This window comes from Engraulis encrasicolus, chromosome 15, assembly GCF_034702125.1.
Source record: "Engraulis encrasicolus isolate BLACKSEA-1 chromosome 15, IST_EnEncr_1.0, whole genome shotgun sequence".
Classification (NCBI taxonomy): Eukaryota; Metazoa; Chordata; class Actinopteri; order Clupeiformes; family Engraulidae; genus Engraulis; species Engraulis encrasicolus.
The window spans coordinates 36,540,923-36,685,101 of record NC_085871.1 but is presented as its reverse complement, the minus strand read 5'-3'; the positions used below and the strand labels follow the sequence as shown (position 1 = coordinate 36,685,101).

Here is a 144,179-nt window from a genome sequence, read left to right as displayed (position 1 = left end):
ATGTGGGCGCTCCCACAGGTGCAACCACGACACCACAGCGCGATATCAAAGGCACCACGCTGCCAGTCCCGCCATCACACCTGCGGAGCACCCCCACTCCCACCCCACACAACTCCCTACACAAGTCAAGTGCTAAGCGTCGAAACTCTTACAGAAAATGCCGGCATTACCTCTGGTTCTCTCGAAGCGGCATGCAAGCAGGCAACCACACAGGACACAAAGTGGAAGAACATCACCAGCGACACTGTGATAGAGTAACACTACATCAGTCACAACAGAGACTACGTTCGCACACACGAGAGAAGCGTACAGAACGCATCTTTTACCTTGAGTTTGCCCAGCTCAGCAAACCATCCCAGAACAGCAGCCGACCCCACGCCAGCCGCCGATGGACAGGGCTACAATTAAGTTAAATGGTGTCAGTAACCAACATCTAAGTACATTACAATGCACCAAAAAGAGCAATAAACCAACCGAGAAGGACGCCTACCTTTCCTGTACAATGGCTCAACCACAGAGAGAGAGCGGTGTACCCCACGCTACACACTGCAGCATCAGAAACATAGCCTCTTTGCTAGCTAGTTACCACCGGAATGATATACGCTACCCACCGGAAGGAAAAGGGGAGCGTCGTTACCCCGTCAGAATAAAAGTTCAGGATAACCACCGGTTACACATATGCACACTCAAGTACTATTCTTAAACCAGCAAGGAGCTGGAAGTGCATACAAGCAAATTGATCTCTAGAAAAAAGGTACATTTCACTTAAAGAAACAAAAATAACTGCTGTTTTTTAGTTGCTGAAAAAAAGAGTCCTTTCCGATTGGGTGTCACGTGTGTGACAGACATACACTAAAACTGACAATGTCCTAAGGGTGGGATGCCCAATCTTCTGTCAGAGCAGATTCCAATAGTGATGTCTTCAATTGCTTCGTCTGTGGCAACTTCATCCATGACCTATTCAACACAGACAAAAGTAAATAAACACAAATTAACCAAGCCATTTGAATGAACAAATAAATCAACATTAAGCTGGGCAGTAGGTTAGTGCAAAGTCCAAAGCATGTCCTCTGTTCCACTGTCAAGATTCTCAGTTGTAATTCTGATGTGGGACCTGGATGATGATTTAACGCTGGTGTGAATTGGCCTGAGGTTGTCAAATACCAGAGCCAAAGCTGTGTAGTTGCCTTCATTCTGCAGGGATGTCAAACTCAAACCCAGGGCCAATTGTGACCCATGAAGTAATTTTATATGGCCTGCAAGATCATTGCATAGCATGACAAGACTTTGACATGAAACTTGGTGTGTCACAGGAATACCAGTGGGCCCAGGCCAATGAAAAAGTTCACTCTCATATGGAACAACACCCCAGGTCTACTGTGTCCTTGGCTGGGACCTACAAGGGGCTTGTAGTAGACAACCAGTGATGCCAATCCTCTATTTAAGGTGTTTCAGAGCACAGAGATGTAAGGATCAGTTCGTCTCAATTAAGAGAACAAGTTTCATTATGCAAATACAGGTACGATATATACTGTTCCTTGCGAGGAGACTTTGAAGGAAAAGTCTACTGCATTTCTCTGCTCTCTGATATTCTCTGATCTGAGATGAATTGAGAACCTCTCTGGCGTTTGTGCATGCGTGCAGTAATATGGCATGCAGGGCTTATCTGTCAAGGGGCTGAAATAAGAAGTTATTACAGTTTTCCCCATCTCAATAAGTTTCCCTGATAACTTAAAGGGACACTGTGCAGGAAATGGTCAAAAAAGGTACTGCAACTATGCTGCTCATTGAAACTGGGCTGCCTATTGCCAAATTTGATCTTTACATGAAAGTTTACTGAGTAATAAACTAATATTTTCTAGTATGGTCCAAGTACAGTCATTTTTGCAGCTAAAAATGGCTATTTTTGGAAATTCAAAATGGCGGACCATGGAGAAGATCCCCCTTTTCATGTATGAAAAGTGCAATTTTTCCAGTCATAATGAATACTTAGAATTTGATGCTGGTTGTAAGTATTCATGAAAAAGGTAACATTAGTGAATGGGCAGCATGAATTCTGGAAATAAACAACTAAAAATCTCACACAGTGTCCCTTTAAGTGATTAAAAATAAAACATGCAATATTCTAGGCAGACATACAATGGGCAATATAATGAAAAGCGTAACACAGCTGGTGCACTCTGTCGACTCTGATTTCTCCCCCCCCCCACCATCAGAGAGAAAAACATGTGTCGACAAAGTGCTCTGAGATATTATACCCTTCATTGTAGTGCTCATTTTGTTTCTACATAGAAGATATTAATATTTCTTTTTGTTTAGCTGCACATGCATTGTGTAGTAAGTGTATTGGAATAAGGAAACCGTGGGATAGCTTGCTCACTTTCAACTGAAGCCTCTCAATGTCATGTTGAGCATAGCACAATGCATACAAACTAACTAGTGTCACACTCCACACTGAGCGTGGGAACACCAGGGAGGTAGTCATCAACACTTCTCAGATCAGATCATCTTGTCTCAGATAACTCCAATTCTAGTACTAAGCAATAATCTAATATTCACTGGTCAGAGTACGACAAAATTTAAATATAAAAATTCGAGAAGCAGCTCCTTATACCACTGGAATATTTAGTCACCCCCAACAGCTAATTTAAAGCAGGAGTCAAGTTGTTAAGGTGCACTGGGTAGGGTTGTGGCCAAAGTGAATGCTTTACCTTGTGGACTTGGAACAGTGCAGGGCATTGCAGTGGGACTGTGGTGATTCTTTTCAATTCAGCACTGATCTGAAAAGACATAAAGAGCCCAAAGGATTTAACAATCAAATCATTAACATTAGGAGAAAGCCACACACACATTCAAGAAAGGAGATAAAATGCTGTCATTCACAAATCAAAACATTTAAGACAATCCGAATTGAATGTCTTACCTTGCAAACTTTGAACAGTGCAGGCTACTGTGCCAGAAGTCCTCAGAAATGGTGCATCTTGTACAACTTAATGAAATGAAGAAAGAAAGAAAGAAAGAAAGAAAGAAAGAAAGAAAGAAAGAAAGAAAGAAAGAAAGAAAAGGAGAACATTTGTAACCTGTGCAGCATGAGTTCTGGAAATAAACTACTTAAAAAATCACTCTCTGCGCCTTTAAAATCACAGACTGTATCATGATCTGCTTCAATTGTCATGGTACATGTTGGTGAAATTCAGATTTCCAATATTGACGCCATGCATCCACCTAAAACCATGTCTGTCCCACTACCACTACTTGACCATGAGCATGGGACAGTTTACTTTGTACTACTCACTTGGTTAAGATCACACATGCTTGACACCATCCGAAAAAATGTGTTCATGTTGGTGTCATCAGACCACAGGACATGGTTCCAGCAATCCATATCTGAAGTCTGTTAGTCTCTGATGAAACCATGATGAACACATTTGCTTTATATTGTTTCAAGCATGTGTGATAGTAGCCAAGGGAGAAGTATAAAGAAAATAGTCCCATGTTTACGGTCAAAAATGGTGGTGGGACTGATTTGTTTTGGGATTCTATGAATGGCATCAACATTGGGAAGCTGACTGCCACCAAAAGAAACATGCATATGAATGTACTGGTACCATGACTACTAAGGCAGATCATGATCCTCTCTATGGGGTTTTAACATGCATGGGTGTAACTCAATAGTAAAAAAGGCTTTTTGCTCAGGAACCATCAAGTAGACAGGCAAAAAATACAGAAACTTACATCAGCCAATTCAGCAACAGTTGCTTGGATTGCAGGGGAACTGTGGTTATTCTTTTGAATTCAGCACTGATCTGAAAAGGCATAAAGAGCCCAAAGGATTGACAAATCATAAACATTAGGGAAAAGCCCCACACACACACACACACACACACACACACACACACACACACACACACACACACACACACACACACACACACACAAATTCACACAACATAAAAGCAATATAAAAACCTTAAAGACAATCAGCATTGAATGTCTTACCTTACAGACTTCGAACAGTGCAGCAGAAGTCCTTAAAGAAAGAAAGAAAGAAAGAAAGAAAGAAAGAAAGAAAGAAAGGAGGAATTGGTGAGGTTAAGCATTTAATAAACAGCACAGGATTCGTGAATGAGGAGCATGCATTCTGTAAACTAGGCTACTTGTAAACAATGCTCCACTTAAAAGAGGAAGATATAGGCTAAGTAAAACGAGATAAGGCAGTGCATGCTTTGCATTGCACCATAAGTGCAAGTAAAAAAAAAAGTGATATGCACTTCAAGAAATAGGATACTATTCCCACATGTTTCATCCAATTCCCTGTGCAAAGTTTAAATTCAGGTTATATGCACTCTATCTAGGTCGGTTGTTCTTTGACTTCGTGTGCAGGAAAGCTTACATTTGATTAATCTTTGGTTAAGACCACAAGTGCATGTGTGCATTAAACACCTGGGTTGGATAAGAAAAGAAAACTTTAAAAATAGAATACTTGGCTTAAAATGAACACACCGAAACGACGCCAGCCCTCTGTTCTCGTGAGCATGCAACGTGTTCGATCAAGTTCTACTTCTGTGCATACCCCTCACCACCCCTCCCCCATTAACGGATCAGACCCTCCCGCGCAAATATAGCTATTAACTGAAGATAACCAGCTAGATTGTTGTACAGTAGCAGTTTTTACTACATCCTTTGAATATCCTAAATGTACATATTTTCCATTCTTTTCTAAAATGACATGGGGCATAGCCAACTGCATGTGTTTGCAGTGCACCTGTTACTAAGCAAAGAGCACTGCGTGGGTAAATGTAGTAGAGTCTAAGCTCAGCTTCCACACACAAAAGACACAAGAGCAGTAGTACATCGCCCACCATAAATGAAAGTACTTCAGTTACTTACTCAATTTCGTGTATATCTTCACACATGACAACACTATTCCAGCGAGATGAGACTGAAGAGTAGGACCGGGCTGACTGAGTCGAACGGCTCTCTGGCTTGAAACTTTCCGGCTTCTTCTTGTCTTAGAAAGTGGTGCACTAGCGCCACCTCAGGACTGGAGGCCACCCCAGACACAACTTAATCATGTTCATTCAAAGCATTAGAAACATGCCAATTCAGCAGTCTCCAAGAACACATTATCCTTATTTGATGAAATCATGTTTACTCAAGGAATGTTAATGAATTGTTTTGCATCTATTTACTTTATATAGGTTAATTCAAAGACCCGCTATTCCCTCTTTTTTCAGTGCACCTGTGCCCACCTGTGCCCCGCCTGGTCATTAAGGCAGTCTGACTGCAGCTGAGAAAGAGTCCCTGAAATGAAATGGGATGGTTGTGGACTTCTCATTTGCCTTTTGTACTCATGCACACACACTAGCACACAACCCATATTTGAAAGTGTGCTGTGCCCATTTGCTGTTTTCTTTGAAGGTCAGAAGATTCCATGCAACACATGCACTTACAACCTTTACATCTCTGCCTGGCAACAGTCACTCTCGCCCCTGTCATTATTGTGTGACATAACTGTTCTTGATATACTGTATGACATTGACTAAAAACGGGGGAAATGTGTGTGGGACCGCTGAATCCTATTACCCATGTAGAAGAGAGAGTTATCTTTGAAATATCATCAGGTCAAGTGTCCAACAGGAGAGTATTTTGTCATTTGTCATTTCAGCACTTGGAAGACAACTTTGGAAACTGTGCACAAACAGAAAAGGGAACATGCTATAGAATTCAATAACAGATGTTACCAGCTAGTGCTTATGCAGGCAAATGGATTTTGGTGTTTCACACAAGTGAGATGATATAAGGTTATTATGTAATTATGGAAACACACACACACACACACACACACACACACACACACACACACACACACACACACACACACACACACACACACACACACACACACACACACACACACACAGGCACGCACACACGCACACACGCACGCACGCACGCACACACACACGCACGCACACAGTTCTACAATAACCAGTATTATATGGGCCCTTGCCCATTAAAGTGTCAGACATGTCTTCCAAAATTACCTCACAAAGCAGAAAGGGATTCTCAGAAAGGGATTGTACCTATGGGGAGCATATTAATTGCGCTGAACAAACCAAACAATGTATGCCCTAAAAACGTATGAAAATAATGTTTCCTTTTGTTCTCATGACAACGTATTCAACTTCATACAGGGGCAGACAATGACTGTGCAAATTATGTATATTATGTGTTACGTGTCTCCAGCTTAATGAAGGATAATAGTTCTTTTTCAAATCAGCCCAATTTTTTGCCTGCCCAGCTTCAAAAAGGCTGCTTTGTGTTTGAAAGTAATAAATGAGGTAGGCTACATTTTAGCCCTATGTAAAAGTGGGGTGGCGACCCGAAACGTTTGTCCCCGTCTGTCGGTTTTATTTACTTTTTTCGGCTTTGTTTTTGATTCTGCATTCAGCTCTAGTGTGCGACTCCTTTCTTCCTTTTCATTATTCAGCCCTATGTAAAATAAAGGGTTTTAAGAACTCCAACTACCTTCAAAGGAGAGTGCTTTGGATAGAGTTCCGAAGTCTATAAGCCGTAGAGGAATAACCAGATGCACCCAGTGGCGGAACAATTGCACACAGGGCCCCAGGGCAAAACACTGATAGGGCCCCTCAGACAACTTGCCATGGTGACAATAGGGCCCCCACCAACAATACAGGAGGGCCCTGGCCTCAGGGGCAAATGCCCTGCTTGCCCCCCCATAGCTCCGCTCCTGGATGCACCCTTTAAACCTGCAGAGAAGACTCTCGCTTGTTATTCTTTCCTCTTTCCAATAAATCAGGTCTTTTGATGTAAAGCCAAAACCCTTTTATTTTTCTAAACGCTGATTGTTGACAAACAGAAATGATTAGCTGCCTCCATAATATTCAACATTATTATATGGTTGTGACGTCATCTGTCGAATGCTCCATTCATTTCAACGGGGCTCCCCAACGTTCGGACGTCTGTTATTTTTCGATAACGGAAGGGTTGGTCTATAACAGACCGCTGTCAATGACAACAAGACTTTTCACTGCTAAAGCGACTTTTCAACAAGACTCTAATCAGCTGCTGTGATAGACAGCACCCGTTGTCCTGGCTACCGCTGTCAATGGCAACAAGACGTTCACTGCTAAAGCCACTGGCTTGCATACAAGTCAGTGGCTAAAGCGAATGTTTCATATCACTCCGCAGGGGGTCCGGTCTTTTGTCACTCTAATCAGCTGCTGTGATAGACAACACCTGTTGTCCTGGCTAGCCTACCTAGCTGTTGCCTAGCGGTGTTCCACAACGGCACTGTTTTGTTTTGCGCAGCAACAATCTTAACATTAAATAGGTCTAAAGAAATGTCCCGCATGTGTGAATCATTTAAGTATATCCATATAATAAGCGGGTTAACTTTCGGCGAGTCGGTCGCTTTGTGGAATAGCAGCACTTCAGAGAGAACAAGACCCCTCCGCTCCGCGTCGGGGTCTAAAGATTCTCTCTGTCGTGCTGCTATTCCACGGTAGCGACCTTCTCGCCGAACGTTAACCCTTACGTAAAGCACAAGTGTTACAACAGTTAACACAGTGTTATATCAGTTATGCAACTGCATTATGCACACCTGGCACCCCAAAAGTCCACATTTTAAAATCAGTGTGCACTCCAATATTAACAAGTTTTTACACCTAAGATTAGGCCATGCAATATATCACATCGTCTTGCAATCACTACAGACGTGTTATTCCTCATAGTATTCAATTTAGATTTTAATGTGCCGTTAAATGAAGTAGGCTTTATCAGCTCTGTTTGTGCTGATAGAATACGTTTTTGAGAAGCTAAATTTGGCACGTTTTCCCTGAAAACAGACAAACTTGGGGATGAGCATTTGTCTTGAAGACCAATAGGGGGTCACTGGTCAGACTGTTCGGTCTCTCTCTCTCTCTCTCTCTCTCTCTCTCTCTCTCTCTCTCTCTCTCTCTCTCTCTCTCTCTCTCTCTCTCTCTCTCTCTCTCTCTCTCTCTCTCTCTCTCTCTCTCACACACACACACACACACACACACACACACACACACACACACACACACACACACACACACACACACACACACACACACACACACACACAGACACACACACACACACACACCACACACAACCCTAAATCAGAGAGTCTGGGAAGTTGAGGGAGGGAGGGATGAAACGCCACACAAGGACGGCTTTGAAGTAGCTCTGTGCGGCTGGAGGGGAGACTGATAAGAAGCCACAGTGACCTTTGGAGAGGAAGGAGTGCAGCAGGCGCCCACTGTCCACTAGGCAAAGTCATAATGTGTGTGTGTGTGTGTGTGTGTGTGTGTGTGTGTGTGTGTGTGTGTGTGTGTGTGTGTGTGTGTGTGTGTGTGTGTGTGTGCGTGCGTGCGTGCGTGGGCGGGTGGGCGCATGTGTGTGTATGTGTATGTGAGTGTGTATGTGTATGTGAGTGTGTGTGTGTGTGTGTGTGTGTGTGTGTGTGTGTGTGTGTGTGTGTGTGTGTGCGTGCGTGCGTGCGTGGGCGGGCGCATGTGTGTGTATGTGTATGTGAGTGTGTGTGCGTGCGTGCGTGTGTGATAGAGAGAGAGATAGAGATACAGCAGACAGAGAGAGAGAGACGTCCTTGTATGGCGTTTCATCCCTCCTTCAACTTCCCAGACTCACTGTTTTAGGTGTGTGTGTGTGTGTGTGTGTGTGTGTGTGTGTGTGTGTGTGTGTGTGTGTGTGTGTGTGTGTGTGTGTGTGTGTGTGTGTGTGTGTGTGTGTGTGTGTGTGTGTGTGCGCGTGCGTGCGTGCGTGCGTGTGTGTGTGTGTGTGTGCGTGTGTGGAGAGAGAGAAAATGTATGACTGGGGATAGCTGAAGACTTAGTGAACTAAATGAACCCTTAAGAGTGCAGAGCACAGTGGAGATAGTGGCTGCCAGACTTGGCTGGAACTTTCAGACATTGCAAATAAAGATTATTACACTAGGAGAAGAATCACCAACACTAGACTGCAATAACAGGTCTATGAGGAAATACAGAAAAATAAACATGGCATGACTATTTCTCCCCCCCCCCCCCTAACTTAAACGCTCTCTTTCTGTGTGGTGGCAGAAGTAAAGCCCAACTGGGAAACTCCAACTCCCATTGCCATTGTGACACAGCACTCCACAGCACACAAGTGTTCAGGGCACAAAACGAAATTGCATTTATGCTTCACCTGAGCAAGGGAGCAGCCCCAATGCCGCCCCAAGGGAGCAGTGCGGCGGGACGGTACCATGCTCAGGGTATGTCATAAGGGAGGATGGGGGAGAGCACTGATTTATTTACCTGATTCTTACCATCTGATATGGAACGCCCCCGCGTGACGTAGCCGAACGCAGCCAGATGATGTAAATCAGGTTACTGATTTATTACTCCCCCCACCAACCTGGCGGATCGGGAGTCGATTCAGCAAAACCTTTGGGCTACAAGTCTGACGCCCTAACCGCTTACCCATGACTGCTTACAGTATATAACCTGCTACTGCACGTATAACCTGTTACTGTGTTGATTTAGTGCACACACTTTAAAAAGTAGGATTAACTAGGAGTTTGCTTTTTACTTGTGTCCACCGTGTGTAAGTACTCTAGGTCAGGCTTTCCCAAACTCTACCATGACATGGCCCCCCATATACCGGTAGATTCCTGCCAATGGGTGCCAGACTAATTTTTTTCCTGTGCACCCTTGTCACTAGCCTGGTCCTGACCATCCCATAATACTACCATTTCATTTCGTATTCATGGTCTGGAGGTTGTTTGATCTGACACGATTGCAGGAAGCGGGAAGTTTGCACTCAGTTACGGTTTGAAATGATTGGACAGCTCTCACCCAATTGCCGACAGTTACTCAACAACAACATAGCGCAGACCAGAGCCATTAGCACAGACTTTTACGTCGTCACAAGCGTCCTCCCCCATTTTCCCCCACGTGTGGCGCCTATTCGCTTATTGGCTGTTTTCTGGGGAGGGTTGGCCGGTCAGATCCATACCGCTCACATCGTGCCACAGAAAACAGGGGCCTAGTAGTGGAGTCAATCCTTTGGCGGAAGCACGTGGGATGGCGCGCGAGGCTACCGTTTCACAACCATAGTCTAGTTCTGTGAGTCAGTGCTCCACAGGGATATATAAAACAATACTGTTCAGAGATGGTGTACATTAGCTATTCAGTTTATTCAATTATTAGTTATTTTGTTTTAGGCCCACTGTACTTTTTCTTCCAACTTGCTGCAGTCTCCCTAGCACCCCCTCACGCAGCAACCCCCCACCCCCCTCCCAGGGGTCCCCGGCCCCCACATTGAAAACCACTGCTCTAGATGTGAAGAGTTCAGATGCAAAAACCCCTAAGTGCCTTTTAAGAAAATAATCTTATTTCATATTTATTTAATACAAAGCTATCAAAATATCATATTTGTTCATTTTATTTATGTAATATAACTATTAATATGTATTATCATCAAGTCCATGAATGTAAATCAAGCCAACAACAGGGTTCTCTAAAAATATAGAAGTGCAGGTCTTCAGAAATGGAGTTAGGGGGTTTTGCATCTGAACTCTTCATGTGTAGAGCCATTTGAACCCTTGAACATTTCCTTCAGGATTAAGTTACTCTGCTCTATATGCACAACATACTGTAGGTCCACATTAGCAGGATTTGCTACTGGTAGGTGTTACATTTTACTTGTGTCCGGAGATGAACGGACAAAAGCACCCCTCAGAGTATTTGGGTTTCAGAGATTTTACAACCATTCATATAGTGCAAGATTCAGAGTCAAGATTCAAGAATTCTATTTGTCACGTCTTCTGGCACAATTTTTTGCAGTGAAATGAATGTCGAGACTGCTTTCTTCTGCGTAATAATAGTACAAAACACAGTAAATAATAGTAACAGTTCGCAACAATGTCAAACAATATTGAAGTTTGGCTTTAGAACGTGAATTTAAAAAGCGGAAAGCCTGAGGGGAGCTTTCTGTTCTACACTGAAGTGAGCGTAGTTTTCCAGAAGGCAGATTTTGGAAACAATTATGACTGGGATGGTGTATGTCTTTCATTATTGTTTCATTATTCATTATCCCGAATCCTAGCTCTTCTTGAGTACATTCTGTGTGTTCCATGGGCACTGCATTACTTTTGTGGTAACACTTTATTTTAGGGATACATCTATTAGCACTAATACATATAATGTTAATGCCTGCATTAGTACTTTGTAAGGCATGTACTAACCAAATGCTAAGGCCTTCTAGGTCCTTACTAAGGTTAAATTGGTAATAAATCCCTTATTGTGCATGAACAAGATATTTGCGAATACATGCCTAACAAATATTTGATTTTGCTTTGTACATGCCTTACAAGCTACTTATACAGGTACATTGTATGTATTAGTGCTAATAGATGTATCCCTAAAATAAAGTGTTACCATTTTTGTTTGTCCTGTTGTCCTTGCTCTTGTTTATTTATAGCCTGTCAAGTTGACGTTTTGCTATTTTCTACAAATGGCATGTCCTTCAACCGCTTCCGTCTGGAGGGGGTTGTCTTTTTGCTTGGAGGACTCCGTCTGGAGGGGGTTGTCTTTTTCCTTGGAGGACTCCGACTTCCTGCAGGTCAACGAGGCACAATGATGACAGGAAGTGGACAGTTCACAGCTCCTCTGCATGACTGTGTCGACTCGACCGCCACTCACTGCTTAATCTTTTTGTTTTTTACAGCACTGTAGGAATAATCAGGGCTGAGGAATCAACACTGTAGACGCCAACATGTTCAATGAACCCCAAAGATTCAACACTTGAGATTTTCTTTTACTTAAGACATGTACTTTACTTAAGACCGTCGAAACATGTCAGGTGAAAGATCAAACTTTTACATGTCTGAAGTAAAAGAAAATCTCAAGTGTTGATTTAAACAGTTAGACATAATGAACGTTATGCATATATAATATATTAAACCCCAAAGATTAGTGGAAGCGGATTGCCAGGGAAGTTTGAGTTCTACATAACATCACCCATAGGAAGATCAGCATCACAACTGTTTATTTCATGAGTGATAACTTAAGACATTCATCATATCAATGATTTTCGTTATGCATTGCCTGTAGAGGCAAACATGTTTTTCGTGGGTTGATGTGATGTGTGTACAAAAGTGTACCCAGTTCCCCTTAGTATAATCCAATAAAAAAACCTTCTCTCTGCTGGATCCAGTACAAAAAAATGTGGTATCGTGTTCACTTACATACCACCCTTGAGGGCGATTTTCAAAATAACATGTGGCAGAACAAGGAGGAGACTACTACTGTATTACGATATATATATATTTTTTGTGAAAAAATGGGATTACCCACTGCGTGTATTTTCTGCCTGTCCTTTGCCCACACACTTCATCACCCTAGTGCCTGAAGCTGTATAACGCAGTATGCGCATGAGATTTTTTTTTAATTAGACGTGTTGGTATGATAGAGTTCTAATGCGAGGTGAGGGTCCTACCTTTTCGATGCAATTTCATGTTTTTTACAGTATGTGCTTAAGAGGCTGAGATATTTTGTTTTTTATAGACTGACACCTTTCCCAAGAAATGGCTTGCAGGCATTTAGCAGGCGTTTTTTTGTGTGCAGATATTTCAGGCATCAATGCATTCCTGACAATTGCAAGGGTAGCTTGAGCAATACAGCTGTATGTTAAAATTGGCAGAATTCTCCTTTACAAATGTTTCTACTCCATTGCCTCCTCGGCAGTGCTTCATTAAACCTCGTGTCTGTCCTCTGCCATGTTCCAGGCACGCTGATGTGTTCATGTAAATCAAGATTGCCGTAATGGGATTTCCTGACGGGAACTCATGTGGGCCCGATTGTGCGATTAACCTTTGACCCCAATCAAAATGGAATTCTCTCATGGACCTGTGCACAAGACAGTGTAAGTCATGCCGTGTCTAAGTCAACAATTAAGAGATTACTGTATACACGCTGGGTAGAGAAACAAGCAAACAACAACAACAACAATAAAAACAATTAGAGATAAACAAGAGAGCAGATAACTAACTTGGAGAAAATGTCCATTATAATAGGCTTTCGATATTGAGTTGCATCATTTGGTGGAAAGAATTGATTTCTGGATTTGCTCTAACAAAATAGGAAGAGTTATTTAGAATGGGAATATAGACTACATAATTGCCGATTTGTGTGATCAAAAATAGTGGCAAATTCGCTCATATCAGAAAGAGGAAGTTGATGAGCACTTTTCAACCAAAAATAATCTCCACCATGTATTAGGTCAAAGTGTTGTGTTGATAAACTGGCAGCAGTAATAGTGTACCATCAGTTTCCTTCTTTCTCTCATAATTTCTTTTGATTCACCTAGACGTGCATGTACTTTTGACATCCACTCTAAAGCTGAAATTGAGAGCAAAGTGAGCAAAGTCGCCATCTGCGAGACACACACACACACACACACACACACACACACACACACACACACACACACACACACACACACACACACACACACACACACACACACACACACACACACACACACACACACACACACACACACACAAACATGCCTGGAGCACATTACGAGATGTTTTCCATCATTGCCCATCATAGTCACCCCTGCGTATAAGCCTGACATTTGGAGAGGTGTCTGTCACTCGTGCGCACATCACAGCACAGTGCAGCAAACACACAGGCTAGTCACAATCAGGCAAGCCAACTAGGCAATTGCCTAGGACCTCCAGCTGAAAGGGGGCCCTTGGTAATAAGTACTGTAGTTAAGTAAAAGGAAGGATGTCTTGCATTTCAGCCTGTGGTGCTCACAGTCCAGACTGTAGAATGAAGAAAGACTGGGCTACTTCTCAGTGACTAGACCCAGGGATGACCGGAGCACACAACATACTATTCAAGGGTTTTTTTTTTATTTTTTTGGTGCACAAAGTGACTGACGTTTCGACGCTGAAGACGCTGGGACTCTGAAGAAGACGCAGGTGTGTCAAAACGTCAGTCACTTTGTGCACCAAACAAAATAAAAAACCTCTTATAGTATGTTGTGTGCTCCGGTCATCCCTGGGTCTAGTCACTGAGAAGTAGCCCAGTCTTTCTTCACGTACTTGTAGTCAAATGACCGCAATGACCGTTGCGGAAGTGTGGCAGCCACCTCCCTAAATTCAATGACTGAGAAGTGAAATGATGCTATCAAAATCTATCTTGAGGGGGGCCCTCCCCAATAGCTTGAAGAAGAAAAAGGGGGTTCCAAGGCTCTCTTTGCCTAGGGCTCCCAAATACATTGAAATGGCCCTGCAGACACAACACAGACAGCCAATCACAGACGGGACTGCTGGGGAAATGTCAGTTGCTGTCTTTTACAGTGGTCTGTATACGCGGGCATGTCGGAGGGGTCCTGGGGTGAACAAAAGGTTAATTAAAAAGTAAGCGAAGGGTGTTAGTATGCAGGCTGATGTCTGTGTCTGTGTAATTACGTGGACATGTCCATACCTAGGATACAGGAATATGCTTACACTTGCCAGTGGATTGGGGGTGAACACACAGGCTGAGTGCAGGGGGGGTGATGCAACACTTCTTTAGACCCATTACCAAGGCAGTCGATGAAGGATAAAAATGGCAGCTCAGACAAATTAGACCTAGAATAATTTTAGTCAAACAATGATTTGTTTTAGATATGATCAATTACTTACTGCAGGAGCAATCCACCTCATTTCGAGAAATTGTTCATATGTAGTTAAGTCCAAGTGAAACTTGAGAATACATGGGATTTTTCGTGTATGTGTTTGCATTGCCTAGTTTAACAGTATAGCCAAATTAAGCATAGCAATGCAAGTCTATGGGAGCAAATGAAACATCATCAAAATGTAATGTGGGTCTACTTATAATCTAATTTAAAATCAATGTAAAAATCACAAGAGTGCAAAACAGCTTGATCCTGTCCTGTGATTACTTGTGGCTTGACGCTAATGCTCCCATTTACTCCCAGTGATTATGCTAAGCTATGCTAATAATTCTGATTCCAATAAGTACTGAAAATACTGAGAAGAAAATTGTATGCACATTCATGAATAATGCTTGGGAATACTGCAAATATGTGAAAATCAAAAAAGGATGGACTGTTCCTTTAATAATACTGTTAGGCCTTATATTATTCTTTTCTGATCCTTCTGCAGCTTTTTTGCTCATCGACTGTTGATAGGCTATTAGGATTGCTTTCGTACGGCAATTCTTTGTAATGAGTAGATGCACTTATGAGGGGAAAGCCTTTTAAAAAAAATCACAGAAGCTACATAAGTCCAGTCACATAACTGGTAGACTGACACTGTAATGTTTAATGCTCCACTTTAGTGGTTGTTTACGTGACCGATTGGAAAGAGAATTGCTTCTCGTCCGTTGTAAACTGCAGACACAGGGCCGTTTTCTTCTCCTTAGTGTTTGATAATGGAGGGCGAGTCTGGAAAATCTTAAGTGCTTCTCACCCTCTCACCACATGGAGAATCGCTGAAAGAAATGTGGAAACATCTTTGTAAGGATGAAAAAACAATCAAGGTGTTTCTTTCATGCTGTATATGTCCAGCTGAGGGTTTTGCTCTTTAGCAGCGATTTGAACACTTTGCCGCTGACCACTTTCGATCTAAACATACAGTTATTGTTTTCATCGCATTGCATCATGTCACTTTGACCTTCAAATGAAAGCAGATTAAGTACTACATGTAAAGCTTCACCTCAAGTGTCTGCTCTCCTACAAGCAAGGACTTCGGAAGGGTTCGCTGACAGTAGGGGGTTAAGTTGCCCGTCAGTCTGAATGACAGCATCTAAATAGGCCTCTCCGGTGAACACACTGGCATCGGGAGCACCCAGAGGCTTCCAAAATAACCAGCTGCACCTTGGGTAATTATTAGCTGCCAATGGCCTGGAGAGGAGAGGCCCACTCTACTCGGTTGGATCAAGCAGTCAGATGCACTGGAGCGCATTCTGACACTCTAATTCCTCCTCTCCTTTTGTTTGAGATGTTTTCTTTTGTTTCTGAGAGACAGGGGAGGATCGGGAAATGACCTATGGCCAGAATCGAACCAGGGTCCCTGGTGAAACACTACGGTACCATAGTCATGGACAAGGCCACGTGCAACATTTTCTATCAAATTATTTATCCTTAATTAATTAAACTTCTTTTAGACTCCACACTAGCTACAGTATATGCCTACATATTGCATCTGCTTACACGTGATGTAGAACACAACAGCTGTTCATCAATTGAACTGACTTCAGACTATTGACACTGAAGACATTTGTAGATATCTTGGGGAAAACATAGACACTGACATAAGCTAAAGCCGGGCTTACACTGTGCGACTTATTGACGCGATTTCTCACTCGCACGACTGTAGGCCTACATGAGGTAACGATAAGCGATTTCACCTCACGATCACGCAATCGTAGGGTCGTAGAAATCCTGGTAGTTCCTTGTGAGTAAATTGTACAGTTAAAGCACTGCTACGACCAGATTTGACTACACATGCACAAATTGATAGGGTGTCCTTGATCGCGTCCTCAGGTGCGCAAGTTCCCTCCTCTGCAGACCCCAGTTGTGTCGCATAGTGGGACCATTCTGCTCGCATCCGACTATGGGTTTGTAGGCTATAGTGTGAGGACGCAAGTCGTGAGATGTGAACTTTTAAATCGTTAAATTCCAGTGTGAGAAGGAGCTTTATACCTGCGACCGAAAATATCGCACAGTGTATGCCTGCCTTAAGAAAGGTCTTTTTTATGGTTACACTGGAGTGAACAGAACCTTTACAAAATAGTCCATCATAGCCAGACTGGCTATGCTTTTTTGTTTGCCTATACTTGAACTGAGTTCCTAACCTTCAAGCTCTTAAAAACCCTAACAAAATGATTGTAGTAGCTGTGGCATGTGATGTCAGCCATGAATGCTTTTGGGAGACTTAAAAAAAACACAGCTCAGAGTTACAAGACTTGGAAAGCACTACACTCGAGGAGTGCTTAGAGGGAGCCACATTCTCACACACTACAACTGAAGTCAGACAAAATTTAATCATCTCCAAAATCTTAATGGAATGTGGCACAGACTTTTAGCTATTAATGCATTTGATCATTAAATGAAATGCTTCATCGTACATCCTTTCATTCTGCACTTTTAAAAATGATCAAAGACAAAAAAACGATCTTAGACAATTCCCATCCAAACCCTGGACTATTTCAGAACACAGAACAGTCTGGAACGAGACTAGCTGCTGTCATTTGAATTCTTAATACTTGAATACTTAAGACTAAACACACACACACACACACGCACACACACACACACACACACACAGACACACACACACACACACACACACACACACACACACACACACACGCACACACACACACACACACACACACACACACACACACACACGCATACACACACACACACACACACACACGACACGCGACATATGGTATCTGAATATTTGAATGTGATGCTTACTCTCTAACGTGAAGTGCTTTGATGTCCATGTTTACAGTACAATCACGTAGCCTCTTACTGCAGATGGGGTCGCCGGCGGGCCTATTCACTATTTGCTGAAAATATACTCAATTAACATCATAACAACATTGCTATGACAGTGCCGAGAGCCTTAAGTAACAGATTAAGACATAGACATTAACATTTTGGTGACAGTAAGGTTATAACATAGGTGCTGCGCTAAGGGGTTAAAAATAAATCCACTCCATTTACTGTGTAGCTTTATACAGCCTCCTGGGAAGACACATAGGAACTCCAAACCATGAGGCTTGACAGGAAAACAGTTAAAATGCAGTGTCAATTCAACACTTATGCCGCGGTCACACCGGCGGCGTTGAAAGAGCCACAACGCTGCTGACTCCTGCCTGGAAAGCACTGGTCAGGGGCGTTGAACGCGGCGAACGATTCAACCTGAAGCGTTCGGCCAGACATCTCGACCAACCGACACTCGTGTTTAGAAAAATGTGAACATTCCATTGGTTGACGCCTGCAGCATATTTTAAGATGAAGTTCAACTTTTGACGCCCTCGGCTTTTGACGCCCTCGCCTCTAGAAACGCTTTGCTGCTTTTCACGCATCTGCCGCCTCCTCTCCCATACAAAGTTACTTCCGCATCTTTCCACGCGTTCAACGCCCGTGGTGTGACCGCACGGTTAGGCCTACAGGTAGAGAGTACTCTGAGGTGACTCTAGAATTACTTAATTAAAGGATAACTTCTGCCAATTCCAATATGCTGTTGTATTGGTCACGCTATATGCTTGACTTGTCAGTACTCGACTCAGCCCTTTCCACAATCTGAGCTATTCTAATGGGGACAGACGTTTGTTTACATTAAAAATGTTCTTAATATAGGCCTACTCCAAATATTGTCCCAAAAGGTATTTTCTAGCTGTATGCTGATGTTGCATAACCTTTTGGATGTTATTGGGAATAAATAAAAATGTTCTTTTTTTTTTTTTTTTAAATATAAACAAACGGCTGCCCCATTACATTGACCAGGATCGCGGAAAAGGCTGAAGAAGAAAAAAAAAACCTCAAGCACTGACAAGTCCAGGGTAGTGTGAGCATTACAACTGCATGTTGAAATTGACTGAAGTTATCCTCTAAATCCACTCTCTGTGCTGAATTCACTGTAACTTGTACTGGGCACCTCCCTCCCTCCCTCGCTTTATCCCCAGCCTGTGGTCATTTAAACCGACAGCAGGTGGGGGCTTCGAGGACCATGCCATGCAGGAGGTTTTTGGCTGTGACATTTTGTCTGTGCCTCCACCGCCACCTCACAACATGACCCCCTGCCACTGTCAATATCAGTGTCAGCGTCGCCGTGGCATGTTTATTTCCACTGCGAGCGTTAGGATACCAGTGCTGGCCTGGGACAAAAGAATGGCCTGGGCATTTTTTGCCATAGACCAACCCCCTCCTCTCATAGTTGTGATGGGCTCACTCCACATATATTAAGGATACACAAATGGTCATCCCTTCCAAATTGTGTGCCGGTCTCGTAGGGAAAAAGCTAAAAACAAAAGCGTTGATCCCTGAGGACTACCGTGAAAATACCATGTATGCCAGCCAGATTACCAGTCCTACCTGCCTCGGTTACATAAATCGCCATGATACACAATCCCATCGCCATTGCTCTCGACCGAGAAATCAATTTGTCCTGTCTGTCTGTTGGCCTGTGTACACCTCTGTCATCCACTCTTATTTTCTGTTTTTGTTCTCCTCCTACCTCTTTGCTATCGCATGTCTCTCTTTGGCTAACCAGTGATTCTCAAACTGTGGGCCTTGAAATCATATTTTAAAAAACAAAATTATATTTTGTGTGTGTGTGTTGCTGTTGATTTATTTGTTGATTTATTTGTTTGTTGTATTTTCTATTGGGTTCTATTGGGCCCCGAACAGTTGTTCAAATTGCAGGTAGACCCCAAGTTGCAATAGGTTGGGCTGGTCCACGTCTATTTACTTTTCCCCCATCAGGACAGAACTGCATGCAGCCATGGGCTGTCGTGGGAAGCAGATGGGCATTAGATCAGTGGGGAGCAGGTTCAAATCCCACACTTCCACTAGCTCCACGGCTGAAGTGCCCTTGAGAAAGGCACCTAACCCCACAGTGCTCCAGGGACTGTAACCAATACCCTGAACTTAAAACAACTGTAAGTCGCTTTGGATAAAAGCATCAGCTTGGTGTAATGTAATCAATGTGGTGTAATGTAATGTAACGGCATTCGACTGAACTGTGGAACCACAGATCTGGGACATGTGGAACCGCCAATCTGCTGCAAATGTCTACACTTCACCATTAAGAAGAGTCTCCATGTGCTGATTTTAGACTGAGCCACTGACCTTTGTCTGCCTGGATGACTAGATCTTCAAACTTTTTACTGCAGGCATGAGAAGCTGTGGATTGATTTCAAAACCAACCCCCCAAGTAAATCCAGACCGAACCACAGTCTCACCACCTGCTTTTTCCCCCTTCTATTTTTCTTAATTTTTTTTCGTAACCAAGTGCATTTCTCAGTGGGGAAGCAAGCAGAAAAGAGTGAGAAGAAAAATTGAACTGGAACACAGTGCTTGACTCGGTCTTGCGCCACAGGTGTCCAGACCTTGTTCAATCAATACTATATGAGCTTGCTGGGTGGTTAAGTACGCCTCTCCTTGTCTGTCTGTGCACTTTACTTTGTAGGTCAGAGTCTGAGAAGGATCCTGTGGAGTCTGTGAAGTGTTCTTTATGAAACCTACAGTAGGCTACAGGGTTGAAGATCATGACACTGTTACATACAGCACATGGCATGCACACGAAAATAAAGCTTCAGTCTCACCATGCTGTATTTTGAGTAGAAGAAGATGTGAGTGCACAGGTGCCGGAAAGGGGGATGCAGTGGTGCATTTGCATTCACACCAATGGGCTCCCTGAATGAGGCTTTCTCAATTTTTACTGCAGACAAATGAGTGGAGTGCAGCTGCAGCAACATTGTTAAGAAATAAAGAATGAGGAAAAAAATACGCCACCACTGTAAAACTCGTTCCGGCGCCCTTGTCCCTCCAACTCCAACTCCCATTGTCATTGTGACACAGCACTCCACAGCACACAAGTGAACACTGCACGCTGCACACAACGAAATTGCACGAAAGGCACCGTGCTCATGGTACCTCAGTCATGGAGGAGGGTGGGGGAGATCACTGTGATTACTCCCCCCACCAACCTGGCGGGTCGGGAGTCAAACCGGCAACCTTTGGGCTACAAGTCTGACGCCCTAACCGCTTACCCATGACTGCCCTATGTGCCCTGTGTGCGTGTATGTAATTTTGCATTTACCAACAATATCTTTTACAGTACTTAGGGTAAAAGTTTAAACTATCTTACCTAGTTTTACTGATCTTGTTTGCAGGAGACGGCATGCTCTGTTTAAATTTAAGATTAATATTTCAGTCAGTTTTATGTGGCTATTATTATGAGAACAGAGTCTGCAGAGTTGTTTTCTTGGATACTTGTGTATAGAGCTCTGAAGGTGCAGTACTATTATTCACACGTAGCTATGAAAGTTCATTTCCTCCCGTCCAGAGAAGATACTGTAGGTATGAGAGTCAAAGATGTATGTTTACACACTGCTATACACATATTGCATAATTCAATTCCCCCTGCTCCTCTTCACACCATGGCCTATCAGAAGTGTGTGTGTGTGTGTGTGTGTGTGTGTGTGTGTGTGTGTGTGTGTGTGTGTGTGTGTGTGTGTGTGTGTGTGTGTGTGTGCGTGCATGCATGCGGTGGGGGGTGTTAGGTATTAATTAACCTGAATTAACTTAAGTGGAGTGCAGGCATCAAGTGTGAGAGATGAGAGATGTGTCTGTGAGTCTGTATCTGACAAAGCGCTGCATTACATTACATTACATTACGCTTAGCTTTTTATCCAAAGGGACTTACAGCTATTAAGTACAGGGCATTAGCTACAGTCCTTGGAGCCGTGTGGGGTTAGGTGCCTTGCTCACGGGCATCTCAGCCATAGAGTGAGATAGAGCTCGAAAGTCCCGCCCCTTAGTTCCGCGTTTCACGGGACCTAAGCTGACCATCTAACAACATGGTAGAGAGTAAATATCTTCTGATCTCAGTCATGATATGCGCTGGGCTACAAATATGCTGTTTAAGAGGCTAGATAAAGATTATTCATGCAGAAGTATCAATGTTTTGTTCCGAGGCCGTCGGCATGAAAAATGTTAAGAAACACAGCTTTCTAAAAAGTTTGGGGGTTCGTACGAAAAATTAAGCAAAAATATCAGAAACAATATATATGGAGCTCCTGGCACAACTCGAAGGGGATCGAAATATCATTTTAATACCGCCATTGGATTACATGCTACGATTTTCGGCTAAAAACGCCGTTGAGGTCCCATGAAATCGGGGGAAGTGACGTCACTTTCGAGCTCTATAAGGAGTGTAAGGGTGGTATTAGAATCTGCAACCTGCTGATAAAGTCCATCTCCTTAACCACAAGGCCACGGCTGCCCATGTTTTCGTTCTTGTTAGGTGCATGACAAGGAGATGTTAATGTTTAATTACTTAGTTGAATGTATTTTCGTTTGAATGTGAAAGACTGCATAAAATTGCAGTGCTGTGTGTGTGTGTGTGTGTGTGTGTGTGTGTGTGTGTGTGTGTGTGAGAGAGAGAGAGAGAGAGAGAGTGATCATCATGAAAGCCCTTTCACTTATTTCACTAATGCACTCCCACTTAGTAAGGCAGCTATCATAAAAGGCCGACCCAGTCTATAGCCTTGAGAATGCAGTGAACGATTTTTTGGTGAAAAAAATATTGAAGTACAATTTTGATTACGTTTAATTAGCCGAAAACCTTTTTATTTTATCAAAATGATCTACTTTGCCATCATGCTGCAACTGTTCTGCCCGTTATAATTCTTCCAACAGAGTTCTCTATATTTTGGTTCAAACTCAACTTGTTCAGCATACGGTACAGTACAGTAGGACACTTAGTTTTGCACCTTAATCTGAACAGGTGTGTTGGATGTACTGTATGCATGCATGCTTATTGCTCACAGGAACGACTGAAATGTTGTGAGCAAGAAAATTGCAGATGTAATGCCTGCCGTGGAATTCTTCCTTATACTACAAACTCAGTTTATGAAAATGCATCTTTCGGCCCTCCTATATCACTCTGCTGACATCGACAAAGTACAACATTTGTATGTAGGCATATGGGCGTGTTGTCTTGTGATGTTCGTGCACGAATCGATTCTTTTGAATGGCTCCTAGAAGTGAACAATGGGAACAAAATCACAGCTGGGGGAGTCACTCTACCATTTTTAAAAGAATAATTTTTAATTTGTTTTAAACATGTGACCTTCACACAAGAGTCTGCCTCAGAGAGTGGCAGAAACGGTCTTTAGTAAGAGGACAATCAGTTGTTGTTTGGACCAAAATGACCTAGAGGTCGAGTCAAAAAATGCTATGAATAAATCATTAAAAACTGTTCAAAAGAGAGAGTCTTTTGAATGGCCAATGCGCCACTGTGATCCGGACCCCGCCAAAGAGCCAGAAATCCCATCTCTAGCCTATGATGGTGGTGGGACCCATGACAACCTGCAGGACTACAGTACTTTAAGCTAATGGAGGTCACCAAATAACATGCTGAATAGTCATACAAGGTCTTGTACTGTGTAGCTCACTGTGAGCTCTGACTCTACCTTCCTGTTCGGCAGACATCTGGTCAGCAAGGTCAAAGCAGTGAGATAGAGAAGAGCCAAGTACCACTAGGGTGCCGTCGGAAAACATGGCCTTTGCAGAGCTGTGTGGATCACTCACACACAAAAAAACCGTCAGGGCATTTTTGCCATAGGCCAGCCCCTCACACAGCCTCCTATATCTCTATAGATAGTATTATGATTAGCTCAGTCCACTGCCTCCTTCTTATCTCTATAGTATTATGGGTAACACTTTATTTTAGGAATACATCTATAAGCACTAATACATACTAATTAATGCCTGCATAAGTAACTTGTAAGGCATGTACGTCACACTGGAAAAATGGCGTTTCTGTTGTATACTAGTAGTAGAAATGTAAATAATACACGGAGGATAAATGTACGTGAACTTCACTTTACTTCATTCATTCTCATTCTCGCGTACGCATGTAATTGTACATCTCATTACCATATGCAGCGCCCCTGGAGGCTAGGTAGATACACCACATATTCCCCTTTTCTTAAGAAGAATGCATTTCACTGAGAATTTAAACTGGGAAAACTCATGGCATAACAGTAGTGCCACATTAAAATGTTAAGGAGACATGACAGTAATACGATCAGTACATTAAAGTATACTGCACATAATACTGTACCTGACAAAGAACTGATCTGTAGATAAACAGTGTAACTACCTGTAACGCTGAAGAATAACGCTGCACTTAATTTCTCTCTGAGCATAACAATGCAGAATTTGTAACAACTTAACATTAACACATTAGTATTATTGTAGCAAGACAATGTACAGTTAAACACATTGAATTTCTCTCTTTTTTTTGTACAGTGCACTTAACTCTTTTTAAAAAACACAACAATGCACTGTAAAGCATCACATTTCCTCTCTCTCTCTTTTTTTATGTGACATAATCCTTATGCCACTCCGGAGGACGGACATGTCTCCGAAAAGGCACAGCAGCAGGAGGTGCCTCGTCAGGCTGCTGTGGAGTCAAAGTCACAGGCACAGTGTCTGGAGGAGCAAAGGCAAGGTGGCTGGCATTCCACACTTTGCCATCCGAGAGGAGAAAGGTTGCAGGACCTTTCTGAGCAGTGATCTGAATGGGTGCTGTGAACTTGCGAGCACCTTTTCTGACCAGCACAGGCTTTTTGATGCGCACAAAGTCACCAACCTTGAAGGTTGAAGCCTGTGCACTGCGGCGTCGATCTGTGTATTCCTTCGCTTTGACCTGTTTTGCATGAACAGTGTCTCTGAGTGCGGCATGGTCGTGTGTTTTGGGAGTTGTAGGCAGGCCTCTGATGTTCAGCTTTGTGTTCAGAGGGCGGCCATGCAGGAGTTCAGCAGGTGACACTTGTGTGAGTGAGTGTGGTGTAGCACGGTAGGAGAAAAGAAAGTCAGTGACAAACTGCTTCCATGGTCTGCCTTCAATGTCTGCAGTTTGAAGACAGTCTTTGAGTACTCTGTTCCATCTCTCAACTTCTCCGTTGCATTGTGGGTAGTAGACTGAACTGCGGAGGTGTTTGATGTCTCGGCTGGCGAGGAAGGATTCGAATTCAGCAGAGACAAACACTGAACCGTTGTCGGTCACCAGCTCCAGCGGGTTACCCTCACGGCTGAAGACGATGGACAGGAATTTGATGATGGAGGCGGAGGTCACTTCAGAGGCGAACGCAACCTCTGGCCATTTGCTGTAGTAATCTACCATGGTTATGGCGTAGCGGCAGTCAGGTGGTGCATTGAGGTAAGGACCAACGATGTCGATGGCGAGCTTCTCCCAAGCGCCATCGGGTAGGCTCACAGGAGTCAGAGGAGCAGCTTTGACAACAGCTGTCTTGTCATGCTGTGCGCACGTGACACATGACTTGATGGCAGCCTGAACACTAGCGTCCATTCCAGGCCACCAGTACAGTGCTCTGAGTCTCTGTTTTGTACGCACGATTCCTTGGTGAGTGTCGTGTGCGATCTGTATGAGTTTAGGCTGGAGCTCTGATGGGACCACCACACGATGGCTACCACGGATGATGCAGTCACCATGTGCAGAGAGCTCAGTCTGTAATTTGAAGTATGGTTGGATGGCTGGATCAAGGCCTTTGTGTGTACGTGGCCAACCATGTTGCATGTAGTGTCTCACCTGTTGCAGTACTGGACAGTCTTTGCAGGCAGCAGTCAGTTCAGCAGCAGTAATGGCAGCAAAGTCGTCAGACACCAGGTAGATACACCACAGTTGCCCACTTGGGTTTATGTCGGCCCATTTTTGTAAAAACATGTGAGTAATTTTTTTTCCACTAAAACAAGCGACGGCTGGTGCCACGAAACCTAGCTTAGCCCAGCTATCAGCTGGTTGCTACTCTGAGATACACACAGAGCAGGAGTGGGGAGCCAATCAGAGACGCTTCATTTTTGCATCATGGATATCCATGAGAAAGACCGGAAAACCCTTTTGTTTGTCCACAAGCCACTTAACTAGCCTACAAGACGGCTTGAAAAAAGTAACCAGAACGTCTTTTTGAAACTAAACCGACTCGTAACGCATTCAATAACACTTGTGGACACAGAAGTATTAATGAATTGAATGAACAGTGGGAGTTGATCTTTAAAGACCAAGACCAGTGGGGTGAACTAAGTAAAACAAACAAACAACAAACACACAAACAAACAAACAAATAAGCAAATAAATAACTGCATCGGCCCCTGAGGACTGTGAGCCCATCGGGAAAAAGCTCTGTATGGCCAGATGGCCAGTCCAGCCCTGTCTTGACACGGTGGTCAGATCAAGCTGTGTGCCCTTGCTCATTTACAGGGGGCATTGCATCGGCATGGCAACCGTCTCATTACGCTCTCCATGTGATCCACACTTCATACCTTCAGAAATAGAGCTTAAAAACGTGTGTATCCAGGTTCAACACTCTTAAAAAAGATTGAGCAAGAGAGATTTTTTTTAAAGCTTCACAACAATTTAATACCATTTGTGTTCAGTGCATGGTAAATAATCCCACAAATGGTGTTTTAAGAATTCGTTAAGCTTTTTTTTTTTCTTGCTGTTAATATATGAAACATGCTTGTGAATGGCTTTGACAGTTGTAGGTACCCCTACGAAAATCGACCATGGTAAACCATGATGTCATGGTTTTTTGAGCATGGTTTGGTACGTTTTTTTTTGGTTTGACTACGGTTTAACTACACTCACCGGCCACTTCATTAGGAACATCTGTTACAACTGTTCATTGAGGCAAATTTCTGATCAGCCAATCACATGGTGGCAACTCTAGGCCTATGCATTTGTGCATGTAGACATGGTCGAGATGATCTTATGCAGTTCAAACCGGGCATCATAATGGGGAAGAAAGGCTATTTAAATTACTACTTGTTGGTGCCAAAAAGCTTGATTTTAATATATTCACACATAACCATTTCTAGGGTTTACAAAGAATGGTGCAAAAAAGAAAAAAAAATACAGTGAGCAGCGATTCTGTGGGCAAAAATGCTTTGTTGATGGCAGAGGTCTGAGGATAATGGCCAGACTGGTTGGAGCTGATACAAAGGTTACATTAAGTCAGTTAACCACTCATTACAACCGAGGTATGCATAAGAAAATCCCCGATTACACAGAACATCAAATCTTGAGGCAAAGGGGCTACAGCAGCAGAAAACATTTTTTTTTACCACTCCTGTCAGCTAAGACCAGGAAAGTGAGGCAACAATTTGGCCAGGCTCACCATAAACAACGCTAGAAGATCGGAAAAATGTTGCCTGGTCTGATGAATCTCGATATCTACTGCAACACTCAGGTGGAATGGTCCGAATTTGGTGTCAACAACATGAAAACATGGGTCAACCCTGCCTTACATCAACCTTTAAGGCTGGAAATATAATTGCATAAGGATATTTTCTTAGCACAATTTGGGCCTATTACTATTAGTACCAATTTATCTTTGCTGGAATGCCACAGCCTACCTGAATATTGTTGCAGACAGTTAAGGCAGTTCTGAAGGTAAAAGGGGGTCCAACCCAGCAGTAGAGAGGTGTTCCTAATGAAGTGGCCGGTGAGTGTATAAATTAATCATGGTTTTACCCTGACAACTAGTCATGGTTTTACTACACTTTATTAATTAAATTACACTCAGCTGCCACTTTTTTACCCTTCGCACATATTGGTGACAGTTTTTGGAGCAATGTGGGGTAAGGCTATGCTCAAGGGCACCTCAGTCATGGATGGAGGAGTAGGAAGAGGTAAGGTCTTCAATCCAACTCTCTAACCACTGCACCATGGCTGTGAACAAGTTTTTCACGTATTTTTGGGTGAGGATGAAACCCACAATTAACCAAGATTTTTTTGAGCATGGTTTGTGATATGGTTAAACCATAGACACAAACCATGCTGAAAAAAATAAAAATAAAACCATGAATAACCATGATCCATGGTTAGTCAGGAACCACGGTTTTCATGGTTACCCAAAAACAACATGGATAAGCCATGGTAATACTATGGTTGGTTCAGAGTAGGCTACTTGAGAAACCATGGTTACTATAGTAAAACCATGGTCACAGTAAAACCATGGTCGATTTTCGTAAGGGTATGTACAAGATCTATTTTCAGCTTTTCAACGTGCAATTGCTTATTACGACTGAAAGCCTCTTTTTGCTTTAGCCTAATCTCTATCAGATGAAAATCTAATGTCTCATATTTAATGTATCTCTGTCTCTGTCTCTGTCTCTGTCTCTGTCTCTCTCTCTCTATCTATCTCTCTCTTTCTCTCTCTCTCTGTTTCTATAAATACTCGTTCATTTTTAGTACATTTTAAAGTGTCTGTATTTTATGGAGGTAGCATTTCATTTGTACTGCCTTACTAAAACAGCCTGCAGCTCTGTGATATTTCAAGTTCTTCAAGAATGTCCTGTGTACACAACAGTAGGAGAGCAGGGAGATGCTGAGGTGCTGTTTCCACGTAGCAGGATATTTTTTTAGCAGGGTATTTTTTTCTCCTGGTTAGGTGTAAACGCAACATGTGGATAAAAATAAATCCTCCATTGTAACAAATGCGTTTCAGCCCCCTTAACAGGATATTTTTTTCTCCTGCTTTTTATACCTGGATTTTAAATATCTGCTACGTGGAAACGGAAGGCCAAAACCAATGCAAAACCAATGCCACCGGGAGAAAAAAATATCCACATATAAAAATATCCAGCTACGTGGAAACAGCACCTGAGACTGGGCACTGACATTTGTGAGACTGCAGGCTGCAGGCATTAAACATCTGGAAATAGGCCTACAACAGTACAGGTTAAGTGTGTTATCAAAGCCAAAGTCAAAGTCAAAATACATACAGTTATACATTCAGATTGGATCAAAATGTACCTTTTGGAGATTGAAATTCAAACATAGTGTCTGGGCACTGACCAATGTGGCTGCAGAAGAGGGCACAGCACTGGGCATTGACGAAAGGAGGTGATGGGGCAGAGCTTCTGAGATTGGGCGCTGACCGATAGGCCTACAGACTACACGGCTACAGACATGGACACAGCACTGGGAATGGCATCAATAGTCTGGAAATACAACAGAAGTTTAGGTTAGGTAATGTACATTCAAATTGGATTTAATTTACCACAGATTTAGATTCAAACAAGGTTTGAGAACCTAGTTGAACTACAGAAGATGGCACAACACTTTTTTCGATTTCGACCACTCATTTCATCTTATTTTCTTTTTTTAAACGAAAAGCAGTGGTTGCCAACAGTGGACTTGTCAATTTTCCATCTTCTCGCTGCTCCGCCATAGGGTTTTCAAGCCTACCAGAACGGAGCTGGTGCCGGTGCCCACACGAGTTAAGTCCTCACTAAAGTGCTTATCTGCGAACCGCCCATGTTCATACCAGGCTCTGAACTTTTTCTGCACGTGACTCAGATGGACCTGCTGACCAAAGAGGCTTGAGACAAGAGGGCTTACTCACGTCATAACAGCGTAGTACGAAATGATGGCGAGGGGAGTACGGAAATGTTATTCTTCTTCTATGGTCAGTATTGGAAGCATCAGGGAAGCATGCAATGACACTTCCGCGAGGGTCGGAGTGTGGAACAGGTCATAGGACAGCGTGAATGTTTGTCAGCTGTCCTTAATTACCCCCAGCAATTACTGCTGACCAACAGCTGCCGTTAATTTGGCCACAAATTATCCATCATGGTGTCGCCCCCACTGACCATCCGCAAGGGAGTACGGAAATTGTATCCATCGCACCCACTGACCAATGACCATGCGCAAGGGAGTTAATTTTCCATCCACCCGTGTCCTCAGGCAACGCCCCCGTACTACACCGTGGCCAATGCATTTCCCCCGGAGAGATTGTCCTTCTGTTGAGTTTCTTTGCTGCTGACGGCCACGTTGTCGTCATGGTGCGCGGAGAAAAAACAAGTATTTTACCTTTTGCATTACGAACCAACTTTCCGGTTCGTGAACGCTAATATCTGTGCCATGAACTTGACAGCCAGTTCTCGATTAGGTGCGGGAACGGGCACCGGCTCGGTTTTCAGTCGGCCTGAATGTGCCCTTCGAGAACAAGCTGCTCTTGACTGTGGTGGTGCCAGTGAGCCTGGGGTGGCATTCTCGAAAATGTCTTTGCTAATGATGGTGGCAACGTCCTTCGTAAGAGCGACTCAACTCTCTCGAGACAGCGACGCTCACCACTAAATCCAAGGGAATGGTGTTATGTCTTAACATGGTCTTAAGACGGTTAGCAACAACAAGAATCGAGAAACGGACCCCTGCATGGGGATGAGCCTAGTTTAGCACACATAAGCACAATCTGTGAATGACAGACAGCTACCAACACCCCATAACCTGGGGTTACCATGGGTTAACCTACCCAGGACAGTACGGCAATTTTGTGAAGGCAAGGCAAGGCAAGTTTATTTATATAGCGCATTTCATACACAGGTGCAACTCAATGTGCTTCACAAAGTTAACAAATGTAAATGAAAGGAAAACAGGGAAATGAATTAGAGTAAAAAAACAACATTTAAAACATAAAAACATAAAAATAATAATAAAATAAAACATAAAGAAACATAAAACCTTGAAAAACATACGCAGTCTTCAGATTTTAACTGTTCGACGACAGAGGAGTCTGGCCTCCTTTTTTCCGTTTACCTGATAGAGTCTAGAATTGTCAGGGTTTTGTCTTCTCTTATTTTACCGTCTTTTCATTCAATCCTCAGAATTTAACTGTTCGACGACAGAGGAGTCTGGCCTCCTTTTTTTCCGTTTACCTGATAGGGTCTAGAATTGTCAGGGTTTTGTCTTCTCTTATTTTACCGTCTTTTCATTCAATAATTTAAGAAAGCATCTGAGAACAGCTTTGTCTTGAGTCTAGATTTAAAGCTATCAATAGTGGGTGCATTTTTTTACGTCATCTGGAAGCTGGTTCCAAAGCTTTGAAGAAGCTAAAGGCTGCCTCTCCACACTTTGTTTTGACTTTTGGAATCACCAGCAAATTCTTCTCCGTTGACCTTAGTGACCTGGTCGGTGCATACAGCTGAAACATATCCAGTAGATATGTGGGTCCCATTCCATTTAATGATTTAAACACAAGTAGCATTGCCTTAAAATAAATTCTGTAGCTTACTGGGAGCCAATGCAGCGATCTTAAAATTGGAGTAATGTGGTCAAACTTCCTTGTCTTTGTAAGAACCCTTGCAGCTGCATTTTGTACCAGTTGAAGCTGTTTAATGGTCTTATTTGGGAGGCCAGTAAACAGACTGTTACAGTAATCAACTTTACTAGAAATGAAGGCATGTATTAGCTTCTCCAGATCATGTTTAGACATCAGCCCCCTAAATTTAGAGACGTTTTTTATGTGATAAAATGCAGACTTAGTAATAGCTTTCATGTGACTGTTGAAATTTAGGTCACTGTCAATGAGGACCCCAAGATTTTTAACTGTTTCCCTTGGTTTCAGTCCCTTCGTTTCAAGGATAGTAGCAATCTTTTGTCTCTCCTCTCTTTTCCCAAATATAATTACTTCAGTTTTTTTCTGTGTTCAGCTGGAGGAAATTGTGAGACATCCATTTGTTAATTTGGTCCATGCAATGATAGAGTGATTCAAGGGGGGTGTAGTCATTGGGGGACATAGATAAGTAGAGCTGGGTATCATCCGCATAGCGATGGTAATTTATGGAGTTATTCTCGATAATGTGTCCCAGTGGCAACATATACAGATTGAACAGTAGTGGTCCCAGAATGGAGCCCTGGGGGACCCCACAATCCAGAGACATTGGTGATGAAGTATGTCTTCCAATGGCGACAAAAAAACTTCTTTGTTGTAAGTACGATTTTAACCAGTCGATCACTATGCCCGTAAAGCCAACCCAGTGTTCCAGTCTATGTAGTAGTATAGAATTATTAACTGTGTCGAAAGCAGCACTTAAATCAAGAACTCATTTTGTCCATAACAGGTTATTATGTAGCCTACTTTCAGAATCCCATGACAACTCCAGGTAATATGCTTGCAAAAGTTGCAGACTTCCAGTTCCACTTCATGTTTGAAGAGCATAATGGCAAAAGAGGACTACACAATACATACTGTAGGCTATGACATGGAGAGAGAGCGAGAGTAAACTGTTGGCGCAGAGCTGAGCTGAGCTATTTCATGTGGCCCGCAGAGCCTTTTACTACAATGAACTTTTAAATCCAAACTCATGCAGTCACTCATCATTCTTAGAATGGCTACCTAAAACAGGGGTCTTTAAGATGAACTAAGTAGGGCCTACACAGGCTACATCTATTGTACATCTCATTATGGCAAAGTTGACAAGTTACGTCTGCATACACTGTTTCTTATTATTAACACGGACAAGTTACCTGCGACACATGGCCCAATATTCTAAATCCAATGTGGCCTTTGGGCCAAAATAATTGCCCACGCCTGACCAAGAGATTTAATTTCCTTTCTAAGATTCTATGCCACGAAGGCTTTCTTTTCTACTGATTTATCATATTTTCAAAGCATTGTCATCCGAAAACACATAATACTGAGTGCTTGAGCAAATCCGATCTATTCCGTAATATCTGAACACAAATCATTCAATAGCATTTAATCTCACTCAAGGAGCTGTTTTTTTCTGGGCATAAAGCAAGCATTTGAAAAATCACCAATTATGTAAATTATACTGATATAGCAACAGTTTTCTACCGGCACCAGATGTTGCCAGGACTGTCCATTCAGGCAGGCAATCTAGGCAATTGCCAATGCCCACCAGTTGAAAGGGGGAGCCCTGGTAATGACTGACTATGTACGATAACAATGAGAACTTGTGTGAACTTCCCTATAAAGTCCCTCTTTGCAAAGGGCCCCCAGATACCTTGAAGCGACCCTGGATGTGAAATAACACTAATGGTAACAGATCAAAACATATTATCTGCATTGTCAGAAAAGTATGGCCATTTGTTTAGAAAACGTGATATTGCTTATTGATGTGTTGCTCATTAAATCTGCATTGTCTCGACAGATATCTGACTAATTCCTCCATAATTTGCTGACATCAAGGCACTGGTGTATGCAATTGTGGTGTGTGTGTGCGCGCGCGTGTGTGTGTGTGTGTGCGTGTGTGTGCGCGCGCGTGTGTGTGTGTGTGTGCGTGTGTGTGCGTGCGTGAATGAAATCACACCTCCACATATCGCTGACGTTAAGGCTCAGGTGTAAATGATTAAACTTTGGTTTATTCTCTAACGTCACATATGGGCTTTTCTCTTTTACGTCACATAGGGAGGACGATGGGAGGTTCACTTCTTACAGGGAGAGACAGAGACAGAGACAGAGCTGAGTCATCCACCTCATTTTCAAAGCCATGATCCAAAATGAAAAAAAAACTGAAGTAAAACAAGCTGTGTGCGTGTTTCCTCTTACGCTTGTTCCACAAACTCATTCATGAAAATGCAACAGTAACCAGGTCACACAACAATAGTTTGCCATCTACATTTTGTGCCATTCTTCTCTAAATAACAGCGTTTGTTGTACTATGCGGATAACGTTTTAAGTATAATACATTCAGGACTGTTAAATTGGCTACATCTGGTAATGAAAAAGTGAAAGTGAAAGTGAAAGCCCATTGGGAAACTCCAACTCCCATTGTCATTGTGACACAGCACTCCACAGCACACAAGTGAACACTGCACACTGCACACAACGAAATTGCATTTATGCCTCACCCGTGCAAGGGGGCAGCCCTCAGTGGCGCCCCATGGGGAGCAGTGCGGTGGGACGGTACCATGCTCAGGGTACCTCAGTCATGGAGGAGGATGGGGGAGAGCACTGGTTGATTACTCCCCCCACCAACCTGGCGGGTCGGGAGTCGAACCGGCAACCTCTGGGATGCAAGTCTAATGCCCTAACCGCTCACCCATGACTGCCCAAATGCTGTGAGAGCGGTGATAAGCTACCTTACTCTAGTGCAGTGTTTCCCAACCAGGGGTACGTGTACCACTAGGGGTACGCGAGCACACTGCAGGGGGTTCTTGGAAAAATGCTTTTATTATAACAAATGTATGGAGCAGTCACATCAGGACAGAGAAAGCAATATAGAACATGAATTAGGGGGTACTCGTGGCACAACTAAGAGGCTTAGGGGGTACGCGAGACAAAAAAGGTTGGGAAACACTGCTCTAGTGTATCACACACGGGAAACATAAAAGCAAAATCTGTATTGAACAATTAGCTCCATACAGTATGTTCATAACATATTCTGCTTTATACATTTGTGGTAGATGTAGGTAGGCCTACAGGTTCCAGAATAAGGGCAACATTTTGGGGAGGGGGGGGGGGGGGGGGGGTGTACACATACTCAAAAAAGGCAAAAGACAATGATCAGCATTTTTATTAATGAACGTTATTCTTCATTTCAGTATTACTTTTTTGGGGAGCAAAATGGTCTGTGTTGAGTGTTTTTGTACTTGGTGGGTATTACATTCCTCTACACCGCATTCCACATTATTACGCAAATTACATTTTTCGCTGATTTCCCCAAATATTCAATATAAATGACAGTCATCATAATTTTCAAGTCATCAGCCATTAGAGTAGGCCTACAATTAAAAAGTTTTTGAATGAACCTTCCAGTGATAATGGTATTTTTTTAGATAATAAAAAACTTTAAATGCTCTGTTCGAAATAATTACGCAAAACAGTTTTGTAGTGTTGTAAATGGGAAAAAAAGAAAGAAATTTGGATTACATCAAAACCGTTGGAATTTGGTATCTTCTAAATTACATTTCAATGTTCCATACTCACCAGACATAACATCCCATTCATTTTCATTGGGGTTTTATGTCTGGTGAGTTAGAATGTCGATACCACCAAAGCACCTAAACATGGCATGGAAATCTACGAGTAGACTATATTGAAGAGTGAAGTGTGGGTCACCGGATCAAAAACAACCGAAAACAGCAGACAGCAAAGCATGAAGGATATCTGGGCTTCCATAACTCTATGCAATTGCATTAATGCCACTGCCATTGACTTCTAAATGCAGCATTCCAGTGACTAAGGCAAAGAGCTTATAACCAAGTATTGAACATTGAAATGTAATTTAAATGTAATTTTATCATTGGAAGGTTCATTCAAAAACTTTTAAATTGTACTCTAATGGCTGATGATTTGAAAATTATGATGACTGTCATTTACATAGATTTTTTGGGGAAATCAGCAAAATAATGTGGAATGCGGTGTATGGCAGGTGCCGACACATACAGAGGGATATTGAAGGCGAAAATATTTCTTTAGAGAGATACCACCTACCCGATTCTGTTATAGGCCTATATAACAGAATTGGGTGGGTGTGGTATCTCATATCAACTTATATTGAAGATACAGAAAAATCCATACTGTATATAGGGCCTACAGTATTTCTAATCAGGGCTGCTGATAGCTTCTGATAAGTCATCTGAATGGGGCCCCCACTCAACACAATATAATGAGAACCCAATTATGGGCCCCCTCTCTCCCTGGGCCCGGGACAACTGGCCCCTTTGTGTCTTCCCCCGGCTTCTAATACACCTGCCGGACTGTCTAACAACTGAAGATGATGATGCTTGAACACTACTGAATGCTATTGTATGTCAAGTGTCCAATTACAGTTGAATGAAAAATATGATCTGTTTTGACCTAGTTGGCTTCTTAATGGATGACAATTACTGGCAAGTGGGTATTTTCTCTATTATTCAGATCTATTAGCATTGTGATCCGCAGAAATGAAATCAATGTCTGAAGGCACTCTGGAGGCACTCTGTCCGCTTAAGTTCAGGCATTAGCATTCTCTCTGTCAGACACAAAAGACAACCATGTGCGGGTTCTAAATCAGCTGATTAGGATTACGCACTTCCTGTATTGACTCAGACTTGGACTGTGTCTCAAATCACGTACTTGTGCACTTCGGGCACTGTTTTTCAGTGCTTAGGGTGCTCACGCTGAAAATTTCAGTTGAGCCAGTGCACTGAAAGTGCCAGGATGATCCCCTAACAATGTCGGAAAAATGCATTGCTTGACTGATGGACACTGCACGCACTAAACGGTGGCCATGTTGACAATGACACAGAGGAAATGTGGCATTCAGTTCAGTAGAAGAGTTTGGTCAACAGTCTCCTAATTCTGTAAGTAATGTTGATGGGACACCAACCTTTTCATGCCAACCAAAGTATTGTATGTGTGATTGCTGTCCTTTGGTGTGAAGGAAATGGAAATACAAGCACCAGATGCTGTGCATTGTAAACAGTAGCCAATAGCGCTGATTAAAACCCGGATGATCCGTTTGGACAACCGGATAAAGACCTCCTCCGGACAGACCGGATGGCTGTCATGCATTGATCCGCCAAAGGCGGGTCAGACGGCATTTCATTAATATGTCAACAAAATGGCAGTTACAGCGCGAGAAATTGTGAAACCGGAATATATCCTCTTTAGTTGACTACAACAGCCATTCTCTAATATCTCAGTTTGCTGTTCAGTCACGAACACTCACTGAGTAAAACGGAACCAACTCCCGCCTCGTCATTCATCGAGCCTGTTTGATCCGTCCTGCCTGTTGTGGCCAATTGAGTCGCAGATCCCCACTCCCTATGTGTGTGATTCTGACTCTGTTGAGGTCTAGCCTACATTTCTAAACGTTAACAGTGCTCTGCCAACGCTTTTACATCTCAGTCTGTAGGCTAGTGACTCTACTATCACCCACTGCGTTACAGCATACAGACTTTAAAGCCACTGCTGTCACTCCCCTCGTCCGAGTCAGCAGCGGCGCCCTCGGCGACTCGGTGAGACGAATCCTGACTGAGTTGTTGGTAGCAGCGAATCCCCTACGGATCGGATCAATCGCTTAAGTTTCGTTTTTGCCACGAGTGTGCGAGTCGCAAGGCAACTCGGCAGCGGAAGCGAGTGGTCATCTGCTGCTCGCCTCCTGTCTATCCTCCCTGCTCAACTAGACTTCTGCACCCAAATATTTGACTTTTAGTCTTCTTAAATACAAACACACACATTATTTATTGCAAAATCAGGAACATGCCGTTTCACTGCTGCCAAAGGCTCTTCGAGTCGTGGTCGCATGTTTAGTGAGGAGACCCAGGGTCGGGTCGCAGCATGAGTTTAGGAACTGTGACGATTCATAAAGTGAGTTTTGTTGATCAAACTGTCTTACTCTTTGATTTATCGATGTGAATTGATAAATGGGGCAACAAAGGCGAGGCGCATAGCCACTTAACGGCAGAAACGTTTTAAAAAATACATTATTATTATTATTTATTTTTATTTATTTTAAATAAGTGATCCGAGTGATCCGTCTAATCCGGATACCCTCCTTGGAATGATCCAATCCATCCGGACGCCTCAAAGATTCGAGTTAAGCACCTCTAGTAGCCAACTCATATTTTGGCGAGCTAATGCCATGCTCAGCCATCACTTCCAGCGAGGACACAGTGCATAGTGCTCAAATTTTTCCACGACACTATGCACTAAAGACCTCAGTGCACTGTGTGCACTGTGCACTGGCTGTCAGTGCACTGACATAAGTGCGTGATTTGAGACATAGCCTTGGACTCGGCTACACTTTCTAATCAACCAGTGATGTGATGTGACTGCTTTTCAATACCCAGAGGCATGCGGTAGCATGCTGTATTGGTGGGGAGTATTGTGATTTGTGGAAGCTGATGTTTGACTTCTCCTGTCTTTGTCATGTGCCAATTGCAGCAAGCAGATCCTCTCCTGGACCTCAATTTTCTTGAAATAAAACCCTTTATTTCTTGAAATAAAACCCTTCAGAAATAATGTTTCTCTTAGCAATACGGAGAAATACTCAGAAATGCTGTTTTCCAATCAAGTAATTGCAGTTGAGGAGCAGCATGTCCTCCTTAAGAATAATATATTAAATTAATAATCCGCAGGAAAGGAGATTATGGCTGAAAATAAGTTGGAAATATACATTATTTCCGCACGTAGGGCCAGATCTTTTAAATATATAAATGTATATTATTTATAGGAATACGTGATCTTTATGAATTTAGTCCTACAATTTATCAACTGTCACCAGCGCTGAGAATCTTCAGAAGATCTCCACCTACGATCAAACCCTCGCATAAGCATCTGAATTTAATTGTTTCAGCCAATTGCTACTAAAAGCACTTACGGTATAGTCGTTCTGAGATAGTTTGGTATAGTTTCATTCCCATAACCTAGGTTGAAGATAGGCCTGTATAGGTGAGCACTTCGGTAGTACTCCTACTAGGCCAGTGAGGCCACGAGCAATATACATAGGCTATCGTTTTCGAGGTCTGGAGAAATTGGGAACTCCACCCACTTTGTAGGGAACCAATCAACTTTGAGCAGCTCCAACGGCCCTGGGTGGAGGCGTGTTCAGGGCAGTGACTTGCTTTATGCAGAGACATTTAATTGGGACTAAGACATTTTTGGCTTAACCCTATCCAGACTGGGGGGGGGGGGGGGGGCTAAAAGTGCCCGCACCAACTTTGATGTCGTATAATTCCCAAACTACTTACGCTATGACTACGAAACTTTGTGACTTTCCCTAAAATTTAGTTGGCTACAATTAAATATTAGGTTAATCATTTTTGCCGTTGCCATGGCAATGGTTTTGTGACAGGTATGTCCGACCAAAAATCACTTTACCATATCTATGACGCCATATTTTTTCATATTTTTAATTTCCATTAGCATCAGACAACTTTGTGAGCATTTAAGTGGTTCGAAGCATAGCATCATTCAAATTTAGGTGTATTACCTAAATTTGTTGGAAAATCCATTATGACGATATTTTGGGCATAATAAGATAATGATGTCATAATGACGTCATAATACCAGATAATTAAAAATGATGTCATTTATAGATGTCCATATGTAGATCATCTCCCCCAAGTTTCGTAGTGATACTGTATTCCGTTCATGAGTTATGAGGGGGGGGTCAAAAGAGCCCCCCCCCCAGGCCCAGGAATGCCAAAAAAGCCCAGTCTGAATAGGGTTAAACTTAGGCACAGCCTTTTCTGGCCTTGACCAGTAGCAAACCGAGGGAGGAGGGTCAAGCATGCCATTTGGGAAACGTTAATCGTTATGCACGGGACGGGGTCAGACTAAGTCTCGAACAGAGATTTGAAAGTCGACGATAATCGGGCTAAGACTATAAAAGCGCCCTAGCTTTCACTGGTTCTGTGTACAGTTTTGTGGTAGACCTTGACTTCTGTGGTAGACCTTGAAACTCCACTCGAAAACGGGGAGTCATCTAATTTAGCCAAACTTGTGACTGGGGTCCGTGTATCATCCGATCATTCAACTATTCCATTCAATCTGGCAAACGGAAAACGAAATAATGACTTCACACTAGGCATGTTGAGACACTCGGTTTTTCTATGAAAAAATAGCTGAAAATTGATGGGCCATCTTATTCTATATCCTGTGACACCACACTGTTCAATGGTAAACTGTATCCCTTCTAACCAAGGAAAACAATACACCATCTTAAGGTGTTGGATGAGATAGCAGTGACACCATTTCAGGCCTATTTTTTCCCCGCTGGATGGGATAGCAGTGGGTGACAAGCCATGACATTACACTGGCATGAATACTACTGCTCCCCTTTTGTGTGCTTGAACGAATTCGTGACAGCTGATAGCATCTGGTAGGGTAGTCTAGCAGGACAGATCTGGCACACACACACACATGCGCGCATGCACACACACACACACACGCGCGCGCACACACACACACACACACACACACACACACACACACACACACACACACACACACACACACACACACACACACACACACACACACACACACAGGTTTTGTACAGTGGCAATGGACATCTTGTCCAAAGAACCGAGAGACACTGAGTCTAATGGAGGTGCATGTCACAACAGCACAACAGCAGTCTTAGCAAGTCGACAATCTGTCCTCAAAAGAGACAGGAACAAAATTGCATCGGATGAGCGTGAAGGAAGGTGCGCTAACAGCAGACAGACAGACATAGCCTGGCTTGATGAGTGTCTGCTTTGTTCTCACCATCTTGTTATCCGGCCATTGTATCGTGATGAATGGTAGGTGTTCTGCTGAGGTGGGCTGCTTTGATGAGATGAGCTACCATAGAGTGTTACATAAACCCAAACCTTCACCATAACCCCTATAAGTAGGTGTACTAAGTACTGACCTACACTGGAAACAGGGGCGCTGCTAAAAATGTTGGGCCCCATGAAAGATTCAAATTTTGGGCCCCCAAAATGACAAATTATGTTATCAGCATCCTTCCAGGGGCCCTGTCAATGCTGTTGGGCCCTTAGAATCTGTACCACCTTTCCCCCCCTCGCGGCACCCATGACTGGAAATAGTATGTGTGTAAGTTAGGGGTGCAAATCGCAGGCTCCACTATAGGCTACTTACTAATTGATATAAATTTCTTCAGGCAGTGATTCAATTCTTTTCAATACTTAAAGGGACACTGTGTGAGATTTTTAGTTGTTTATTTTTAGAATTCATGCTGCTCATTCACTAATGTTACATTTTTCATGAATACTTACCACCACCATCAAATTCTAAGGATTCATTATGACTGGAAAAATTGCACTTTTCATACATGAAAAGGGGGATCTTCTCCATGGTCCGCCATTTTGAATTTCCAAAAATAGCCATTTTTAGCTGCAAAAACGACTGTACTTGGACCATACTAGAAAATATTTGTTTATTACTTAGTAAACTTTCATGTAAAGATCAAATTTGGCTATAGGCAGCCCAGTTTCAATGAGCAGCATAGTTGCAGTACCTTTTTTGACCATTTCCTGCACAGTGTCCCTTTAAGACTGCCCCACGATACGATACGATACTATACAATTCGATTAGATTTTTTCCAATTACCTACTTTTCCACTTCTACTATGTTATGGAGCCAGGGGATTGGGCAGGGGCCAGCGATTCGATTATTTTTGATACCCCATGATATATGAGTCGATTCAATCGTCGGCTACAGGTAGGATCGATACATCGATATCAATTATTATGTATATCCCTACTAGTGCTTGAGCAACACTGATTGCTATGTCAAGTGTCAAATTATATTCAATTGAAAAATATGAACTGCTTTGATAACTGTTTTAATGGATGACAATAACTTGCAAGAGGTTATATTTACACTTTATTTTATTGGTTCACTATTACAGTGGATCTACCACATTAGGTACAATGCAATAACCAGTGTTTAATTACATTTTACATATATTTCTGACATTTAAAAAATTGCACTAATTTATTGTCAAATATTGGGTAACCACATGAAAGTTGTCTCTTGTATAACATATTGTGGAGTTCAAAAACTAAACAAATGTATTTTCTCACTACATTCACTCATGCTTTCATCAATATCACATGCAATGTGTGTCCTTATGGGGTGATGATTTCAGATTGTAAACCGGTATGAAGAGAGTTTGCCCATGTGATGAGGAAGTGAATATAGTAGGGTAGTTGATTTTAGTATTTTGAATGGCAGTGTGTTCAATGCGACAACCAGGGTTTTTCTTCATGAAAATTGTGTGTAATTCAGAGAATTGTGTGTAGTGGTCTGAAAAGAGTATGTTTTAAAACTGAAATGTGAGTGTAAAGAAGAATTGTGCTTAGTGTTCAGTGACATTGGTTAGGGGAGTTGGGAAATGGGTGAGATGTTCCGAGAATTGTGTGTGAAGTATCAGAAATTGTGTGTAAGCAATCGAGAAAAAATGTAAATGACTTCTTGTGTGTGTCATTTGAGAACAAAATTGCATTTTTAGAAGAGTGCACAATGTTTGAGACAAGACGTGCATTTTTCAGAGGTAGTGAGGAGTTTTGCCCGTTTTGTGTGAGTTTTGGGGATTTGTGTGTAGAGTTTTGAGAATTCGAGACCTGATTCTGAAAATTGTGTGTAAGCAATCGAGAAAAACTGCAATCGACATACAACCATACCTGTCAACCATCCCATTTTTACTGTTTATTGGGGCGCTTCTGTAGCATGCTGTATGGGTATAGCTTTAACGGGTATAGCTCATATCGACACAACACTGGCCATTACATCGCAATGCTTGCCAGATTGAAGTGTAAGTGGATATAATGGTTTTTTTTCCGGCCCAACTGTTTGGCTCATGTCATGTGCCATTTTAGAACAAATGAGAGGCTCCTCCGAAGTACAAAAAAAGAAGAAAAAAAGAAAAAATATTCTCGTGTGTTCTTAACTCTTGTGTCTGACTTGTCTTGTCTTACGTAACTGCGTCTTCATTACATAACTCGGTGTTCCACCTGATTACATAAGCAGCAGGGAGCGAGGTGTTGGGGTGTTGGGGGGTACTACTTGTTGAACACAAACACACACACACACACACACACACACACACACACACACACACACACACACACACACACACACACACACACACACACACACACACACACACACACACACGCACGCACGCACCACAGGTAGGGAGTTTGGGGTAGTATACCTCTTGAACAGTTCTACCCAGTTCCTCCATAAATAACCCCTCACAGCTGGTTACTTTGTGCCCCTGATGCACACACACGCACACGCACACACACACACACACTCACTAATACACATAGACAGATATATACACATCCACACACCCACACACACAGACGTATACACACACGCATGCACAGACACGTGCACAGACACACACACACACACACACACACACACACACACACACACACACACACACACACACACACACACACACACACACACACACACACACACACACACACACACACACACACACACACACACACAGAGGAACAGAGCCAAAGACTGAGGAAGACATACAGAGATTAAAGGGAGAGAGAGAGAGAGAGAGAGAGAGAGAGAGAGAGAGAGAGAGAGAGAGAGAGAGACTGATGCTTTGTTTTCAGGTGGCAGAGCAAGACAAATAGATCTTGTACATCCAGGATGCGTTGGCGGGCTTGCCTGAGTGAGTGGGTGGCCATCCATTACTGCTGGAACAGGGGGAGGGGGAGCGGAATAAAAATACATCCATATATTCCCTTCTTTTTTCCCTCGTGAAGATAGAGAGAGTGTAAACATCCAGCACCACCTTGCGTACCGCCATCCCCACCATCACCACAGGGGCCTCTGATCTGACAGCTTTGCCTGGGCCCAGGACAAAGTCATCTGAGAGGGCCCCCCACTCACCCAATACATGCAATGTCATGGGGACCCAGTTCTGCCCCCCGACCTCTCCCTGGGTCCAGGACAACTGACCCCTTTGTCGACCCCTGCTGTCGGCTTCCCTGATCACAGCCAGCCTCCTTTTCTCCTTTCCCTTTTCATTATAAGGGGAAGTCTCTGTGGAATGGTGAGATTATCTTTGCAGGGTTCCGCAAACATGCGCCTATCCATCCTGTGCAGAGCGCTGGGACCTGTTTGTCTGCACCGGGGGTCGTGAAGCCTTCTCCCTGTTTTATGAAAACGTATAAATGCATCAGGTCTCATAAACACAAACTGTACACGGGGGCCACTTGACTATTTTTAAGCGGAAGGCTTATAAGAGAATCATTTATGCACACAGGCACGCACACACACACACATATGCACACACAGACACACACACACACACACACACACACACACACACACACACACACACACACACACACACACACACACACACACACACACACACACACACACACACACACACACACACACACACTACAGCACACACACAGGTCTATCCATTCATAAAATGCCAGCTTGTATGTTACAGAGGAACATGTCAGATAGGGGCTGTTGTGTAATTCATAAATCTTTTTAATGGCGTTTTAGGGGAGCTACTTGCTCTTGCTGCTTCCCGGCACAGTGGGTGTCTGCTGCTGGCTGCTAGTGAATTGTGTAATCCTGAATGGATGGCTTGTGGAGGTGTTTGAATCAGGACCGCTGACAGCTTTGGCACAAACTAAGTCATCTGAAAAGCCCCCCCAATAATACATACAGTATAATGAAGACCCAATTCTAGGCCCCCTCTCTTCCTGGGCCTGGGACAACTGACCTCTTTATCACTCTTGGCTGGTCCCTGCTACTCTTGAGTGTTAAAATAACACTGTGTTACTGGAAGCCATTATAACCAGCCTGGCATGTCCAATGGTGGGAAGTAGGAGGCACCGATGAGTGCTGGAACACAATAATGATTCTCTATTCCCGTGCCTTACCTTGTCCCCAGCAAATTGTTATGTAACTGAAAGTTTTGGCTACCCAATCAATAAGCCGTTTATTTACTGGGGGTTTATTAATAAATATTCATGCTATTGTTCCTATGTTTATTATTCAAATATTATTTCGCCATTCATCTCACATTGACGTAGCATTTGCTCAGTAGCTGCATTTCTGATCGCATTACATTTTATCCGCATGCCTGATCTGAATAAACACTGTTTACATGACAAATCCAAAAATTCTACTTGAATGGCGTGCAGATAGCAGACTAAAGATGGATGTCACATGCTAGTCAGAGCTGAAGACATCAGGAAGCAGTAATTGTGTGTGTGAACATGGTGGCCATAACAGACTATGGCACCCCTTCCAATCCAATTCCATTTTAAATTATTTAATCAGATCTGATCAAATGGTTAATTTCTATTCGGCATACAGTAAGGTTTGTCATTTGTAATTATTCCATAGATGAGTGTTATTGTATGGTTCATGCATGTTAATGGGACTGTAGGAGAAGAGTGTCGGTAGTCATTGTTATTATTCATGTATCTATAGGCCTTGGTTACATTTAAATGCTAGTCAGAGTTGAATACATCAGGAAGCAGAAATTGTGCACATGGTGGCCATGACAGACTATGCCACCCCCTTCCACTTCCAATTTTAATTATTTTATCAGATGTGATCAAATGGTTAATTTGTATATTTCTATCTTGCATCCAGTAAGATGCAGTGCAGTGGTGACAGCTTAATGTTTCTACTTAAACGTGAGGACAACAAATAATCTACAGTATGTACCGATATGCCACCAGTCTGTCATATACTGCACACGTGTGCTACTGAGGATGGTACATCTGGATGGGAAGAGGAGTGTCGCCCTGCCTGCGCTGGCATGTAGCCTATAGTTGCCCACTCAAAGCCATTGTCAGGATTAACAGTCCATAGTGGCTCTAATTTGAGTTTAATTATAGCTCTGTGTGCCGGCAGGCGCGGTGAGGCAAGTCTTCTCTCTGCCGGTCCCTCCCCATATTGACCAGCAGTGGCGGCGTTGCCATGCCAACTCCTCAATCAAAGGCCGGCTTCTGATGAATTGTGAGTGTCTGGCCCCTAAGTCAAGCTGTGGCGGAGTCTGCATTGTCACACACACACACAGGCAGGCACACACGGGCACAGAGGCATGTGCAGACTCTCTCTCTCTCTCTCTCTCTCGTTCTTCTTTTCTCTCTCTCTCTCTTTCTGTCTGTCTGTCTGTCTGTCTGTCTGTCTGTCTGTCCCTCTCTCTCTCTCTCTCTCTCTCTCTCACACACACACACACACACACACTCACACACACACACACACACACACACACACACACACACACACACACACACACACACACACACACACACAGATATACAACTACATGCACACACACACACACACACACACACACACACACAGATTGGTTACATAATGTGTAAGCTTGCGATACCCATACTGAATATCTATTGTATCCTATGCATATTATCATGGCCCTTGAGTCAAACTATGGTTGAGGTGCTGTCACATGCACACATGCAGGCGCGCGCGCACACACACACACACACACACACACACACACACACACACACACACACACACACACACACACACACACACACACACACACACACACACACATACACACATGTACATTGTACACACATGAAGAACTACAAACATTTTCTAACTTAATATGCTACCATGCTGAATATAATCTTTTACCTTGGCATAGTGGGACCCACAGTACAATGACCAAAATATATAATACTGAAATGAAGATTCAACCAGGGGCATAGCAGCAAACTTGGGCCATATGTACAATCAGCTCCAATGGACCCCCAGGCATACAGGCCTATCTTCATAAATCGGACAGTGTGTGAGCCCCCTAAATACACTGGGCCCTGGTGACACTTTACAGCCCTGAACAACCCTCCTGGATTCAACTGCAAGTAAATTGAAATTACACTTATCATTTTAAAAAGTATTACAATTCCATTGTCTTTTGAAAAGTGTTATTTTTTTTATTATTTCATTTATCGTCAGAGAATGCAAAACTTCAATAGTTTATCTTTTTTCAAAAGTAATTTCCAGCATGTACTGACCTTAAAGTAAACAGTTATTGATTGGGGCTATCTTCAAACAGAATGTGTTACTAATAACAAACCAAACGGACAGTTGGAGAGAGTTGGATGGAGCTGTAGTGACCTCATTATGGCACCAGGCTGTGGTGTGGTGGCACTGACTCAAGTTCTCCTTGACCTCTTTCCAAGCAACATACCATCATGCCAGAGTGTTCGGATGGCACGCCAACTTGGACCTTCTATCACGTTTTGTGCATCACGCCTTTGCATGTTAACTTGTGTTGTGCAACAACGCCTGTGACAGGTTAAGTTAAAGGGACACTGTGCAGGAAATGGTCGAAAAAGGTACTGCAACTATGCTGCTCATTGAAACTGGGCTGCCTATTGCCAAATTTGATCTTTACATGAACGTTTACTAAGTAATAAACAAATATTTTCTAGTATGGTCCAAGTACAGACATTTTTGCAGCTAAAAATGGCTACTTTTGGAAATTCAAAATGGTGGACTATGGAGAAGATCCCCCTTTTCATGTATGAAAAGTGCAATTTTTCCAGTCATAATGAATACTTCGAATTTGATGCTGGTGGTAAGTATTCATGAAAAAGGTAACATTAGTGAATGGGCAGCATGAATTCTGGAAATAAACATCTAAAAATCTCACACAGTGTCCCTTTAAGGCATGGTTTTGGTCAGGACAATTTCGCCACAATTTCACCATTTCCAATGCCTGTGACAGGTCAAGTTTAGGCATGGTTTTGGTCAGGAGAATTTCGCCACAATTTCACCATTTCCCTTGCTTGTTTCGCTGTTCTTGGCAAAAGTAAAGCGGCAGAAACGCCGGCCTTGGGTCCAACTCTGAAGCTCTGTCTGTGTCTCTCAGTTTATGTTGCTCTCCACTAGAGCATATAGGAAATGACTAACACAGGTACAGTAGGAAAATTACATATGGCTGGGCATTGTGTGTCAGGTGTATTGGTGTTGGACAGCCTGATGGCCTAAGGCCGAATCCACACCAAGGCGTCGCGGAACGGAAGCGGGACGAATGACTCAGGTCTTTCTGGTTAGTTTCGGCAGGTGTGTTCTACTCTGCTTTTCACACCGACAGCGTCAGCGTGCACGGCCAGTCCTGTTCAAAATCCCCACAGCCAAAGCTAGCACGCTACTTTGCCATTCATTTGAATGGGACACCGCCAGCCACTGCCGCCCAAAATACGCTCGAGTTCTATTTTCCCGCGCCGCTGACGCCTGACTACCGCCTGTTGGTGTGGAAAGACAGATATGTGTCCATGTATTTTCACCAGCACCGTTAAAAATCGCTTCCGTCCCACGACGCTTCACCGCATTGGTGGGAAAGCGACCAAATGGTTATAAAGTCATTGTTGGAATAGGAAGGTTTCAGGTTCAAATCTCGTACCATGGAGGTGCCCTAATCAGTAGGACTGCACACAGTAAAATAATGCAGCGTTAATTCAACACAGGTGTACTGTGTAATATTTTTAGTAATTTATATCCAGAATTCATGCTACCCATTCACTAATGTTCATGAATACTTACCACCACCATCAAATCCTAAGTATGACTGGGAAAATTGCACTCTTCATATATGAAAAGGGGGATCTTCTACATGGTCCGCCATTTTGAATTTCCAGAAATAGACATTTTTAGCTGAAATACTTACTGTTCTTTGGTCATACTAGTAAATATTAGTTAGTTCATTAATAAATGTTAATGAAAAGATTAAATTTGGCAGTAGACAGCACAGTGTCACTAACCGGCATAGTTCCAACACTGGCCTTTAATATCTTGTAGATTGTATTTGATTCCAGTCTCTAGAGTTCTCTAAATATAACCCTGCATTTTTTTCACTGTGTAAGCAATACCCTGTACCTGAATAACTGCAAGCCACTTTGGATTAAAATGTCACCTAAGTAGAAAGTACTATAATGTAATATTGCTGTTACATGACTGAGGTACCCTGAGCATGGTACCGTCCCACCGCACTGCTCCCCATGGGGCGCCACTGAGGGCTGCCCCCTTGCACGGGTGAGGCATAAATGCAATTTCGTTGTGTGCAGTGTGCTGTGGAGTGCTGTGTCACAATGACAATGGGAGTTGGAGTTTCCCAATGGGCTTTCACTTTCACTTTACAGTGGAGCAGCACCATGGGCAATAAGAAAGTTGCTAACATAGGACAATAGGGCAGTACAGAATAAATTTGTTGCATTAATGTATCACTTGGAGTGTTTCACCAACACTATAAGTGTTGAAATATGCTCTCTACATGTTGGATTAAAGTGAAAGTCGACCTGGGAAACTTCCATTGTCATTATGACAGCACTCAGTGCTTACTCTTCACTATGAAATTTAATTTATGCCTCACCCATTCGGGGGCAGCCCAAATGGCACCTCAAGCAGTGCCATGGAGGTAACTCAGTCATGGAGGGGGATGGGGTAGAGCACAGGTTATTTACAACCCCCACCAACCTGGCAGGTCAGCAGTCGAATCAGCAGCCTTTGGGCTATAAGTCTGATGCCCTAACCGTGCTTACCCATGACTTCCCTGAATTAACACTGCTGCCGTAGGTTTTCAAACTGGGGGAGAGATTGACCCAAGGGCCACTTGGATCCATTGAAAAGAGGACTGTGAAATTAAAATCTATGAATGGCTTCAGCACAGCACCGATAAAGACCATGTGTAGAGATGGCCGTAGCCAGGAGTTTGAAACAAGGGAGGTCCATAATTTTTTTAAAGGTGCACTGTGTAGGATCCCCTTTTCCCGTAAGAAAAGTGCATTTTTCCCAGTCATAATAAATACTTAAAATTTGATGGTGGTGCAAAGTATTGTGAATTGGTAACATCAATTCTGGAAATAAACCTTTAAAGGAATCTGCCATTTTTGTAATTTATTTTGAAAATGCATGCCCATTCACGACTTTGATATTTCAATGAATAATTAGAGTAAACTAACATCTACTGATCTGACAAAATAGAGAAAAGTATGGAAGTATGGAAAGTAAGTAGGCCTATGTCATACACATACTGTTGGAAAGGGCGGAAAGAGACCTTTCCAATGGTACCACACACTCACCCATACACAAAAGCTATGTAAATGAAAACGGCAATTGAAACGTGTATGCAAAAATTGAGAATAAAAAAATAGATTATTTTGTCTAAAAATGAGGGAGGTCCGGACCTCCCTGACCTCATATGTGGCTACGGCCATGTGTGTAGATATGGAAAAAGATTTCACATTCAAACCATCATGATGTTATCTCTCCATCATTATCCTATATATTATACTGTAAGCTATGGCTCCACATTTTCATAATTATGTGAAAATAATCAGTCAGCTGTCCCTAGAAGCTATGTGATAGTAGGTCCTAAAGAGTCTCGGGGGCGCACGTGACCATTATGTCACAGTTGGTCACACAATGTCAGTCATTCACATTTCCAAAGGCCACCAGGACACCAAGACAGCCTGAGGTGTATAGTTGGTGAAATGGCAGTACGCAGTAAACAAATGCAGTATTACTGTGATGCAACACTTGGAGATTCGTTTTAACATCTTCTGGAGCAGGGGTGTCAAACTTATTAAAGTTCAGGAACCACATACTAACTGTTCGACGACCTCAAATGGGCTGGAACAGTAATGCAATTACAAAATATTGCACATTTCTGCTTCATATTACAATTGCATTGCTGGTCAGTCATCTCGAGGTGGATGACAATGGGTATATAAGGAGAATTGACTATACATGGGAACCAAAACAGTCATTTGTTCTCAAGTATTAAAAACCTGAGGTCTCAGCCAAGTGCACCAAATTTTGTAATGGGCTCGAGATTTACCTCTTATTTTTACATTCTTTGTTTTTATTCCCCTTTACAAGTCTAGGGCCGAACTGAACCATCTGGCAGGCCGAACTCGGCCCCCGGACTTTATGGTTAACACCCATGTACTATGTATTTGATCCCAGTGTACACTCAAAGTGTTGAATACACACTGCATCGTGTAGGCCCTTAATGCACGCCGTACCTACAGTGGCACGCTGTAATAGCCATTGAAAGTTAACTACCATAGTACTACACCACTACGACATAACACAGGGCCTTTACTAATGTACTACGACTTGGTCATTGCCATTCAGGTAACAGCAAGTATATAAAGGCGTGTCTTAAGGGGCTAATGTGTCCAAGCACATTTTTGCAACTGGGAGCAGGTAGGATTCCCTCTTGTTCAATAAATTGTGAGGGTGGGTACTGGCCCAAATGGTAGTCGTTTTTTTTATTATTGCACAAACGCGTTTCGGAAGGCAAAAGCACAAGCAGATTACAGGACCCTTGAGTGCTGTTGAGACAAAGCAGGCTTCATTGAAAGTTGTGGATGTTTGCCTGGGGCCAAGGGCCCAGACTGACTTAAGCATCCCTTTTGGTGGCAGAGGAAAGTGGAAGTGGATTGGCAGACAAAATGATGGCAAAAACATGAAAAGAGTGCCATGTGCATCAACCATCACATACTGTAATTTCAAGCAGGCATTGTGCGGGGCAACAGGTTTTCTTAGTGCATGTTTTTTTTGGTCCCCAAAAAGCTCTCACGTCTCATCTTTGGTGACAGTGGGAAGTAGAGGTGTACTGACATAGGCAGACAAAGATGTGAACAGACTGACAAATGCATTACAGCAGTGGTTCCCAAACAGGAGGTCAGGACCCCCCCGTGAGAGAGAGAGGGATAGAGAGTGGTGGTGGTGTTGCAGCAGGGGGGTCGTGGACAGATCGGACAGAATATGGTTTGAAACACTGTAATACTACTGTATATCCATTCCAACTAGTGAATTGTTAGTTGCAGTATTCACTAGTATGGTTAAGAAACATGCGACTGGATTTCAACCCCAAAGTCACACCATTTAAGAGAAAATCACAATGTAAGAATTTCAGAAACCAATATAGGTTTATCTAAAAGCATACATTTTGCCTTTACATTATAAAGGCTAACTTCATGTCTTTTCTGTGGGCGAGAGAAACATTCAAAGCTGAACTCTCTGTTTTCTAATGTAAGAACAGAGAACACATTCAAGAGACCTCCATTTTGTCAGATATTACCAGATTGACATGTTTAAAGTATCAAAAAGCTGTAAATATCCGAATCTGTGATTAACTCAATATGCCCCGGGCTACTTGTGGCCTGTTTTCTTGAGACTAGTCACATATAGTGGTGTCAATAATAATTGATTTGGCAATGCATTGCAATGTGGGGCAGGACAATTCAATAATCAATTCGGCAAATGCCATAATCGAAGCGCCATATTTTTTCAAGTTTCAATTACTTCTCTGGCCATTGATGGGACAAATGAACTTTAAATTAAAGATGGCCTCTCAACGTCATTTGATTAATATTGCTGTGTTCCCCATTGGTATTGAATGTGTTACGCGTTGGTCCTGTTTTAAAAAACGTTCTGGTTGCTTTGTTTCAAGCCGTTTTTGCAAGCCAGCAAGGTGGCTTGTGGAGAAACGAGAGGGTGTTCCGTGTTTCTCGTGGATATGCGTCTCTGATTGGCTCACTCTTCCTGCTCTCGTGGAAATGCGTCTCTGATTGGCTCAGTCCTCCTGTTCTTGGAGAGAATGTAATGGGAAACAGAGTCACCACTTCCCCGGGTGGTACTGCACTATAGGGGCGCCAACGGAGGCGTGCATGCTCCATTCAGGGCTGTGCTCTTTCGACAGCGACCCCTAGGCGAGCTGCAGGCACGGAGCAACCAGAGTGGGCTTGCTGTATGGATGAGGCTTTGTGCTGTGTGTGTACCTGAGAGTAGCAACCAGCTGATAGCTAAGCTAAGCTAGATTTCGGGCCACCAGACGTTGCTTGTATTGAAAACAAGCAGAAAAAAATTACTCGACATGTTTTTAGAAAAATGGGTCGACATAAACCTTTGTGGGCAACGCCTTTTTTCGACGTGACGAAACACAGAAAGGCTTTCGTGATTCGCTCGTTTCTCTGCATTATTTATGTCAATTGGGAAACACCGGGAAACACAGCCAGGCGAGGTGACGCACCGCTATGAGAGCCTTGCAAGTGAGTTTAACTTGGGGTGACCGTCCGATCTTCAAAAGGAGTGAGTAAAACTGTGTTTTATCGGAAGTTGGCCTTTAAGATAAAGCACTTCAAAGCATTGCAAACTGTAGGATTGATTGACACTGACTGCTTGTATTGTTTCATGATTGATGAAAATTTTCCCTTGCTTTCTGTAGAAATGTAATGCATTGCAATGCATCGTATAATTGGATTGAATCAATTTGAATCGAACCGTTACCTTAGTTACGAATCGTAATCGAATCAAATCGCAAGGGCAGAGTCAATGCACACCACTAGCCACATATATTTACTACTCTTGTGATTTTCACATTATTAGGTCCAAGAGGGGGTCTCAGCAGAATTTGTTTGGTATCCACTACAGTACTATATAAACCACCATATCATTTCAGTCTGGCGTTTTGTGTGAGAACACTGCATGCTTTATTCCACATGCTGTATAACGATTTCGAAATGGCGTATCACAAAAGAATTCTGTGCACCACCATGATCAAGAGGGATAGTGTACTGATTGTAGTAGCTTTAAAAAGCTTTAATGCTAGGAGGGAGTGGAATTAAGGGGCCTAAAATAAAAAATAAAGAAAGCTCCTTTGTTGGTTCTGAAAGCCTCTTTCCTGCATCCACTCATTTTGAGGCAACCACACACAACAAGACCCTTCAGCAAGACTTCACATCCAATATAATTTGCCATAATCTACAAGAAATAAGTGGTCTAGACTCTGAACCGAGAACATTTTAAACATCTCACTCATCAGAAAAGATTACAATACGCCATAAGAGGAAATTAAGTGTAGCTTTGCCAGGTCCATTAACGTCAAGCAACCCATAACATAAAATACGGAATGCAGTTTCTTTACTGACTGAGTTATAATTCAAATTTGAAAGCATGGCTTTGTTCAGAGAACTCCCCTGAATTTCATGAGCAAGATGGAAAAGCAGAGTGTCAAGGGACAGCAGCAGCATTTCCTTCTTCAGAACAACAGTATAGTGGCATTGTCTATTAGTAATATTACATACAACACAGTTTTAGCAGCATTTCCACCGTACAAGTATGTACGTGTATGTACATGTATTGACGTTGCCAAAAGATATATTAAATTCTGAAGTTTTTTTGGTTTTGGTTAGGGGTGTAAATAATATTGAAATGTATCATTATGTCTCGATATATTCTGATGATTGAATCGAATTGCATCTTATCGTGGGGCAAGTATTGAAAATAATTGAATCGCTGGCCCCTACCCAATAACTTAATAGAAGCGGAAAAATGATTGAGGAAAAAATCGAATCGAATCGAATTGTATCGTATCGTGGGGCATTCTTAAGTATCGAAAATAATCGAATCGTATCACATCGAATAATAAGATATCGATATTGAATCGTATCGTCATAGAGGCTGTGATTTACACCCCTAGTTTTGGTGTTATATAAGACCAGGTATTAGAGAAGGCTATTTATAGACCCACATAATCATTCGTGAAGGCTTGCAATAAGGATCTTAATAGCGACAGCAGCTGTATCAAGATACAGTACCCGATATTGGTTGTAGCACTCAGCCATCTGTTACACAGCACAATTTGCAGTGTTAAATTAACACTTACAGAGTGGGGCCAATCACTGTGAGTGTTAAATTAGACTCTCTGGATGTTGTTTTAACACCGTAATGTGTACTATGTACGTGCCATCCTGATGCGTATCCCAATGTGACATAGGGCTTTTCATTGGTGGTGGCTGTGAGATTTGATTTTTCTGAGTGCCTCCGAGATCAGTATCTGAGAGTCATTTTGTATTTTGTTATTTGGTACAATTACTGTAAGTCCACAGACCACAGCACATACACTAGCACTCAGATCCAGTATTTCTTATTTATCCCTGTTACACAGTAAAAAATGCAGTGTTAATTCAACACTTAGAGAGTGCTTTGGGACCAAATACACTCCATAGAAGGTGTTAAATCGACTCTGTTAGTGTTGCATTAACACTGCAGTTTTTACTATGTACTATCAGGGAAAAGGACGAAATCAATCAACTGGTGCCATAATAACCTTTGTCCTGTACTCAGTAATTACACATTGACGTGTGTGGTGTGTATCTTATTTCAGATGTCATGGCGGTTCAAATATATCATTTGAGCTATTTCCTTTTCAATAATTGCATGTAAAACTAAGAGCAGAAGTGAAAGGTTCTTTGATCTGTTGATGAACTTAATCATAATACATAATTCAAGCTGTGGGTTCCTACTATTTTTTAAAAAAAAACAATACATGTATTGTGAGTTAAAAACATTGATATCCTTCTTTATCAAATATAATGGTCAGAAACAATCATACTGTATTCTTTCTGAGCTGCAAGACCCTTTGGTCTGAATAATGACTTCATCCACATAACCTCAAGAGGTAGTCAAGCAGAGTTAATTGTTTAGAACATCCCAGTGTGTGGCTTTCAGCACAGTGGGAACCATGAGACCATGTGTAATGTGTGTGTGTGTGTGTGTGTGTGTGTGTGTGTGTGTGTGTGTGTGTGTGTGTGTGTGTGTGTGTGTGTGTGTGTGTGTGTGTGTGTGTGTGTGTGTGTGTGTGCGTGTGTGTGAGCGTGCGTGTGTGTGTGTGCGTGTGCGTGTGCATGTGTGTGCGTGTGCATGTGTGTATGTTTGTGTGCGTGCGTGCATATACTTGTATCTGCATGTGTGTGAGGGCACTTGTGTGTGCATGTCCATGCCTGTTCAGGCCTATGTTGGCATGTATGCCAGAAAATGATTGCTCTCTAAATTACACGATTAGACATGAGCATTTCAATAAGAGATTAGCCAAGTGCTCTATCACAGTGGTTCCTAACCTTTTTCTTCAGGGACCCATGTTTTTACTATTGTAAGCTTTGGTGACCCAACCGTGCGAGCGCCCACACGAGAGGGAGTCACAAGATGCCCTCTGTTTCCTGCAAGAACTCATTTTAGTTATTTTATTCCTCAATTTGTCTTTGGTCAAATATAGAATAAATGTTTAATGTAGCACTTAAATTTAGTTACATTAGTTAAATGCTTTGTCATTTATTCAACAAGGGCTTTTTAAAATGAAACCCCTTAAAATCAAGAGGGCTCCGCGACCCTCTGTGGATCTCTGGCGACCCATAAGTTGGGTCCCGACCCATAGGTTGGGAACCACTGCTCTATCAGGCCTCCAAACTAAAGTGGCCAAGCTGACATATACCCTCTAAATACCTGCAATTGAAGAGTTCAGATGCAAAACCCCCTAAGTGCCTTTTCAGAAAATAATCTTAATTCATTTTTATTTAATACAAAGCTATCAAAATTGCAAACATTTTTTATTTATTTATGTAATATAACTATTTATATGTATTATCAAGTACATGAATGTAAACCAAACCAACAACTGGGTTCTCTAAAAATATAGAAGTGCAGGTCTTCAGAAATGGAGTTAGGGGTTTTTGCATCTGAACCCTTCAATTCTTATCTAATACCTCCATTATAAAACATGTGTGTTTTTTCAGTGTCCGCATTAACTCTCTGTGCACATAAAACATGTTCTCTCACTTACCATAATAGCACATATTTTAAATCACTGTCTGCACAAACAAGTCTTGGTCATTCAAGGAGATTTTGTGGCACTTTGTACCAAATTATTGAAAAAGAACCCTTGTCTCTAAGGAATTGAAGATCAATGTTTGTCTGTCTTTTTTGGTTGCACAGTTTTGTTTTGAAGGCTTAGAAGAGTATGTATGTTAAACTCTTCGCATAATTTTTAAATAGGCTACTGTACAGGGATTCTATATGCTACTAACTGTGTGTTGTAAATGAAGAGAAATTGATAACAGTTTGTTAAGTGTTTGTCAGGTGGTAAGTTTATATGTTACATGGAATGGAACTAAACTGAGAAGCATTCGTGATCCCTTAAATATAATGTGAAGTGAATTCATATTGATTGAATGTAAATGGAAGATGACTTTTTTTTCACCGACGATGAGTTCAGCAAACCTTGTGTTATAAAGCCAGTGGCTCTTCTCTCACAAGCTAGCTGGTTTATACCATATGATTCAGATAACCAAATCTCAAATCTCACACACACAGACACACACACACACACACACACACACACACACACACACACACACACACACACACACACACACACACACACACACACACACACACACACACACACACACACAAACACACACACACGCAGAGAGAGAGATGGTGGATATTCAGGTGACCACTCCGCTGATCAATGTTTGTGAGTCAAAGCAAATGGAAAACTGTTTTGCCATCGTCTTGCATCTCTGGGGGGATGGAAAAGCCACCAAATCCAAGACATGTGGTAAGTTTGAATGAACTGGATGAATAATGACTCATTTCACAAACCAAATGAAAACATAATAAATGTGTTCTAAATGTGTTACTCATCTCACAGTTCATTTCACAGCTTCAAATTAATTTCACAGTTCCACAAAAGAACCTTCCGTTTCACCATGGGAGGAACTAAAAGTTCTCTTGGGAATCCTAAAATCTAACACATTAGACTCCCTGCCAGTTTTTGGGTGAAGACACCTAAAAGTTCTTTGAGGAACCCTAACCATTCTCTGAAGAGCAATTTAAGTTCTGCGAAGAGCCCCAAGGTTCCTCCAGGAAGAACATTCAAGAAAACCTTTGAAGAACAAATGTGTCCCTTTCAGGCCCTCAAAGTGGCACACTGAAGGCTGCTCTATAACATTTAATGCAGGTTTTGTTAAAAACGAAAGTTTGGGAGAAGTGTAATGAAATTTGGCGCGCCTAATTTACCACCCACATTCTATTCTCTGCTCAACTGTCATTCCTCTGATTTCAGTGGGAAAAGATAGGCACGCCTATTTAACCAACTGAAAACTCATTCTCCGCTCTGCCGTCATTCGGTGGAATTTCAGCGCATTGAAATTTGGAACGCCCCTTAATTAAGTAGCATTTATTCTCTGCTCACCTGTCTCCAGTCAGAAATGTTCTTTCTCGCTCACACCCACCCCCTCCCCATTTGCCTCCCTTTCGCCGCTGTTCAATCGATTCGTCAGGCGTCTTGCCTTATCCTCTCCAGTTCACCTTGCTCCATTGTTCTTCGACCATCACCGGCCAGGGGGTGTTCACTCAGACCTCGTTCATAACTGTGGGCACAGATACTGCCCGAGCTCTCAGTGGCACCCCGCCATCACGAGCTTGAGAATGTTTATTGCATAGACCAGGGCTATTCAAATGGTGGCCCTGGGGCCAGATGAGGCCCTTGGGCGGCAAGGTTCTGGCCCCCCATGAGGTCAGAACAAAATGAAAACAAATATGTGTGCTATCAGTGTCCGTGCACAATTTGCGAACACTAACACTTCGGGTTAGGGATATTTTTCCTATGCACATGAGAGTGATATCTGAAATAGTCTCATAATAGACCATCAAGGCTAGAAAAGTGAATATCTCTTCTGTCTGGAAAGTTATCCGCTTGTTTCGCACCCTCACTTTCGACATTGCATGTGGTTACATACATGAGTATACCATGTTCGGCCCCTTTACTGGGAGGAATCCGAAAAACTGTCCCTCAGTGAAATTTAATTGAATACCCCTGGCATAGACCTTTCTCGGCCGTGGCAGCATTTCAGCACCACGGCCAGCAATCTTGCCCCATAATCTATCTCAGCTTCTTGAGTGCAGTGGTCCGCATGGGGCCCTTGGAGCACTTTGATAATCTCTCCTGTGAGAGCCAGATGATTACGAGAGGTCCGTTCTCCCGCGAGAATGAAGATGTACGCACACATGCTTCATCCAAATTTCAGAAAGTGAAGTAAAGAAATGTTTATAGTGTGTCTTAGGGCATTTTCACACCTAGACCTCTTAAAGTGAACAGAACTCAGTCCTCTTTAAGTGGACCAAAAAGTGAACCAACAGCAAAAGGACTCAGGTCTTTGTTCATATTGTGAGTGTATTACAAAAAGAACCGCTTTCTGGTCATGATAGGCTTCTATGGTGTGCGAGTCATCCTTTTGATCACACCCTGTCCTCTAGAGCCCTCCTTAAGTGATTACACCTAGGCACAAGTGTAACTTGTTAGAACTCAAAAGTGAACCATACTGAGACCACGTCAGTAAAAGTCTCAGTATGGTTCACTTCCAAGGGGTCTGGGTACACTTTGGAGCGTTCACATGTGCACAGAAAAGGCTGAGTCACAGGTCTGAGTTTACTTAAATGGCTGAAAGGGACCAGGTGTGAAAATCCTATTAATCTGTGCTCACTTGTGTGTATATATGGGGGGCATTTAAAAGCCACCATCAGATAAATCAGGAAGTCTTACTGATAATGGTGCCTTCCAACCCTCCTTCCAGGATCAGGATTATTTAGGACAATAACTGTTTGGGCTTCTCTGCAATGTGAGAGTCACAACTCTACACTTGGCTGTGCAGCGCTAATGGATATTTTTTTCAGCACGGAAGGTTTAGAGCCTTGGTGAGCTGAAGAGTAATTATACTGTTTGGCACACAAATTGGTGTGGCGTGCTGCTGCAGTAACAGGTTGATTTGTCACCAGTTTTTTGCCCAGTGTGCGCAGCAATTTAAGAATATACCTTCAATGAAAAGCCTACTGTGGCTAAACAAGCGACCAAGACCGAGTTGAAAGGTCAGACTCTATCCAGACCAAAGGAACCCAAACCTGGTGCGGATCTTTTGGAGGTGTGAAAGCCGACCGTTACCGTACCTGTACTTTCAGTTGTGTCAGAGGTTTACCAACCAAAGAGGATGGTGTGCCAACTCTTTCTTAGCTGTGTTAGTAGATAAGTTAACCACGGTGTGTCCTGAAGTGAAGACTTCTGTATTAAAATTGGCTGTCAACTTGTACCCTGACATGTCTGCAAAAGCACTTTTCAGAATTGGCCCTCTGAATATTGACATGATATACTGTATGTTGAGGCATTTCAAACAATATGTAAACTATGTAATGTAACCCCACCAATGGCCACTAGTGGGTGCTCAACAGGTCAAGGGTATTCACTGAGATTAATTAATAAAGGGAGGAGGCTGATGTGCAAAAATAATATCACTTTTATTAACAAACAAGATAAAGAAATATGAATAAACAGAAAACTAAACAGAAAATAACTAGGTCAGCTGTGGCAAATCACCCGGGCAAGGAGGCTCTACTGTGCTCACCCCACTGAATAATAATACACCCACCCGTTACCTACACGGCAAGCTGGGCCAACTCTGGGCCGTACACTACACACTACAAGGGTTAACCTCTTTACACAGCGCGGCAAGCTGGGCCAACTCAGGGCTGTACACTACACACAGGGGCGGAGCTGGGGGGGGGCACCGGCGCCAAAAAAACCCCGGCCCCGGGCCCGAGGGGGCCCCCGAAATACTTCTAGCGCCCCATGAAGATGAGGCCCCGACATGACGCGATGCGATGATACGCGCATTAGCGAAAGTCAGTGTAGCACTCTTATCCGGCAATAATGTGGTTGAGGGGAGACTCATAGCTTATTACGAGGACAGACTCCAGCACGACGGTGGGGCTTTTAAACACTATTACCAATGGCACAGTAGTGGTACTTTTTGTTAATATATAGCCAACAGGTCATTACATGGGCGGAAGAATATGCACAAAAATGTTTCAAATGACATTAAGGATCTTTTAAGAACGACGTACAGGGTTTTTTTTATTTTTACATTGCGGTCTGGAATTGTGGGAGATAACACATGATTGGCTGAGTTTAGAACCCTGCTCTGGCTGTATGTAAACAGAGCGTGATAGTGTGGTATGAGATGTCATTCCGTAGGATTTTGATGCTAAAATTGATTTTATTGCTTCATTTGCTTCATTTGGGGTCCTACTATTGAAAAATGATGGGTTTCGAATTTTCTGACCCCGTTATACCCCTCCTCTAGGGGGCGCTTTCTGGCCCTAGCCAGTATAGCTACCGAACCCATATATCTACTAATAATTATCACATTTTCACAATCTTGGTGTCAATTACAGGGTTATTGATGATGCTGAGTCCATTTATGACAGTTTCATTATGGTCAGAAGTTGCTATTACACATATTTTGGAGATTTAAAGGCTATTTTGTCCACATACAAGCCTCGTGTGGGGGATATAACTACTATGGCATCAGTCACATTGGATCTGTGCACATAATATAACTAATAAAGATTTCAATTCTATTAGGATCAGTACTGTGAGAAAATGATAGGTTTCAAGTTTTATGACCCCTTTATGCCCCCCCTCTAGGGGGCGCTTTGTCACCTCGGCCAAGATACATAGTGCAACCATAAATGCAGCAATAAAGATCCTATTTTCACAATAATGGTATCAAATTAGGGGTTATGGAGGATCCTGAATCCATTTATGACAGTTCTACTGTGATCAGAAGTTGTTATGACTCATTTTCAGGTTGAGGCCACCTGTTAAACAAAACCGTTTAACAGAAGATAATAACTGTCTAAATGTGCGTGTACACCAAAGGTGACCAATGCTACCAGAGCAACTGAAGTCATTATTTCTCTATGGATGTTTATATTGGCATTGACTATCAAAGAATAATTGGACTCGAAAAAACTATTAGAACAAGGTGTTCTGCAAAACATGAACGAGGCTGGCGAGTTTTGTTCACCTGATTTTTTTTTTTTAAACAATTACAACTGTAATTTACAAACTTAAACTTCTAGAAAAACCCCACTGGACAGAACACATTCCATGGCACAGTGGTTGTAATGCAAATCAAAGAGATAAATATTTACACTAGATGCTGTCAACCAACTCCTTGTCATCCCTGAGGAGCTCCTGTCCCCATATCTCAGGTTTGATGTAAAACACTTGCAGCAACCAATCATCAGGACCAGGCCAGTTCGATTTACAACTTTCAAACAGAGACATGTGGACTACACTATCCAAAGCCTTCACTCATACATGGACACTTGCCAATTAGTTAGCAACAGATCCAACCAACACCACAGAAAGTGAGAAAGGCACACAAATAAGAATGAGCAGCAGCAGCTAGGCACATAAGAGGAAACTGACCATGATGCTCTCATTCTGTCCATAAATGAACAAACTACCAAAAATCCCAAGAAATTGGTTGTATGAAGTCATCCATACTTGCTCCACCAAATCTCCACTGATATCCCAGCCATTTGAGACTCATAGAGGAGAACTCTTTAGGAGTCACCTTTGCTCTTGCATGCTCTTGAGATTCAGCGGTCACTGGGCAATGGTGACTGGATTCTGAGACCAGGTGTTTTGCACATAGGTATGCAGTGTTTGCTGCACTGTTTGCTCTTGGGGGAAAACAATTCATGGAAGAGGCATTGTATTCTCCATTGAAAGTGGTTCATGCTCTTCAGCAGCTCTCCGTGGAATCTTTGGTGGGAAAGCACACATCTGGGCCCTTGCATATCACATCCCAACTAGCCTGGCTATTATTGTGATGAGATTTGATGCCATTTCCTTTGATGCAATGTCCTGCTCAGTCCAGTTGCATTGCAATTGCAGAGTAACATCTAGGCCTTTTATTTGGAAAATACCCAACCTCTTCAATCAGGAGAAGACACTAGAGTTTGCTCAGTTTCTTGTACAACACCTATAAGAGCAAGTGGAGAGTCTTCAACATATCATTAGTGCTTGTTGTCCAGTGGACTGGGAAGGTTATCTGGCTGTCATGAGGAACCTTATCAAGTACTTCTTTGCATATGATCTCCTGAATTATGCTCGCCTCATGGCAGTCCATCTTGCTCAGATTAATGCTCTGAAACAAGATGATCCTATGTTCTACAGTAAGGTGATTTTGTTGCGGCCAAATCAGAGGTTCCCTTCAGTCATTCGTTCACAGATCAAAACCTAGAGTAGGAAGCTCAAGTGTCATGGTGGGAAAGAAGGACTGAGTGAAGATGCCACTGCCTTTGTCTTGTCACCACAACACCACATCTTGCTCATATTGTGATGCAGTAATTGTACCGCTCCCCTCAATCCAGCAAGTCTGTGCATTCTGAACACTCCCAGCTTAGGTGACATGTTGCCATCAGATCAAGGGCAAAAGCTGTGAAGATGAATAATTCAATTAAGCTCTACTGCACTGGCAATTCATTTGCACTTCAGTCTCCTCTTCAGAGAAAGGTCCGAAATAGTTTGAACATTTCATTCAGGAGAGACTCCAGAGATACTTTACTTCCTTATTACACATGGAAGCAGGCTTCAGTGAGCTTGTGCCTAAACTAGAGGAGACAATTGAAAATTACAGCATAACATGTTATTTGTACCATGCTCCATGTGCACTATAGATGTACCTCTCTATATACCAACTGCTGAGCCTCATGCATGCTGTTGAAAGAGCTACAGGTGAAATGCTGGTGTCCCTTCAAATGACTGACAGTACACAAGCTGAACCAGAGTTCTAATTGTTGATGCTATGGTTGCAACTGGAGTTTAGTTTGATCATATCTTGAAGTGACTTATTTCCTTGTGCCAACATGCACCTGCTTAACAAGTGAAGCAGCACTCCTTAATGACCAGCACTCCTCAGTGATCAGTTGTTTTTTTAGTGTCTGCCCAATTCTTCCTTAGATAGAAAGAAGTGGTGTGGTTTTCAAGGAAGGGATTTATGTTCAAGCAGGCTGGTTACTATTCATGTTCATGCATTTTTTTATGAATTAGTTGATATTACCATTACAGCACATTATCTTTTTCACTTCGAAACTGTTACTTCAAAAATGGGGCCTTTAACTCCAACCAAAAAGGCACTATATTAAACACAGCTACTGTTGTTGTTCACATACAAATTACACAGTTGGTCAGCATCAACTTCCTGAAAGCGCACAACCCCCTCTGGTTAGTTGATATTTAGTCTTTATTTCAAGGGGATCCTGGTATATTCATTTTTAATCGTGTTATTGACCAATCTCATCAATTAAAGAATGACAATTCTTGACCTCAACCTAAAAATGAGTCATAACAACTTCTGATCACAGTAGAACTGCTATGAATGGGTTCAGGATCCTCCACAACCCCTAATTTGATACCATTATTGTGAAAATCTGATCTTTATTGCTGCATTTATGGTTGCACTAAGTATCTTGGCCGAGGTGACAAAGCGCCCCCTAGAGGAGGGCCATAAAGGGTCATAAAATTTGCAACCCCTCATTTTCTTACAGTACTGACACTAATAGAATTGAAATCTTTATTATTTAAATTATGTGCACAGATCCAATGAGACGGATGCCATAGTAGTCATATCCCCCACAGGAGGCTTGTAGGTGGACAAAATAGCCTTTAAATCTCCGAAATATGTGTAATAGCAACTTCTGGCCATAATGAAACTGTCATAAATGGACTCAGCATCATCAATAACCCTGTAATTGACACCAAGATTGTGAAAATGTGATAATTATTAGTAGATATATGGGTTCGGTAGCTATACTGGCCAGGGCCAAAAAGCGCCCCCTAGAGGAGGGGTATAACGGGGTCAGAAAATTCGAAACCCATAATTTTTCAATAGTAGGACCCCAAATGAAGCAAATGAAACAATAAAATCAATTTTAGCATCAAAATCCTACGGGAGCTGTTTTTCAGACAATTCATACCACACTATGAGCTGCCATAGTCACCCAAAGCGGATTCTGCCCAGATGCATGGGATAGTTGCCTTCTTTTTTAATAGTGGTTTCTAGCCAAATTAAATTCATCATGGTTGTCAGTGAAACGCGGGCTTTTGTTTTAATCTCCGTTGTATGCCTTCTGCCTTCTGGCCTGATTGAAGGCAGAATATAGCCTAAAATGTTCAATTCAAAGGCATACGTTAACAGTGTGGACTCGCGAGAAAATATGGATAGCCTACTAAAAAGATTCTACGAAGAAGACAAGGTAGGGACAGAAGGGTTTTATTATCATGTCCGCCGCGGCATGTCATCTCCACCGCACCACGTCTAAATTGTTGTCACTTTTGTTTTGTACTGCACAGTCATAAAGTAGTCTTCAGCTAGCTTGGCTAACCGGAGACAAGGTGTAGCCTACTTTACCCAGTATGTGTAGGTTACACAATCCATGGCAGGGCTCGGGCTGTTTATGGAACTATACCTTTATAATTTAGTAGCCTAACCTAATCAGTTCCCGAATTGCGAATAGACTGCTGCTGTGCTGACTTTTGAACACCACAGTAGGCAATACCCACTGAGGTTGGTTGCCTTTAGCTCTGGTTAGCATGATGTAGGCAGGCAACCGTGGTGAAGGACTGTTAGACTACTGTATGCATACGAAGTGAAGAACATATGGGCTAATGTTGTGTTAAGCTAGATAGAACTACTGTAATCGGATATTAACCTCTTAAGCTTCGGGGCTATTTTTGAGGTTTTTTGAGGTTTTGCACAACGCCTACTTAAATGGCTCTTGTGTCTGCATACTTTGACCTATCAAGAAGTGGCTGGTACCATTGAAAAGTAGAGACTCTGTAGAATCCATATGAAGAGTCAGGAAGATTTTGTGATGCACTGCCAAGGACTTACAGGGGTTGGAACATCTTCTTTTCTGAAATCCGGTTTTGAAAATCCCAGGATAGTACCACATTTCATCAGTTTAGCTGATACATTTGACCTTAGAAACACATTTGAGACATACTCCCAAGTCCACTGAAGCTGTGTGTCAAAGGGGATCTTGTTACAGCTATGTATGACCTTTCCCAAGACAATTATGTGTGGATATGCACATGCGTTTTTCCCAAGTCTCCAAAAAGTACCATTTGGAGACTCCAAAGGTGCCTTTTGGATAGCCAAAACGCACCCTCCAAATAGTAAGGAAAGGGGCCTCTGAAACATCTCTCGCCCCCCCTGCCACAATACCAGTGCTCCGCCACTGCACAACACACTACAAGGGTTAACACAAGAGTTAACTTGTTTAGCCTACACCGCACACAGGGAAGGAATCCCAGCCACTACACTCGTGAGGGGTGTACTACTAAGCCCCTTTTACCAGCGACCCAGCCACAGCCTGACCAAAATAAATGATTATAACAAAACATAAAGAAAAGACAGACATAAACACAAAGACTGGAGGTGGTTGAGGCGGTACTGAAATCAAGCGAGCCTGATATTCACGTTACGATTATTGAGCTTCTTACGAATTAAACCTCACAATAAATATCTAAAAAAAAACAGTGGTTGCATTAACGTCTGTAAAACAACACATAAGATACACAATCATTAACCTCACATCTTCATAGTCATTTAAAATGAGTTAAACCACAATGTGTAGGTACAACTTAAAATACCTTGTTACTTTATGGTTTGCACTCTCGCTTTCTGTCCAGGCCAGCACCAGGAAATGGTAGGGATCTTCTGTAGCAGCAATAAAAATAACATGACCATTTCAGTAAAATGCACACAAAATGGCACCAAGGCCACACAAACACATACACTTCACGTAGGTTAGCTTCACAGTAATAATCAGCAGGTGTTGAACAGGCTCTTGCAAAAGGTAGCATGTCACACAAATTACCTCTTTAAAGTCCAGTCCACAGAATGGAAGCTCTAAAGTGCCGAGCCTTGATTAAAAGTTGGTTAAAACCTGCTGGGGTAAACGTTCAGATGGAGAAGATTTTCACCGCCGGCAGCTAAAGTGTAACGAGTGCTTCTCTCCTCGCGTTTGCTGTGTGAGTGTGGTTTAAGAACAAAGGGAAAATTGGAGCTACCAGGTCATGTGACACGTGCAGGGCTGCCAACCAATCGGGACCTAACTAAGATTTAAAGAGCCAGGGCAAGTGCCTGTCACATATTCCCCCACTTTTTAAGGGCACCGTCCCGGTGACCACTAGTGCCATGGCCGGGAAGAGTTCTTGGTAACAGCTGTGGATGGCGTTCCTCTTGGACAGACTTCTGCAGCTTGGTAATAGGGTCGAGGGAGTCTTTCACTACGAGTACTTCAGTCGTCGATAGCACTCTACCCTCTTTTTTTCTGAGGCATAGGGGCTGCACTGCGTAGAGTTGCACCCTTGTCCCCCGACTCTTGAACGTGCACCTTCACAACAGCCAACTGTCCTCCTGAGCAGACCTGAGACAGGGACAGACTTCTTCTGCTTCTTGGTAATAGGGTCGAGGGAGTCTTTCACTGCGAGTACTCCAGTCTTCGGTAGCACTCTACCCAGGACCTCCAAGCCCAGCTCCAGGTAGCCCAGGTACAGACTGGCCAGTCCATTATCCACCTTTCTCCGAAGCCAATCACATGGCTGCATAACTTCTCCAATCTATGGCTGTACACACAAATTGAAGGAGTTCTCTGTTGTTGCAGTCGCTATCGAGCCTGTCTTTAACAGGCAGCGTGTGGTCTTTCCGCAAAACGAACGTCGATGATGGGGCAGTTTCCACTACGCTGTGAACTCGATGAGGCTGACTGTTTCTCTGAGCACAACCAAGCCCCTCCCAGTGCCTGACTCTCAACACTGGAGGGCGCTAGTTTTCCTGTGGCCTTCGCATGACTTCTCCCCTTCGTGGCTGTAGACACGGATTGAAGGAATCTTCTGTTACTACAGTCGCCATCGATCCATTATGTAAATGGCAGCGTGTCGTCACCTCCCCCAAAACGAACGTCGATGATGGGGTGGTTCCCACTACGCTGTGAAGATGATGGAGCTGACTGTTCCACTGAGCCCAGCAAGTCCCCTCCCGATGCCTGGCTCTCGGCACCAGAGGGCGCTAGTTTTCCTGTGGCCCGACACTACAGTAGGCTTCATCCTCAGCGGGCCCCCCACTGTGAGGCACTGGCCCTGGCTCTGGCTCTGGTGGAAGGGTGGCCTGACATACACTGACTTTGTGTCCTTCGTAATTAAGACGCAGGTAAGACTTACATGGATAAGCACTAACTTCCTGCTGCCGGCGGTGATAAAACTGGCGGTTAAGCGTATTAAGAGACTTAAAACAGTGTAAATTCTCCTTTAAAATACCTGGTGGACTGAACTTTACTACCCTACCAGCTTCCCCACCCAACACATCACACACAAGCAAAGTCTTTTCGGTAGAGGACTGGAGTGAAGAAGCACACCGGTCTCTCTCGGCCTGTCCCGGTCCTCCATTGGAAATGTTCTCAACTGGCCTCTTTTCTGCAGCAGTCAGACCTGATACTGTGACAGCAGTCTGGAAAAACGGCCGCTGTGATGCCACCCCTCCGTCCAGAGAGGGTTGGCTACCTCGAAGCTGCTCGTTGACAGCCTGCAGCTGTTTCGTCAAGTCTGTGAAGGCCCTCACCAGAGCCTCCAAGCTCTCAGGGTCCGACATGCTGGAGAGAGACCTGGGGTGCTTGAGCTCGATGGGTGACTTGCTTCAGTACGAGAGGTGGGGTGCTTGAGAGCGATGAGTAGTTCGTGCTCCTAAATGCAACCACTGTTCTTTTTGTGTGTTTTTTTGTCTTACTCTGCTATGGCTCACTTCTAACCACCTCCAGAAAAGTAAACGAAATACAACAAAACAAAAATAAAGCACACAGCCTCCAACCCTGCTCGCAGCGCCAAATGTAACCCCACCAATGGCCACTAGGGGGTACTCTACAGGTCACGGTATTCACTGAGATTAATTAATAAAAGGAGGAGGCTGATGTGCAAAAAATAATATCAATTTTATTAACAAACAAGATAAAGAAAAATGAATAAACAGAAAATAACTAGGTCAGCTGTGGCAAATCACCCGGGCAAGTAGGCTCTACTGTGCTCACCCCACTGAATAATACACCCACCCGTTACCTACACGGCAAGCTGGGCCAACTCTGGGCCGTACACTACACACTACAAGGGTTAACCTCTTTACACAGCACGGCAAGCTGGGCCAACTCAGGGCTGTACACTACACACTACAAGGGTTAACACAAGAGTTAACTTGTTTAGCCTACACCGCAGACAGGGAAGGAATCCCATACACTACACTCGTGAGGGGTGTACTACTAAGCCCCTTTTACCAGCGACCCAGCCACAGCCTGACCAAAATAAATGATTATAACAAAACATAAAGAAAAGACAGACATAAACACAAAGACTGGAGGTGGTTGAGGCGGTACTGAAATCAAGCGAGCCTGATATTCACGTTACGATTATTGAGCTTCTTACGAATTAAACCTCACAATAAATATCTAAAAAAAAACAGTGGTTGCATTAACGTCTGTAAAACAACACATAAGATACACAATCATTAACCTCACATCTTCATAGTCATTTAAAATGAGTTAAACCACAATGTGTAGGTACAACTTAAAATACCTTGTTACTTTATGGTTTGCACTCTCGCTTTCTGTCCAGGCCAGCACCAGGAAATGGTAGGGATCTTCTGTAGCAGCAATAAAAATAACATGACCATTTCAGTAAAATGCACACAAAATGGCACCAAGGCCACACAAACACATACACTTCACGTAGGTTAGCTTCACAGTAATAATCAGCAGGTGTTGAACAGGCTCTTGCAAAAGGTAGCATGTCACACAAATTACCTCTTTAAAGTCCAGTCCACAGAATGGAAGCTCTAAAGTGCCGAACCTTGATTAAAAGTTGGTTAAAACCTGCTGGGGTAAACGTTCAGATGGAGAAGATTTTCACCGCCGGCAGCTAAAGTGTAACGAGTGCTTCTCTCCTCGCGTTTGCTGTGTGAGTGTGGTTTAAAAGGATCCCCGGCTATGAAGAATATGGGCTGATAGACCACACTTATTATTTTTGACGAAAATATTTTGTTTAAAAAAAATCATAAAATACTGCCATGCCCTTAAAAACTACATTTTTCGGTGACCAACGGATGTTTTCGCCGCGCAGTGCATTCTGGGGGCGATGACGTAGGGAAGTTGCAGGAGTCTGAAAATTTCGATAGCACACTGCTCTCTTGATTAGCAACTGACGCCGGTTTGGTAGTAAAATGCCACATTGTGCTACTTTCGGATGTAATTTCCAATCGAAAGGCAATAAGGGGAGTGGTGTCACTATATTTATATTTCCAAAGGACAAGAAGGGGAGAAAAGGTGGGAGGATGCCATGGACGGAGTACAGCTAGCTAGCTATATAGCTTCCTAAAAGTGGCGCTGAGCCCAGCATTTTCTCCTCAATGGATTTAGTCGACTTCCACTGATGGAAGACCTCACCGGGAGCGATTGGCTATAAGCCTAAGCTAAAACCAGAGGCTTGCCCGACGATCACCCCCCATACGGAGTCTAAAAAGTCCAGGGAAGCGAGTGAAATGTGCGTTAAAAACGTGACAGATAAGATGCTGTGTGCTCTCCTGAGAAGACAACTATGCTACGGTAACATCAGGCAAATCAGACTCGTCGCCACTCATCACAGAGGAAGACCACCTTACTCCACACCACAGTAAGTGTTGTTAACACTACTTCTATGTGTTGTCAATCCAAAAAATGTATTTGCGGCTACTTGGACGGTTTTACTTAGTTCAAATGCCGCGGTGCAGTGACCAGCTGATGTGAGAAAAAATGTAACCTATCTCGAATAGAGATGATAAAAAACCCGGAGGATCCGGTTGGAGAGCCGGGTAAAGACCTCATCCGAACAGACCGGATGGCTGTCGTGCATTGAGCCGCCAAAGGCGGGTCAGACGGCATTTCATTAATATGTCAACAAAATGGCAGTTACAGCGCGAGAAATTGTGAAACCGGAATATAGGCTATCCTCTTTAGTTGACTACAACAGCCATTCTCTAATCTCCCTAGTATGCTGTTCAGTCACGAACACTCACTGAGTAAAACTGAACCAACTCCCGCCTCGTCATTCATCGAGCCTGTTTGACCCGTCCAGCCTATGTTGTGGCCAATTGAGTGTTTGAGTCGCGGATCCCCGCTCCCTATGCGTGTGCTTCTGACTCTGTTGAGGTCTACATTTTAATGTTAATAGTGCTCTGCCAACGCTTTAACATCTCAGTCTGTAGGCTACTCTTAGGGAAATTATAGTCTACAGACGTGACTCGATCACTCACTGCGTTACAGCGTAGGCTACAGTCTTTAAAGCCACTGCTGCCGTCACTCCCCTCACTCAGCAGCGGCGCCCTCGGCGACTCGGTGAGACGAATCCTGACTGAGTTGTTGGTAGCAGCGAATCCCCTACGGATCGGATCAATCGCTTAAGTTTCGTTTTTGCCACGAGTGTGTGAGTCGCAAGGCAACTCGGCAGCGGAAGCGAGTGGTCATCTGCTGCTCGCCTCCTGACTGTCCCTGCTCAACTAGACTTCTGCTCCCAAATGTTTGACTTTTAGTCTTAAATGGGCTACAAACACACACATTATTTATTGCGAAATCAGGAACATGCCGTTTCACTGCTGCCAAAGGCTGTTCGAGTTGTGGTTGCATGTTTAGTGAGGAGACCCAGGTGGGTCGGATCGCAGCATGAGTTTAGGAACTGTTACATTCATAAAGTGAGTTTTGTTGATCAAACTGTCTTACTCTTTGATTTATCAACGTGAATTGATAAATGGAACAACAAAGGCGAGGCGCATAGCTACTTAACGGCAGAAACGTTTTAAAAAATACATTATTTTTTATTTATTTTTAATTATTTTAAATAAGTGATCCGTGTGATCCGATTGATCCGTCTAATCCGGGTACCCTCCTTGGAATGATCCAATCAATCCGGACGCCTCAAAGATTCGAGTTAAGCACCTCTAATCTCGAAATATCACTAGCATATGTGGCAACGTGCACCGAGTTGGCTACTGAGACTAATGTAGTGGTACGACATGGTTTGAGTCTGAGATCTGTTGTCTATTCACAGTCAGTGTCTACTTTTGGTATTGACTAGTGATTAAAAAAAATTGTTTTAGAGATGTATTTAGTAGCCTACCTTCTGGGTAGGCTACTGTAAATCTTGGTTTTATATCTGAATCTAACACAGTACATATTTGTGCAGGTATGAAGGAGGGCTTGCACCAACTTCAAAAAACCCAAATTGATGCCTGTCCCGTTATTGTCGGCCATTTCAGGTGAAACATAACCTACAGTCTTTATTTTAAAACCGTTTACCTGGCACCGATGGTGTGTGCGTTTGTGTGTGTCTTTCTCACTCCCTCCTCCATCTTTCTGTCGTATGTTTCTTTTCAGTGATGATGAATCTGAACGTCAGTCTTGAACAGAAACTAGAGCTCTGATGGTGAGTATCAGTTCTCATGCGCTATTGTGCGACCACAATGTGTGTTATTTACTATATTTATGGAAGACAAGTATTGCCAATTTCAATATGCAGTTTTTCTCATGCTACCCTTAACAACATGTAGGCCTACTTTTGTGTGGCCCTTTCTGAAATGATATTCTATTGGGCTTTTTCAAATATCTAAACCAACACAAAATGCCATGTCCTTATTAGAATGCCCAGGATCTTAGAAAAAGGCTGAATGAACACATACTGCATCATTAGGTACTGACAAGTGCAGGGTATCATGATCAGTACAGTTGCATGTTGAAATTGTGCCTTGATTTCATACTTTTGCCATCTTTGAATTCAGTAAGTGCACTGAGTAAAGAGACAAAGGTCAGTAGGTTCCTAGTTTAAGGGTACGTTGGTTGTGTATGTTGACTCAAAGCCTTCTTTAGCTGATTTGTTAGATCTTACTTGACTTACATACCGGTATGTCTTTTTGTTGACTGGAAGTTGATTACATCAATTAGAACCAAAATGAAGAATATTTGGACAGCTGTGTGTCTACCAAAGTACCTCAAACCTAAATCGTGTCCAATCTATACTGTGATGCACAATATTTTTCAACCGGTTCCATTTTTCTCAATTAAGATTTCATGTTATGTGAGACAGTTGCTTATATTTCACATGTGCAACTTTGCGCGCCATCATCTACAATAACACTTATTGTTGACCATATAATGTAATAGCACTATGTGCATACATCTGGAAATGTGCTCTCGTTCTACAGGATCGGGGTTCCAAGCAGCTGCTGATAGACCATGATGGCTGCACCTCATGACCACCTACATCCTGAAGACAATAAATATGCTTATTGGGCTGTAGTGACAAACATGTACATTTCTTTAGAGGGACACTGTGTGAGATTTTTAGTTGTTTATTTCCAGAATTCATGCTGCCCATTCACTAATGTTACCTTTTTCATGAATACTTACCACCAGCATCAAATTAAGTATTCATTATGACTGGAAAAATTGCACTTTTCAAACATGAAAAGGGGGATCTTCTCCATTGTCCGCCATTTTGAATTTCCAAAAATGACTGTACTTGGACCATACTCGAAAATATTTGTTAAATACTTAAATATTCATGTTAAAATCAAATTTGGCAATAGGCAGCCCAATTTCAGGAAGCAGCATAGTTGCAGTACCTTTTTTTGACCATTTCCTGCACAGTGTCCCTTTAATGTTACTTTTAACTTTGTTGTTGTGAGAATCTTTCTATTCTTGATATAAAAATACAGTGCTGACTCTGTTTTCAGTTTTTTTTATTTGTATTACTAAACAAAGTAAGAATTTGCACTTGACATACTGAAACATGTAAAAAAAATTAAAAAACCCCGTAAACCAATGTGCCTAAACCAATTGAATGTGCAAGCTTTACATCTATTTACAAGTAATGACTTTGTTTAAAAAAGTGAGCTGGTGGGTCCGGACCGCAGCACTTCCTCTCCTGGTCGGCATGTCTGAGCAGTTCCCACAGGTACCCCAGGTGTTCCTGCTGGAGATGGGACACCATGCCTGTTCCGCTACTCTAGCAGGCCATCAAATACCAGACCTGGTCCTCCAGTGTCATCTCCTGCAGAGAGTTACAGGAAATTTAGGTTGATACATACTGCCTAGGCCAGGGGTGGGGAACCTTTTTCTTTCGAAGGGTCCGACCCATGAATTTAGCTTAATTGTATTTCAAATGTATTTTCTAAGATTCCATTACAAAATATGTCATTTCATATCAAGCTGCACAACATTAAAATTACATCGGGGGCCCGATAAAACAACCTGAAGTGCAAACGGCCTTTAAGACATGGGTTGCGTTCCAATATGTGACCTTGTGTCCTCCACTTGTGCTTGTGGCCTCGTACCAGGAAGTGATACGTCATGATGACATCACTGACAACAGCATTATATTTCAATATCTTTCAAAATCACATTTCAAATGTCATTTTATCATTTGCAATTGGGATGGTGAATGAAAAACAGTGCCCCAAAAATTGTTTTGGCAAGGCTGACGGCTGGAAAGTTTGTTTTCTCCACTGAGGAGGGGCCAGGAGGCGAAGCGAGGTCACAAGCACAAGTGGAGGACGCAAGGTCGCATATTGGAAAGCACTCATAGGTTCCCCATCTAAGCTAGGCCATTGATATTGGGAAAAGAAAATGTGAAGGAAAACACATTGCATCAGTTGATAAATGAAGGTAATTTGAAGTACTGTAGCACAGGCACTTAATGATACAGAAACTACAGGTAGGCTGATATAAAGTAGCATAGATGCTTGTGATCTTGCTTAGTTATGCTATGTTTATCCGTCTCACTCTGAAAAATGTGTCACTAGCCAAACAAGGGAACATTTTCATACATCTTCCCCTTCATCAAAACTGGGAGAGCAGGGGGGAGAAAGGTCTTTTTCAGAATTATTTTAGTGCAACGTCACAAGTGTATCGGAGTTCCATGGATGTGACATTTTTGTAAAGTGAACTGCAGTGTAGGCTTAACTGTATGCTAGTTGGAGTGAGGGGAATGTACCTTTGTTTTGGGTCTGGGTGCTGCTGCTCCATAATCTACTCCAGGATATGGGCCCAGTTTGTCTGCTACTTTCTTGACAGATGTCACTGGACCAAGGCGCTGTGAGCAAGGTCAGGGTATTTTCTGGTCACCTGCATAATAAACAGTGTTGGGCAGTTAATGCATTACTGATTGCATGTTGCTGTCTTTTCAAAAGAATCACTTACACTACAACAATACTATATTTAAAATGCAAGGCATTACTTTTGCATTACTTAAGTTACTTTCGCAAAAATAGGCTAACTGTAGGCCTAAATATGGATCTGGCGATTTATTATGGTGTAAATGAATTTCATGAGTCATGACTTTTTCAAATCTCATCCAGGAGGTGTTTTTGGCAGCATGCAGACTAAGAACTACCAGGTTCAGGGATAGATCTCTTTCTGACCCACCACACTGAATACCACTATATCCAGGTCATTGTAATGCATTGTAAGTTATTTAGCATTGTAAATAAGTAAATGTTACAGATTTTTGCCCTGTAATGCCTTACATTAACATACTGCAAAATAGTAATGCACTACAGTAGGCTAATTAATTACTTTTGTAATGCGTAGCAACTGATAACTGAACACTGATAACAAACATTAACAATTCATACTCAGTGCAAGCTTGCCATCTCGGTAAAATTGCTAACTCTTGGTTAGCCAAGAAAGACTTGATTCTGTCACATAAGGAAAGATGGCAAGCTTACAGTAATTACACCTGTTCCCATTTAATTAGATCATATGATTGTTTACTGTAGCTTCGTACCCATACAATAACAAGACTATTCATATAGTCTGACGTTAGCAAGCAGGCTAGCTCATACGTTTTGTAAAGTTAAAGGCATTGGCAACCCTCCAAACATTTCCTACATACCTGAGTAAGTGTCTCCAACAAATAATGGTGGAGATTTGGTTCACAGTCGTCTGCCTTATTAGATAGCCACCACAGGTTTATCTTCGTTGTAATGCTAGCTAGAAGATGGCATCCTCCACTCGTGTTTGGCTTTCGGATACCTGATGAATGTGACATGGACGTCGACTCGCTGAAGCAAAGAAACCGTCTCTGGCTGAAGGGTGATGATGTTGGCTGCTGACAGTGCACCAACCCACCAATAGATGGCAGTATATCCCCATTTCATATTTTACACACAAAAGCTGTAATGTTTCTCTCAAATTAAAACGGCTGAGCAGATGCCATGCAGCAAGCAAGTGCATGTCGCTGAGCCGTTACCAGAACAAAGGTTCGAAGCCGGCTGGTACAACTTCACGACGTCACTGTCCAGCATCGCGAAAAATGGCGACCTGCGTGTTTAATTATTTTTTAATAATTTTAGAAAACGAAGACATCAACCAGGTTTTCAATAGAATTTTATTATAACTGACACTAATATGTATCTTTTAAGAAATGAAAGTCTAAATAGCCGGGGATCCTTTTAAGAACAAAGGGAAAATTGGAGCTACCAGGTCATGTGACACGTGCAGGGCTGCCAACCAATCAGGACCTAACTAAGATTTAAAGAGCCAGGGCAAGTGCCCGTCACACTTGCAAAAAATATGTAAATATGTAAAAAAAAATATGTAAAAAAAATACATGGCTCGATTTCCTGTCCAGGACCTGGATTGAACAAAAAAGAAGAGACTTGTCTTGGGGTACTGATGAGTCAAGTGGCATGACGCGTGAGTAATACAACTGCATGTAGACATTGGCTGGAATTGAACGTATCCTGGTTTATTTGAATCTGGGTAGCGTGAGCAGTACAACTGCATGCAGAAACTGTGCATAGTTCTCCTTTAACATCTCCTGTTTATTTGAGATTGTCAAGTGGGATGACTGTAAGGCAGGGTTTTCATTGTAATTGCAAAGAGAATGCATTTGGGTCTACTTAGTATTCATGGGTGCATGGTGTTCCCACAGGCTATCTCTCCCTACTGCTAAACACAGCCCTGGGGAGCTCTAGTGCTCTGATTGTACTATTAACAACAGGAAATCTCTGTGTGGTTCTGCCATAATCATTTTCGCTACCACTTGGCCACCAGCAAGGCAGAGGGCTGTTGTACTTGTCCATGATTGGAAAATGAATTAGCTCCATTCTGGCCACATTGCGTGCTATGGAAGGCTATCCAGCGTGGCGGCTAAACAGGCGGCCTGGATTGGAAAGACTGATGTTTTTAATGCGGTAGGATGAGAGATATCACATGCTATTGCAAATTCAATCCCATACAAAATTCACATTCATCATAATGAGAGGAAATTAGGACCTTTGGATGTAACATTGATTATGTGCTTTGTATGTCATTATGTTATATCACAACTAGAAATGCACTTGAGTGCAAAACACTTGACTATGTTACACTCTATTTTTTAAAGTCCTTCTGTCTTGTTTTTGTGTAGTTAGAAACTGGAATGTCAAAATTCGCCCTGTCCTGCAATGGTGAAGAATATAGATATAAATTCCTGCATTCGTATCGTGATCCGGATCACCACCAAAATTGAATGACTTGTTCCTTTTATCATTTCCAACAACTCCACAAAATTTCATCAAAATCTGTTCATAACTTTTTGAGTTATCCTGCTGACAGACAGACAGACAGACAAAAACTCAGACAGACAGACAAACCAACACGACCGAAAACATAACCTCCTTGGAGGTAATCACCTGACTTGATTTCTCTTTATTCTTATGTACACTGCATGTGGAGTGCACCCATCCCCACTCAGGCCTCAGCTGATTGAGAAAGATTTTTGCTCTATACTCATGAACGGCGTGACGTTTTCCATGTGCGTTACGCCCATTTGTGGGGGAAAACAACACATGCAAGTCAATTGGTGATGTTGGGGATTAATAAACGAAAGATACGGACCTGTAGACTAGCGTTGTTCACGCGCAACATGCCGAAAACGTGCTCCGTTGCCGGTTGTTCAAATAATATAGCCAAACAGCCGTGGCTGAAGCATGGAATGTATTCATTTAGGCTAGCCAATGTAGCATGTAAGTCAATGAGACATTCGGTTTGTTTTCACCCATAAAGGGGCGTAACGCAAATTTAAGAGCAAAGTACCCGGATGATCGTTCATGAGTATATACATGGGTTCTCATTTTTTGTTTTCCCCTGGCTGCGCAACCCTCGCTGCGCACAACTCAACCTCTGATTGTTGGAAACCGCTGTCGGTCAAAATATTAGCTCACGTGGTTGGCTGCCAGTGTCTTGCCTCTCCTCACAACACCGTGTTTATAAACAAACAAAAAAAACGTATACCGCAGATGAATGTTGACACAACTGAATTAAAATTCCAAATAAAGGTATTTTTTTGTTTTGAAAGGCAAAATCATGCATTGCCCTCACAGTGTACACACTAACCACACTCTAACCAGCTGTTGAGCATGAGAGAGGCTGTCCTGGCAACCTTCACAACCAACATAGCAGCACAACAACGCTGTCCAAAACCTTGAATTACAGTACCAATTAGTAAATGCCAACAGATGGCATTGTTAATTACAACGGCTGTGTCATGTGCATCCATCATCTGAACATGGGCTGTGATCTCTCTCTCTCTCTCTCTCTCTCTCTCTCTCTCTCTCTCTCTCTCTCTCTCTCTCTCTCTCTCTCTCTCTCGTCCTGTAACATGTATGGGTCAAACATTAAAACGGTAAAGAAATGGAATCTGTGTCTATTGAACACACCCACTGCAACATAAAAAGGAAACAGGGAGGCAGTCCCTATCCATTATAGATGACCTCACCTTTAACACGGCCATGTGACAGTAACAGCTGCAGTATAAAATTCTCTACCTATAATGCCAACAGTCTACAACCAGAATAATCATTTTTTAAAAATAAAACCATTCACTGAAATTCATTTTGCATCCCTGAGGTAGACTCATTTAAGACAGGACATACACATAACATCACAAGACTATTGCACATGTGCCATGCATGTGGAGCATAAAGCGCCATCAGAAAAAAACATAGACTGGAGCCTGGGGCTGGCCCACAGTCAAAGATAAAGAATGGCAAAGGACACAGGCCTATGTACAAACATACAGACATACATACAAACCTACATACTTCCATATACAACCCACGTAATTTGAAGATATTACCATCATGGAGTAAAAAAGCTCAGTAGATAACTGAAGTGACTAACCAAATGATTATTCAGAGATGGAAAATGCAGAGGACGCCGATAGTAGACCTAGCTATGAGTGTTTGTGCTCCACTAACTGTGTCTTGGACAGTCTTGGTTGTCTTTTTTCATGCAATGGAATAATGAAATAATTGTATAAATGAAAGCATTGGCCCTGACAATGTTTACTTTTCCTATCTTTATTTAAACTGTTGATGGATGCATTTTTAGCTGCATTTCACAATGCGTTTGTCGACTCGATATACTCCCTGTATTATCCTCACAGTGGACACTAGTGCTGTGTTATAACACTGACAATTTATACATCTGTTGGGTGTTTTTCTGTCCTCATCTAGCATAAAATAAAGCTGTAAACACTGACATGACATCTGCGGAAGCTTTTGAACGTCTGGTTGTCAAGGAGATGGTTTCTCTCTAGGAGCAGTTGTCACAGTTTCTGAAGCACATCATGGATTTACAGACAGTGGAGAGAGGTGGTATACCTGCCACAGACACCTTCATGGGAGAAGAAAAAGGAAATGAGTGTTATGTAAAAGCATAAACTAGCTGTAGGACAAAAAAACTGGTCTTTTACTGTACGGTAACTAGATACTGCAGCAGGGAAGGGATTTCCTTTGCATCCGTGCCACTTGTTCCACTGGTAGGCCTGTCACCATAGAACACACTTCCACAAACAGCAAAATGTTGTCTACATGACACAATAAAAAAACGGCATGGAAAATGTCACACTTGTATTTCTGGAAAATAACATGGAAAATGTCACACTTGTATTTACTGTGTAAAATTCATTTGTCAGGTGATGTGGGTGTGGCTCTCAGTTTGGAGGTTGGCCCCTGCTGCAGCCTCCCAACTCAACCTGAAATGCCACAGACATTTTGTTAGCATGTTGTTGACATGGGACATTCAAAAACCTCAGGCCTTTGCCGGTGTGGCAGCTTTTGTGATACGCACAGGAATTCTCATGCACATGTACATCTGCTTGTACGAGGCTACGGCAAGCGATGTGGGACAAAGATATGGCAGGAACCGAATGTCAACATAAACAGAGATTACACAATCTTCGATATGGTCACCAAATGTTTTGGGACTGTCATTTATGTTATGCCTACACTTTGGAATTAGATCAGAGTCTTGTTACACAGGTATATTTGATTTACCTCAACTGTACCCTGTACTTAACTTTATTCGGTCTACCCTACAAGCAGATACAGGGGGCATGAGAATCCGGTGCATATCACAAAAGCTACCACACCGGCCGTGCATGTCGACGCTGTCTGTGTGAAAGGCCGAGTAGAATACAAGGTCCGAAACTAAGCAGAAGACCTCAGTCGTCTTGCTGCTGATCCGCCACACTATAGTCCATGCCCATGGTTTTACTAATCTGAAATTGCAACCCTGAGGCATAACCAAGATGGCCACAGAGTGAAATGACTTATGGGAAGGGACTTTGATGGGGGTCCTATTGCTGTTTTGCCCTCGGGCCCTGTGCTATATAAAAGCTATAGGCCCTAGGATAAACAAACAATGCAGTCTGGACACTGTCCATACCGTATACTTAGACATACAGTATGTTTGCTTTGCAGTGACAACTGGGAACACTGATGATGGGCTAGACCCGAAATGTTTGTCCCTTGTCTGTCGGTTTTATTTACTTTTTTCGGCTTTGTTTAATACAGTTTTTGATTTTGCATTCAGCTCCAGTGTGCGACTCCTTTCTTCCTTTTTCATTGCTTTGCAGTGACAGCACTGTTTCATTTTTTATCTACACATACTTTAACCATCGGTTCAGAGCCAGAGGTCCCTCGGGAGTTTCAGTGACATATCACTGAAGTGAAATATATGGACATAGTAAAGACACTACAATGGCATGGCACTAGCCTGACTGGCCATCCTGGCACTGCTAACCCCTTCAGCATGTCCCCCATTTCCCCTCTGGTGGCATGCAGCTTTGGCCGGGTCCAGGACAAAGTTGTCTGAAAGGCCCAAACCCTCTCAACACATACAATTTAATGAGGACCCAATTCTGGGCCCCTCTCTCCCACCAGGCCCCTGAACAACTGACTTCTGTGCCCCTCTTTGTTGGCTATACCCTGCAGGCACCCATAGTGGAGGGCATAATCAGATAGCCACCAAAGCCTTCAGGAAGGGCCCTTGAAATCATGGCCGTAACTACCATTGAGGACACAGAGGTCATGTCCTCGATATATTTTTTTTCAATAATGTAAAATGATGAAAATGAATATATGACCAACAATTATAAATTCAGTCTATATACGCCACCCCCATTCATCCTCAAGGCAGTGATTAATGAAAACAAACTTAAGAGTTAGACTTAAGTTTTGAAGCATTATAAATGCATAATATGCAGTGCAGCACACAGTATTTGACCTCAGTATTTGAACATGTCTGGTCACGGCCCTGCTTGAAATGAAGCCCACTGGCTGAGCAATCAAGTCCAAAAGTGCCCCCTTGGAATGGAGGTCATTCATGAATTCCTTCCCTCCCTACATCCCAGGACTGGACTGGTCATCTGGCATATGGGGCATTTTCCCAGTGGGCTGACAGCGCCCAACCCTTACGGAAGGAAAATATATTTTTGAATATATGAAATGAAAATATATTATAATATACTACAATATATTGTTTGCCAATATATCACTTTATATTGTACAGCAGTATATTGCACAATATAAAGTGATATATTTTGCGGTATACGAGAATATAGACATTATTGCCGTTTTCGTATATTGACTTATGTATTGCATTATACTGTGAAATATATTGTTGGATATATGGAATTATATCCCATATAGTATATGACTTATTGATAAATCATATATTGATTTATGTATTGTATTATACTGTACAATATATTGTTGCATATATTGAATTATACCCCATAGTATATGGCTTATTGATGAATCATATATTGATTTATGTATTGCATTATACTGTACAGTATATTACTGCATATATTGAATTATACCCCATAATATATGGCTTACTGATGAATCATATATTGAATAATGTATTGCATTATACTGTACAGTATATTACTGCATATATGGAATTATACCCCATAATATATGGCTTATTGATGAATCATATATTGATTAATGTATTGCATTATACTGTAAAGTATACTGTTGCATATATTGGATTATATCCCATAGTATATGGCTTATTAATTAAATCACATATTGACTTATGTATTGCATTACACTACACAATATACTGTAACGTACTTTATACAAGGCATTTATGAAGTAATGTAATTACAACAATGACCAAACATCAATTCAATTCATTCAACTGTTGACATTGGTTTATTAAAAACATGAAACCAACCGACCCTTTAACACCACCGCTCACACATGCAGAGACAGAGGGGCAGACAGGCAGGGAAACGACTTGACAACGACACCGGCCAACAGGCCAAATGCTGGTGAAACTTGCCTGTGGCCAGTAACAATTTCAGTCTCCCACTTTGGCCAGTAACTTGTACTTAATGTAAATGCAGAAATATTCTAAAAAAAAAACCAAATAAAACAAAACAAAAAACCCAAATAAAACAAAAAGAAAACAAAACAAAAACTGTGGCTGTGGCCGGTAAGCGAAACACCTCACATAAAGCACTGGCACACATGCACGCGTTCACACACACGCGCACACACACACAAACACATACGCGTGCCCGCGCCCACACACACACACACACCCGCGCGCGCACGCTCGCACACACACACACACACACACACCTTCAGATATATTTATAAAAAAAAAAAAAATAAAAAAAAAGTGAAAGTGAAGGTGAATTCAGGGGCAGACCGCCCGCAGCCTCAGTCACTCAAGGTCAACAAGAGGGCTCATAGGCCTGTCCATGGACTTCTTTTTCTCTTGGTGAAGCAGTTCACAGATTCTTTTATTTAGCGACATCCGGATCTCCCCCATCCTCGCACCTGGATGTGCCTGAGCAACAGCATCTGCAAAAGTAAAGTAAAAAGAATGTTAACTCTCTAACCCATTGTGCAGGCGAGACGTTCCATTTCTTTTTCCGTTGGGAAGCGACAAGGAAGCAGAGGCTGGTGACGTAGACAAGCGAGGCGAGACAGAGTATTCACTATGGCTGGGAATATTACACCATTCAATCATGAAAGATTAATCTTCTCCATGGCTGTGCAGTACATTAGGTAGTAGTAGTTTCAATGAGCAGCATAGTCACAATAACTAATCTGGGAACAATCCTAAACAGTGCATCTTTAAAAGGGCAGGCAACTATTTAGGGGTAACACTTAAAATTGTTGACCTGGGTGTGTAAAATATCTTATTATTCATTTTTTGTTTTGTTTTACATATCCTCAGAGGAAGAATGTTGCTAAGCTAGCGAGAATATATGGACCAAAGTCCTGTAAATGATTTGGGAAACATTTATTTTGTCTCTTGACTGACTACCAATGCTCATACAGAGTCCACATAGCAAGTGAAAAGCCAGAGGGCAAGAGGGAGTATAAAACACCACACCACCTACAATGAAAAGTAAGTCCATTCCCCTCCTTCACAGACCCAGGTTTTCAGCAGTGATTTGCCGCCAAATAGTAGTTCATGCTCTATGACCTCTTTCAAGTCACTCTGGATTAAAGTGTCAGCTAAATGTAATGTAACAAGTGTACTTCTTGTTAGAAAAAATGGAACAGGTGCACAGAACGCTGAAATGTGCAGTTGAAACTTGAAGGGTATGCCACTAGTTTGGGGCCAAATACACCGTTGGTTCATGAAGGGTTTTATTTTTCATGTTAAGCATTGTGTTACATTCTCATACTCCTTCCTTTCAATAGTCTGAAACAAGTGCCCAACATTGCCCAGCTTTGTAAACCCAGGTCAATGATTTTAACCACATTTAGCCCAATGAACCCTTGAATGTAACATGTTACATCAGCAAGTTTCACACATTCAATGTGCAGTTAATAATGTAGCTCAAGTAAACTCTAAATCTGGATGTCCTAACCCACTGCCCCTGACCCATCCAGTCCAGACACCCCAACCCCCCCCCCCCGACACCGCACACACACACACACAGCTCAGTACCCCCCCCCCACACACACCGTCCTACAACCAACCACACCTTCACCCTGCAATAAATAACTAGGTTACATCCATTCCATAATTAACATAAAAATAATAAAAACAGGGATACATTCATGTCTACATATCCCCCTCCCAACTTTTACCCTAGCTTCCATCCCCACCAGCAGTACCAACACTAGCTGCAGAGGTCCATTTTGTCCCACTCAATCTCTCTTATTCCCGGTTTATTCAGTAGCTTGATTGAATGAGGTATAAAGGATTTTTGAAACGATTATATTTGCACCAAGGGAGTCTGAACCTCCTCCCAAAGTTCAGATAGATGTATTCCCCATTTAGTGCATGATCACTAGTGAGTGAGCATAGTAAAGGCACAGTATCGCTTACCATTTCAAGTACTGGAATGCACACCAGTCCATGTGACTATTTTTTCCTCCAGACCATCGCTGCATACCTCTTCAGCAACCTCTGCAAAAAAAGTTAAAAGAGCAACAGAAAATTAACATTCACTCACACACTTAACCTTAAATATGCACAAGGATACCCACCAAGCTCATCACTTCTATATCATTGTCAGAATTGTGAGCTAAATCTGGGGGGGGGGGGGGGGGGGGGGGGGGGGGGGGCTGGGAGAGAGAGAGAAGAGAGATGGGGACCAAGTTCATGTCGCGCCCAAGACAAACTAGAAGTTCTGTAGACTACAGCATTCTAGCTCGCAGTCGCAGAGCGTCGTAGTGGCACTCTGTGTCTCGTCCCGACAACAGGGAAGACAAGACATTGAAATCGCAGCAGCCAGCATCGTTAACAGTTGCACGTCTGTTCTTGGCACGAAGGCACTCTTTTATGAAGATGATGAAGCGAAGGAAGACTTAAACTCATGCATGTAACTGGCGAGAATGAATTCCGATGAACAAGAATGACTCGCGCATTCGTTTAAGAGTAAACATGAACACCAACATGACTCAATGAATGCAATTGCTGTGAGCAAAGCAAACTCCGAACTATCACAGAGTAGCTGAAGACAACGACGTGTAGGCTACCGTTTTGAAATTCACTAATTTGACGACAAGGCTTCATTAACCTCTAACAATAGCTCTACAAGAACGGGACAGTGCAGTTAGTTCCTGAGCAAGTTACTAAAAAAACCTATTGATGTTACCACAATGGGAAAACCGAAGCAACAACAGCTATGCTTTACCAAAAAATAATGCAGGACATTGCCTCATTTTACTATACTGTAGTGCCCATTTTTAAGCAAATTAGCGATGTGCATTTAGATCTTGTCGCACTTCACTTCTGCTTTGATTCCCTTGCGTTAGCCGAGTAAGCTAGGCGGCTAATTAACTGAGGCCTGGCTTTCTAGGCTGACGTTGGGGCTCAGCAGTATTAGCCAGATAGATGTTGCTAACGTTCTCTGACAAGCCAAATAAAGTGGGCTCACCTGAAATTGACCACAACCATATAATATCGACCCAAGTATTACGTTTACGTTTTCAAGATGTGTAGAACCAGACCAGACCAGACCCAGTCAATGAGAACTACACACCATTTCGACAACGCAAATATCGCTAGTAGTACAATAGCTTGGTAGCGCGGGAAATTCAAAAAAATAACGTATTTCTAGTCCTTGGGGGAAAAAATGAACAAACATCCAACTTCGATAACCACTTGGCTAAACTTTGCACATCAACCACTGTAGACGTTTCAGACTATATGCTTGTATATTTATGTTAACAAATTAACAAACTTCTCTTTATAACTTACCTCGAGGCGGCTGGTTGGTTTGTGTCACTGTGGTGGGGAGTCTGGCTGGCGACAGTGTGGAGCTAAAATCCGGACCGCGCTCGAGCCGAGACGGCTCTCTCGCCACTTTAGCTTCAGGTTGTGACGACGTGACGTAGGCGCGTCATACGTGATATGAGAGCTGAGATGATTCAATCAGAGACGACCAATTAGTTTACTAAACAACGATTACAAAATTCTGGCAAGCATACTTGCCAAAAGATTAAAAAGTGTGCTTAATAGCATAATAGATGAATGTCAGTCAGGTTTTGTGAAAGAAAGGTTAATATCAAATAATATTAGACTAGTGCTTGACCTTATTGACTATGCCGACCTCTCCTCTGATGAAGGTTTTCTTTTTTTTCTAGATTTTTACAAAGCTTTTGATACAGTTGAACATCCCTTCATTTTTAAAGCTCTGCAAGTGTTTGGTTTTGGTAAAGAATTTGTCAATGCTATAAAAACGCTGTATAAAAACAGTAATGCTTCCATTAAATTAAAAAATGGTACAACGTCAAGATTTGACATAAAACGGGGAATTCGACAAGGTTGTCCTTTATCTCCTTTCCTTTTTCTTTTGCCTATGCAGTTATTGGCCACTCACATTAAATGCAGTAAAATAGAGGGAATCTCTATTGCTGATCAATCACTATTAATCAGTCAATTAGCAGATGACACCACCCTGTTTTTAAAAAATGGAGATCAGGTTCCACTATCTTTAAAAACCATAGAAACTTTCTCAGAAGCCTCAGGCTTGACCCTTAATCTTTCTAAATGTGAACTGTTTGCTCTGAAACCTTCAGTAATTGTTTCTATAAGCAATATCCCAGTGAAAAGTGAATTAAAATATTTGGGTATAACTATATGCAGGGATCAAAAAAGAAGAACACTATTAAATTTTGACCCTCTCATTCCAATAATAAAAAGAAAACTTAATTCATGGTTACAACGGGATTTATCCATCACTGGAAGAGTCTTACTTGCAAAAACTGAAGCCTTATCCCGAGTCATTTATCCAGCAATGGTCCTAGATGTCCCACAAGACTTTTGCCAGAAACTAGACAGATTAATAGTAGATTTTGTATGGAGATCTAGATCTCACTTAATTAAAAAGAATGTTATGATGGCTGATCACTCGTCAGGTGGTTTCAATCTCATTGACTTTTCTTTGCTTAACAACTCTTTTAAAGTAAAATGGGCAAAGCTACTCCTTAAAGATCCTGCTTCCATGTGGAACTGTATCCCTAACCACATTTTTAAATCTGTGGGAGGTTTTAGTTTTCTTACTCGATGTAATTACAGCATATCTAAGCTTCCTTTGGCCCTAGCAAACTTCCACAAACAAATGCTTTCCTGCTGGTCTCTAATGTACAATCACAATTTCTCACCACACTCATATTCTATATGGAATAATAAGGATATAACTTACAAGAACAAAACTTTATTTTTCCAGTCTTGGCTGGACAAGAATATCATCTTGGTTTCACAACTATTTGATGAGAATAGTGTATTATTTACATATAGAGACTTTATGGACAAGTTTTCTTTTCCTGTACCACCTAAAGAATATGCAATAATCTTTGATGCTATACCATCTGGTATCAGGTTTCTTCTTGACACCTGTCCTAAAGGTCTTTGTCAGTCTCCGCCAGACTTTAATCCCTCTTCTCTCTTTATTGATGGTAAGCTGTTTATCAGCAATGAGTTCTCTAACAAAAAAATAAGATCTATCCTGTTGACACATAATAGTTCCACCCCTGCTTGTGTTAGTTACTGGAATAATAAGTTTGAAAATATCAATTGGTTAAGATTTTGGTCACTCAGGAAACAATTTATGATCACAAATAAAGTAGCTGAAGTCTCTCTCAAGATTATACATAGATGTTACCCTTGTAACCAAAGACTGTCAATATTCTCCCCCATTTCTCCTGATTGTTCTTTCTGTCTCTCTCACCCTGAAACTGTGGAACATTTATTCTGGAGCTGTAACTACTCAAAAGTGTTCTGGTTCTTTTTGACTGACTTTATTAAAGAATGTATTGACAAGGACTTTACACTGACCATGGAGGTCATGTATTTTGGTGCTCCAGAGGACACAAACAATACCACACAACGGGACTATCTTATCAATCTATTTCTTTTTTTAGCAAAATTTTTTATTCACAAATGTAAAGTCCAAAAAAGAAAACCTTTATTTTTCATTTTTAAGAAGGACTTAAAACAGTACCTATCTTCAATTCATCATTCAATGTGCCCTAATGCAATTAATACACGTTTAAAATGTACAATGTATAACATCCGTAATCATCTCTAGTTTGTTCTTATATGTTTGTATGTCTTTATACTTCCACAATTTTTAATGAAAATCCTACTACATTTAGTGGATGTATAGCTGTTATCTGTAATCTTGATTCTTTTTTGTATCAGATCCTTTTTTCAATAAAAAAAAAAAAAAATAAAAAAAAAAAAAAAAAAAAAATTCAATCAGAGACTGCTGTATATTGATCAATATATTATTATATATGGCCATATATGGTCCACCTAAAATGACTTTATAATGTCGAGTAAATGTCCAATGTCGTGCAAAATGTGCTTGCTGAACTAAAAACATCAAGAAATACAGACTGAATAGTGGAATACAGTTTTGTTTTGCCAGCCATATATTTTAAAATATATGGATCAATATATAGTAATATGTTGTTCAATAATATATTGTTATATATTTTCAAATATATGAGCGTGTTTGTGATATATTGTGATATATTTTCTAATGTATTGCAGTATAAATTGTAGTATATTGCAGTATATTTTCCTTCCGTAAGGGAAGGGCAGGTGCTGTTGTTTTTGTTTTGATTGTTTTTTTTTTTCTTTTCTCAGGGACTAGCCGACAGTTTAGAAGGAGCGACCCATTCATCCATCTGCAATGCAGACAGTGGACTGAGTCACGTAGTGTTTAGTATGAAAACGGCTTCTATGTGTGAGGGGCCAGTGTAGCATTTTACTGCGGATGGGTCCATTCACTCTGGAAACACTCAACTATATCATAACAACATTGCTATTCCAACAGAGAGTCTTAAATAACCGATGAAGACTTGGTTATTACCATTTTGGAGACAATACATGTATAACAGAGAATCTAAGATAAGGGGTTGAGCCAAAAATGCCCGGGTGTTTTTTGGGTCTCAGCCCATTATCGGGGTCCTCCTTCCTTCCTGTCCTAATGCCGACCACAATTTTCTTTTTTGATCACCACCCATCACTGATTTTCATTTCTTTTCAGTGATACCATTATGTGTTGCTTACCGTGTGGGGAAAGTTACTCAAAAACGGTAATGCATTACTGATTACATGTTACTGTCTTTCAAAAGAATCCCTTATACTTACTATATTTAAAATGTAAGGCATTACATTTTTGCATTACTTTAGCTACAAAATATGGATCTGGCCATTTACAGTGTAAATCAAGCTCATGAGTCATGACTCTTTCTCACCTCCCATTCAGATTTCGGCAGCATGCAGAGCAGACTAAACATAGAGATCGATCACTTCATGTGAGACACGTTAAAACAGATTCCTAACCCATGTGGTGTACTTTAGGATGACAGTCAGTCCATACGGCGAAGCTACGATATTCTGATTGGCCACTTACAAAGTGCCACTAGGCGCTGAAGGTTCTTTGTTCAACGCAACCACCAGTTACTCCAAGAAGAGTATATGCTGGCTGTCATTGCGTGCAGGACATGGACGCGGACGCGCCTCGCTCTCTTCCTCTCTCCCGTGCGCATCAGCTGCAGGTGGCGAATCGCATGCACCTCCAATGAACCCCAAACCCCACGGCTCGTCTAACATACAATGGATTAAGAGGAAAGAGATGACTATCCGTTCAGATGACAGCCTAAGCCTGTGTCAGAGGGCTATGCAGCTGGTTGCAGAGCTTTGCGTCGCTGGTGATATTGACCGCGACAAATGCTCGGACATATTCCCGTTGGAGAGCCCCATACAAGGTAAAGGAAATGCAGGTAAATTTTTAATTAATGTACCACTTTCACTATGCTCCTTTTTATATTTGGTTATACAGGAGTGACGCTTTTGGAAACTAGTACGCGAACTTAAAAAAGTCATTGCAAACTTCCCTCCAACAACTTTGTATTTACTTTTTTATGTAGCATGCAAAATGTACTGTCAAAAAGTGTCTTGTTGGCTTCCTTTTCCGTTCGACTAAAACGTGGAGTCCAGAAAAGCGTACATCACTTCGTTCTGAGATTTTTCCCACCTGTGGCTTGCAGGCATTTGGCAACAGGTTGTCCTATGATGCAGGGAGAGGCTTTCTCAAGCCATCCGATTTTGGGTGAAACGTTTTTGTTTTTGTTTTTTTGCACAGCTTTGCGCAGCCTTTTTTGTTATTTTACGAAATTTGTTTCATTTGGACGCTGTTAGTTAGATTATAGTGTGGTAGTTGATAAGGGTAAATAATCTCGGATGCGCACTCTGGACAGCATTATAATTGTAGTTGTAAAATGTTTGGCATAGATTTTCAGGACACACTTTCTTAAAGATTGAAGATAGCTGTAAAGGGTTGTAAGGTGCTTTTATTCCTCTCTTTACGCACAGGGTGCGATATGTTTCCAAAGTTATTTGTTTTGCAGATTTTGTTGGTTTTGCCAACTTTCAACGAATCTTAATCACCACCAGTCTTACCACCACGCGGCAGAACGATTGGGAAATGATATTGCGCAATAGTCTCGGGTCAGTCTGTCATATAGGCACGCACGGTTCTGGATGCAACTGACAACGCTGTTTTTTGTGCTTTTTCAATCTCGTGTTATACTCTCATGTCATGTTATTACCGAAAGGAAACTTAAACCAGATGATGCACATTTGAAATAGTTCAAACGTTTGAATTTATGAAGTGTGCTCAGGGAAAAAAAAGAATGCCCACCTCTCTCCTTTTCTGAACTAATTTGTTTTCAGCCTCCCCTTTCTTATGCCTGGCTTCTCTCTTCTTTTCCCCTTCTCTCCTTCGTCTCTGTGTTGTCACACTTGTCTGCTGATAACTGCATTTTCTGTCCCCCATGTCTGCTCCCTTGTCGATGGTGTTTCATGTTAAAATTGTCTGTGACTGCCCATTTCACATGTTATCTGTCTGCTCCCACGACAAACCACCACCATTACCACCACACGCTTTGGTGTCCGTCTTCTCTTCGATTCGTGTTTGCCCTTGTCCGCCCCTGACCCAACAACCTCCATCCCCCACGCCCACGCCCACCTGACCCTTACCCCTTACCCACACCACCCCAGACATCTCTGTCAGTCTTCTTGCCGTTGTCGTGGGTTTCTGTGGCCTCGCCTTGTTGGTAGTATCTCTCTTTGTCTTTTGGAAGCTGTGCTGGCCCATCTGGAGGAGCAAAGCCCTGCTGTCGTCTCACGTGGATAGCAGCAACTGCAGTAACCCCCATCACCACCAGGGCCACCAGGGCATGCTCCCAGAAGCTCCTCCGCCCATCATGCCATCCTCCCTGCCCCACCAACCCTACTCCTCCGCCTCCACCGCTGTCGACACCAAGGCGGTGCTGGCTGGCAGCCGGCAGCCCTCGCCTCAGCCGCAGCCACAACCGGCGTTTAAGCAGCATGAGGAGGAAGAGCATCACACAGTACGGACAATTCTTCAAGTTGCCATTGATACTGCACAGTACAAATGCAGTGTTGAATAAGCATTTAGAGCAGGGGTTGCACACCTTTTCCAACACGGGGCCCACTTGAATTTTTCACAAATGTTCGGGGCCCACCTCTGACCCAATAAACAATACGACTCAAATGAATAGTCAACAGCAACACACACACAAATGTTGTATTGATTTTTAGAAAATGTTTTCAGGGCATACTTGGGACACCGTTGAGATCCAGCAGTGGGCCCCAGCCCACACTTTGAGAATCAGTGAGTTAGGGAATACTCTGGGATCAAATACACCCAAGAAGATGTCATATCGACTCTCTAAGACCAATACTGTGTTATGTTACGGTGTAACAACAAGTGAAACAAGTGAAAATTGTAATGCATTCCAGTTTGTCTTGTTCAGCGATGACACTGGATTTGATTGGTTTTGGTCTTGGGAGATCATTGGAAGCGGTGTGATGTTCTTCAAGACTAGTGGCCACTGATACTTGCTGGTAGAGTGACATTGCATCACATGTGTGACATTTTTATTCAAAACGACTTACCGTTATGTACAGGGTATTGGTTACTGTGCTCGGAGCAATGTGGAGTTAGGGGCCTGTGGAATTCGAACTTGTAATCCTCTGATCTTAAGGTCACTGCCCTAATGATTAGACCAGGCATGTAAAACTCAGACCCGGGCCGGGGGTCAAATCTGGGCCATGGAGTCATTTTATTTGGCCTGCAAGATCATTCCAAATGTGAATTACAGTTTAGCCACATGCACCATTAATACAAGTGACCACAGACCAGTAACATAATTGCAGGTGCATAATTTTAGCTCATTTTAAGCCCTTTTTAAAAAAATAAATAAATATTCGAGTTCGGCACACAACTTTGTCCCAGATTTTGATTTTGACCCACTGTGAATTTGAGCTTAGGCCATGGCCACGGCAGACAGCAGTGTGTTCTTCACCTGGCCCTCAATGAGGACAAGCAGCAGTGCACAGTAAAAACTGTTGTTTTTATATAGCCCTTAAGGTATTGAAATCAACTCCTTTTAAAAAAACATTTGGTCCCACTTAAAAATAGTGTTCATTTTACTCTTTGGTCAGTGAAACATTTTCAAATTTAATTCTGCTCAATATTTTGGAAATATCAACACTGGAATGTTACCAAAGAAAAGTAGCACTGGTGCCACCTGGAGAAGAGTGGGTGGGTAACAGTCTTGCTGTACAGTTGAAATTACACTGGCCGTTATGAAATTTCTACCTGACTTTTGACTCCACTGTCTATAACTCTACCTAGAGTTATATAAGTAAGCCTGTATACCGTAAATTATACACTGTGGAATATAATAATCTTGCTTTACAAGGAAAGAACGAAGTAACTGCAGTGTTGAAAATGGGCCATTGTAATTTTAATGACAAATATATGAAAATATGTTGTCCTTTAGGGTGGACGACAACAGGGTAATTTTTAAGTAATTTTACTAAGTTTGGAGCTCTGTATTGTCACTACATTCTTACTTTGCCGTGCATTAACACCCCATTTGTTTCTTCTACCATGCTACAGCAGCAGCAGAGGAAGAGGAAGGTGGTGCCTGAGGTGAAGGTGAACGGCCGCAGCTCGGTGAAGCTGCTGGAGGCGGCCATGAAGATCAGCCAGACCTCGCCCGACATCCCCGCCGAGGTGCAGCAGGCCCTGCACCAGCACCTCAGCAAGCAGGCCAAGATCCAGAGGCAGACCACCGAGCCCACCTCGTCCTCCAGGTAACTACCCTTAAACAAGGTTATCTTCCACACACCGCGCTCTTCCGTCTTTTTGGTGCGTCTCTGAAGTAATCTAGTAGTAGGAAATGGATCGCACTCAATTTTTCTTCTTTCTTGTTGTTTTCTTTTTATTTTAACATTGCAGTCCCTGTTGAGTGCGATCCATTTCCTACTACTAAACTACCCTTAAACACCCATGGGTGCCGTGAGGGGGGTAAAGGTGTTACAGATTCTCAGGGCCTGACAGCACTGAGCAGGGGCCCTGGAAGGATGCTTTATAACATAATTTGACATTTTAGGGGCCCAAAATTTGAATCTTTCATGGGGCCCAAATGTTTTAGCGGCGCCCCTGTAAACACCACAGTCCACACACCCGTTACGGAGCGCTCCTCCTTCTCTCTCCTCCAGGAAGTGACTAGTGCAGTCTAACCTGTCGTCTAACCTGCATTCACACAGTCATCAACTAGTCATCTAACCTGAGTCGTCTAATATGCATTACATTTCTGAATCAGTAAGCAGGCCAAGATACAGAGGCAGAACACTGAACCCACCTCGTCCTCCAGGTAACTAGCGCAGACACTCATCTAACCTCCAAAGAGTCCACACACCCATTACACTGTATGCATAGAGGAGGTGGCCTTTCAGATGGTTTATTTCTGCACGCCCTGCACCAACACCTCAGCAAACAAGCCAATACAAGATACAGCAGCAGACCACCCAGCCTGCCCACATCATCCTCCAGGCACTGTAACTAGCACAGACTTTCACCTCATCTGAACATCCCAAGTACACATAATCATTACATTGTAGTGGTGTGGATCGGCACTGCCCTCACGATCCGATTCGATCACGATTCGGGAGGTAGCGATTCGATTCGATTCGATTCTATGCGATCCGATCCGATCCGATCCGATTCATTTCTACAATGCATTGCAATGCATTACATTTATATTGAAAGCAAAGCAAATGTTTAATCAGTCATGATGAGGCAATACAAGTAGTCAGATACTGAGCAACAATTTATTGGCGGTTTTCTGTATCAGTCTGTATCAGTCTTGCAATGGTTTGAAGTGCTTTTATTTCATTTAACATTCATTTGCCCCCGAAATATCCATGGAACTAATTGAAACTTAAAAAAATTGCCAGATCGATTCTGGAACTTGCCGGATCGATTCTGGATCGTCCATGCCCCGCATCGATTCGGATCGCCGAATCGATCATTGTTGACACCACTATTACATTGTATGCAGTGTTTTTTCGCAGATGTTTCATTAGTCAAGCTGGTGGGAGGTTAGCCAGTATCAAAGACACCTGACTGTCATTGGAAAGACTACTGTATGTCGTCAGTTGTGCCAACATGGCTGAAGGAACAAATGGGGTGCCTTCCAATATGCGACCTTGCGTCCTCCACTTGTGCTTGTGGCCTCGTACCAGGAAGTAATATGTCATGATGACATCACTGACAACAGCATTATATTTCAATATCTCGCAAAAGCTCAATTGTAAATTCATTTTCTCATTTGCAAACTGGATGGTGAATGAAAAACAGTCTACCAAAAGTTGTTGTGGCTAGGCTGAGAGCTGGGAAACTTTATTGTTTTCTCCACAGAGGCGGTGCCAGGAGGCGGGATGAGGCCACAAGCACAAGTGGAGGACACAAGGTTGCATATTGGAATGCACCCATGGTTCAGTTTGAGGGGGTGCCCTTTCAGATGATCTCCATCCCTACCTAACAGCCAGGGGTCCAACCAAACCAAAACCAAAATGGGGACTGTCCCCAGATGAATGACACATCTGATCTCCCGTAATGTTTGTCCCTGATTTTGTTTTAACCCCTTAGGCCCACCACAGCACTATGGCTCTCTGTAATGTCACAGCAGTGTTGTTATGAAGTAGTTAAGCATTTTCAGCAAGTGAATAGGGTTGCCGGCGACCCCTGCTGCAGTAAGAGGCTACGCAGCGGGAGCATTCATTATGTTCACAACATTGACTGCAGGACTGAGATGGCAATATAAGGAATCTGTGCTTTCATCCACATCTCCAGATGAATGTTGAAAATGTTCTTGATTTATAAAAATACAGTAGACGAAGGAAATGACAGTCCCATAAAATAACTCAAAGGGCAGACTTGTTTTGACAGCTGTTTATAAGAAGTGATTACTTTTGTTTGACTTCTGTTGTGTTTTGTATGATGCAGATAGCAGTGAGTGCATTTCCCTTTTAAGGTTTACAACTATCTTCCAATTTTGAATCATTACCAAAAATCATTTTACAGTAGAATATGCACACAATAGACCTAATAACCATACACTAATCCTATTGTATACATAATGTATGCCTGTGATGATTCTCCTTGTAGAGGTCATCTTAGTCAAAGGTTTCAACCCTTTAAGACACGGCCCCTGAATTTGCTGTTACCAGAATGGCAATGACAAGTCGTAATGTATTGCTGAAGGCCCTGTGCACTGTCATAGTGGTGTAGTACTATGGGAGTTACGTTTTTTTCAGTGGCCGTTACAATGTTCCAGTGGTAGAATGGTGTGTACAATGTTCCAGTGGTAGAATGGTGTGTACAATGTTCCAGTGGTAGAATGGTGTGTACAATGTTCCAGTGGTAGAATGGTGTGTACAATGTTCCAGTGGTAGAATGGTGTGTGCTACATTGCAGGTAACTGGAGTTCGTCTTGGAGCTTGAAAGACTTCATTGATCACTTTCACTTACAGACGTCATCACTTCTAATTCAGATGGAGAGAAACAGAGGTGTTTATTAATCTCTGAAGGGTGGACCTGTTAGGCCTCCCCTTGTCCGCGCAACAAGGGTCATATGTCCAGGTGTCAGTTAATTGGTACATATTGTTATAAACATAGCGTACAATGTAGGACAGGATGAAGTTTAGATGGACTTTAATGTTAAATACAATGCGTGTCACTCTTGTGACCAGTGGCGGAACAATTGCACACAGGGCCCCTGGGCAAGAGACTTAAAGGGCCCCCTATACAGCTTGCCAAGCTCACAATTGGGCCCCCACCACCAAAACGGGAGGGCTCTGGGCCTAGGGGCAAGTGCCCTGCTCGCCCTTCCTATAGCTCCGCCCCTGCTTGTGACTCCCGTCTTGTAACGGTGGCTCTCGCTCCTGCTGGGAATGGAAAAAGTAATTTTCAATTTATTTCAGTAATGCTATCTCTTCTGCTGGTGGCGAAGTATTGATCAAATTAAAGTGTAATGGCATGGTTTTCCTTCACACTATACAGATACAACATGACTGTTGGAAAACAGATTATTTGTTCTTCGTTTTTGTCATCTTTGAAGAATTGGTCATAGAATAGGGTTGGTGGTTTATTTGCTTTCTATGTGCTTATTGGCCCATTTGCTCTAATGAATGCCGAATTGTCCATAGAATAGGGTTGTTTATTTTTTCACTTAAGCACATACTGCACTTCAACATGTTTTCTTCGCCCATTAGCACTAATGGCCGTGACAGTGCCTGGCTGCTTATTCAGCAGGAGACCTGGAGGATCAATTAAGTCATTAGGCAGAATGTCAGAACAGGAAAATGACTTCCAAAATGCCTATGCTTCTGGAGCCAATAAGCTAATTGAAAACAAAAAAAACCCTTCTTCTTATGTCTTCAAGTAAGAGAGAGAGAGAGAGAGAGAGAGAGAGAGAGAGAGAGAGAGAGAGAGAGAGAGAGAGAGAGAGAGAGAGAGAGAGAGAGTCCCGGGAGATTTGAGGTATTGGATGTATTGTGGCAAAAACAGAACAATTGTAAGGCATTCCAATTAGATGTCGTGCGCACTGCACATGTGCTGCATTGATTAATTTGATTGGATTTGCAAAAATGGTTAGTTATGACAGTTATGGGAGGAGGAGCTATTGAAAGACGTGATGTTCTTCAAGACAAGTTGCTATTGATACTTGTTGGTAGGGTGACGTTAGTTTGTACTTCATCATTGTCGATGTAGTATTAAGGCATTTTATCGTCATTGGTAGTAAGTTGTATTACTATCAAGACATTTGATCAGCATAGTAAGATGTTGTTGGTAGCAATATGACTCAGTATCAAGGCTCTTTGGTTTCCATTGACACTTGATATGTGACAGCAAGTGTACTTCATCATCTCCAGCGTACATCTTTTCAGGCCAGATGTCTTCATATCAAAGCTCCTTGGATGCCATTGATACTTGTTAGTTGGGTGACACCAAGTACATGTCAACATTGGCAATGTATTATTTTGTAGACAGTAAGACCCATTAGTATTAAATCCCATCAGTTCGCCCTTGTTGGTAGTAACATATCTTAGTACCAAGGCTCTTAGGGTGACATTGATATGCCTACTTGTTGGCTACAACAAATAAAGAGATAAAAACAGAATCCAGTGTGCGGTGTTTAATGAACTTTTCATATTGATCACTTTTTCCTGCCTTACACCTGCACCTGGACAGCTGAAGGGTTGTGCACAAGGACTTTCTTGCACTTAGGCCTACTTGTTTGTTTGGTTGCCATTGATACTTATTGGTAGCATGTCTTAGTATCATGGCTCTTTAGTTCCCATTGATAATTGTTGATAGGATGACAGCAGTGAACTTCATCGTTGTACTTAAGATGTCTTAGTATCAAGACGCTTTGGTTGCCATTGATATTGTTGGTAGAATGACAGCAGTGTACTTCATCGTTGTACTGTACTTAAGATGTCTTAGTATCAACACACTTACGTTGCCATTGATACTTGTTGGTAGGGTGACAGCAAGTGCACACCCCTCCTCCCGTTCAGGCTCGTGGGACTAGATGCTCTGCAAATAGGCATGGCGGCCCTTGTTACGGGGTGTGTGAGTCACCCCGCTGCCATAGTGATGGCTTGTAAACGACCCCGGCAATTAAACAATCAACGCCGCTTCTCTTTTGTTTCGGGTGCCATTGCTTTCAAAGTGCTTTCAGCAGCTGTAATTAGTGTGACCTCCGCACAGAGCTGAGAGAGACAGAGACAGAGACAGAGACAGACAGAGCGTAGAGGCAGAAAGACAAAGGTTTTTGCCAATGTTACATGTTGTTTTCCAGCTCTGCCAATGAGTCAGAGAATTATGATAGAGAGAGAGGGCTAGAGAGAGAGAGAGAGAGAGAGAGAGAGAGAGAGAGAGAGAGAGAGAGAGATGAAGCAGGTCTTGGCCAATTCTACATGTTGTTGTCCAGATGTAGTCCATCTTCTGCCAGTGAGCGAGAGAGAGAAAGAGATAATGTAGGCCTTGCCCAAATGCCGTGTGTTGTCCAGCTGAAGTCCATCTTCTGTTCTATCGTACAGAGAGGTCCTTTTTCACTGCTAGCTGCTGTGCTGTCATTAGGACTTTGGCAATTTAGCAAACGAGCAACTGGCAATAAATTACACAGCGGTGGCTGAGAGAGACTTGAAAGAGGCAGCCTTTGGTGTGGAAAGGTCAGATTTAAAGAGGGGGATTGGCCCGATGTACAGTGGCATCTCCTCCTGTTCTTAGATGAGTTAGCCGCGCGAGCCGCTTGTATCACACTGGCATTTATGATTGAGTGCTTGGACACAATGGGACAAGACCTACAGTAGTTGATCTATTACATTTGTGAGTCTAATCAAGGCTTTTTTTATTTCGTTTTTTGCCAACTACTCTTAGTTGGCATCAAGCCTTCCTTCTTAGGATGAATTAAAAGGTCCCTTTCAGTCTCACAGGCCGCCTTTTGTGGAGAGATATCGCTTTGCTTTGAGATGGAGGATTTTCTTGTTGAACTTGGAGAAGATTGCTTCGTTTCAGGACAGCATGAGGTGGAGTGAGTGCTCAAGCTGAACGCTGTTCCCAGTGTGGTTGGCAAGCATCCTGCACTTCTGACCTGAGCTGTGGAGTGGCAGTGCCCGAGGGTACCTAAGCACTATCAGGAACGCAGGATGATGGTAGGCATCCAGGCATAGTGGATGTACTGTATGTACTATGCGTGAACCTGAGGCAGCCACTCCAATTAGGAAATCCAATTAGGATCGTGTGCCAGTGAGATAGTGTGTGTGTTGTGATAGCAATTTATTTCTCTTCTTTTAAATACATTCTGAGTGAGGTGAGGAGGTATATCGTGGCTATGATGATGGGAGTCATTCCAGATGATGGGAGTCATTCCATATGTCATTCCTTAATCCTATTGTTTGCTTTTCTGCTGTTGCCTTTGCTACAAAGCAATCTTGCTATTGTGGAGATTATCTCTTTTTTTCTTCTTCTTCATTTTGTTGACTCCTTGCAGTCTGCTTCGCTATGATTTTTTTTGCATCTATGTTGAATTGTTTGCTTTATGTACCTGAGTAGGCCTACTGCTTCATAAAAATGTCCCCAGGTTTTCAGGAATAATGGAATCACAGCAGTCACGTTGCTAGAGATGCAGAAGTGAAGAACCACCCACGCGCACACTGAAAACACTACTTTGAAAGAGCTGGCAAAGCAAAAAAATAATCTAAATGCTAACCGTCCACAAAATAGGACACCAATCTGATGGACCATGTAACAGTCATTCTTGGGTTAATGGACCACCGGCGTGAATTATAATAATTTTATGGCTTTTTGTTTTATATTGGGCTTTAATTGGGAGCAAAAACAGTTTAATTACTGCCACATTAAGCGTACTGATGTGCGCAATGAGGAGGGGAAACAGCGAGTGATTTAGTCGTTCAAGCTCTTTTGTGTTTTTTTTTACGATGGGTGGTGGTGGGAGAAGGAGAGATTAAGTATGGGACACCCAGCAGATCAATTCTGTTGGAATCGATTTCAGCACAGCTGGGTTGACTACCACTGCACCAAGGGAGGTCACATATCCACTGCTTAATCCGCACTCAGGAGATTTTTATGTCTCGCCTATGCGATGGTAAGAAAATATCTTTTAAAATGGTGAGTCCTTGAAAGGGAACAATCTCTCCCCCTCTATCGATCTATCCAACTGCTCTCACTCTGTTAAGCCATTTACACGTATTGTATATGGATATTCTTGTAAACACAGCAGTTAAATAATATCCCTGTCAGGGACTAAAACGTCCCTGTCACAGACAATGGATTTTTTATTTTTACCCACATGTCGTGTTTGTATGTGAACGGATTAAAAAATATCTGCATTTAAAAATATCTGTATGTGTAACCACCCCCTATATCTAGCCCTCTCTCTTTCTGTTTTTTTTTACACACATAAGCACAAGCTGATTTGGCATATGCATGAAGTTACACAGACACACACACGCACACACAGGCAAGCACACACACACAGACACACACACGCATGCACGCACGTACACACACACACACGCACGCACGCACGCACGCACGCACACACACACACACACGCACACACAATCATATAATCCATTAACAGTTGTCATATATTTAAGCAGTGCCTGATGGCACTAAAAAAGATGGAGATTTTGAGCTTCAGATGACAGGCATGCCCACATATGAATAATATATAAGAGCATTAAAAAGCACACTTGCGGAGAGCTGCTTAGGTGTTCCAGTGGGTGTTTCATGACACATACCCCATAGACATTTTAATCCAGCCTGCCAGAGCAACACCCACTGTAAGCCTTTTAACATCATTATCACCAGAAATATACACTACTTTCAGGCACTGCAAAGTATTCATTCAGTCATATTTATACATATAGTAGGCCTATGTACAAAGCATTAGGATTTTGTATTGTACTGTTATGTCCTCGTGACCCCCTTGGAAAACGAGATATCTTAGCTATACCATCAAGACCAATAAAATTGTTATAGGCCTACATAAAATTATTCTCCGAAAACTCTTAAGTGAATTGTTATCATCTACTGCAGCAGCTATTCACGCCTCAGAGCAGGTGTTGCTGCAAAGTGTAGTAGTGGCACAAGTGATCTTTTTTGTAATGTTACCCATTTATTTTGTGTTGTTATATCACACCACCAAGGGGTCAGCAGTTTAATTTTTCAGATGAGACATTATTGTAACATGTGTGCTCCTCCTGTAAAATAAACAGGGGATGCCAGCCACATTTTTCGTCTTATCCATGTAGAGTTTGTGATGAACACACATGCACAAGTGTTAGAGGAAATGGGAATTAGATGTTTAAACCATACAAAATCAAACATTACTCAATGTTCCTTTTCTGTTCTTCGTCCGTCTTAAAAACACTGCTTGCTCTTACTGTGAGGGGCTCAAACAAAGTTCATTACAAAGGCGGAATGGTATTATCCATTTCATATTTCAAACAAATTAACTGATTTTTAAATTGAAAAGATATATTTGATTTTGATTTGTGAGGGTATATGAAATGCAATAAAGGGAGATGAAGAAAAATCATCAACACTCTAGGACACAGCAGTGATCCTCAGGGTTAATTGAACGGCAGGTAACACTTCAGGGGCCAGTTGCACTTTGAACAAAATGCTACAAATGGATTTTTTGAGTTCACAACACATATTTACGTCAGCATTCTCCATTGATGACCAAGACATTTTTATTTTTATATACTTTATTGCGTTTAGTCACATTGTTGCCGTGGATTTATCATTTGAGCGACAAGGAATGCTGTCAGGTTGTTGTGATGGTCTTGTTGGGAATAGGTGCTAGTTGCTAGGAGACACCAAAGAGAAGCACAAGAGCCATGGCTTTGCTCAGAGGATAGAAGTCATTATCAGCGGTGGGAAATGGGCTGAGAAACTGTGATCCAGTCATAGCTGTGAGTGCTGTGCTAGCACTACTAGCGCTGAATGAGGCATGACTCAGGGCAAACTGCAGGCCAGATCTCTTTTGGCTTTGTCACACAATGTTGCTGAGTGAAGTCTCTGGGCTCAATATTCGTGCATTTAGTACTTTGCCTTTTACAAAGAGACATTATGTGTTCAGGGTGACCAAAACAGTGCGAGTGTCCGTTCCTACACCAGCTAGGCTACGTTCTGCACTAAAGTGCTAACCTGCGAACCACTCACATTCATACCGGGCTCTGAAGTATTTCATACGTGACTGTGTGTTACCTGACATAGTTCATAAAGCGGCATACAAATTGTGTTCAGTGGAATAACTGCTAAACTATGTAAGATTGTATAATAATGTTGAAATTACATCAGTAAGAGTAGGCCTATGTCTACATCTACTTCATACCCCTGTGAATGTGATAAGCCTACATCCCATCTCCCATCACACAAGCACATCTTCTGACCCAAACGTGTAAGTCATTCAAAACCAAAACAATGCCTCCTAAATACTACCCTGTAATGTAACGCACATTTTCTTCTCCGTCGCACAGGCACAACTCCTTCCGCCGTCACCTCCCACGGCAGATGAATGTGACGAGCGTTGACCTCAGCATGGACGCGCTGCCCATGCGCCAGTCCTCCACCGCCAGTATCGGCCGCATCAAACCTGAGCTCTACAAACAAAAGTCTGTCGACTCCGAAGACGGCAACAAAGATCCTGTGGAGACCTGCGGCAAGCTCAGCTTTGCTTTGCGCTATGACTACGAGGAGCAAGCGTTAGAGGTGCGTAGCAAAATTAATTCAGGCAAAGCAACCATCTCACAGTTGAATTCCGCAGAATTTATTGCATAACGGCTGTGGAGTCATGATGCCCAGAACCGAGCTCTGACTTCTGACAAATGAGCCTACCAGCTTCCCCACAACACAATGTTTTTTATAAACATGAAAGTCTTTGTTCTCTGATGGTCTGAAGTTGCTGAGTTCCTACATTGCCTGCCTTTTCCCTATAATGTTTGTTCATACCTGTACATATTAATTAATTAGGTCAAATCAAAATACCGGTATACAGTACATGTACTTTTTGTCAAAATTTCAATTACAGGTGCGCATCCTCAAGGCACTCGACCTACCTGCCAAGGACTTCACGGGAACGTCCGACCCCTACGTGAAGATCTACCTGCTTCCCGAACGCAAGAAGAAGTTCCAGACGCGTGTGCACCGCAAGACTCTGAACCCGACGTTCGACGAGACCTTCCGCTTCCCGGTGGAGTATGCTCAGCTGAGCAACAGGAAGCTGCACTTCAGCGTGTACGACTTCGACCGCTTCACCAGCCACGACATGATCGGGGAGGTGGTGGTCGACAACCTGTTCGAGCTGTCGGATCTGTCACGGGAGGCCGTGGTCTGGAAGGACATCCTGGCAGCCACGACGGTGAGAGCGTTGAACTGTTTGTGTCTGTGTGTGTGTGTGTGTGTGCGTGTGTCTGTGTGCGTGTGTCTGTGTGCGTGTGCGTGTGCGTGTGCGTGTGTATGTGTGCGTGCGCGCGTCTGTGTGGTTAAGTCTGTGTGTGTGTGTGTGTGTGTGTGTGTGTGTGTGTGTGTGTGTGTGTGTGTGTGTGAGAGAGAGAGAGAGAGAGAGAGAGAGAGAGAGAGAGAGAGAGAGAGAGAGAGAGAGAGAGAGAGAGAGAGAGAGAGAGAGAGAGAGAGAGAGAGAGAGAGAGAGAGAGAGAAGAACAGAGACAGACAGTTAGAGAGTATGTACAAGTCTGTGTATATAATCTGTATCTATCATCCAGGGTTCTAAATTAACACCAGCCAACCGGCCAAATGCTGGTGAAATTTCAGTTTGGCTGGTACAATAGACTAACTTGCTAGCCTTTGACCCAGCCTTTGTGTGTTTTTTTGTGTGTTTTTGGCTAGTAAGATTACAGTCATTTTGGCTGGTGATGAAAAAAGTTAATTTAGAGCCCTGCTATCATCTACAGTATATGAGTCACAGTGTTTATCTAAATTAATTCTGTGTGTGTGTGTGTGTGTGTGTGTGTGTGTGTGTGTGTGTGTGTGTGTGTGTGTGTGTGTGTGTGTGTGTGTGTGTGCGTGTGCGTGCGTGCGTGCGTGCGTGCGTGCGTGCGTGCGTGCGTGCGTGCGTGCTTGCGTGCGTGCGTGCGTGCGTGCGTGCATGCGTATGCGTGTGTGTGTGTGTGTGTGTGTGTGTGTGTGCGTGCGTGTGTATCTGTGTTTGTCTCTGTCTTTTTGGCTTGCGTTTATGTGTGTTTGTCAGGCAATTAGCATCGCAGCACAATACTTTTCTCATATCTCGGTCTATGTGAATCACAAATTTGGGTGAGTTCATTCAGTTTTTTCTTACCCCTTGGGTAGAACACGTGGGTGTACGAAAGTGATGAAAAAACACAACAAACACAACAAACCAAACCTTCTGAAATGAAAAAGCACCCCTTAGCTATACAAAATTGATGTGGAAAGATGGCATACAAACATTCAAAACTTCACCCATGGGGTCCAGCATAAAATCACAATCCGTAGGCATGCAGATGCAATGGCCATGACAGTACAAAGGTGATGTGGAAAAGGCAACAAGCAAACAAACAAACCTTAACCAATGAGGGAACCCTGAGGTACTGTATGCAGAAGTCATGGGAGAGATGGAAGTGAAGAGGGAAAAAAAGCCAACAAACACCCAATCCGTAACCGATGACTCCACAATGAAAATACACCCCTTTGGATACCACATAGAAATCATGAGAGTACAATACGTGTGTGATGATGAGGGGGAAAAAAGCAAACAAACACCTACAATAAACCTTAACCTATGGACCCACTGGGCCTGCCATGAAAAGGTATGGAGAAATCATGAGTGTATGAAAGTGAAAGGAAAAAAGGAAACACCCTTAAGCATGGCGAACTCATGAGATTACGAAAGTGTAAGTAGGTCTAAGTCAGTGTTTCTCAAACTTTTTCGGCCCAAGGACCACTTTGTCCCCCCAAAAATGTTCAGGGACCACCTGTCAAATGAACTGACAGTTGAGGGGTGCTAATTTGACACTGCCGATTTCGATGCAAATCACTTACTTTTTATTCACATTGACAAGCCTGTCTTATTGTGGTGAAAATAAGACTTCAGCTATATTTAGCTATGTAATTATGTTAAAAAAAATATAGCCCAGTACCAGATAGTCTTGAAAAAGTAGAAATCCCCTCACGGACCACCTGAGCTCTGTTGCGGACCACCAGTGGTCCCCGGACCACACTTTGAGAATCACTGGTCTAAGTAAATGAGTACATTTTATTCATTTAATACATTTATTCATGCATTTAAATCAGTGCAAACTGACCAAAGTGCTGTACAGTCCTTGACTAAAATAATGGCAAAAGTAAGCAATGAGAAAGTGATGGAGAAAAGGCCAACACTGAAACCTTTTACTCATGAGTCCACCTGCCGAGCTGTCCAGGTTTGCATAATCCTCTCAGCAGGTTTGAGTGAGGGAGTGTAGCGCGGTGTAGTGCGGTGTAGTGTGTGGTGAGCAGGGGCGTATCATTTGATGACCCAGGAACAACCTCTTTCATGGGCCCCCCAGGTGGGCTGGGCCCTAAGAACGAGTCAGGGCCGAGTCCCCTGTTTGACGCCACTGGTGGTAAGCTCAAAGAATCCTCAGCTGGTCAGTGGGGAGCCCAGAAGTTCCCAGAGGAACCCCAAAGGTTCTCTGAAGAACCTTAAGCATATAAAACAGGAAAACCACCAAGGTTCTACATTGAGCCCGGGACCCCATTTTGACGTTCCAAATATCTGGGGACCCCATACACATTTTTTGCCCTGCAATTGGAAAAAAACAACAGTACTGAGCTAACTTGTAGGCAATTAAATCTATTGATATGTCTGAAAATCCATTTTTTTTCCCCACGCCAGACATTTCAGACGACCCCATTTGAATTCCAGGCGACCCCACATGGGGTCCCGACCCCACTGTTAAAAAAACACTGTTCTCCCACTGTGACAATCGAAGGGTTCCTCAAAAAACCTTTTGGATTTTTTCAGTTTGCAATTGTGGAGGAACCCCCAAGTTTTCTGAGGAACCTTCTAGAAATTCTTGGGGGTTATTCCAAATCCCTATGGGTTAAACAGAGAACCTTTGGGAGTTCCTCCGCAATGGCTGAATGTTCTTCAAGGAACCTTTAACTTGGTCACTTTTTCAGTGTTAACTGGTCTCACCACGAAAAGCGGCCCTTAGGCATGCCGAACTCATGAACTCATGAGAGCGTACGGAAATTGAAGCTTGATAAAGCTGGCAAACTAACAATCTCACAAACCTTAACTCATGCGTCCACCTGCTGAGCTGTCCCGGAGGTGGATAATCCTCTCGGCAGGTGCAGGTGCGAGGGAGGGAGTAGCATGTGGTGCGTTGCGGTGTGGTGAGCTCTTCAAATGTGACTCACCTCTGGAGTATCAGCACTACCCTCCCACACCACACACCTCCAGTCCACCGGATCTGCATGCTTCTGTTATCTGAAAGCTGCCAGAGAGATACTGTACACAGTATTGACCACATTTTACGAAATGAGAACAAAAAAATATGAATGGAGAGATTCATGTTGTTGCATGGTATGCGTGTGAGACGGTGGGTGTATTGTGCAGAAACTCACATGAGTTGAATTTTATTTGGGTCTCTCCTCCATTAAGACACACTGATGGCAAGTGTGTGCATTCAGTGGTTATATACAGCAACTTCAATTATTCAGCAGTAGCCTATACAAATCTGAACGAACCCATACCCCAAACGTTGAGAAGCTATCTGTGTGTAGTTGCTTTAAATATGATTTTATTGGTATACAGTGACATGAGTGTACATACATGCATAACGTGCAGTTGTATACACGTTGAGGACTTCTTTTGTAGTGACTAGATATCAGAGAAGACTGATAATGAAGAGATGGGTGATAAGGAGTTTCGGTAACACTTTATTTTAGGGACACATCTATTAGCACTAATACATACAATGTTAATATCTGCATAAGTAACTTGTAAGGCATGTACTAAGCAAACGCTAAGGCCTACTAGGTCCTTACCAAGGTTAAATAGGTAATAAAGCCCTTATTGTGCATGAACAAGACATTTGCGAATACATGCCTAACAAATGTTTGATTTTGCTTTGTACATGCCTTACAAGTTACTTATACCGGGACATTGTATGTATTAGTGCTAATAGATGTATCCCTAAAATAAAGTGTTACCGGAGTTTCTTTCGGAATCAAAATGTAACCAGAGAGAGTAGATAAGAGAGAGGTTCCATTGGCCCATTGTTTCCGGGTTCTATTATTGCAAGGGGGAAGGGGGGAAATCCCCCTTTAGGCAGACCTAGGCAGACCTAAGGGCTGTTCTATTCATTCTAGGAGCATTATGACACGCTCCTTTAGGCAGACCGTAACCTGTTCATGTTAGGTGCCTATAGCAACCTATTACACTGGCATATCTCTATATAGGCCTACTTAAAGAATCTCTGATGTAACGTTTTAAGCTGCATGTCCATGAGCTGCCATGCCCCTTTAGGAACTAGCGGAGGAATACATGAAATTCAGTGTAAAGTCACGTCCATTTAAAAGACTGGACTTGGTATGATTCATCACCATTTTGTTACCCTATTGAAAATCGTTGTAAATACCTCTTCATATACAGTAGCACCGTGTCCTGTATTTTAGCATGACTCAACATGGAGTCCCAGAAATTGTTAACAACTGTCTGTTGCGCTTTGTCTGCAATGAGTGTCTGGAACATGCTGTCACTTTTGAGAATTTAACTGACACTTGTGACACGCAAAAAGAGTTGTTTTTTTATTTTAATGTCAGACTGTTTTGTTATGTCCTCTTATCTCGTTGCTTGTTTTGTCTAGCTGTCGCTGATGTGATGGGTTGTCTTTTATTCAATTCCTTTCATCTTGTGCTTGTGTCATTGTGTCAGATGTGTGTCGTGGGTTTTGTTGCTTGAGGCCTCTCGGCTGCTGGAAAATCGCCCACTTGCCCGTGAGCTTTATATCAAATTGAGGCTAACTACTGAGACAGCCCAGCAAAGCTAAGCCAAGCCAAGTCAAGCCAATCTCTATTGTTATTTCAATCATTACACATTCTAGTCAGAGAATGCATAATATTAGCTATGGAGAAGTTTTACGGGTGCATTTGGCCACTGGAGTTAGATGTGTAGAAAATTAGAAAAAAAAATCAGAAAAGCAAATTCAAGCAATTTGTATGTATGTATTTTGTCTGTATGCTGCTTCGTCTTTGGTATTCACATGCAGCAATTAAAGAGATTTTCGGTAAACATGTGAAGCTGTGAACCACTGCGTAGCATCGAAACGTGTTTAAAAATGTTCATATCCAGCTGCGGTTGGCTCTCACTCTTGAACTGCTTAATCACACTCTCCCCAAAATAAAGTCTAATGGCTTTTGTTGATTATAGTCTACCACCACGCCATGCTACACTGTCACCCAGGTCCAGCTGTGCCCTCTGTGCAACCCTGTGTTTATGCGTGGGGGTTTATTTTTACGCAGCAAGAAGAGCTGTCGTGTGTGTGTGTGTGTGTGTGTGTGTGTGTGTGTGTGTGTGTGTGTGTGTGTGTGTGTGTGTGTGTGTGTGTGTGTGTGTGTGTGTGTGTGTGTGTGTGTGTGTGAGTGAGTGAGTGAGTGAGTGAGTGAGTGAGTGAGTGAGTGAGTGAGTGAGTGAGTGAGTGAGTGAGTGAGTGAGTGAGTGAGTGTGTGTGTGTGTGTGTGCACTGCATGCCTCATGTCGCCTCAGATTATTCACCTTGTGCAGCAATTTCTTGCATGCATCTGGGCTACCGTACGGTAGGCGAGATACACAGTAAAAATGATGCAGTGTTAATTCAACACCCCTGTTCTACCGTGTCTTAAAGAGTTCAGTTTTGTGTAACACATTATTTTTTTTGCTGTGTAGCTGTGTTGCCTGAGAAAGGGGAAAGAAAAATGATGCTTGCCCCATCTGGTCAGGCTTATTTGGGGGATGGGGGAATGGGTGGTGTGTGGTGGTGGATGGTTGGTGAGGGGTGGTGGATGGTTGGTGTGTGGTGGTGGATGGTTGGTGAGGGGTGGTGGATGGTTGGTGAGGGGTGGTGGATGGTTGGTGAGGGGTGGTGGATGGGTGATGGAGGGTGGTGTGTGGTGGTTGGATCTTGTGAACATGGCTACAGGGTTTAATGAGTCACAGGTGGATGGCACAGAGTACATTTTGCAGCATTAATTCAAGGCATTGAGGGTAGGATCGACTACAATAGTGTTAAAATTTAACTCTCTGAGTCTTGAATAACATTGGAAAATGTTACTGTGGCATAGCACCAATGATTTAACGCCCACATATTGAAAGGTCTGGAAGAGTAGCGAAGACGAGAATGAGGAATAAATTAGTAAATGGGAAGTGAGTGCTGGGGAGGTGGGGTATTATTTCGGGTTAGCTTTGGCAACAGGAGTGTTCTCCTGAAGTCGGGTATTGATCAGTCTCATCGACTGAAGAGGGAGAATTCATGAATAATTGTCAAAAGTGTGAGCTCCCAAACTTACAACCCACCAACAAAAGACTAATGTATTCCAGTGTTGTCAGTTCCATGCATAACGATACTAGCACAATGTTACATAACTGATTATACACCTCGTAACATCAGTCTTCATGATTTGATCCAGGAAAGCCAAATATAACAGTGTCACTGTCCATGATTGCAGTCAATATTAGCCCAAGTATTATGAGCAAACATTTGCCTCTGAAGCAACCAGGGCTTTGTGTGTGTGTTCAGCGCTGCCAGAAACATCAATCAAACGGTGTGATGGGAGGCTGTGATAATGCATTCCTATTTGCACCTGGCCCTGAAGTTCTGTGTGCCTAACAATACTCCCAAAGTCGACAAGTCAATATCATCAGCACTGAGAGTTAAAGTTGGTAAAGTTGGATTTTTTGTGCTTTCCTAGATAATAACACTGGTGGTTTGGGATGTTCTTTAAAACCTCAACGATATTCCGTGCAGAGACAGCACATACTCTACAAATACATACACTGGCAGCTGTGTATAATTTGCATTATGACAAATCCAGGGGGCAGTCTGGCTGAAATATCGTCAGCTTTGCGCTGAACATTTTCACTGCCTCACAATGTAATATGTTGCAGGCTTATTTGGACCCAAGAGACAAGCATTAAGGTACAACATCCAAATATTTTGGAATAGACTATTGACAGGCTGGCAGATTTTAAAAGACTTACACACTTACTTATGCCAGCATCGTTGTTACAAAAAATGAAACATCATTCAAGGATAAACAAAACATCTTCGTCTCCATATTTGCATGCTACCTATTATAGCTGAAACAGAGCAATATTTTGTCAGTGTTGTTGCGCCCCCTTTCTGCAGTCCCACAATCTGCAGCCCTCTGACAACATTCTTATGTATGTGGCCTAAGTTACCAAAAAATATGACTATTCATTTGCATTGATATCCAAGCTGGAGGATGCGTTCCTGTAATTGTTGGTATTTCAGTAGCTTGGAATAATAGCAGGTGTCCATGTAAAAATCAAAACAGCACGCAACCTCAATAATAAGCACAGAATTATCTGAAGTGTTTACCATTACAATGTCTGGAGTATTTGGGATGTTTTTAAAATAGTCATTATCAACATCATGGTTATGATTAAACCAGTCCATTTTCACAGTATTGTGTAGGAAAAAATTGCAGTCATATCCATGGTTAATGTTTTTCAAGTCTTGAATTCAAGTCACACACACACACACACACACACACACACACACACACACACACACACACACACACACACACACACACACACACACACACACACACACACACACACACACACACACACACACACACATACGATAAGTAAGTGTGTGTGTGTAAGTGAAACATTGTACTTGTCAATCACAACTACGTACACAGACTACTAACAAAATCATTGAAATCATGAATAGAAGGACATGAGTCTGCGGTTTCCTGATAATGAATTCACTGTTTTGACAATATCATCATCAGCAACAGGGTAGCTCACATGGGGAAAAGGCTTGACCAACAGTGGAGAAAGTTGAAGTAGGCCTACATCAGTTTAAGATTAGGCGTACAGTAGTTTTCTGTACCACTGGCCCTCTTAGGATTGCTCAATAAGCCGCTTTCACTTCAAACTTGTCAGAGGCAATATATGTGTTTGCAGGAGAGCGTCTGCCTCTACTGGTCATCAGAGTTAAAGGACCAGTTCAGTCAATTTCAATATGCTGTTGACTTGTCAGTACCCGGTGATGTCACATTTTTCGGCTAAGCCCTTTCCGAGATATGAGCTATTCTAATGGGGGCAGCGTTTGTTTACATTTTTTTTTTAAATTAACATAGGCCTACTCCAAATATTTTCCCAAAAGGTAGCGCTGTTTGCTAGTTGTCTGCTGATATTGTATAAACTTTTGGATGTTTTTGGGAATAAATAAAAATGTTTTTTGGAAATGTAAACAAAGCGCTACCCCCATTACAATGACCAAGATCTCGGAAAAGGCTGAAGAAGGAAAAAAAAAAACCTCAGGTACTGACAAGTCCAGGGTCGTGTGAGCATTACAGCTGCATGTTGAAATTGACTGAACTGGTCCTTTAAAATCTGTATCTTAGTAGTCTCAGTAGTATGAATGAATGGATGAATGAATGAATGAATTTGCGAATGTCTTCATTGTCATTGTGGTACAACGAAATTTGTAAGGCACAGATGCTCCAGGTGCTTACGTGAAAACAACATGAAACAACATGAAATAATATAAAACAATAGGCCTAAAACACTGAAAAATGAAAAATGCAATAAATAACTAGAACAACAGACACAGACAAACCATAAACATGCATACAATAGTGATGTCTTTGGTGAGGTGCTGTCTTCTGTGCAGAATTTAGTGTTTAGTCTCTGTTTGTGGGCATTTGTTGATGTGGGCAGAGCCATGTAACGTCTACCTCATGGCAGCAGCTCAAACAGTTTATGTCCATGGTGGCAGGCAGGGTCTCTGATGATGTGATTTGAGACAGCGACAGGAGAACAACTCCTCTTAAGAGGGCAGGTGACAGCTGGTGATCTTCTCTGCTATGCTGACCACCCTCTGAAGAGTTCTCCTGTCCTAGTAGCATTTACTTTATAGGCCAGGCACTCTAGGACACTGAATTGGATGAAGCGAAGAGGGGAAACAAGAGACAGAGCCAGACGAGATCAATGGTGACCTTACATAAACATACGTAGCCTACTTATTAGAATATTCTCCAGAAAGACCATACAATTTAACCCATGTTAAATATTGATAGAACTAGAATGCAAGGAGTGTGTTTGTGTGTGTGTGTGCGTGTGCGTGTGTGCGTGTGTGTGTGTGTGTGTGTGTTTGTGTGTGTGTGTGCGTGTGCGTGTGTGCGTGTGTGTGTGTGTTTGTGCATGCATGTGTGTACTCTTCTTAACCCTGCACTAATGTAGGCTATTTAATCATAAAAACACTAACCCCACTTTGCATATATGCACTTTTTTGTTCTGTATATTTCCTGTGCACTTTGTATCTGCAAGTGTTGTATGCCATGATTACGCCCTTGATTGCAAGTCGCTATTAGGGGTGTAAATCACAGCCTTCATGACGATACGATACGGTATGGATTTCTTAAATCAGGGAGTCGATTTTTTTCGATATTTAAGAATTCCCCACGATACGATACGATTCGGTACGATGCGATTTTTTCCAATTACTTTTCCACTACTATTGTGTTATGGAGCTAGGGCATTGCACAGGGGCCAGCGATTCGATTCTTTACGATTCTTAAGAATGCCCCACGATACGATGCGATTCGATTAAATCGCCGGCCGATACTTCCGATTTACATCCCTAGTCGCTAGAGATTAAAGTGTCTGCCAAATGTTAAGTCATGTAATATAATATGTGCTTGCAGGAGAGTGTCGACTTGGGAGAGATCATGTTCTCCCTCTGCTACCTGCCCACAGCCGGCAGAATGACCCTCACCGTCATCAAGTGCCGCAACCTCAAAGCCATGGACATCACCGGCTCATCGGGTGAGTATTTATATATCTCCTCAAGCGCTATAATCAAGGAAGCAGACAGGGGGGCGACAAATGGGTTACTTGTTCCGGGTAATGAGAAGAGAAGGGACCCAGAAATGGATTCACATCTAATGGTATGAAATGTATAGGGTGGGGTGGGGGGAGCCCTTTCAAATGACTTTGTCCTGGGCCCAGCCAAAGCTATCAGCTAACAGCCCTGACTATAATAATAGTGTTATACAGTAATTGCAGTGTGCATTTGCTCAATGGCCTGGCAAGATGCCTTAATCTCCATAGCACCAGCACAGTAAAGCATGCAGTGTTAATCCAACACTTAGAGAGTACTCTGGGATCAAATACACTCCATAGGAGGTTAAATCGACTCACTAATCTTACGTGTTGAATTAACACGGCATTTGTTACTGTGAAAGAATGGCGGTGGCAAAGTTTGAAAATGAGTAGGTACATTTCAATGTACCTGAGGCAATTGCTCTACTGCTGTTTCCGCAAGAAGCCTCAGTACCCTGTGGAGAAGACATGTGGTGATGTCATTTTGCCACGAGTATCCAGAGGCTCCTGTGTGTTTCACTGCACACATAGCTCACAGAAACGTTTTACACCCCCATTGTATTTCTTCTGATGGTGATGGCAATAACTTGCTGTACACGTGCTGCAAGACTTAAGCCCCCCACATATTTGGCATTCATATTGGTATCTTGCTCACACACTATCATGGATGTGAGTCACTTCCTTGTTATTCACCCCTGAGGGTGTTCTTTCTTTCCTTAGCTATTTGTCCACATCCGGTACAGTAAGAATGATTCCTTGAAGAGCAACAAAATATATGACGAATGTATCATTCCAATTAAGGCTTATTGAATGAGAATGAACTAATTTAAACTCATTCAATAAACTAAAGGCAACAAAGAATAGAAAAAAAGTGTCAAAATAAAAGTTAAAGTAAATTTATGGTGCAAAAATACACATAATACCACTACATGATATTGCATAGTTTTTACAGTGGTTATCCCACTGTACTGTGTTACTGAAATCTACTTAAAACTGCCTGAAAGGGACACTGTGTGAGATTTTTAGTTGTTTATTTCCAGAATTCATGCTGCCCATTCACTAATGTTACCTTTTTCATGAATACTTACTAGTGTTGCACCGATACCGATACCAGTATCGGTGGATCGGTGGATCGGCACTAAAATAGTGGTATCGGTATCGGCGAGTACCAAGAAATAGGGCACCGATACCATTTACAGGTGCTTGTATGACACTTAAACAGCCTTGAAATTAGTTATTTCATAGAGGTATTTAAAAAGTATAAAAAGTTTTGCTGGATTTTACATCCAAGTAGTATGCACTGCAGCCCTTCATATATATACATTTCAAATAGGGTGGTATCCGTATCGGTATGGTATTGGTATCGGCTGATACTGCACAGCCAGGTATCGGTATGGTATAAAAGTATCGGGCCAAAAAATGGTATCGGTGCAACACTAATACCTACCACCACCATCAAATTCTAAGTATTCATTCTGACTGAAAAATTGCACTTTTCCTACATGAAAAGGGGGATCTTCTCCATGGTCCGCCATTTTGAATTTCCAAAAATAGCCATTTTTAGCTGCAAATGACTCTACTTGGACCATACTAGGACATTTTGTTTATTACTCAGTAAACTTTCATGTAAAAATCAAANTTGGCAATAGGCAGTCCAGTTTCAATGAGTAGCATAGTTGCAGTACCCTTTTTGACCATTTCCTGCACAGTGTACCTTTAGATTTGATCCAACCTGCTCAGAATCAGCTGATTGTAAGGCAGGTACTGTAGTACAGTGACTGTAGACCAGTTACTCAGTGAAGTCAGGTGTTGAAAAATAGTAATAGAAATGAACGCATGTTAAAAATATGTGATGTCTTGACATATTACGAAGAAAGTAAAACATGTTATGGTTCGTCTCTAGACCCTCCTACGTATATGTGATGGTCAAAACCCTAGTCATTTTAAATAAAAGTATTTTAAGTAAGTATGTTCTGCCAGTGGACCGCTGTAATAGCAATTGAAAAGATTTTACTACCGTAGTACCACACTATTACAACATTACCCAGAGCTTTCCATAATACTGGTGACAACAAATATACAACAGGTGCCATGTCTTACCAGATTGAATGCGTAAGTAATGTTATGTAGAAAGGAGAGCCTTTCAGATGTGGAAGCTTGAATTGGGTTTTGGGCACTGCTCTAAATAAAAGCAAAACTCTATCCTCCACATCTGGGGTGAATTTCTCGAAACCAAAGTTGCTTACTACCTTAGCTACTTCGTTGCTTTCAATGCATTTTCCCATTGACAACTACCGAAGTTGCTAACAGGCTAACAACTTCCCTTTTGAGAAACTCACCTCTGAGATGCTTCCTACTTCCTACTTTGAACTCAGTTCTACCCTGTGACACACCCGATAGTGAAGAACAGGCGCGCAGAGGACATCTTACCTTTTTTAAAGTATTTTTGGGGGCTTTTCAGCCTTTATTGGTTTTTGTGAGACAGGATAGTGAAGGAAAGACAGGAAGCGAGCTGGGAGAGTGAGATGGGGAAGGACCGTCAAAGGACCCGGACCGGGAATCGAACCCAGGTCAGCCGAGTGGTAAACGTGTGCCCTACCATATCAGCCACGGTAGGGCCGGCATCGTACTTTTCTAAGTAACTTTATGGTTTGTCTCCAGACCCTTACGTGAAGGTGTCCCTCCTATGCGACGGCCGAAGGCTGAAGAAGAGGAAGACCACCACCAAGAAGAGTACCCTGAATCCGGTCTACAACGAAGCCATCATCTTCGACATCCCCCCCGAAAATGTGGAGCAAGTCAGCTTGTCCATCATGGTGATGGATTACGACCGGTGAGTTCCCTGCCCAGGGAAACGAGACATATTGACAAGCGTCAGGCATCAGATTTGGCAAGCATTGCATGAAAACCCCAAGTTTGGGTGGTTGGGGCTGCTTTCCCTGGGCCCAGATCCCTCCCACCAGTGGTGGGGGCCCTATCATAACCTCCGTAGACCCCCTCCCTCCTTAAGTGTTGTAGCTATTATCCTGTCAAGGGTTAATAGTAAAGTCAAATACAAGGAAATGGCTCGCATGTTTGTATGGCCCTGACTGTTAGCCTGGCAAGACCAACTGTAACATGGTAATTGTAGTCTGCATCATGTGGACACTATGGATGTTTTTTATTTGTTTTTGTTTTTTTTACCACCAATGGTGATGACATGGTGAGGTGCAGATTCTCCAAATGTGTTCAGTGATGTGAAAAAAGACTTTGCTGACACTCTCATTATAACTTGTTTTGTGCAATATGATTGCCATATGCTTAACAACAGGCAAATTATCATTTCAACAATTATTCATCTTCACATTTCACTCTGCGGTACTCAATTAGAGTAGACACAGAATTGTGTGTGTGTGTGTGTGTCTGTGTGTGTGTGTGTGTGTGTGTGTGTGTGTGTGTGTGTGTGTGTGTGTAACGGGAAAGTTCCTAATTACTCCAGTGCAAACATCAGTTCGTCTTAACCATTTAAGCAAATGACTTTGAAAGGACCCATAATTGGCTGTGATTATGAAGTAGGCCTAAGTGATGAAGCACAATTATTTCATCATGCATTGCTGAAACAACACAAGTTTGAAAAGAGCAAAGAAGTTGTCTCCTTTTCCTTTACATTTAGCAGATTCAGGGGTCCCTACAAGGACTAGAATAGTGCCAATATACGGTAAAACATTTATGCTTGCAACATGTGTGGTTGGGTGATTATATTGAACTTAGCTGATTGATATAACACAGAAACCTGCACTTGACTTAATGATTGTACTATGGAGAACTTAGTTTGGATGTCATTGTAAAATACGTTTAACATGTTATCGCAATGATTTCATAAAATCAGGTGAGAAAATGTTGGGTTTCAACAAAGCACCTGAATTCATGAAATGTGTCCCAAACAGCTAAAACCATTTCAAAGACAAAGACATTCAAAGACATTTCAAACTAGCGTGTGTTTCTCAACAGCATCATTGCTGAATTAGCAACTTACTTGGTTGCAATGCAATAGTCCATAGTCGACCTAGTAAATTGCTAACTGCTGCTTTCAGGAAACAGGGCCCTGAGTGGTTCACAGAGGTGTGTCCAGAAACCTCAAACAACAATACACAGTAAAAAAAAAAATGCAGGTATACATAACCTTAATCCAGCGGCTATTTCGAGCTGAGTGGTTCTCAGAGGTTTGTGTGTTTTTTTTCTGCCTCATTTCATCCCCCAGCGTGGGCCACAACGAGGTGATCGGGGTGTGTCGCACGGGGCCCGAAGCAGAGGGCCTGGGCCGAGACCACTGGAACGAAATGCTAGCGTACCCACGCAAGCCCATCACACACTGGCATGCCTTGGGAGAGGTACCGGAGACTTCCTTTTTCCTCAAAGTAAGGGGAGGTAAAAAAAAACACCATCAAATTGCAGAGGGTTGTCCAGCGCTTGCTCTCCGTGCTTCAGCTGCTGCAAAGAATCCCATTGATTTGTGTGACACCCTGCTTGGCTTGGAGGCAAGGCAGCCGGTTCACAGTGTCACAGCTCACTGAACGCAATCAACAGCAAATCCTATTAAAGCTTTCAAGCAAATAGCTTACCTGAGACGGCATTTCGGGGCCTACTGAGAGACAGGGGATAGGCAGGGGTAAAGTGTGGAAAGAAAATAGTGTGAGGTGTGAGAGATTTGGTTTTCATAGTATAGGGATTCAGAATCGGGTAATGTATACCGGTAGAGCTACATTGCTGTCCATTGTAGTGTGTAGGGACATAGCATATTTTCCCATGCTGCATTGCACATATTGCACCAAATTGTTGGCGATGTTCGTAAAATGTCTGTAACAGTCTGTAACAGTGTAACAGTGATACTGCCCTTCAGATAAACACAGACATTCTCAGTTCATCTAAGTTCATAGATTCACGAACACATTACAGTATTGTTAAATAATTAGCCTACTTTTGTTGAAGTGGTATTACCGGTGACTTGGTTTGCGCTTTAGGTGAAACCCATGACCCCTTACGCACACCTGCTGTGGATCTCCAATTCATCTGGGCATTGGCAACCCATTTCTCTTAGGACTCTGATGAAGACACATGTCAAAACGTTAGTCTTACTGCACTGATAAAATAAACAACAGAAAATAGATATCCGTGTGGCACCAGATTCTTTTTCCTTTCTACTTATGAGTGACTATATTTTGTGTTGAATGCAGTCATGCAGTGTATTCACAAAAATGCAGTCTTAATTCAACTTTTTAAGAGTCCTTTGGGGCAAATAACGCCATAGAAGATGTTAAATTGACACCCAAAGTGTCAAATTAACACTTTTTTTACCGTGCCGATTAAACAGCCAACGGCAAAAAAACACAGCTGTTATGGTTAAAATGCAGTACACCGTGTATGTGCATATGTGCATTATTTTTCAAAGATTGTAATGTACACCATTGCGTTCCGAGAGATAATTACATTTATGGCAAGCAGCAACTTTAATTCAAAGTGGATTTCATCATGGTAGGGAAAAAAAACAATAAATCAGTTTTTGAAGCCAAGCGGAGAGCACTGGAAAATCCCCTGACTATTTGAATGGCAATACCTAGTGGTGCTGCATGCCAACATGCAGAGATTTTGTTGGTGCCAAACATACCGACCACAATAAAGAGAGAAAATATAGACTAGATCATAAAACCCCCTTTTTGTGGCCATGTTTATCTCTTGACACACAATGCGGAATACTGATACCAAAGAAGCTACCCTTATTTGAGATCAAAGTCAAATTCCAATTCTCATTTGGCATGGATACACTGTGTCCCCATTGAAGATGTGCACCACAATATCACTGTGCTTGCTTAAATTGCATGCTGAATATCCCTCTCCCCAACGTTTCCAAATATTCCAAGGAATTGCAAAGACATGTCTGATCGTATCTAATCAGTAGACATGAATGCTTGGAATTATATTGTGTCTGGCTCTATTAAAACATGGAGTACAGAACCAGTTCCATGTAATGGGATGGACCCTATTTTATTTCCTTTTGTTTTCCAAAATGAGCAAATCTTTAACATGCTGTTTTAATGTTTGGCATCTTTCTGATCTTTTTCTCCTCACAGTGGCCGGGAAGAGCGACGAGCTTTGAAAGCCAAGGCTCATGTCCGTCCCCTAAGCCTCCTGCGACTCCCTAAGACGTCACACAATAATCAATGACTATACACATACCCCAACGTCGGTTTGTATTCAGCACTTAGACCTTACGTCATTAATCTACTTTTTTCCCTTTCTTGTGAGTCACCATCAAAGGTGATCTGAGCAGCCCCCCCTCTTACCATCCTTTGCCGAAGGACCAAGCTAGCCGTCACCTTTTTTTTTTTTACCGGAACTCTCACGCCTCACAATCTGTTGCCGATGACTCATGGCCATGTAAGATTCTATTGACATTATTTAGACGGTCCGCCAACTCTCTGTCGAGGTGCATCACTCCCTCTCTCTTTTTCATTCACTGACTTCCCTTTGACGCAATTACTGACTCCGAGTGAGTCACTGGTGGGTCAAGAGCGGGGTGGGCCACAGGCTAATGAGGGAAGAGTACCATCATCACAGGAACACAGATGCACATTAGCTAATAGTAAGCTATGTATGCTAGCTAACTGGCTCAGAAAGGTCAATCCCATGAATCAATTAGAAAGTCAATATGCCTTGTACTTCACAATGTGGTTGGAAATACTCTTTTACTGGTACAGTTGACATAGTATTGAAGCCAATTGCATGTCAACTAATAATTCTTGACAAAGAGTGTGCAAAAGTGATGGATTTCAAAATAACATTTACATACAGTAAGAGGAATACTCTAGGAAACATTTCGGAAAGGACATACCTAACAATTTTTCACAGGTGGGAGTTATACTGTAGGTATACTTTTGTAGGCTGTGCCGCGAGGTTCTCTAAAGTTTTAGAGGCTCCAAAATGTGACGATTATAATTTAAGACCAGGCCATGCGTTTGATAATAATATACACATTTTGTATTCATTCATCTTTTAAGAATGAATGTGACTTGCACGGAATGAAAAATAGTTGGAGAATGACAATGCTTCATGAGATTTCAAGCTGCTTGAATCCTGTCCTCCATTCTTTTCTTCATGACATGGACACTTATTGATTATTTTTGCGAATTGTCATAATGTGTCATTCAAGTTTGGACTGACACCCAAACTACATCAAATTGACAGTCCAAAATAACTCAAAAATCAATATTGGGTTCAGGTTCCTGACATGTACCATGTCATTCTTATGCTGGGAACATGATAGCCTTCTGTAGAGTCTCTTCAATTAAAGCGGTACCCCAAATTGTCTTGCAGTGCTGCATTAGGAGACGCCGGCATATTTATTGAACATGTGTTTTCAAAATCTTTGATGGAAAAACAATTCACTTTGACAGCATGTTAAAGTGTTTTTCATCAGAATGATGATTAGCGTTTTTTGTCGGTGCAAGCACATATTCCACTGACATGACATGGCTGACTGAGGACTCAGATCAGTATAACCATGCTACGAAGCAGGAGGCAGTGCAGTACACAGATGGATCCATCAGGTCCAGATTTCTCCCTCCAAAGAAAAGTCCTGGCAAAGCTTCGAGCTTGGAAGCACACCGCACTTTGTCAATTGCTCTCGTCTGGGAACACGATATCTCACAGCGACGACGACAATACTAATGAGGCACATTACAGAGATCATGGGGTGGTCTTAACCTTTTAGATGGATAATTGCTCAGTGCTAGCAACAGCATAAGACACAAAAGGAGCATGCACTGTTAGTAGCATGTAACCTTTTCTTCCAAACAGAAAGAAATAACGTGAATGTCATTTGAAGCCACTATTCATGACCAAATTAACTCAATTTTGTAGTACAGTACAAGGGGAAAAAAACAACCCAGGCCTTGAACATGATTATTTAAAAAAATGTTTACTTGTTCCTGAACAGTTATCTTGTATGATGGTGCAGTGCCATGAGAAAGTTTGGGCGCCCTTTTGGAAAATCATTACATCGGTTTATTTCTCGTTGAGCTTTTAAAGTTGCAACTTCATTTTAACATATGTTTAGCTGTAGGGAAAGATAAACATTTCAGCAGTGGAAGAATTTTCATAGGTGTTACAGAAACAATTTTATGTGGATTTAAACAAAAATAGGCGTGTGCATAAATATGGGCACCCCAAAGAAGGTATACCATTAATATGAAGTAGAGCTCACCTTTGCTGATCTAATGGCCTGTGGATACTTGCTATACAAGAAGACAAGTTCCAACTGCCTGGTGCTACTGAATAGTGGCCAATTATTCTATTCAGAACCTCTCTAATTCGGTCAGGTTACTCATCTGTCTTCTTTAGACATACTGGTTCAAATACAGTAAATCCATTCTTTTTCAATAATGTTGATACCTCAAGATTGGTATGACCATTTCAAGACATTGTACTTGTTCTTTTGCATTAACTCATTGTTGAATTTTGATCAGTGCAGTGCAATCACTGTCCTGCTGGAAAGCCCAAACTCAGCTCAGCCTTAATTTTGTGACTGACACTTGAACATTCTTTTGAAAAATCTGCTATTTGAAAGGAATTAGTGAGGCCCTGAACTGTAATAAGTTTTACAGTGTGTATGCGACCATGCAGACTTATAGCAGGGTATACTTAAGGCCAGATATCATAGAATTTATGTGTGCATTTTTTGCCATGTCCATTGTTAAGGTCAAATAACTCTAGCTCAGTCTCATCTGACTACAGTATGATTTCCCAAAATGCTTTTAGCTTGTCCAGATAAGCTTTCTGCATAAGTTTAGCAACTTATTTCTGATGGATACACAGGAAAGGCTTTTTATGCATCACCCCTCCAATGAGATTTTGCAAAGAGTTGTTCAGAGCCCACTATATTGCCACTGTCCACTATAGAAATTAGGACAAGCCTAGTCTGCTATTATGCATGGTAAATAACATTTTAATGACCAATCACTGCTGTCTTAGTGACTGAAGGGATTCCAAAGTCATTAAAACCAGTTTGTGCAGCAAAGGTGAGCTCACTTCATATTAATGGTATACCTTCTTTGGGGTGCCCATATTTATGCGCGCGCATATTTTTGTTTAAATCCACATAAAATTGTTTCTGTAACACCTATGAAAATTCTTCCACTGCTGAAATGTTTATCTTTCCCTACAGTTTAACATATGTTAACATGAAGTTGCTACTTTAAAAGCTCAAAGAGAAATAACCCAATGTAATGATTTTTCAAAAGGGCGCCCAACCTTTCTCATGGTGCTGTATATCTTCAAGTCTTTTTGACAGACATGACTAACTGGGCATTTTTGAAAATAACTGTGTCAGTGTAATATTTCTGGCAGTAGTTAACTGACAAAATCAAATGACATCATGTATTGTAACAACAAGATCATGTCGGGTAATCCATCTAACCATCCAACAACAAAAACAGAAGCACAATGCTGGGATTTTTTCCTTAAATTACTAAATTGTTATACAGTAGTCCTCTGAAGTTATGTACTCAGGGTATGTCATTCTCTCCCTGTAGCAGCGAGACTGTAATGAAAAGTGGTAAATGCCGAATAAATATTAGGCTATTCCATACTCATTACTTAACATTAAATGAAAGAGACTGAACGCACAGTGAAAATGAGTGAAAATGTAGCCGGAACATGTAGCAAGGCGATTTCATTCACACAAAAGCCAAACCATCTTTCTCACCCATTAATAGCTTACAGTATATCAGGCATATGACATATGAAAATGGTAATACATCCATTCCACCAGTGGAACACTGTAACCGGGCGAATAGACCAGCCGCGACATGAGCGAGGCGAGCAACGGAAGTAATTGACTTTGTATTGAGTCGCGCGACAAAAGCGATTCTGGAGACTAGAGGCGATTCGCGCGACGAGAGCGACAGTTTGTAGTTGAACTCCTGGGAATGTTATGCAAATGAGCTATGACGCGATTCGGCGAAAAGCCTCCACAGCCAATGACTATATACAGCTCAGTACAAGCCAATGACAATGTTGCTTTCAACGGACATACTCTAGTCGCTTCAATCGCTCGTATCGCTCTTGCTGCACAGATCACATCGCGGCTGGTCTATTCCCCCGGTAATAGCCACTGAAAAATGTTACTACATTAGTACTACAACACTAGGACAGTGCACAGAGCCTTTAGTTATATATTACATCTTGGTCATTGCTATTCTGGTAACAGCTAACTGAACAGGAGCCATGTCATACTGGGTTAAAGCACCTACTGAAGATATAGATGCCCTTGGGGTATAGATTATTCCCCAACTTTTCTGACAGTGTAATGCAACTGTTGGAGGAAAACACTAGTTTTCATTCATGATCAAATGAATTGGTTTGTGAAGTATAACTCCAGCAACCTCAAGTCTCAATTGAATCATTTCAATTATTTAATTTGACATTCTCAGTTCTTAGATAAAAGTAATGCAATATTTAGTTCCAAGAAAACAACCACAATACTGCAATTAAAGGAGAATTTTGACTATTTTCCAAATGTGTCTCTTCTGTTTGAGGCAAATGAAAATTCACAGTAGAGAAAACGTGCCCTGCACTAAACTTGGTTCATTTTTCACCATAACAGATGATACGGGGCATGCATTTAACCCGCTTGCAGGCTCTTATAGGTGCACTGTGTCATATTTTAGCAGTTTCTTTCCAATATTCATGCTGTCCATTCTAAAATGTTACCTTTTTCATGAATACTTACCAGCTCAAAATGTTTCTTTCCATTGAAGAACTACTATTGCTCAAATGACTTGGCTTGGTATGGTGTTTTACTTCCATAATTCGATGGAATGTATAATGCACAAAGCTTCCATTGTTGTCGTGAGAACACAGGAAGTAATATTTATTGTCTTTCAGTGAACATAATGAGTTTGATGGAATCTTTGTGGTTAGTCACAGAGGCATGAGCGGTATAGCGCCCCCTATTTGCAATATATTAAATTCCAGTCTTAATGACATACTGTAGTTATCTCCACATATAAGAGTTTTTGAGTCATAGTCATTAACAAGATTTTACCTTTCTTTAGGCTTTAGCTAACAACAGACCATCAATTAAAATGTGATATGTCCGAATTGCAATATCTTTAAAAACATTACCACAATGTGTTATAGGCTATGTGTAAAAAAAATTACCTGAGCTGAAAAAATGTTTACATTTTTGTTGTTTACAGTTCCATATTTAATGATGATAATGTGCCAGTTGACTGATCTTGACATTAGCTAAAAATCTGAAAACACATTCGAATAGGGTTCACATGCTAGCCACTTATGTGTAATTACTGTCTGTGTAAGTGACCTATAAGACGTGTTAAGGGCCTATCATGGCCCTACTATGACTATATCAATAACAAAGCCCTTACTGGCCATGAAGAAAAAATGTGAATACACACCAAACAAATGACTAATTACCTTAGTCACTAATACAGACAGTCAAGCATATATTAGTGGCTAATCTGAACCTTCAAATAAAGTGTTTACCAAACACCTTTCTCATTTGTTAAGCCATACGGTCCACGGTTGAGTTTGTGAAATAAATAATTATGTTCCAAATGAGTGTGAGTAATAATGAATAACTCGAAGTGTGGAAATTACACAAAAGGCTGTGTACTGTTACCCTTTTATTTGCACACAGAAAAAAATGCTTCATTCTCCTTCAAAGCTATCATTAGAGCAAAATTAACTATTTATTCTTGTAGCATGCACATTGTAGATGAAGTATTCCAGAAACTGAAAGATATTTGTGTCCTAAACATAGCCTATTTTGTATAGTAAACAATTATGTCTGTATAGTATATTCAACACAATCCATTTATGCCAATGTGTGTAAATACTTGAAAATGAAATAATATCTTTTTGTCTTTCTATACATTATGTGGTGGACATGTGATGCCGCTTTGTGATCTTTGGGTACATTTATACGCAAATATCTATGGTGAAACATCTAAGCTTAAATGTCAAACTGTACTTGTATATACAGTAGTATCATTTGTAAGATGTTTTCAGGCTATCCAGAATCCTGTTTCTCGAAAGTGCTGTTGCTAACTAGTTTGCAACTTAGTAGGTTGAGAATGGGCAATAGCATTGCAACGAAGTAAGTTGCTAACTCAGCTAGCAATGATGCTATCAAGAAAAGCACCCCAGACAAGTATTATAGCGCGTTCAGGCCGACTGAGAACCGTGCTGGAGCCTGTTCCCGCACCTAATCACGAACCGGCCGTCATGTTCACGCCACAGATATTAGCGTTCACGAACCGGAAAGTTGGTTCGCAATACGAACCGCAAAATACTTGTTTTTTCTTCGCAAACCGTGACGACAACATGGCCGTCAGCAGGTTCTTCCGGGTAACATAGTCACATGCAGAAAAAGTTCAGAGCCCGGTATGAACATGGGCTGTTCGCAGGTAAGCACTTAAGTGCCGAACGTAACTGGTGTGGGCACCAGCTCCATTCTGGCTGGCCTGAAAACCCTATTATTGCCAGTTATACTGGGAACCACATTCTTTATTGTACCATGTGACCTGAATGAACCTGCTGATGTTGGGGTGCCCATATTTATGCACACGCATATTTTTGTTTAAATCCACATACAATTCTTTCTATAACACCTATGAAAATTCTTCCACTGCTGAAATGTTTCTCTTTCCCTACGGTTTAACCTATGTTAAAAGGAAGTTGCTACTTTAAAAGCTCAACGAGAAATAAACCAATGTAATGATTTTCCAAAAGGCCCAAACTTTCTCATGGCACTGTATCTAATTTTGGTGTGAACACGTCAGTTGGTTTGAGAGTAGGTGTGAGAATTGGCACCAGCATGATCCTCTGTTGGTCTGAAAAAAAGTGTTTAAGGTTGTTGATATAACTCAAAATAATCAAGTTTGCCTTCTCTTTCAGAGATAAATGTCAGTTTTCAGAGCATAAAAGAAATTTCCAGTATTTATTTTTTTTAAATAAAGTTGTCCCTGCTGTATAATATACAACACTGCTGTAACTGTTGCAAATATAAAGCCTTCTTTACTGATGCTTGAACATGCTTCTAAAGTGACATGGTGTGCCAACTCACTGCATATTGAAAGACCAAATTGCAATTATATTGTCATGAAGTGTACAGTTTGTGATAATATTTTGTAACAATTTGAAGTATGAAAAAAATAATTTTATGGTTGTGTTTCCTATGTATTTTAATTAAATGAACTTGTCTTACTGAATGTGAGAAAGCCTTGTTTGTACATTTGTAGCTTTGAAGATATACAGTACGTATCTCCGTATTCTTTCCCATCTGTTTACTTTTACACACCATGAAATTACACTTAGCATAACATTACATTGCATTTGACAGACGTTTTTTAACCAGAGCGACTTATAGGACATAATCATAGCCAACATCACTAGCTGATACGAAGTGCACAGAGAATATACAGAACAACAAGTGCAGATGCTTTTTAATACTTTAGCATACGTTTAAGAAGAGTACACACAGACATACACATCATGCCATAGAGTCTGTACTGGGACTGAGGCAGCTCAAGCATTAGTGTAGTTGCTTCTTGAATGTTGAAAGGGATGTGCTTTTGCTGCCCCTGGGGGATCGTTTCACCACTGAGGAACAATGACAGAGAACAGTCTTGACTGGGATTGCTTAGAGCGAGCAGGCGGCTTGTGTTGAAGGAGCGTAGTTCTCTTCCATGAACATAAGGCCTTAATACAGTATGGCCTTCAGATAAGTTGGAGCCATTCCTGCCGTAGTTTTGTAGGTGAGGGTCAATGCCTTGTGCTTGATCCAGGCAGCTATCGGTAGCCAGTGCAACTGGATGAATAGAGGAGTAACATGGGTCCTTTTGGGTTGAGTAAATACCAAACATGCCGCCACATTCTGGACCATCTGCAGTGGCTTTAACACACAAGATGGTAGACCTGAGCAGGAGGGAGTTGCAGTAATCAATGCTGGACATGACCATGGCCTGAACTAGTTGTTGCGTAGCATATTGGGTTAGAAAGAAAATCTGAAATCGGGCGGCCCAGGCAACTGAATTGATGTGGTTGGAGAATGACAGCTGGTCATCAATCATGACGCCAAGGTTTCTGCTGACTTTGTTTGGGGTCACAGTGGCAGAGCCCATCTTGAGGTTGATGTCATGACAGAGGGACTCTTTAGCTCGGATCACTAGGAGCTCTGTCATGGACAGGTTCAGCTATAGGTGGTGTTCCTTCATCCACTTCGACAGATTGGTGAGGCAGGCCGAGATGCGTGCCGAAACCATGGAGTCATCTCTGGCTGGAACGACAGGTTACATCAGGGTGTCATCAGCGTAACAGTGATAGGAGAACCCATGTGTTCAAATGACACATCCCAGGGAGGAGGTGTACATTGCAAACAGAGGGGTCCCCAGCACTGATCCTTGGGGTACGCCTGTGGGCGTGAGTGAGTTGTGAGTTGAAGACAGCTTTCCTTGCCATGACATACTGAAGGAGCAGGCTCTCACTAGATCAGTGGTTCTCAACCTTTTTTGAACAAATGCCCCTGAAAGCCCCTCAGCATAAGCCTGCCAACTTCGAACCTCTCATGACTGGGTGCCACGTCCTAGTCAGGTCGGATGGTGGTAGCCTACATCAACAACCAAGGCAGCTTGCGGACCTAGGCATTTACATTCTCTGGCTAAGCGGCTGCTGCTATGGGCAGACAGGCACCTCCTCTCTCTGAGGACTTAACACGTGCCAGGTATCCTGAATAGTGGAGCGGATATTCTCTGCAGACAAGACCCATGCCCGGCAGGGTGGAGACTCCATCCTGAGACAGTGCTTTCAATCTGGGACCGCTTTGGCAAGGCCGACGTGGACCTGTTTGCGTCAGCAGAAAACACCCACTATGGGCTTTTTTTCCTCTAAAGACCCGTGTGATTCTGCCATAGGCACTGATGCCCTGGCACACTCTTGGCCCAGCGGGAGGCTGTACGCCTTTCCCCCGGTGGCCCTGTTGATTGTGGTTCTGCACAAAGTGCGTCTAGAACGCCGGCCTCTTCTGTTTGTCGCCCCCGATGGGGCGGGCGTCCCTGGTTGGCGGAGATTACTAGCCTGCTCGCGGGTGAGCTACCCTTGAGAAGGGAACTGCTTTCCCAGGCCCGTGGCGAACTCTTTCACCCACATCCAGAGTAGGATGAGTAAACCCATTCGAGAGCAGTCTCTCTCAACTCCTTCAGAGAACCGCGGACATACAGCTCCAGGCCTTGTTATTAGAATACCATGAAAAAGTTGATTTATTTCCATAATTCCATCAATGCTGTTAAACTGTCATGGATTGTAGATTCATGGCCCAGTTTTTTAACTATTCCAATAATTTTTTTTTTTCTTTTTATATACGTTGGCCTTCCAGCTCAAAAAAACCATGAATTGGGGAATTCGCATTATTAGAATATTGTTATAAAATCAAATTTTTCTTCATCAAAATTCGGGTCACATTAAATCAGTTGAAATTTGGTACTTTCTACATAACATGCAATGGTCAATACTTGGTTAGGACATTCTCTGTCTTCATAATGGCCATGATGCGTTTAACATTGAAGTCAATGGCAAAAACAGTGCATGGGAGTTATGGAAGCCCAGATATCCTTGATGCTTTGCTGTCAGCTGTTCTTGTTTGTTGACCTGGTGCCCCACACTTCACTCTTCAATATACCCGAAGATTTCCATGCCACGTTCAGGTGCTAACTCACCAGTTTAATTCTAAATAACCAGAAATGAAACCCCATTGAAAATGAATGGGGTTTTATTTCTGTTGAGTTAGAATTAAACTGGTGAGTTAACACCAAAACGTGGCATGGAAATCTTCGGGTATATTGAAGAGTGAAGTGTGGGGCACCAGGTCAACAAACAAGAACAGCTGACAACAAAGCATCAAGGATTTCTGGGCTTCCATAACTCCCATGCACTGTTTTTGCCATTGACTTCAATGTTAAACGCATCATGGCCATTATGAAGACAGAGAATGTCCTAACCAAGTATTGACCATTGCATGTTATGTAGAAAGTACCAAATTTCAACTGATTTAATGTGACCCGAATTTTGATGAAGAAAAATTTGATTTTATAACAATATTCTAATAATGCGAATTCCCCAATTCATGGGTTTTTTGAGCTGGAAGGCCAACGTATATAAAAAGAAAAAAAATAATGATTGGAATAGTTAAAAAACTGGGCCATGAATCTACAATCCATGACAGTTTAACATTATTGATGGAATTATGGAAATAAATCAACTTTTTCATGGTATTCTAATAAAAAGGCCTGGAGCTGTATATAGTATATGTCCTAATGTTTTGCTAATTTGATATGCGCTTGTATTCATGTGAAGAATTCTTTAAAAACAATATAAGTTACAAAATTGAGATTTGATAATCAGTGCTTGGTAGTCCTCTCCCTTTTTCCAATTTAAAGTGACACTTTGTTCTCACTTTATTCCAAAAGTTCATGATTGACGTGTCAACTGAGCAATGTCAGGCCACATGCTTAGATCACAGTGGTGCGCTCTCACTCTTTCTCTCTCCCCGGCTGGTGTGAGTGAGATGTAAATAGGACTAAAAATAAAATAAAAAACCAAACCCAGTTCAAAGGCAAGACGCAACAGGAAACATCTTGAAAGCCTCCCCCAGTTCTCTCCTCCTCTGTCGCTCTCTTTTCTTAAAAAGGTGTCTTATCAAAAAAGCAGCAGCCTTCAATGTTCCGGTAAACTTTGATGTGAGGGATTGGACGGTTAGCCACTGCTTTGATCCTATTTTTGTGAGGAATATTAGACAGCCTTCTACTGTATGAAGCAGTAGGGGGAATGCCTTGCCTGTCTCCTCATGACAAGAAACATTTCACCAACCATTTGTATTATGTAAGACACCTGATATTTCCTTCCCCTCACCCCCTCCCCCTTCAATTATTGAACAATAAAAGTGACACACACATACAGCACCTTGACATTTAAGTCACTCAAATGTTTTAGGCACTCAAATGTAAAATCAAATGGTGCTGAGAGTATGAAACCCTATCCAAATGAAATGATGATTTCATTGAAAACTCACTTGTTATATCTTACCTGTACGGCTTGGTACTAGATGATGTGTGGGGGACAGGACAATTTGTTTGAATGTCTGGAAGTAGAAAAAGCAGAGAGGCCATTTTACTATACAAAAGACATGACTGAATATCTTTGGATGATTTTTAAATTAGTTTGAGACATTTAGCTGAATCTGTCTGTGAAAAATATAGTTCTAAAAAAAACATGACAATGCAAGTTTGATAAAATCATAATCATAATAAAAAAGTAATCGGCCACTTTCCTGGTAGGGGCCCTAGTAAGCACTCATACATGGGCAACTTTTATACGGCATGTTGCATATGGCACGTATCTCTCTGCCTTACATGCAGCCTATATGAGAAAAATGAGAAATGGGCATTTTTTATAGTGTGTCATGTAATAATAGTCCATATACTGAAAGTTTTAAATATATATTGTAGCGCCAAGGCCGCTAAGGCGAGGTGTCTGGGTGGGAATAAGGAAGGGATTAGAGGGATTAGATAGGACAGGTATTGATAAGGGGTGGGCTTAGCCTATTGATAAGGGTTCGAAGACGCTTAGTGTTTTTTTTTTATCATAGCTGAGAACATTTTAATCGAGGGTAGACGTGTGAAAGCGTAGTGGGGAGTTTATTTTAGTCTAACTGATAAATTTAGTGTTCATTGTTTGTTTTCTTGGGGGACACCTCCTTTTGACCACTTTAATCGAGGGCAGACATGTGAAAATGTAGTTGGGAGTTTAGTTTAGTCTAAGTGATTAGTTTAGTACAGTGTTTCTCAAACTTTTCCGGCCATTCCCCCCTTCAGAAGAAGGGTGTCTGTCTGCGCCCCCCCTCGAGCAAAATGGTTACGAAAATACAAATAAATAGGCCTTCGTAAAGTTTATTAGAGCCTAATATACACGTATATGGCCTATGATGTTCTCTAAATATTAGTGAATAAATGAACGAATATATTGTGATTGTAAAGTGAATGTGTTGACTTAATGGCAAAGCAGAAAAGTATTAAAAAAGAAAAACCTTCTGACTTCACGTGCCCCCCCTCCAATACCTCCGCGCCCCCCTTTGAGAAACACTGGTTTAGTATATGTATTAGGTTCATTATGTCTAACTGTTAAACTTAAACACTCTAGGTTTTCCTTGATTTGCCTTAAAGGTACACTCTGCAGGAAATGGCCAAAAAAGGTACTGCAACTATGCTGCTAATTGAAACTGGGCTGACTATTGCCAAATGTTATCCTTTCATGAAAGTTTACTAAGTGATAAACTAATATTTTCAAGTATGGCCCAAGTACAGTCATTTTTGCAGCTAAAATGGCTATTTCTGGAAATTCAAAATGGCGGAGTATGGAGAAGATCCCCCTTTTCACTTATGAAAAGTGCAATTCTTCCAGTCATGATGAATACTTAGAATTTGATGGTGGTGGTAAGTAGCCTATTCATGAAAAAGGTAGCATTAGTGAATGGGTAGCATGAAGTCTGGAAATAAACAACTAAAGTTTTTGTCTTTTACCTGACATGTTTCGACGGTGTTACTTCCGTCTTCATCAGAGGGTCACTGTGATGTTGATGAGTGACGTGCTTTAAAATCAGCTGATGTTAGCCAATAATGGCAGGTTGGTCACACCTCCTGCTGTTAGAGTTGTCCTCTTAGGATGGTGGTCCAGGTGTGTGAGAGCATGTATGCCCCCTTATCCCTGTTCATTATACTTGGGCTACGCTTTCTGGTCTCCATAGACTCCCTAATCCAGCGGTGGTATCTGTTGTTCTCTTGCTGTATGACTTTTGCCTTATCCCAGTCCATGATGATTTTAAAGCACGTCACTCATCAACATCACAGTGCCCCTCTGATGAAGACGGAAGTAACACCGTCTAAACATGTCCCCCACAAAAACAATGAAAACAAATCATAAACACTTTAGGTTTTCCTTTGCCTTAAGACATGTAAAAGTTTTTATCTTTTACCTGACATCTCCTTTTGCCCACATTTTAGACTGTGAGGGTAGGAAATAAACAAAGACAATAGGCAAAATTTTATTCGCTGCCCTCTTTGAAATGGCTATTGCTATATAGGCCTATGTGTGTGCGTGTTCGTGTGTGTGTGTGTGTGCGTGTGCGTGTGTGTGTATCTACCTTTTCCCTATTGGACTCAACATGAGGACTGCACATACTTTCAGACTGGCATTTCTTCTTAGACACGTGTTTGTGTGTTCATGTTTTGCTTATGGCATTCACCAGCGGCGTCTTGGGCAATGTTCATATAGGTCAAATTATCATTGCTTTGGATGACTTGGATGTTTAGAGTCAGTGAGTGTAATAAGTCCCACTATGCTGTACAAACGTTGGCCTGTCTAACAGATTGGAATGGTTGAGCAGAAAGAAAGCTGTGCAGAAATCAAACCGACGTCAAAACATACACACTGTGTCACAACCTGACAGCAGCAGGAATGAAATTGTGTGTGTGTGTGTGTGTGTGTGTGTGTGTGTGTGTGTGTGTGTGTGTGTGTGTGTGTGTGTGTGTGTGTGTGTGTGTGTGTGTGTGTGTGTGTGTGTGTGTGTGTGTGATTGTGCCTCCTGACTTGAAGGAATTACCATGGGTTACCGGTTCAGTAGACATTTTTATCACGGTCGGATTGCTTTCTCAATGCATGAAAGAGGAAATGTTTAGAGCAATAGGCTCTTCCCTATACAGTAGTTCCAAATTGATACGGTTGGAGTTTTCTAATTACTGCTGGTGCTAAATGTTTGTTTTTAGAAATAGTTTGTTTGTAGCTGTCGCTTCAGTCAGGTGAGAAATGAAAAAGTGCTCGAAGCTCTGAACGCTAATATACCCTCAATGCTAATTATGCTCAAATTCTTCCTCATCAAAACAGACTTGAATTAAGCCTAATCACTCAGAATCACCGTGCATGGTTCAATCAGTCTGGCATTTTGATTGAAATCTTGCAGCATCAATGATGTTTATTTGCTTTGTGGATGTTTTAATTCCGCCTCATGGTGTAGCCCCTTAATGCGCGCCGTACCTCCAGTGGCACGCTGTAATAGTCATTGAAATGTACCTACCATAGCACTACAATACTATGACACAAAACAGGCCCTTTAGTAATGCACCACGACTTGGTCATTACCATACTGGTAACAACAAATGTATAAAGCCGCGTCTTAAGGGGTTAAAGTAAAGTTTTGAGGTAGGCCTGCAGCCTCCTCATCCGCAGGTCATCATCAGCGGGTGGGGGAAAGTAGCTTGGAAAACATAATGCACTAGTATTGTCATTCATCTAATGAAGGCCCAAATCAATGTAAATGTTCATCGGTTCCAATATCTCTGTAGGCCTAGCATAGTGGCATGCAACCTGGAAAACACTTTTAGTGAAGTGATGTTACCATGACAATGGCCAGGAAATGTTCATGATTTCCTGTTTTCACAGTAAGATGTCTATGTCAACACACGCCTCTGTATGTACTGGTAGATTGCATGAGCTCTGATTGACATTTTCAGACTGTTTCTGTCTGTCGGCGTGTGTCAACAAAGCTATATGGACAGCGTGATAAGCATTGTGTCTTTTTCCGTCTACCTCGGAAACCACAGTAAAAAATGGAGTGTCAATATTGCAGTGTAAACGCATTTTCCTCTGAATAGAGTAGTTATAACAATAGGCAGAGTAAACTCGTCCAAATGGTAGTGTCAAAAGTGAGAGTAAAAAAGTGAGTGTCAACATTTCAGTGTAAATCTATTTTTCTCTTGATAGAGAGGTTATAACAATAGGCAGAGTAACTCCTCAGACAAAATAACTCTGCAGGGTGATGATTCCCCGCGAAAATTCTAGAACCGGAGCTGGAGCTGGCATGGCATGTTGGAAGTCGTTTCTCTCCCTGCGTGGTAAGTGGATTTGAATATTTATCGAGTTTTTGCTGTTTATGTTTATTTTTCAATACACTGATGCTGATGATAGACTACTGTATGTGTATTAGGTTAAATTAGGCATGCATATATGTAGGCTAGCCAATTAGTATTTTTCACTGATGCATTCGACTGCAATACTACGCTACATAGCTTTTAGAAGTAGGCTGATGAATAGTTGTTTTAAATGAAAACAAGATCCGACTGCATTTGCTTGCATGCTGACGGCGTGTGGTGTGGTGAGTATTGAAGTTTTCTCTTGTTTGCTGAGTTTGGGTTACCCTACCAAAATGTAGTGCTAAGCTAGCTAGCTTGACAACGTGGTTTTCCAGATTGTATGGGTTTCCCCCAATGGCATTAGCATTGCAACGGTTCAAAAGTTCACTTCAGAACGTGCCCAATGTTTTGCAAGGTGATGTGCTTGTGCTTAATTTGTGGCTCTGAAACCAGAAATGCTCGATGTTAACATTAAGAATATGTTAGTGTTGGGAACCGTTTACAGTTAAGTGCTCAGTTTTATGGTAAGTTGTAGATTTGAGAGATTCATCTACTCGTCCACCACATAGATTAGCACGCTAAACATTGCCCGCTCGTGGTTGATGCTTGATACCAGGAATGTTCTGTTTGGGCATGCGTGGACACACCTATAGTATTAGCCTAGAAATCTAGACGCCCCTAGTGGCCGCAAAATGAATTTGCTCCCGGGGGTAGGGGTTTTTGGCGCGGCCAGGCTAGTGTAGTATATAAAAGTGATTGTTGATTCGTCACGTAATATAGCTACATCTAGAACTAGTCCCTGCATGGCTTGCCAAGTCTTCGATGCCGGTAATCATACACATGCGTTAAATATGGGTTTGGTGTCAACTCTGGTGTTTTTGACTCATGCTGTAGTTGAGAACCACCGAGTTCTAGCGTTTCGCTTAGCCGGTGCAGCTTTCGTCAGTGCAGCTCAACAGAGGAAGAAGTGTGAGTGGAAGAGGAAAGGATGTATTGTTGTCGACGCGTTTCAGTTGCTTTGAAAGTTGTAGTAGTTGAGAGTCATCTGCTGACTAGCCTTTATTTTTGCAAGTTTGGTAAATGCAATCCAATTAATGGACGAGGAAGGGGATATGAGTGTGGAAAGGGTGTTGTGTGTGTACGCGCGCTGGCAGGCTCGCTCTGTCGTGTGTATGTGTGTGTGACCTGACGGCTGTTTTGTTTAGAACACCGGTGCAGCTGAAGGCCAGCGCAAATGGGTGAACCGAGGACAGAGTGTGATGGGGAAGGTGTGTGTGTGTGTGTGTGTGTGTGTGTGAGCGAGCGAGAGAGAGAGAGAGGGAGAGAGAGAGGCCGCGTGATTGGATACTGCAATTAGGAGCAATTTACCTGTTTTCCCATGTTTTGCTGAAGAATTATATGCAATCATCTATTTAACAGATGTTATGTGGATGTGTAGTGTTGAGGCAACTTAGTTGGCTTTAAGAAGTTCATAAGGACATGGAAAAGGATGACTGTGTTTCATGTTCTGATCAGTGCCTCCCATACAGGTATCCTACAAACCAGCTTGTTAGTGTTCCTGATCCAACTGTGTGAGTGTGTTAATGTGTGAATATGTTGACGGGAATTAACAGTTTCTCAACTTTCTCAAATTTAACAGAAAATGCTGTTGCGTGTCTCATTTGGTGGAGTGCAGAAGTACATAAAGATGCTTGAACTGACGTTTGATGATTTCTTGAGAGAAGGTTAGTCGCCTAATTTGAATTGAAAGTAGGCCTATCTTAATGTAGCTTAATGTAACTTAAAGTGGTGACATACTGCAATTATTTCTCATCAGATCATTTTGTGCACTGTTTATTTTTTACTCCAGTGAGTTTGAAGTTCAACATCCCCGAAGACAGATGGTTGGACCTCAAAGTTTATGACCAGTCTAACACAGAGGTAGACGCCGAGGTTTTTGAGGAGCTCGTAAAAGAGTTCCATGGACCTTTCCTAGTTTCATTGGCCAATGGAGCACCTGGTAAGTGTTGCCTACTTGCATATGATTTACACATACATCATTTAGGTGGAAGTGTTGAACTATGTAAGCCACTGCTTAGAAGCCATTGTTTAACACTTTTTTTTATGTATCTTATTATTTTTTTGCTACATTTTATTTGACCATGTGTTGGACAATGCTGTTGCAACTGTACACTGCACCTAGATATCTTTGTTTATTATCTAAATTTTGCTACTAATTACTTGTATACTGCTGTACTCTGTGCCAACCCCTTACTCTGTACTTGCTTGAATTTCCTCCTTGTAGGTCGCTCTGTTAAAAGGCGTCAGCTAAATGTAATGTAATGTAATTGTGTTAATATTTTCCAATGCTCAGGTAACCCTCAGTTCACATCATCTCCAGGGTCTACTGCATCTGACGACACAGTGATCCTCAACTTCTCCCTGCTTGAGCCAGCTGAGGAACCCCTTGAGCCAGCTGAGGAACCCGTTGCAGCCCAAGGCAGTCAACCTAAAAGGCCTTGCCGCATCAACTATGAAGCAAAAACTGTGAGTTTGTGGGTGTGGGTGGATATAGGGGGTTTAATTTGCACATCGTGTATGTATCTTGTTTGTTTCAGAATTACCAACAGTTTTTCAAAATACATTGCTGCATATATGAACAAAAGTCAAGAGACACCGCACACTGCTTACTTTTCTTTACTTTACTTTATTTTTTAGAGCGAACAACGCGTTTCGCCCAATGCGTCATCAGGTTCGCTCTATAGAGCCATAGAGCGAACCTGATGACGCATTGGGCGAAACGCGTTGTTCGCTCTAAAAAATAAAGTAAAGTAAAGAAAAGTAAGCAGTGTGCGGTGTCTCTTGACTTTTGTTCATTGATTCACCTCCTCCTGCCTCACACCTGCACCTGCATTGCTGAAGGGTTATGCACAAGGACTCTCATACTTACATTGCTGCATATGTTATCTTTTAGCTGATTGAAAAAATCCTGACTACAAAGCCTGGAGGTGACCGTATCATCGAGGAGTATGCAAAAACAAAATCAATCACAGATTCAACCAGAAGACGGCTCATCAACATACTTGCTGCAGAAATGACGGAAACACATGGGTAAGTATAGGTCAAATGTGTTATCATGAGACAGTTAAACATCATTGCAATTATTGTTTCGATTATGGTGTTCAGTGTCCTCTAATAATGTTGTTTATTGAATACACCAGGACCTCGCCGCCGCGGAGTGTGAAAGTGATGTATGCACAGGGGATTATTGCTCTGTTTCCATATCTTGAAGACCCATACTCACAGAATGGCTATGTAAGTAAAGGTTTTACAATATATCACCCCTTCAAACTGTTGCTTGTTTGAATGGTAACGCTTTATTTTAGTGTTACATCTATAACCACGAATACATACAATGTTAATGCCGGTATAAGTAACTTGTAAGGCATGTACTAAGCAAAATCAAACATTTGTTAGGCATGTATTCGCAAATGTCTTGTTCATGCACAATTAGGGATTTATTACCAATATAACCTTAGTAAGGACCTAACAAATGTTTGATTTTGCTTAGTACATGCCTTACAAGTTACTTATACAGTATACAGGCATTAACATTGTATGTGCTAGTGCTAATAGATGTAACACTAAAATAAAGTGTTACCGTATGAGTGTACATTATACTGTGCATACTGTATATTATACATAGGAACACTACTACGATCCGGAAAGTGGTTCAGGATACATTGCATGGCGGTTGAAGACCATTCAACGAAAGGCTTCTGAGGAAAGAGTTCCAGCAGTTAAATCTCCTAAAGGTAACATTTATAATGTGGGTGAATGGTCAACCTATGAAGTGTGTTTAAAGGAAGATATACAACTGTGCAGTTCTAAACATTAACAACAAAATTGTTTTGTTTTAAAGTGGGTGGGCCAGGCCATGGACGTACTACACCCTTTACTGCCGAAGTCCTGACTGATGAGGAAGTGGAATCCGCTATCGCTGTGTTGAGACATTCTGCTGATGAGGAAACCATCCGTGAAAAAATGAAAACCACCTTCAGTTATCGCCAAGCAATGGTCAATGACCATGACAAATCTGCAGAGGTCTTCTCAGTTTTTCCACGGTTCCTGGACACACCAGGACTGGTAAGACATCTAGTTCTACATTCATTATATGTCTGTAATGGTATTTTTTAGATAGTCTAGGTGTAATGTATGCGTATTGTCTATGTCTCATTGTCTATGTCAAATTGTCTATGTCCACACCTAAAGTCTACGTCTATGTCTGCATGGGAAAGTAAGAAATGTTATTTCAAATTCTTTGTATGACCAGTAATGTAAAGAAATCGACAATAAAGACGACTTGACTTGACTTGATTGAAGAGTGAGGCCTATTGTAAAATGTTGCACAAGGTACTGACTTCAGTTGTCCTCCATTTCGTATTCTTTTTCCTTTTCAAATTACAGGTAGAGCAGGATTTCAGACTGATGTTTGGCGAGCAGACTGCCAATAAATTCCTGGAGCGATGGCCTACCACTTTCAGGGCAAGAGTCATTAAGGAAAGCCATGGACTGGTCCCCTCCACAGACCTTCTTGATTTGATGCACAATGCTGAGACATCCACTGAAGTTGAAAATGGTAAGTCTTTGAATGTGGAGAAGCATGTTGCTAAATATATTGAGGACGGTGGAAAAGTATGGCTGAATGTTAACATGATGCTTGTTTGACTTAAGGCTGGGACAGTGATACGTCTGCCATCATACTGCTGCTACATCTGCTACCGCCATCCGCACAGGGACGCAAGAAGCCAGGGAAGATATCAGCATCTAATGCAGTGGATCACCTCATCAAATTCCAAAAGGTACACTAGAATTATATTTAACAATGAATCAAGTCCTCCCACCACCCCTCCACTCCAACAACACTTCATACCCCATACATGAAGCCTTTCCTTAGACCAGACTAGACCACCACCGTCCCCCCGGCACACACACACACACACAAACACACACACCATTTATAGTCGGGGAGTATAGTATAGTATAGTATGCCCTTTATTATCCCGTCATGGGGAAATTCATTTGTTGCAGCAGTAACATACAGATTGTGCAAAAACAGCAGACAGCATACATACAACACAGGACCAGGAGGTTAAAAAAGTATATATAAGATAGATAAAAATAGAGAGTGATGTCATGTTATTGTTCTAATAAATTGTGTTATTGAATGTGTTTTGTCACAGACGGGAACAAGCCTGCAGCAGCATCTAGACAACATCACTGAAAGCCGTCAGCCCTACCTCCTTGCACAGGGACCCACAAAAAGCAGCATTCACTCCTTCTTCATTGCCATCGACAAGCACGCACTTCCATGCCAAGGCACCACCTCAGTCGGAGCCCTGGATGAACTCTTCAAGGCCCACTTTGTCTTTGGTACATCTTACAGTCCTGCCTTGAACAACTTTTTCACTTTTCTCCAAACTTCCATTTACAACATTGATGTAGGGAAAACTAAGGAAACGCCAAGAATTGCAGAGTTACGAGCTAGAATGGTGCGTTAGACTCAAAGGATAACTTAAGCCACTATCAACATGCAGCTGTAATGCTCACACTACCCTGGAATTGTCAGTACCTGAGATTTTTTTCCAGCCTTTTCTGAGATCCTGGTCATTGTAATGGGGGCAGGTGTTTGTTTACATTAAAAAAAAAAAACATCTTGATTTATTCCCAAAAACATTAAAAAGGTTATGCAACATCAGCAGACAACTAACAACCAGTGATACCTCTTGAGAAAATATTTGTAGTAGGCCTATGTTAAGAATTTTTAAAAAGTAAACAAAAGCTGCCCCCATTACAATAGCTCAGATTTCTGAAAGAAAAAAATTGACATCACCGGGTTCTGACAAGTCAAGGGTAGCGTGAGCAATGCAACAGCTTATTGAAATTGACTGAAGTGGTCCTTTAAAGTGACACTGTCCCATTTTTGGAAAAAGCTTATTTTACACCTCCCCTTGGTTTTACCGGTCTCGTATACTTTCAACCGTTCTCGGGTTATGGGAGTGCAAATTTTACCTCCAAGCTAGCAGTTAACATTGAGTCCTATGACACCAGCTGGTTTCATAGGACTCAATGTTAACTGCTAGCTTGGAGGTAAAGTTTGCACTGCCATACCCAGAGAACAGTTGAAAGTAAAGGAGAACGGTAAAACCCTATTATTGAACTCAAGGGGAGGTGTAAAATAATGTAAAATAATTTCCAAAAATGGGACAGTATCACCTTAAACAATTTAGTGCTTTCTAAATGATCTTGGTGGAGTAAACGAACAATCTTGGAAGGCATCTCAAATTATTACATGGGCTCTGTACGGGAAGGACTCTTTATCTTCAATGTGGCCAAGTGGGATGCTCATGTTTGTTCAATAGTTGTTGTTGTTTTTTTTTGTTTGGGGAGGGGGGGGGGTTGCGCAAGTGAGCAAGTGCCATGTGAATAGTGTGTGTGTTATTGCTGATGTTGAATCACCACACTGTCAAAGTATTTGGGGTAGTGGTAATGCAAATCCAGCAGAACAGCCATATGGGGCAGAAGTTGAGTCAGAGCCAGCATTATCCTCACAGCACCTTGTAAATAATTGTGCCTCTGTCATTTCTGTTGGGACTACTTTTGGAAGATATTGTCCAGAAAATTCATGAGCATGCAAAAGAGTGTGTCATTCAGTTGTGATCATACAGGACAAAAAGGTGCTGCTCACCATACCTTTATTTACAGAAGCTGTTCAAGAACATTTATTTGCTTCTGAAGTGACTCGGACAAAGATTTTGTTGCTTTTCCAAAAAGAAAAAAAGATTTTGTTGCTTTTCATGTTGATGATCTTCCTTATCCAAGAATGGAGAGAATGACTCGCTATGTACATTGAACCACATTGTTTTCTCCGAGGAGTTATTGGCAAATAAATGCTGCTACAGTACTTTGATTGTATGTATTTTCTTATGTTATAGCAGTTAAAAGCAATACTATTTCAGTAGTATAATGTACACTATATAGTGTATTTTAAAAATGGAAACTACTCAATGTGGTGAATTAATTTTATATAAAATGAAATAAATATACACTATGTGGTGTATTTTAATAATGGAAACTACTGTATGTAGTGAACTAATTTTATATAAAATGAAATAAATATACACTATGCGGTGTATTTTAATAATGGAAACTACTCTATGTAGTGAAATAATTTTATATAAAATGAAATAAATACACACTATGTAGTGTATTTTAATAATGGAAACTACTCTATGTAGTGAACTAATTTAATATAAAATGAAATAAATATACACTATTTAGTGTATTTCAATAATGGAAACTACTCTATGTAGTGAAATAATTTTACTCTGGCAGTGTAAAGAGATCAGTGTTTTTACACATTTCATTGTCAATTTCGACACAATGTAGAGTCAGATTAACTCTGAAAATCTTACACTGTCTATAGTGTTAAATATTTTTACACACCTCATTGTTAATTTTGACACAAAATAGAGTAAAATTAACTCTAAAAATCTTACACTGGCCAAAGAGTAAATTTTACACTATTTTTGAGCGGGACCAAATGTTATCTGACAGGGGGTTAAATTTAACTCTTAAAGAGTAAAATTGACACTCCAGTTTTTACTGTGCAGGACCCCTATTGCTGTCTGTAAACACTTGCCAGAAAAGAACAGTGCTTTTCAGTCCTTACAAAGTCAGTCTCCCATGCAGTGAAGTACACCAGTACTTGGATACACCAGGTACACCAGTACAAGGCTGCTATACTGCCCTACAAGGGCAAAGTGCAATATAAATATATTACTTTGTCAAAATAGAGTCTAGACTGAAAATGATTAGACCTCATTTAGCTTGTGACACAGCAATATGTGTATCTCTAAAATGGGACATATTTGGACCACAAGGCTTAATCAAATCAGCGGTAACTACAATATCCAACCTAATACTAGTACTTTGAAGGCCTTTTTTCTCAGTTTCAATGTTGGCGTAGTTACTGCACTTTGCCTTTGTACGTCAGAATTCAACTTATTCCTGTTCGGCAGGGCAGCCGACCCTGTGTGTGTCCATTGTCCCGGGCACAGGGAGAGAGTGGCCGAGGAACTGGGTCCAGCGCAAGCCATCAGCAGCAGCCTTGTCTGTGTATGTATGAGCATGTTCAACTTGATCAATTGTAACCACTGCCACTCACAATGAAGACTCTGCAGAACTGGGACCCCAGGACATTACATGGGGAGGGCTTCAGATGATTTTTGTCCTGGGTCCAGCAAAAGCTGTCAGTGGTCCCGAGTATTCACTTCTGGCACATGTGATGGGTTACAGGACAAGCAGACAGGAGGAGCGTGCACCAGGGGGTCAGGATTTGGCTGATTAGCTTAGCCGATTAGCAAGGCACTTCCTCGTCGCAATTCCGCCACTACTTTGCTCAAAGAGGGTGGACGCGATTGGTGGGTGCGCAAGTTTAGTGTTGGGCACACAAACCTATACAGTTGTGTGGTTGAGCACCTCCATGCATACAATGCCCGTCTTCCATATGTCTTTCTGGTCAATCGTAAGCCAGTCGTTAACGTGGCACGTAATTGGCTGAGTAAACTGGTGGCGGAAACGACTCCATCTTTGAAGCTGAAAAATTCATTCAATTTTGGCTGAATTCACTAGCCTAGCATTTCCCATTGAAATGACTGGAGGCGGGACTTATTCACTCTCTCCAGTTCTTCTACTACCTCCATGGCGTGCACACAGACATATATTGGGGGGCAGGTGCTGAAGGGAGGTGGGGTGTGGAGGCTGTTGAGGACATGTGGAACTTCCGGCTGCCTCTTTAGGCTATAAGACGCTTTATATTCACATGTTTTTGATCGTGAAGCATTGTCAACACGGAGCACAGTACATTGTGACAAAAAACTTTCAAAAAAGAACTTTCAAAAAGGACATTTTTTTGTCCAGTAGGGCGAAGGGGCAGATGCTTTAGCACCACCCCATCCCTATCTGTGCATGCCTTTGCATGCAGAGGCTCCTTGCTAACATTTCTCCATTCATCAAAATGGTAGGCCTAAATGTTTTCTACGAGGGTGATGAGTCTGCTAAGTGTTAACAATCCTAACAAGAACCAGAAGGAGAGAACACATCACTCCTGTCTTGGCAGACCTGCACTGGTTGCCTGTATCATACAGAATTGACTTTAAGATTCTGCTGACAATATTTAAAGCATTAAATGGACTTGCCCCCAGTTACATCTCTGACATGCTCTCTTTTTATGCCCCTGCTCGAGCTCTCAGGTCCACTGATACCAAGCTGCTAAGGACTCCCACCCCCCCACCCCCCCCCCCCCCCCCCCCCCCCCCCCCCCCCCCCCCCCCCCCCCACCCCCCCTCACCCACCCACCCCCCCACCCCCCCCCCCCCACCCCCCCCCCCCCCCCCCCCCCCCCCCCGCAAAAGAAGATTGGCGACGCCACGTTCGTGTGCTATGCGCCCAAGAGATGGAATGCCCTCCCCATCGAGATCCGATCTGCCAGCTCCGTCGACTCCTTCAAGAAGCAGCTGAAGACCCACCTTTTCACCCTTTCCCACTCCTAGCAGCCAAGGCGTCACAGCGTCCCAGCTGCCGCAGCGTCCTTACTGTTCACAACCAGCCCTGCAGGGGGATCCCCTAGGTGGCCGCTGGTCTCTGCCTGAGGTTTCTTCCTGGCTGGGTTTTTTTCATTGACCTCATTGAGCTTTTTCCCCCTACAAACTATGAATCAAGCGAAAGGGAGTTTTTCCTCACCCCTGATGCCACCAGGGACCGCATCTGACCGCATCCCAAATTCAGTGTGACTACCTATGACTTACACCTCTAAGAATCCTGGTCCCAACCTGTTGTGTTTGTCACTTTCACAACATACATAATCCACTCGGACACCGAAGTAAAGTAAAGGTTGCCTTTATCTAGGTACTTGGAAACACCAAAACAGACATCTTTTGCTTGGTCATTTTGATGTTTCACAATAGTTACAATAACAGCGGCTATCTCTTCACTTTTAATCCAAGGCCCTTCGGCCTAACGAGATCAGTGGGCAGGCAGGCACACACACACACACACACACACACACCCACACCCACACCCACACACACACACACACACACACACACACACACACACACACACACACACACACACACACACACACACAGTTTGCACTTTACTTCTATCAATACTTCAATACTTAAAATGTCTTTCTTGGTAATACTTAAGGTACACTGTGCAGGAACTGGTCAAAAAAGGTAGGCCTACTGCAACTATGCTGCTCATTGAAACTGGGCTGCCTATTGCCAAATTTGATCTTTTCATGAAAGTTCACTAAGTAATAAACTAATATTTTCTAGTATGGCCCAAGTACAGTCATTTTTGCAGCTAAAAATGACTATTTCTGGAAAATCAAAATGGCGGACCATGGAGAAGATCCCCCTTTTCATGTATGAAAAAAATTTTCAGTCATAATGAATACTTACAATTTCATGGTGGTGGTAAGTATTAATGAAAAAGGTAACATTAGTGAATGGGTAGCATGAGTTCTGGAAATGAACAGCTAAAACTCTTGCACAGTGTACTTTTAAATAAGTATGAACCTGTATGTTTGTTTATGTAAGGTCACCATCTCCTGTCCCTGTGCCCCTCATCGCTTCATACAGTTTAGGCCTTCCAGGTGTCCCATGTGCCTATAGCCTAGACAAACCCTCTCATATCCACTCTAATCCTGGAATATTGCCAAATCCCAAAGCTACACTCTGGCACCAGGCCCTCCAAATAAGCAATTCAAATCATACTGATGAGCATTTGATGATACCTCACCTGTATGGGCATAAATACAGAGGTATAAGGGGGAGAAAATTGCCTGCTCTTTTGTTAAATGTAGTAGGTGATCTACTCATTGTTTCGTACCCTGC

General features: G+C 42.2%; 2 protein-coding genes and 3 long non-coding RNA genes across 6 annotated transcripts; 3 read left to right on the top strand and 2 right to left on the bottom strand.

The window, feature by feature from the left end:
• Window positions 1–2,950: 2,950 nt before the first annotated feature.
• LOC134464007 (uncharacterized) lies at window positions 2,951–5,213 on the bottom strand. Its single transcript, XR_010037824.1, has 4 exons — window positions 4,891–5,213; window positions 4,000–4,030; window positions 3,736–3,806; window positions 2,951–2,989 (listed from the first exon to the last, which is right to left on the bottom strand). It is a non-coding gene; the product is annotated as an uncharacterized LOC134464007 (long non-coding RNA).
• Window positions 5,214–69,079: 63,866 nt separating this feature from the next.
• On the top strand, window positions 69,080–72,616 carry LOC134464630 (uncharacterized). Of its 2 annotated transcripts, none has more exons than XR_010037980.1 (4): window positions 69,080–69,537; window positions 71,083–71,155; window positions 71,274–71,322; window positions 72,098–72,616. It is a non-coding gene; the product is annotated as an uncharacterized LOC134464630 (long non-coding RNA). The 2 variants fall into 2 exon arrangements; XR_010037981.1 differs by lacking the exon at window positions 69,080–69,537 and adding an exon at window positions 70,228–70,591.
• A 9,217-nt stretch (window positions 72,617–81,833) lies between these two features.
• Window positions 81,834–85,079, bottom strand: LOC134464629 (uncharacterized). The gene is made up of 3 exons (XR_010037979.1): window positions 84,906–85,079; window positions 83,529–83,609; window positions 81,834–82,042 (listed from the first exon to the last, which is right to left on the bottom strand). It is a non-coding gene; the product is annotated as an uncharacterized LOC134464629 (long non-coding RNA).
• A 3,661-nt stretch (window positions 85,080–88,740) lies between these two features.
• Window positions 88,741–118,525, top strand: syt10 (synaptotagmin X). The gene is made up of 9 exons (XM_063218026.1): window positions 88,741–88,942; window positions 90,222–90,463; window positions 92,152–92,348; window positions 101,619–101,850; window positions 102,170–102,499; window positions 112,045–112,165; window positions 114,884–115,055; window positions 116,463–116,619; window positions 118,330–118,525. The coding sequence occupies exons 1-9, from the start codon at window positions 88,741–88,743 to the stop codon at window positions 118,399–118,401; spliced, it is 1,725 nt and encodes a 574-aa protein (XP_063074096.1). The 3' UTR covers window positions 118,402–118,525.
• A 14,434-nt stretch (window positions 118,526–132,959) lies between these two features.
• LOC134464627 (uncharacterized) lies at window positions 132,960–139,277 on the top strand. Its single transcript, XM_063218025.1, has 11 exons — window positions 132,960–133,218; window positions 134,876–134,960; window positions 135,086–135,235; window positions 135,590–135,762; window positions 136,190–136,326; window positions 136,437–136,530; window positions 136,922–137,030; window positions 137,138–137,361; window positions 137,683–137,854; window positions 137,950–138,077; window positions 138,459–139,277. Exons 2-11 carry the CDS (start codon window positions 134,879–134,881, stop codon window positions 138,774–138,776), a joined length of 1,587 nt encoding a protein of 528 aa, XP_063074095.1. The 5' UTR covers window positions 132,960–133,218; window positions 134,876–134,878; the 3' UTR covers window positions 138,777–139,277.
• The last annotated feature ends 4,902 nt before the right edge of the window (window positions 139,278–144,179 follow it).

What these genes read in the sequence shown, in the direction of transcription:
- syt10 (XM_063218026.1), top strand. Translation starts at nt 88,741, where the DNA reads ATGAACCCCAAACCCCACGGCTCGTCTAACATACAATGGATTAAGAGG. An exon ending in GGACATCACCGGCTCATCGG is followed by an intron (nt 112,166 to 114,883) that starts GTGAGTATTTAT and finishes GTTTGTCTCCAG; the next exon opens with ACCCTTACGTGAAGGTGTCC. An exon ending in AGACTTCCTTTTTCCTCAAA is followed by an intron (nt 116,620 to 118,329) that starts GTAAGGGGAGGT and finishes TTCTCCTCACAG; the next exon opens with TGGCCGGGAAGAGCGACGAG.
- LOC134464627 (XM_063218025.1), top strand. Translation starts at nt 134,879, where the DNA reads ATGCTGTTGCGTGTCTCATTTGGTGGAGTGCAGAAGTACATAAAGATG. An exon ending in CATACTCACAGAATGGCTAT is followed by an intron (nt 136,531 to 136,921) that starts GTAAGTAAAGGT and finishes TATTATACATAG; the next exon opens with GAACACTACTACGATCCGGA. An exon ending in TCCTGGACACACCAGGACTG is followed by an intron (nt 137,362 to 137,682) that starts GTAAGACATCTA and finishes TTCAAATTACAG; the next exon opens with GTAGAGCAGGATTTCAGACT.